This window comes from Dendrobates tinctorius, unplaced genomic scaffold, assembly GCF_039654945.1.
Source record: "Dendrobates tinctorius isolate UK_male_01 unplaced genomic scaffold, ASM3965494v1 ptg000082l, whole genome shotgun sequence".
NCBI classification, from domain to species: domain Eukaryota; kingdom Metazoa; phylum Chordata; class Amphibia; order Anura; family Dendrobatidae; genus Dendrobates; species Dendrobates tinctorius.
The window spans coordinates 11,452,335-11,596,513 of record NW_027361750.1 but is presented as its reverse complement, the minus strand read 5'-3'; the positions used below and the strand labels follow the sequence as shown (position 1 = coordinate 11,596,513).

Sequence of the window (144,179 nt, the reverse complement as noted above, 5' to 3'; positions counted from 1 at the left end):
TGACGTTTGGGATCCAGAAGAGCAGTTACTTTTTAGTGAGCTGAGCCAAATAAACCTGTATACCAAAAAGAGCCGGACAGACCATCACTAGCATCACGTATGGGACCAGCGAGAACAACATAAGCGCCAGAATCGTATGTGCTGTGGGACCTCTGGGGTAAGGATTGAGTCTTTTATTTCTTTTAAGGGAGTCTGGAGCATTTCAGTAATATTTTATATTCTCTGGAAATTCTCTTTTATAAACACTGTTAAGTTACGCATTAAATTTGCTGACTGTTTCAAACTATACAAGGCCTTGACAAAATGTTTTCTGTAAATCGTTTTAATTAGTTGAATATATAAATGATGCTGAAAATTTTTAATTAATTAATATTATTAAAAAAAACAAAACAGGAAGTCACATTGACTTTTCCCTTCTTTCAACCCATAATCAGTGTCAAACACCAGCAGTTTAGTAATATCAGTCAATCATACTTCTATGCTGCCATCTAGTGGACAATTACATAACAGTCTCATTTCAGAGGAATGTTTTATTTCTAAGGTCATTGTTTGCACAAATTATTTTTTAGAGAATAAGGTATAAGACTTTAGGTTCAACTAATTGACATATTATTAATGTTATATTTTACTTTCTTGAAACATAGTGACAAACATATCTATATTTCACACGGTTAGTCAGTGAAAAGAAGACACCTGGGAGCGCATTCATACAGTTTAATTTTTGGTCAAGGTTTCAGGCTAGGGCTACACATGGACATAAGCTGTGAGACAACATGTCCACAACCTAAGATATCTGTGCTACTTGTCAAAGATTTGCTGCAACTCTTCTTGATAATTAATTTCAAACTATTAAGGCAAAATCATAAGCGTCTTGTGGACACAACAACAATATGAATTTACCTCCATAGATTGCATCTCAGAGCTATGAAATTGGACGTAAGGTTTAGAGATCACGTTAAATCGGTGGTCACAACTTGACCCCGGTGGCAGTTTCTGTCCGTTATTTCACCATGGAACACAGCGAGCTTCATCCCGCATGACACAGGTTGCAGTGTAGCCCTAGCCTTACTCACATATATTTATATAGAATATGAGATAAGTAATTCCATATTATAAAAGTAGATATTTTATTTAGCAATACTAATGGAAAAAACATAAGACAAGATGAATGCACATAAATGGAACAATTGAGTATCATGTGATCCCTGAGGCTCAAATAATATATATTCCAAAATGGAGTATAATATGGTTGTACAAAGTAAATACATGTTTATGATAAGTCCACAGGCAGACTTGGAGTTCAAAATGTATAAAACATGAATGGCAGGAGACATAATACGCAGATAATATCCATTAGAATCATTCCGGAGTCATCCTTTGTAGAGATAGCAAGCCAGGAGTAAATAGATATTAAAGATGAAGTACCAGATGTAATAACAAGGAATCCCGACGCGCGTTTCGCACAACATGGGAAGTAGGGGAGCTACTCATATATGTTTGCCAGATGTATGCCATTAGAAAAAAATAACTAAAAGTTTCCATTGGTTTCCTGCAAATGGCTGCATTATGACACCATACATCATTTTTGTGTTATTCATTTCATATAGAGACAAACAGAAGCTAGGAAATTCAACAGAAAAAATATGTGGGCAGGTTTCATCGGATTCCATACTATGCAGGTATTCTCTCCAAAATATAGCACTATAGTGATCACCACCACACATTTCTTATGGCTACATAACTTTGTCATATACAAAAAGAAATAGGAATTTTTCTACTTCTTTCAAATAGGATTGCATTTTTATCCATTTTTTAGAAAGGACCTGAAAAACAGCTTCTAAAAGTAGTAATCATTTTAATTTCATGTGTAATACGAATTCTGCTTATTTACCTTAAAATAGGTTGTCTCATGCCAATAACAATTCATACATCCTATGTGGGTAAATAGAAGTCAGAAGAGGTGGGGCTATCCTGCTTGTGGCCACTTATACAAATTGAATCGCAAGCCACTTTGGAGAGAATCTTTGACTCGGGTAAACCTAGACTGTTCGGTACATTACATGGTCAGCCATTTATTTAAATGGCGAGGAAGAGTAACAGATTGTCAGACTGTTTTAATTATTTTTTAATAAATTCATCTACAAGTGAAAATAACAAAACTATGTAAAATATCTTTCAGAATTCTGCTACTTTCTCCTCCTGGATAGTGATAGACGAATCTCGCGAGATTTCGCCGACGCCATTTTGGATCCCAACGGCATCCACGCCGGCGACATGTTCCTGCGGCGACGCTATTTTGGATCGGCGAAATCCCGCGATACTCAAGATGGCGTCGCCGCAAAAACATGTCGCCGGCGAGGACGACGTCGGGATCCAAAATGGCGTCGGCGAAAACTCTCGAGATTTCGCCGACGCCATTTTGGATCCCGACGTCGTCCACGCCGGCGACATGTTCTTCCGGCGACGCCATCTTGAGTATCGCGGGATTTCACGATACTCAAGATGGCGTCGCCGCAAGAACATGTCGCCGGCGTGGACAACGTCTAGATCCAGGATGGCGCCGGCAGAAGAAGATGTCGGGGATCGTGGAGCAGCGGCGATGACGGTGTGAGTATGAGAGACAGAGTGAGAGAAGGGGTCGTATGTGGAGTGAAAGAGTGAGTGGAGATGGTGAAAGGTGAGAGGAGTGTGTGTGTTGAGGGTTAACATGGCAAGAGGTGTGATGCTATCGCATCCTCCCGATGCGATAGCATCGGGCCATAATCTAGTTGTAAATAAAGGACTTTATTCTGGCTGGTTTTTTTTTACAATATAACTATGGGATTAGTAGTTTGAGTGTGCTATTGACGCCTCTCCTTTACTAATCCCTGGACTTGATGTCAGCATCCATAAAAAAAAAGCTGACATCAACCCCAAAGCCATTATCCCACTTGCTTCTGCAACAGTGTAAGTGGGAAGAGCTAGGCAGAGTGCTAGAATTGATGCATCCAATAGATGTGCCTTTTGTGGGGCAGCAGCAGGCTGCTATTTTTAGGCTGGGGATGGCCAATATCCATGACTCCTTCCCAGTCTAAGAATACCAGACCTCTGCTGTCTGCTTTAGCAAAATGTGGGGGACCCCATTTTTTTTTAATTATTCATTTTAAAAAAATGGTGTAAAACCACTCTATTCTTGATAGCCAGGCATCATAAAGCTGGCAGCTGGGGGTTGCAGCCCACAAGTGTCAGTTTTGCCTGTGCTGGTTATTAAAAACAAACAGACAACACGTCATTTTTTTATTTATTTATTGCAGAGGTGCCGGTTGATGAATGCTTTAAGGAGCCTCGCCTGCCCTCACTGCTTTCAGCAACAGTTGTATGCCGATGAGAGTAGTACTGTCATCAGCTGACACCTGTGACCAGCCGCAATCTTTTTACCACTGGTCACGGCTGCTTGCTCACATGCTGTCATCTGACGGCGTGAAAACCGCAGCTCTATGACCGGTGGTAACCATCTTACCATCGATCAGAGCCACCGGTGTTTCTCACGCTGTCACAGAGATGACAGCGTGGGAAACAGCCAATGTTTGGGGTGCCAAACCCAAACTGTAACATGGACTTCCTAGAAAAGTCCGTGTTCAGGGTCCATGCACAAGCAAAAGGTGCTTGGTAAGGACCCTGAACTTTACTGTTCAGGTTTGTCCATCGCTACTCCTGGACTGATCATGTAGTCTCAATTTACAGGAAAAATCTGCCTTCATTGAATACAGGTTTACAGATAATTGCAATATGAGATGATAATTGCTGCTCATAAAAGTCTATGGAAAAGGAGGAGTAGAGTCTGAAGGAGAAACAGGCAAAATGAATTGAAATGACAGTTACCCTTTAAACTAGATCCAATTGTTGATAATGCTTTTATTATGGTCGCAAAAAACTATGGACCCCATTTATCAAGATCGATGTTGTTCATGTCTGTCTAAGTGTGAGGACATGATAGAGTCAGATAATCCTGATTGATGAAGAAGTGTTCAGCTCTTCAAAAATCTGGAGTGTTTGATGAGTGGTGTGTGCTTCCATGTGCCGCAACAGAAATCATACTGCAGTCAGAGACTGGAGTGAGATTTCTGGAGCACGGAACATCACAGATTGCCGTGAATTAGAAGCGCTGTGGCCTCACACCCCCTTCTATGCCCCATCCCACCCCAGCTCTGAATAGTTTGGCGGAGCTGGGAGATACTGGTGGGAAAACACCAAAAATCACAATATTTTTGGCAAGTTTGAGTTGCACCTAAATTTTGTAACTTTTAACAGCTTTTATGTCACAATTTGAAGCTTTGATGAATCGCACCCTCTGACTGGGAGGATGGAATGTGATTGATGAAATAAATAATGACAGTATGCCAAATAATTCTGACAGCTCTCTCCAAGTCTGTGGAATAGTCAAAGGGAAGGGAAGTTCCACCCAAAAGTGTGCCATTTTTTGGACTGCTAAGCTTCTGCAGCCTTCATATATCGAATTACATAAAGGATTTCAAAATGAATGGTGAAAATCATCAGTGAGCTTGTCCAATGGCAAGTGGTGTAGGCCTCATCTCTCTACTCCTGAAAGATCTTGTAAGGCCTCTTTCACACTTCCTTTTTTGACAATCAGTCAAGATCCGCCAATTTTGAAAAAAAAACGGATCCTCCATTTTTCTTTGCGGATCCGTTTTTTTCCCCATTGACTTTCATTAGTGGCGGATCCTGACTGATTGCCGTCCGTTGTATCTTTTTTTTGAGGATCCGCCACAATGTTAGTGTCCGTCAACATCCTCAAAGATTTCCACACGGAGCTTGCAACGTTTTTTTTGCCGGCGGATCCTCCAGACACTGAATTAACCCCAAAATCTGTCTGGCTGCCGGACAAAAAAATCTCTCTCTCTCTTTCTCTCTCTCTCTCTCTCTGTCTGTCTGACAGGTCAGGGAACGTAGGTCACAAGAGTCTGGCCATTTAGTGAAGAATAGGGGAAGGAAGGCAGGAGAGCTCTAAGGGCAATGTCATACCTCCAAGCACTTACAGCTCATTTGCATACTATTTCATCATGCCCATTAGTTAGAGGTAGAAAATCCTCACGACAAGCTCCCTTTAAATTAAAACTCATGAGGCACCTGTCAGTGTGGTGCTTAAGGACAAATAAACACATTCACTGTCTGCAATAGATATTATGCCAAATTGATTTACTCTCCAAATGCTCTTTGAGTCTATTGTGAGAAAAGTGCAATACTAATGTTAATTGCTGTTATTATTATTAAAGTCTAGGGAAAGGGGACTGGAGAGCAAAAGAGAGAAGAGAGAGCCAGTGCTGCCCCTTTCTAGTATTTTATCTCGGCCTATTGATGGATTCACAGATACACTGCTCAGCACTGCCTTCTGTTCTGCTGCAACTTCTGAGCATGTTCTACAGTGGGTACAGAAAGTATTCAGACCCCTTTAAATTTTTCACTCTTTGTTTCATTGCAGCCATTTGGTAAATTCAAAAAAGTTCCTTTTTTTTCATTAATGTACTCTCCGCACCCCATCTTGGTTGAAAAAAAAACAGAAATGTAGAAATTTTTCCAAATTTATTAAAAAGGAAAAACCGAAATATCACATGGTCATAAGTATTCAGACCCTTTGCTCAGTACTGAGTAGAAGCAACCTTTTGAGCTAATACAGCCACGAGTCTTCTTGGGAATGATGCAACAGGTTTTTCACACCAGGATTTGGGGATCCTCTGCCATTCTTCCTTGCAGATCCTCTCCAGTTCCGTCAGGTTGGATGATGAACATTGGTGGACAGCCATTTTCAGGTCTCTCCAGAGATGCTCAATTGGGTTTAGGTCAGGGCTCTGTCTGGGCCAGTCAAGGATGGTCAGTGTTGTTCTGAAGCCACTCCTTTGTTATTTTAGCTGTGTGCTTAGGGCCATTGCCTTGTTGGAAGGTGAACCTTCAGCCAAGTCTGAGGTCCAGAGCACTCTGGAAGAGGTTTACATAGAATCATAGAATGATAGAGTTGGACGGGACCTCCTGAGCCATCTGGTCCAACCCCCTGCTCAAAGCAGGATTCACTAAATCATCCCAGACAGATGTCTGTCTAGCCTCTGTTTGAAGACTTCCATTGAAGGAGAACTCACCACCTCTCGTGGCAGCCTGTTCCACTCATTGATCACCCTGTCAAAAAGGTTTTTCTAACATCTAATCTGTGCCTCCTCCCATTCAGCTTCATCCCATTGCTTCTAGTCTTTCCTTGTGCAAATGAGAATAAAGATGATCCTTCTACAATGTGACAGCCCTTGAGATATTTGTAGACAGCTATTAAGTCTCCTTTCATTCTACTTTTATGCAAGCTAAAAAAAACAAAAATAGAAAGCGCACATAGGGTGTATCGTCTATTTAAAACGGCAGTAGTACGCCCAATTTGTTAGACTCACCTGCTAAAGTTGTGCGAGTCACAACAAACTGGGAAGAATATCCGGTCGTCGCTGGTATCCCGCTAATGATAAGGAAATCAAAAGGAGTAAAAAGAGCCGGGCTTTCAAAATCGCGCTGACCAGAAACACACCTTCCATGGTAGATATCGTAAAAAACTTCTTTAATAAGCCTACGCGTTTCGTGGCTTAAACCAGCCACTTCATCAGGGCATCAAGAATAATCACAAATTTCAGATATAAATACAAACACAAATCGTTACCATACACCTTCCTTTGACATCATTTCCTGTGAAAACGCCCATAAATCATTTAAAAAACATGTGTATATATATATATATAACACTACTTAAAACATGTTGTTATGCTCTAAAATCAAATAAGCATTCACATCAAAATCATCACGATATAATATACCAAAAATTATATCAAAAATTAAAATATATAAAATGCAGAAGGTTCTGAATTCGAACCAGCCAATTTAGACAGGCGCAAAAGTATAATTCACATGCATTAAACCACTACACCAGACCAAATACAGAAACGTTTCAGAATCAACATCCCATAAAATCCCCACTAATAAATTACTAGATCAATCAAAAGACTTTTATATAAAACATCGCAAATTCTTTAATTCCCCAAAATATATCAATATATATCTAAAAAAGATCACTAATATTATTTAAACCCATCGGTTGCAGTGTGTTTAATTTATAAATAAAATATGTTTCCTTTCTTTTCAAATTATTTATTCTATTTAGGGTGTGTTCAGATACATGATCTATGGGAAGTACCGTAAGAGATACAGAACCTTGATGGTTAACTGTGCAATGACGAGACAAACCATGCTTCATATAGCCCCTACGAATATTAAATCTATGGGAATTAATCCTCTTATGTAAAGGTTGAGATGTCCTACCTATGTATTGTTTCCCACATTTACATTGAATCAAATAGATGACAAAACTAGACATACAAGTCATCCTATATCTAATCTTAAATTCCCCACTGGGATAACTGGAGGACTGAAATTTATCAGTGGAATTAATTATCGATCTACAACAATAACAGCCTTTCCTTTTACATTGAAAGGCACCTCTTTTTTCATACAATGTGCTACTATTACCTGGAGTATCCCTTAAGGAGGTAACACTGGGAGCTAGAATATTTTTGATAGTGGGGGCCCTCCTAAAAATCACCCCCGGTTTCTGATCTACTATCTTACTTAGGGCTGGATCATTTAATATAATTTTCCAATGTTTTTCCAATATATTACGAATCTAATAATTTTGTACAGAAAAAGTGGTAATAAAATTCACATTGTAATCATCCACATTATTCTGTACCTTACAAGAATTAATTAAGTCCTTTTGAGTCAGATTTTTGACTGATTTATATGCTCTTTTTGTCAGTCTAGACGGATAATTTCTTTCCCGAAATCGATTTTGTAAAACTTTGCTCCCCTCCTCAAAGGTTGTATCCGAGGAACAATTTTTTTTAATCCTGGAATATTGGTTCAGAGGAATGTTTCTAAGCCAAGGTCTATAATGACCACTCTCATAATGAACATAGCCGTTGGCATCAACCTTCTTAAAATGATTACTGGTAAGAATCCTGAAAACCTCAAAAAGAGGAAAAAAAAAAATCCCCAAAAAAATTCAGTTACAAACCAGACAGGCCCAAATGCATCTCCACTAATCCAGGGTGCAGCAGACCCAAGTAAAATGTCAGCTGCACAGGTGCATAAATACCAAATGAAACAGCCAGCCTACAATCAGGGATTGGCAGTGTGGTACACCAGTGCAGAAAAAATAATCCGCATGTGGCAGTGTTCACACAGGGAATGCATGGCTTCTGGCTCACAACCTCTTAGTAACACCATATAGGGGGGCTACACAGTGCCAACTAGAATGCATCCCGTGTGAACAGAGGCCACAAGTTTGGTATTTATGCACCTGTGCACCTGTGCAGCTGCCATTTTACTTGGGTCCACTGCACCCTGGATTGGTAAGAATTCTACCAGAATCATCTAAATAAATAATTAAATCCAGAAAAATTACACTCTGTCTATCAATCGGTGGAATTAATTCTATACCCCAACAATTACTAATCACTCCATCCAAAAATTTATAAACATCATTTCCTTCATTATTATAAATGACAATAATGTCATCTATAAAACGTTTATACAACACTATTTTAGCCCCAAAATCACTATGGAGGATATGCCAGGACTCGAAGACAGCCATAAACAAATTTGCATATGTAGGTGCTGCCCTCGAGCCCATGGCAGTTCCCCGCGTCTCATGGTATATAGTATTTCCAAAATGGAAATAATTATTCTGTAATATGAAAGCCATACTCCTAAAAAAAATTTTTGTGTTATAGATAAGGTCAACTCCTTATTGACATACATTTCAAAGCAAGACAGACCAATATTATGTTCAATGTTAGAATATAGCCCTGTAGCATCCATAGTAATGAACACATATTCATCTTTCCACTCAATATATTGAAGAATTTGTATAAGATGGGTAGAATCTCTAAGATAACTCCCCAACCTTTTTACAGAGTTATTCATGAAGGAATCAACATAGGCGGCTAAATTAGAAGTTAATGCATTAATCCCTGCAATAATAGGGCGCCCAGGAGGATTCAATAAATTCTTATGTAATTTTGGTAGATGGTAATATATAGCCATAGAAGGATTCTTTATATCAAGATAATCTTTCTCATTCTTATTTAAAATCCCAGCTTTATCAGCATATCTAATCAGTTCCCTATAATTCATAACTGCATTGTCATACTCATCTATACTAGAGATGGCATATGTGTTACCATCCGACAAGATTCGATTAGCTTCTATTAAATACACATTTAAGTCCTGTATGACAACACCACCCCCCTTATCAGCAGATCTAATCACTATATTGGGATCATTTCTCAATGATATCAAACCTCTTACTTCTGCTCCTCCTTTTCAAATTAAGGGATTCAAAATCCTTCAAAACCAAATCAGTAAAAGTTTTTAAATGGTGGCCCTTATTATGAACAGGGTAAAAATTAGATTTACCCCGGAGTTGAGCGTGAACTACCTCATCCCCTTTACGCCCCATAAGTGCTCCCTTAGTTTGATTAATTGCAAAATGACGCTTAAGAGTTAATTTTCTCACAAAATGTGGCAAATCCATAAATAAATCAATATCTCTAGAAGTGTTCTCAGGGCAAAAAGATAATCCCTTATTAAGAATCAAATTTTCTCCCTCTGTGAGGATATGCTTAGAAGAATTAAAAATATTACCAATTCTCACAACACCCTGTTCGAAAGTATGCCTCACATCAATGTTCGGAATTTCAAAACACCTGTTTTTCCTTAAAGCGGTCCTGATTTTATGTTTTTCGATTTTTTTTATTTTTACTTTTTCCTTGAGTTCCCCTCCTACATTTTTTCTTTTTTGTGGTTTTGATGTAAGATATCTTATCATTGTATTTTTTTGTTCCGTGATCTTGGGTAAGAAAGACACAGATGCCGATCCGGAGGCGGAGTTATCTATTATTATATTCCCCTTTTTTGTCAAATCACAATCACTCCATTTTTTTTTTTTTTTTTTCACTAGATACACTATTAGGATCCACAACCTTAGTATTTGATACAATTTCAGAACTACTATCTGAGATGGGAACAAGAGGACATCTCAACCTTTACACAAGAGGATTAATTCCCATAGATTTAATATTCGTAGGGGCTATATGAAGCATGGTTTGTCTCGTCATTGCACAGTTAACCATCAAGGTTCTGTATCTCTTACGGTACTTCCCATAGATCATGTATCTGAACACACCCTAAATAGAATAAATAATTTGAAAAGAAAGGAAACATATTGGATTTATAAATTAAACACACTGCAACTGATGGGTTTAAATAATATTAGTGATCTTTTTTAGATATATATTGATATATTTTGGGGAATTAAAGAATTTGCGATGTTTTATATAAAAGTCTTTTGATTGATATAGTAATTTATTAGTGGGGATTTTATGGGATGTTGATTCTGAAACGTTTCTGTATTTGGTCTGGTGTAGTGGTTTAATGCATGTGAATTATACTTTTGAGCCTGTCTAAATTGGCTGGTTCGAATTCAGAAGCTTCTGCATTTTATATATTTTAATTCTTGATATAATTTTTGGTATATTATATTGTGAAGATTTTGATGTGAATGCTTATTTGATTTTAGAGCATAACAACATGTTTTAAGTAGTGTTATATATATATATATATATATATATATACATGTTTTTTAAATGATTTATGGGCGTTTTCACAGGAAATGATGTCAAAGGAAGGTGTATGGTAACGATTTGTGTTTGTATTTATATCTGAAATTTGTGATTATTCTTGATGCCCTGATGAAGTGGCTGGTTTAAGCCACGAAATGCGTAGGCTTATTAAAGAAGTTTTTTACGATATCTACCACGGAAGATGTGTTTCTGGTCAGCGCAGTTTTGAAAGCCCGGCTCTTTTTACTCCTTTGGATTTCTTTATGCAAGCTAAACATTCCCAAATCCTGTAACCGTTCCTCATAGGACATGGTTGGCAGACCGCTCACCATTCTGGTCACTCTTCTCTGAACTTGCTCGTTTGTTGATGTCTTTTTTAACCCCTTTACCCCCAAGGGTGGTTTGCATGTTCATTACCGGGCCAATTTTTATAATTGTGACCACTGTCCCTTTATGAGGTAATAAATCTGAAACGCTTGCATGGATCCCTGTGATTCTGACAGGGGGTTGGACCAGATGGCCCAGGAGGTCCCTTTTCTCGTGACATACTGTACTTAAAATTTCATTGATATAACTTGCGTTTATTTGTGAAAAAAATGGAAATTTGGCGAAAATTTTGAAAATTTTGCAATTTTCCAACTTTGAATTTTTATGCCCTTAAATCACAGAGATATGCACACAAAAAACTTAACAAATAACATTTCACATATGTTTACTTTACATCAGCACAATTTTGGAACCAAAATTTTTTTTTGTTAGGAAGTTATAAGGGTTAAAACTTGACCAGAGATTTCTCATTTTTACAACACCATTTTATTTTTACGTATCACATCACATTTGAAGTCACTTTGAGTAGTCTATATGATAGAAAATACCCAAAAGTGACACCATTCTAAAAACTGCACCCCTCAAGGTGCTCAAAACCACATTCAAGAAGTTTATTAACCCTTCAGGTGCTTCACAGGAATTCTTTGAATGTTTTAAAAAAAAAAATTAACAATTAACTTTTTTTCACAAAAAAATTACTTCAGGTCCAATTTTTTTTATTTTACCAAGGGTAACAGGAGAACTTGGACTGCAAAAGTTATTGTGCAATTTGTCCTGAGTACACTGATAACTGATAAGTGGGGGGAACCACTGTTTCGGCGCATGGCAGAGCTCAGAAGGGAAGGAGCGCCGTTTGACTTTTTCAATGCAAAATTGGCTGGAATTCAGATTGGACGCCATGTCACGTTTGGAGAGCCCCTGATGTGCCTAAACAGTGGAAACCCCCCCCACAATTGACTCCATTTTGGAAACTAGACCCCTCAAGGAACTTATCTAGATATGTGGTGGGCACTTTGAACCCACAAGGGCTTCACAGAAGTTTATAACGTACAGCCATACAATTAAAAAATCATATTTTTTCCACAAAAATGATCTTTTCACCCCCAATTTTTATTTTCCCAAGGGTAACAGGACCCTAAAAGTTATTGTGCAATTTGTCCTGAGTACGCTCATACCCCATATGTGGGGGTAAACCACTATTTGGGCGCATGGCAGAGCTCGGAAGGGAAGCAGCACCATTTGACTTATGGCTGGAATTGAGATCGGACGCCATTTCGCGTTTGGAAAGCCCCTGATGTGCCAAAACAGTGGAAACCCCCCACAAATGACACCATTTTGTAAACTAGACCCCCCAAGGAACTTACCTAGATGTGTGTTGAGCACTTTGAACCCCCAAAGGCTTCACAGAAGTTTATAACGCCTGGGCGTGAAGATAAAAAAAATCATATTTTTTCCAGAAACATAATCTTCTAGTCCCCAATTTTTTTTATTTTCCCAAGGGTCACAGGAGAAATTGGATCCCAAAAGTTGTTGTCCAATTTGTCGTGAGTACGCTGATACCCCATATGTGGGAGAAAACTACTGTATGGGCACACGTCGGGGCTCGGAAGGGAAGTAGTGACATTTTGGAATGCAGACTTTGATGGAATGGTCTGCGGGTGTCATGTTAGCTTTGGAGAGCCCCTGATGTACCTAAACTGTGGAAACCCCCAACAAATGACCCCATTTTGGAAACTAGACCCCCTAAGGAACTTATCTAGATGTGTGGTGAGCACTTTGAACCCTCAGTGCTTCACCGAAGTTTATTACGCCTGTCGTGAAAAGAACAAAATCATTTTTTTTCCACAAACATGATCTTTTAGTCTCCAATTTTTTTTATTTTCTCAAGGATAACAGGGGAAATTGGACCCCAAAAGTTGTTTTCCAATTTGTCCTGAGTGCGCTGATACCCCATATAAGGGAGAAAACTACTGTATGGGCACACGTCGGGGCTCGGAAGGGAAGTAGTGAAATTTTGGAATGCAGACTTTGATGGAATGGTCTGCGGGTGTCATGTCGCGTTTGGAGAGCCTCTGATGTGCCTAAACTGTTGAAACTCCCCACAAGTGACCCCATTTTGGAAACTAGACCCCCCCACATAACGTATCTAGATGTGTGGTCAACACTTTGAACCCCAAGTGCTTCACAGAAGTTTATAACGCCCGGGCGTGAAAATAAAAAAATCATATTTTTGCCCACAAAAATGAAATTTTTGCCCCCAATTTTTTTATTTTCCTAAGGGTAACAGGAGAAATTGGACCCCAAAAGTTGTTTTGCAGTTTGTCCTGAGTAGGCTGATACCCCATATGTGGGGGTAAACCACTGTTTGGGCGCATGGCAAAGCTTGGAAGGGAAGGAGCATCATTTGACTTTTTCAGCGCAGAATTGTCTGGAATTGAGATCAGACACCATGTTGCGTTTGGAGAGCACCTGATGTGCTCAAACAGTGGAAACCCCCAATTCTAACGCCAGCCCTAACCCTAGCCCTAACCCTAACTCTAACCCTAGCCCTAACCCTAATGGGAAAATGGAAATAAATATATATATTTTTTTACTGTATTATTTTTCCCTAACTAAGGGGGTGATAATGGGGGGTTTGATTTACTATTTATGGCGGTTTTTATGTTTGGCAGCTGTCATACGTTAAAAGATGCTTTTTATTGTAAAAAGTTTTTGCATCATCACATTTTGAGAGCTATAATTTTTCCATATTTTGACCCACTGAGTCATGTGAGGTCTTATTTTTTGAGGGACAAGTTGATGTTTTTATTGGTACCATTTTCGGGTGCGTGACATTTTTTGATCTCTTTTTATTCCGATTTTTGGGACGCAGAATGAACAAAAACCAGCATTTCATGAATTTCTTTTGGGGGGTGCGTTTACACCGTTCCGCTTGTGGTAAAATTGATAAAGCAGTTTTATTCTTCGGGTAAGTACGATTACAGCGATACCTCATTTATGTCTTTTTTTATGTTTTGGCGCTTTTATGCAATGAAGACAATTTTATATAAAAAATAATTATTTTTGCATCGCTTTATTCTGCGCGCTATAACTTTTTCAATTTTTCGCTGATGATACTGTATGGTGGTTTCCCTGCAGGCCCCCGAAGGTCCCCGCCGCCATATTGGATCCGGGAACCTGCAGGGAAGGAGGCCCCCACCATCACACTGCTGCGGGGGTCTCAGGGAAGCACAGAGGGAGCCCCCTACCTGCCGATGCTTCCCTAAATCCCAGGTACATTGCCATCGTGTTTGATCACAGTGTGCCAGGGGTTAACGTTCCGTGGGCGGTCCGTGACCGCCCCTGACACATAGTGCCAGGTGTCAGCTGTGATAATCAGCTGACAACTGGCCGTGATCAACGGCGCTCCCTCCGTGAGTGCCGCTGATCGCAATGACGTACTATCCCGTCCCCGGTCATAGGAGCCCGGGTCCCGTGGACGGGATAGTACGTCAGATGTCAGGAAGGGGTTAAAATATGGTGTCCAAAACTGGACACAGTATTCCAGATGAGGTCTGGCCAAAGAGAAGAGGGCAATACTAACTTCATGTGATCTAGAGTATATGCGTCTGTTAATACATTCCAGAATTGTATTTGCCTTTTTTGCTGCTGTATCACACTGTTGACTCATGTTCAGTCTGTGATCTATTAGTATACCCAAGTCTTTTTTTACATGTGCTGTTGCTTAGCCCTATTCCTCCCATTCTGTATTATTTTTGCATTTTTATTGCCCAGATGTAGTAATTTGCATTTTTCCCTGTTAAAAGCCATTTTGTTAGTTGCTGCCCACTGCTCCAATTTATTTATATATTTTTGAATCCATTCTCTCTCTTCTCTAGTATTAGCTATCCCTCCTAGCTTTTTGTCATCAGCAAATTTAATTAGTTTACCCTCAATTCCTTCATCTAAATCAGTGGCTCCCAAATTTCCGTCCTCGTGGACCCCAACAGATCATGTTTTCAGGATTTCTTAGTATTTCACAGGGGATGGAAGTATCATCAAGGCATCAGCAATTCTCTCACATGTGATACACTATGGAAATCCTGAAAACATGACCTGTTGGGGTCCGCGAGGACTGGAGTTTGGGAACCACTGATCTAAATCATGGATAAAAATATTGAACAATACAGGGCCCAGGACAGAGCCCTGTGGTACTCCACTTGAGACATTCTTCCAACTGGATGTGCAGCCATTTACGACCACTCTTTGGGTCCGATCACGAAGCCAGTTGCGAATCCACATAACAGTTGCCTTGTCCATTCCATACTTAGTCATTTTTTCAATAAGGATTGTATGAGATACTTGATCAAATGCTTTGCTGAAGTCAAGATATACTATATCTACTGCATTTCCCTGATCCACCCAGTCAGTGATTCTGTCATAGAAGGAAATTAAGTTAGTCTGACATGACTTTTGTTATAAACCCATGCTGACTCTGATTAATCACTTCATTCTTTTCCAGGTACATACATACATGTTGTTTAATAATTTGTTCAAAGATCTTTCCTGGTATAGAAGTCAAACTCACTGGTCTATAGTTCCCTGGGTCCACCTTCTTCCCCTTTCTGAAGATAGGAACATTTGCTCTTCTCCAGTCTTCTGGGACTTCTCCTGTTCTCCAAGAATTTTCAAAGATTATGGCGAGCGGTTCAACAATTTCTTCTCCTATCTCCTTTAGTACTCTGGGGTGTAATTTATTTGGACCTGGAGACTTGAATTCATTTACGTTAGCTAAGTATTCCCTCAGGTTTTCATCCAGGATATCTCTGTACTTGGCCGCATTTATGTTTCCTTCAATGGCAGTCATCCTGTCCCTGCAGCTGAAAAACACCCCCATGATGCTGCAGCCATGTTTCACTGTTGGGATTGTATTGGCCAGGCGATGAGCAGTGGCTGATTTTCTCCACACATTCCGCTTACAATTATCACCAAAAAGGTCTATCTTCAAACTCTATGCGGGCTTTTATATGTCTTGCACTGAGGAGATGCTTCGGTCGTGCCACTCTGCCATAAAGGCCCGACTGATGGAGGGCTGCAGTGATAGTTGACTTTGTGGAACTTTCTCCCACCTCCCAACTGCATCTCTGGAGCTCAGCCATAGCGATCTTGGGGTTCTTCTTTATCTCTCTCACCAAGGCTCTTCTCCCACAATTGCTCAGTGTGGCTGGACGGCCAGGTCTAGGAAGACTTCTGGTTGTGCCAAACTTCTTCCATTTAAGGATTATGGAGGCTACTGTGCTCTTAGGAACCTTGAGTACTGCAGAAATTCTTTTGTAACCTTGGTCAAACCTGTCCTTTGCCACAATTCTGTCTCTGAGCTCCTTGGCCAGTTCCTTTGACCTCATGATTCTCATTTGGTCTGACATGCACTGTGAGATGTGAGGTCTTATATAGACAGGTGTGTGCCTTTACAAATCAAGTCCTATCAGTTTAAATAAACACAACTGGACTCCAATGAAGGTGTAGAACTATCTCAAGGAGGATCACAATGAAATGGACAGCATGTGACTTAAATATGAATGTCTGAGCAAAGGGTATAAATACTTTTGACCATGTGATATTTCAGTTTTTCTTTTTTAATAAATTTGCAAAAATTTCTACATTTGCTTTTTTTTCAGCCAAGGTGAGGTGCAAAGTGTACATTAATGAGAAAAAAATGAACTTTTTTGATTTTACCAAATGGCTGCAATGAAACAAAGAGTGAAAAATTTTCAAGGGGTTGGAATACTTTCCATACCAATTGTACATAGAAACAGGAAAGCAAGAATCCCTTACGTCACGGTGCATAAAAGACAGCAAAGCTGTTATTCTCCACCCAGGACCTCATAAAAAAATACATTAGGAATAGACAAATATAACCTACGACAAAAAAGAATGAATGTATAGCCTGCAGTAAATATAAAGCAGGTAGAATATATATATATATATATATATACATATATATACACACACAGTTAGGTCCATATATATTTGGACAGAGACAACATTTTTCTACTTTTGGTTCTAGACATTACCACAATGAATTTTAAACAAAACAATTCAGATGCAGTTGAAGTTCAGACTTTCAAGTTTCATTTGAGGTATCCACATTAAAATTGGATGAAGGGTTTAGGAGTTTCGGTTCCTTAACATGTGCCACCCTGTTTTTAAAAAGGACCAAAAGTAATTGGACAGATTATATAATTGTAAATAAAATGTTCATTTCTAGTACTTGGTTGAATACCCTTTGTTGGCAATGACTGCCTGAAGTCTTGAACTCATGGACATCACCAGACGCTGTGTTTCCTCCTTTTTGATGCTCTGCCAGGCCTTCACTGTGGTGGTTTTCAGTTGCTGTTTGTTTGTGGGCCTTTCTGTCTGAAATTTAGTCTTTAACAAGTGAAATGCATGCTCAATTGGGTTGAGATCAGGTGACTGACTTGGCCATTCAAGAATATTCCACTTCTTTGCTTTAATAAACTCCTGAGTTGCCTTGGCTTTATGTTTTGGGTCATTGTCCATCTGTAGTATGAACTGACGACCAATCAGTTTGGCTGCATTTGGCTGGATCTGAGCACACAGTATGGCTCTGAATACCTCAGAATTCATTCAGCTGCTTCTGTCCTGTGTCACATCATCAATAAACACTAGTGACCCAGTGCCACTGGCAGCCATGCATGCCCAAGCCATCACACTGCCTCCGCCGTGTTTTGGTATGTGGTATGCTTTGGATCATGAGCTGTACCACGCCTTCGCCATACTTTTCTCTATCCATCATTCTGGTAGAGGTTGATCTTGGTTTCATCTGTCCAAAGAATGTTCTTCCAGAACTGTGCTGGCTTTTTTAGATTTTTTCTTAACAAAGTCCAGTCTAGCCTTTTGATTCTTGATGCTTATGAGTGGCTTGCACCGTGCAGTGAACCCTCTGTATTTACTTTCATGCAATCTTCCCTTTATGGCAGATTTGGATATTGATACGCCTACCTCCTGGAGAGTGTTGTTCACTTGGTTGGCTGTTGTGAAGGGGTTTCTCTTCACCATGGAGACTATTCTGCGATCATCCACCACTGTTGTCTTCCGTGGGCGCCCAGGTCTTTTTGCATTGATGAGTTCACCAGTGCTCTTTCTTTCTTTCTCAGGATGTACCAAACTGTAGATTTTACCACTCCTAATGTTGTAGCAATTTCTCGGATGGGTTTTTTCTGTTTTTGCAGCTTAAGGATGGCTTGTTTCACCTGCATGGAGAGCTCCTTTGACCGCTTGTTTCCTTCACAGCAAAACCTTCCAAATGCAAGCACCACACCTAAAATCAACTCCAGGCCTTTTATCTGCTTAATTGAGAATGACATAAAGAAGGGATTGCCCACACCTGTCCATGAAATAGCCTTGCAGTCAATTGTCCATTTACTTTTGATCCTTTTAAAAACAGGGTGGCACATGTAAAGGAGCTGATACTCCTAAACCCTTCATCCGATTTTAATGTGGATACCCTCAAATGAAAGCTGAAAGTCTGAACTTCAACTGCTTCTGCATTGTTTTGTTTAAAATTCATTGTGGTAATGTCTAGAACCAAAATTAGAAAAATGTCTCTGTCCAAATATATATGGACCTAACTGTGTATACTAGCTGAAGAGCTCGGCGTTGCCTGGGCATAGTAACCGTGGTTAGTTATAGCAAATTATGTTTATATTGCACATAAAAACCGTGCATCTAATCTTCTCCTGTGTGATACTGACTGCTGAGCCGTGTATCTATTACTATCCTGTGTGATACTGTCTGCTGAGCAGTCTATCTATTCCTATCCTGTGTGATACTGACTGCTGAGCTGTGTATCTAATCCTATGTGATACTGACTGCTGAGCTGTGTACCTAATCCTATCCTGTGTGATACTGACTGCTGAGCTGTGTATCTAATACTATCCTGTGTGATACTGACTGCTGAGCCGTGTATCTAATCCTATCCTGTGTGATACTGGGCTCCCCCTGCAGTCTGTGTCAGAGGGTGGTCTGTGTTGGCACGGTAATAAATTGTGTTATTTCCACCTTTACAGAAGGACGATAACACCATAGTAATGATAAGAATAATAGGCCTGTTACATTCATAGTAACATAGTTTTGAAGGCTGAAGGAAGACCTTATGTCCATCTAGTTCAGCCTATTTTTAGTGCAGCTGTTCTGCATTGTTGATCCTGGGGAAGGCAAAAAAAACCCACAGAGTAGAAACCAATTTTCTCCATAGGGAAAAAAATTCCTTCCCCTAAGCTGGGTCAACCATCTACCTATAATATTCTGTTATTCGTAACCTTCTATACTGTTACTCACAAGAAAAGCATCCATTCCTTTCTTAAATTCATTCAGTGAGTTGGCCATCACCACTTCCTCAGGAAGAGAATTCCAGAGCCTCACTGCTCGTACCGTGAAGAACCCTCTTCTATGCTGGTGCAGAAATTGTCTTTCCTCCAAACTCTTGCCACAGTCCTTGGTACAAACAGTTCATTGGAGAGATCTCTGTATTGCCCTCTGATATACTTGTACATATATATTAGGTCTCCCCTAAGTCTTTTCTTTTCTAGAGTAAATAGACCTAATTTTGATAACCTTTCTGGGTATTGTAGTGAACCAACTCCATTTATCATTTTAGTAGCCCGCCTTTGAACCTTTTCAAGTTCAGTAATGTCTTTCTTGAGCACCGGCGTCCAAAATTGCACACGATACTCCAAGTGTGGTCAGACGAGTGATTTGTACAGAGGGAGAATTATGTTTTCATCTCGTGTCCCCAGACCTCTTCTAATGCATCCCATGGCAGCTGCCTGACACTGGGCACTCCAATTTAGCTTCTTATTGACTAAGATGCCTAAGTCTTTTTCCATGTCTGATTTCCCCAGCAGTTTCCCATTTAGTAGGTAATTGTAGCATCTGTTTTTCCTTCCCATGTGCATAACCTTACACTTGTCTGTGTTAAACCTCATTTGCCATTTTTCAGCCCAATTCTCCAATTTACTCAAAACTGTCTGTAGTTGCAAACTGTCCTCCTTTGTGTTAACTACCTTACATAGTTTTGTATCATCTGCAAATACTGATATTTTACTGTGTAAGCCACCCACTAGATCATTAATAAATATATTAAATAGTAGGGGGCCCAATACAGAACCCTGTGGTACCCCACTAGTAACCCTGGCCCAATCTGAGTATGCACCATTAATAACCACTCTTTGTTTTCTATCACTAAGCCAGCTACCTACCCATCTACACACATTTTCCCCTAGCCCAAGCGTTCTCATCTTACTTACCAATCTTTTATGTGGGACAGTGTCAAATGCTTTAGAGAAGTCGAGATAAATGACATCTAATGATTCTCCTTGGTTACCACAACTGTCTACAAAGAAAACTGTTGCTGATAGCAACCAATCACAGCTCATTTTTCATCTTTTAAACAGCTCTGGGACAGCGAGTTTTCATTGGCGACTTTTGTGTTTCGACTTTTATGTGGCGAGGTTGGTGTATGTGTGGTGAAATGTGTGCTGAGGGTGGTATATGTGTTGAAGCACGTGGTAGTGTGTGGCGCATTTTGTGTTCATATCCCCGTGTGTGGTGAATATCCCATGTCAGGGCCCCACCTTAGCAACTGTACGGTGTATATACTCTTTGGCGCCATCGCTCTCATTCTTTAAGTCCCCCTTGTTCACATGTGGCAGCTGTCAATTTGTCTTCAACACCTTTCCTTTCACTTTTTCCCCATAAGGGCAAAATTGTTAGGTGAATTGGAACACGCAGGGTTAAAATTTCGCCTCACAACATAGGCTGACGCTCTCGGGGTCCAGACGTGTGACTGCAAAATTTTGTGGCTGTAGCTGCGACGGTGCGGATGCCAATCCCGGACATACATACACACCCCCACATTGAGCTTTATATATTAGATATATATGAGGCCATCTCACTGCAACAAGGTGTAACCAATCAGGATGGTCCCTAACTCTAGTGTCTCACCTTGATATGTACTGGCAGGCTTCAAAATAGGTAGATGGGGCAGAGATGGACCTGATTGTTGGCCTGACCTATTGAAGGTGCACAGCCTAAACGGGAGTTGTGGGGACACACACAAACAAAAGTAAACCTGCTGGCACATAGCGAGGTGTTCTCACAGCTAGAGACCATCCTGACAGGGTACACCTTGTCGCAGTGGGATGGCTTTTGTGCTTTTTTGATCAAAATCATATCTACTAAGCACCCCGTTTTTTCTGGTTTACATGTATCACTCTATTTACTTTCATGCAATTATCTATTCATTGTAGGTTGTATTTGTCTGTGACTGTGCGCCTACATATTACACTTCTACCAACAGGCGTGCCAAGCCAGGTTTTTTGTTTTACAGTCTACAAAGTGGAAAGCGGATGTAAAAGAATGCAGAATACAAATCAGATAATGGCCAGAAGTAGTGATATTCCTCGTGTACAGTATAACGGCTAACTCTGAAATAAACCGTCAAGTCATCAAGTGCCGTGATGAAGCCGGATCTTTTATGCAAAACCCAAAGAAAGAGAAGCTACGCGTAATTTTATTATTTTATTTTACACAACATATTTCAAAATGTAATTTACAGGCTGCTTCTATTATGTTCAGAGCAGCAATAGCAAACAATGTATTTTTGGTGACTGGAAAAGAAATCTGACTACAACGGCTATTACCACTATTTAGACGATGCACAAATTATAGCTGGATTATTAGAAGGCTGACGTGCTCCGCTGCAAACAAGGGTGGCGTGTATCCAGACAGCTTCATAAGACGCATTTCGGTCTGCTGAATGAGGTTACACGCTTTAAAGAGATTTGCTGTAATTGATGTGGATAGCTTTAGCCTTTAGTCTGTGCACATATATTTGCCTCTTTAGTGTATAAAACTTCCCAACATTATCGTTACGAGGCTGCAGCACTTTCTAAGGAAGCATCCTCAATAGAGATTACTCTTCAGCTGTGAAAATGATACATCAGCAACGTTCTGTAGAGGTCCAGTAAGTAAATTGCTGAATTCCCCCTCACTGATCATCCACATGCAATCTATATTTTACAACACAGACTTCATAACACGGCCCAGATGTCCCCTACATTTTTCTTTAAAAATTGATCCTCTACTTAAAAGTTAATTGAAAAATGAGATTAATGAAAAAAAAAAAGGTTGAATTGGGCGAACGGTCAGTTTAAGCAGAGTAGTCGCTTAAAGAGAACCTGTTACCAGTTTTGTCATAACACAACTAAAACTATCACTTTATTTAACTCAAGTGCTGTATTCCATAAATGCTTATATAACCCCCCCATATATCCTCAAAAACCTTTTGAATTTCTCCCGCACTGTATGGAAATCGGTTTGGTCCAGCCCGATGGGCAGGACTTCTGGCCTCTCCATTCCTCCCCCCAGCTGCTGCTCACCATCCTCCTTTAATTGACCTGGAAAAATGCCTCACGTCATTGGTGAAATCTCATGCCTGCGCACTATGCTTTGCCATACTGCGGGTTCAGGCGCACTTATGTTTTTGGCTCTGCCTGCAGTAGGGCTAAGCAGCGCGCGCAGGTGTAAGCCGCGATTTTTGTGCGCAGGTGCAAGATTTCACCTGGCAATGTAGATGATGTGAGGTGTCCTCCACGTCAAGCAATCGAGAACGGCGAACAGCTGCGGGGGGAGGGATGGAGAGGCCCAAAACCATGCCCATCGGACCGGATTTCCATACAGCGCGGGAGAATTTCAAAAAGGTTTTTGGGCGTCATACAGGGGAAGTCAGGGGGCTATATACTGCAGCACTGGGGCTGAATTAGGTGATAAGTTTCCTTTAACACTGTCCAAAAGATATAGTCTTTAAAACTGAGTTTACCTTAGCAACAACACTGTCACACCTCTAACGGCAAAACTTAGTTATAAGGAGGAAATAAATCCAACACTCACTGCAAAAAACCCTGTCCGCTATTGGTTGTACCACATGAGACCTAAAGCTTTGCGCTGCTCACTTTCTTCCCCTCGGATATCCGGGGGAGGTGTAAGCACTGCAGCCCACTTGCAGTTGCCAATTGGCAGCAGGGCTCACGCGGTATAACATCAGATGAGCATCAGGAGGTCTGGGACCAACATCGCTGGTACAGGAGGTCAGTATAGGATATTTTTATTTTACAAAGGAAACAAAATTAAAAAAGGGTTATCAAAGCAGTGGACAATCCCTTTAAATAATGAATGAAATAACACATTTCATATTAAAGCTTGATTGGGATCAGACTGACAACCAGGGAGGGTGAAATATTAGCAACAATCATTTCAATATAACATCTCAGATGGCATTAATCAGATTTTTTGAGAAAAATGGTTTTGGTTACAAGTGTTGAGCGTCCAGACTCCTAGAAGGGTATAAAACTTAGCAGCAGTCATTAGGTTGATATGTTAGTTGGCATTAGCCATCAGATTTTTCTACACATACATTTTAGTTACTATTGTCGGAGCCGAAATTTGTAACGGAATTTATATGATTAATAATAAAATTATTGGGAAAAAAACAGCTGCCTAAAGGTGATCCGACCTTACTGCATCCATCTCAACCTTAGGGTGGTTTCACATTAGCGCTTTTTAAGCGCACGCACGGCCGGGGGTAGCTCCGCCCCCGAGCCGGCTCTCTGCTCGGCGTGCCCGCCCCTTGCTTGTAGCGCCGCCTCCTAGCGGACAGCGGCGCCTGCGATCGGCGCACCCTATCTTTAGCATAGGGAGCGCAGATCGTGCGCAGGCCGTGCGCTAGTTGCGCTTTGACCTGCGCTGCGCACTTTTGACGGTGCGCCGTGCTCGCCAAAATCCGAAAAGTTCGATTTTGGCGCGCACGGCGCACCGTCAAAAGTGCGCAGCGCAGGTCAAAGCGCAACTAGCGCACGGCCTGCGCACGATCTGCACACCCTATGCTAAAGATAGGGTGCGCCGATCGCAGGCGCCGCTGTCCGCTAGGAGGCGGCGCTACAAGCAATTGTCGGGCACGCCGGGCAGAGCCGGCTCGGGGACGGAGCTACCCCCGGCCGTGCGTGCGCTTAAAAAGCGCTAATGTGAAACCACCCTTAGATGTACTCACATCTCTCACAATCAAAGAACCTAAAAAAAAAAAAAAAATTAAAAAAAAAAAAAAAATCAGTAAATGTATCCAGGCTGTAATAACTTGAACACTGACATACACTACTACAAAGTCATTCAGCCAAAGATATTATGCATTGTATTCAAAACTACCAGCATCTGCAGCGTGGTAAGTGCTCAGCCCAACAACCAGTATTTTTATTCAATTTGTATCTCAAAAGGTAAAAAGCCATAAACTAATTCACCAATACCATTGTAGCCTCCAAACGGTCAGAAGTTACACAACACACAGAAAAACACACTGAAACCCAGAGTCAGTTCTACATATGGTCAATAGCAATGTGCTTTATTTCAGACAACTGAAGACCTTTACACTGTTCTGTGCAGACGGCTGTCGAAAAGAGATTCTGTGAGAGTGATTTTTATGAGAATATGTACACTCCCAAAATAAAGCATATATTTACCAGACTACACAATATAAAATGCATACATTATTAAAGGTACCCTGTCACCCCCCAGGGCGTTTTTAAGTAAAAGAGCCACCTTCATCAGCACTAAGGCTGCATTCTGTGAAGGTGGCTCTTATGTTTCTGACCCCTAGTAACGCTGAAATATCGACTTTTATAAATAGGTCCTCATACCTGTAATGTGTCCCATAGGTATGGTGTTGCCCCCTGTATCAGCCGTCTGCCAGCCGTCCATCATGCCTGTCCTGTGTCTGGGCGTCGCCTACCATCCTTCCATGCCCCTTGTCTTGTGTTATGATGTATTCACACCGCAGGGCGGGATCTGGGGCCTCCGCAACACGCAGGCGCCATAGCCTGATGTCGGTTCTCGGGCAGCGAGCACTGCTCATGCCCGAGAACTCTTGTCACAGCAGAGGCCCCGGCATTCAAAACAGGAGGAGGCAGCGACGCACAGGGGCATCATGATGGACGGATGGTGGGCGGTGCCCAGACACAGGTCAGAGGCATGATGGACGGATGGTAGGCGGCTGATACAGGGGGACACACCATACCTATGGGACACATTACAGGTATGAGGACCTATTTATAAAAATCGATATTTCAGCATTACTAGGGGTCAGAAACAGAAGAGCCACCCTTCACAGAATGCAGCCTTAGTGCTGCTGAAGGTGGCTCTTTTACTTAAAAATGTCCTGGGGGGTAACAGGTTCCCTTTAAACAGCTCTTAGACCTGATAGGCGCTGGTGTACTTTGAAATTATGTATGAAAATGGCTGTAATAATCCTTTTTTTCACAATTGGCATTTTAGGAGGCCAGTTTAAGAGTGAGAATCAATTAGTCGTCATTTATTCAGTCTCCACACATCCGACATAATAGCTTCAGCTTGTACTGAGCAATGTGAGATCTCAGCAGCAAGAGGGAGGAGGGACACTGAGGATCTGTCAATCGGCTTGTTGGCTTAAGAGAGATTAAATTTTCTAAAAACTTAATAGTCATTCTAACATGGCCGAGAGATCGATTTGAGGAAGCACTCCCACTACCATGCAGGTAATGTAGTGAACGGCAGTAGGCGAGTATATTAATACACTCACTCTACATTACATTCACAGACACAATTAATGAAAAAAATGTTAGTGGGAGTGCTTATTTAATGTATGCAACCTGTATTGTTAAATCTAGTGACAGGTACTCTTTCAGTGGCTCTGTCCATTCTCCTTATAGGTCTTTTTTTAGGAGTTAGTATTAGCCATGGAATGACAATTCTGAAGCTTCCTCTCTTAGAACTTTATGCCATTCCACTCCTATCCCTCCTGAAGGAGTATACCTCTGCCTATTGGGATGGGGATTATCCATAAACACAGACATTCTCATCGCTGATTGCAATGGTGGCACCCCATTGCTGTTCCTAATTTATTCCTACTGGGACTATGACAAATGAACACAGTGCAAAGTTTAAGAAAAGATGCTCCAACATTGTCATTTTATTGGGAATACAATTACTTATTTTACTGGGTAATTACCACAACAGTCATGCTAGGAAAAGAGTAACAGTGCCTCTTCAGAGAAAAACCAGGCAATATCATCATCTCCCAGAGACAGAAGATCACATTGGTGATGCAAAGGGTCATTACCTTAAAACCCTTTTTGCTTAGAAGGTCAAGTTGGATTTTGAAAATTCAATTAGTGCTAAAGCTCTACATCAAGCCTCTTCATTCTAGAAATGGTGGTCCATTATCAGAGTTGACACCACACCAGGTCTCCATCACAGAATATTTTGCTTGGCCTTCCCTCTTCAGGTATGTGCACACCCAAGCTTATAGTCACCAGCATACCTGAATCATCTGAAGCAGTAGCCACTTTTAGGAAGACGCCAGCATCTGACGTCTGCTGTGTTCGCTCTGCCACCGCCTTTTCTTAAAAAAAAACACATTTAATACAGAAAACAGCAAGAGCTGCTAAACAGAAGCCGTCTGAAGAATGAACATGTCTCGTCTTTTAGTCACTTTTTGGCTAGCGAAGCCTCAAGCTTTTAAAAGAAATGAAAAGAGATGGAGCAATGTTCATTCTTTTTGGCATTTTTAGCACTTCTTCAGGCAGATTCCACCTGACAAAGCCGCCATTTGCTCAACTCTTTCTTTTCCAAAAACTCTTTCCTATAGTAACAACATTATGTCACAAAAGCGATAACGTTCTGACGATAGAATAACCGTATGATGAAACTTTCATAAATCAAGTTGTGCGAGACTCAACTCCTGGTCCATCGGAACAAAGAAAAAAAAAAAAAAAAAAAGATACAATCACATTGTTTCATCTGGACATCTAAAGCATATGTTTCACCCCTCCTTTTCAATACAAACATTTGCACATATAAAAACACCTCCATCAATGACGGGGGACAAAATGGGTGTACTTCTTATTCAGGGTCTCTAAAAATGGCACCTTGGTATATAGCAGGCAGCAGATCTTGAACTCATGGTTTGTTTTTTTCAATAGTGGTTCTTAATTCTAACATAAGACCTTAGATTAATTCTCGGATTCTGCATTAGATCATTGTGGATAAAACCTTGCATATTTACGGCTCCTGTCGAAATCATTTCCTCTCAGTAGGACTGGATTATATTCGGAGAATATGTGGATTTTATAACATCTATAAGCTTGTTGCAGCCCATATCTCTAGCGCTGTTGTCCGCTAATAGTCTAGACCGGCGCAGAACTCAAAATTCTCATACAAGGCATAAAGACTTTCAGATCTAGAAAGTTTTTGGTAGGGAAAAAAAAAAACAACGAGGTTGCGTCGCTGTGGACAGTAGCAGGTGTCACAGAAACAAATCCTTCCATAAAATAAGGCAAGAGAAAAAAAACTTTTCTTAAAAGGCGTTCATGCACTAATATCTAACCAGAATGAGAATGGACGGTCCTGAGTATCGAGGTGAAGAGACGCTTCCTGTGTATTACAACACACCAGTAACCTTAAGGCTGAATATCAGAGTGCTCACTATCACAATTATTTGGCTTATAACATGACAGTGTAATAGCAAAGGGTGGACCCATTTACAAAGTGAGGCAAAACGCAATAATTGAAGCAACGCGTCTTGGTGACCTTTGTCCGCCATGCTGCGTTACGAGCTCGGCTATCGTACAACGTAAAACACAGCGTAAGTTGCGAGAGCTAAAACTTTTTTTTTGTGTGTGTGTAGTATTTTATTGCAAATTGCACTTCACTGGGATGATTGAGAATATTTCGCGGAACTGTCTCACAGTCTTTAGTCCCTAAGCCCTTGTCACCAGTAGAAGGATCTTGATAAAAAGTTTGCTGCGGTGCTGAGCCAACTGCTCCCGCCATCTTGGTGTGCCCCAACGCGAGACACCGCTTTATCCTGCTCCTTCATAGGGCTTTCATCTTCAGGTAGGTAATCGGGTAAATCGATGTTCTGCTCCACATCCACAGGAGTGTCTTGAAATGGCACCAGCAACTGTAAGGAACTTGGCATCATTAATAATCTCATAACAATATTAAAATCAGCAAAGAAACACTCATTAAGCCAATTAATGTTCATATTAAAGAGGTTCCCCACTTAAGACATGAAACCGTAGAAAAGGATGGGGCCGTGCTGCTTTTTTCCTTTTCTAATGCCATTTCAGATTTCATCCTTGCAATGTAGCTACTCGGGCTAACTATCCCCCTCCCAGTATAGATTAGATGACGGTACTTAGGTCTGCAACCCAAAGTATAATTGCATATTAAATTAAATAAAAATAGGAAAATAAAAAAATAGGCAGAAACTAAAGGGTTAGCCCCAATAGACATTTAACCCCTTAACGACCAGAGGTATTTTTGGTTTTGCATTTTCATTTTTTGCTCCCATTCTTCCCAAAGCCATAACTTTTATTTTTTGGTCAAAATGGGCTTGTTTTTTTGCGGGAAGAGTTGTACTTTTGAAAAACATCATTAGTTTTACCGTGTCGTGTACTCGCAAACAGGAAAAAAATTCCAAGTGCGGTGAAATTGCAAAAAAAAGTGCAATCACACACTTTTTTGTTTTGCTTTTTTATTAGATTCACTAAATGCTAAAACTGACCTGCCATTATGATTCTCCAGGTCATTGCAAGTTCATAGACACCAAACATGTCTAGTTTTTTTTTATCTACCGTACATACTCAAGTATAAGCCGAGGCCCCTAATTTTGGCCGGGTGTACATTGTCCCCTCATCCCTGTCCTGCTCTGTGTGGCTCTCCCCCCCCTCCCAGTACGTGTGGCTCGGCTCCCCCTTCTATGTATGGCTCAGCTCCCTGTCCTCCTCCGTGCTTCCAATACCCTCTGTGCAGCCCCCGTCATCCTTCGTGCTTCCAATGCCCTCTGTGCAGCCCCCGTTGTCCTCCGTGCTTCCAATGCCCTCTGTGCAGCCCCCGTCGTCCTCCGTGCTGCACCCATCCTCCTCCGTGCTTCCAATGCCCTCTGTGCAGCCCCCATCCTCCTCCATGCTTCCCCTGTCCTTCCCCAGTCCTCCCCCTTCATACTCACCCTGCTGTGCCGTCACCGAATGTCCCTTCATCCTCCTTGTCCTAGCGCTGACCGCTTTTTCCTGCCTTCAGCGGTCACATGGTACCGCTCATTAAGGTCATGAATATGCTTCCACGCCCATGGGCGTCCAAATTCATGAGCTTAATGAGCAGTAACATGTGACCGCTGAAGGCAGGAAGAAGCTGTCGGCGCTGGGATGCAGGGGACGTTCAGCGAGGCACAGGAGGGGTATGACTTCCCAGCCACCGCCTCCTGCCGCCGCTCCCCCTCCCCCGCTGGTTTCTGCTGAATGACTCGTGTATAAGCCGAGAGGGCATTTTCAGCACAAAAAATGTGCTGAAAATCTCGGCTTATACACGAGTATATACGGTAAGTGGTGAAAAAAATTTCCAAACTTTTTTTTTTCTTTTTTTAACAAAAATTGCGCCATTTTCTGATACCTGTAGTGTCTCCATTTTTCGTGATCTCGGGTTGGGTGAGAGCTTATTTTTTTGCCCGCCGAACTGATATTTTTAATGATACCATTTTGGTGCAGATACGATCTTTTGATCGCCCGTTATTGCATTTTAATGCAATGTCACGGCGACCAAAACATGTAATTCTGGCGTTGACTTTTTATCGCTACGCTATTTAACGATGAGGTTAATCCTTTTTTTTATTGATAGAGCAGGCGATCTGAACGCGGTGATACCAAATAGTTTTATTTTGAATGGGGTGAGAAATGGGGGTGATTTAATTCTTTATATTTTTAAAAACATTTCTCTTTTTCAATTTTGGCATGCTTCAATAGTCTTCATGAGAGACTTGAAGCTGCTATAATCCGATCAGCTCTGCTACATACAGGAGATGATCAGATCGCCTGCATGTACAGTGGGGGGGGGGGGGGGGAATAAAGTATTTGCTCCCTTGTTAATTTTGTAAGTTTGCCCACTGACAAAGACATGAACAGTCTATAATTATAAGTGTAGGTTAATTTTATCATTGAGAGATAGCATATAAAAAATAAAATGCAAAAAAAAAAAAAAAAAAAAATCACATTGTATAAATTATACAATTTGCCTTTTAAAGTTAGAAAAAAAGTATTTGATCCCTCTGGCAAACAAGATTTAATACTTGGTGGTAAAACCCTTGTTGGTAAGCACAGCAGTGAGATGTTTTTGTAGTTGATGATGAGGTTTGCGCACGTCAGGACTGGAATTTTGGTCCACTCCTCTCTGCAGATCATCTCTAAATCATTAAGATTTTGGGGCTGTCACTTGGCAACTCGGAGCTTCAACTCCCTCCATAAGTTTTCTATGGGATTAAGGTCAAGAGACTGGCTAGGTCACTCCATGACCTTAATGTGCTTCTTTTTGATCCACTCCTTTGTTGTCTTGGCTGTATGTTTTGGGTCATTGTCTTGCTGGAAGACCCAGCCACGACCCATTCTTAATGTCCTGGCGGAGGAAAGGAGGTGGTCACTCAAAATTTTACGATACATGGCTCCATTCATTCTCCCATTGATGCGGTGAAGTAGTTCAGTGCCCTTAACAGAGAAACACCCACAAAACAATGTTTCCACCTCCATGCTAGACAGGGAGGATGGTGTTCTTTGGGACATAGGCAGCATTTCTCTTCCTCCAAACACAGCAAGTTGAGTTAATACCAAAGAGCTCAATTTTTGCCTCATCTGACCACAGCACCTTCTCCCAATCACTCACAGAATCATCCAGGTGTTCATTGGCAAACTTCAGATGGGCATGCACATGTGCCTTCTTTAGCAGGAAGACCTTGCGGATACTGCAGGATTCTAAACCTTTACGGCGTAATGCGCTACCAATGATTTTATTGGTGACTGTGGTCCCAGCTGCCTTGAGATCATTAACAAGTTCTCCCCATGTAGTTTTAGGCTGGTCTCTCACCTTCCTCATGCAAGGATACCCCACGAGGTGAGATTTTGCATGGTGCCCCAGATCGATGTCGATTGACAGTCATCTTGCATTTTCTTACTATGGCACAAACAGTTGTCTCCTTCTCACCCAGCGTCTTACTTATGGTTTTGTAGCCCTTTCCAGCTTTGTGCAGGTCTATGATCTTGTCCCTGACATCCTTAGAAAGCTCTTTGGTCTTGCCCATGTTGTAGAGGTTAGAGTCTGGCTGATTGAGTCTGTGGACAAGAGTCTTTTATAAAGGTGACTATGGTATGTAAGACAGCTGTATTTAATGAAGGTAACAAGTTGATTAGGAGCGTCTAACTGGTCTGTAGGAGCCAGAACTCTTAATTGTTGGTAGCGGATCAAATACTTAGTTCTCACTGCAAAATGCAAATAAATTGGATTTTATTTTTGATATTCTATCTCTCAAAGTTAAAACTGACCTACCCTTAAAATTATAGACTGTTCATGCCTTTGTCAGTGGGCAAGCTTACAAAGTTCATCAAGGGATCAAATACTTATTTCCCCCACTGTAGCAGAATACCTCACTTGCTATGAGCGCTGACCACCTGATGGCGCTCATAGAAATCCAGCAGTGACAACGATAGAGGGCTCCATGAGACCTCTGGTTGTCATGCCAACCCATCGGTGACCCGCGAACATGTGGCGGGGTGGGAGGGAGGGGGTCACCGATGGGTGGGTTTCCGGTACGATTGCCGGAAGTGCATTTTAAATGCTGCTGTCAGAGTTTGACAGCAGCATTTAACGGGTTAATAGCAGCAGGTGGATTGCAGCTGTTCAAAACAGCTGATATATGCTGGGAAAGATGTGGGATCAACGCCAGAGCCCACATCAAAGGGACCGAGTCAGACATCGGCGTAAATTTACGTCCAATGTCGGAAAGGGGGTTAAAGGCATATTCTGGGTATATGCTGCAAATGTCTGACAGATGCAGGTCTCACCTTCAGGGACCCACACCCACGTGCAGAACAGAAGACTCTCAAACCATCGGTGATGCTGCTGTTGTAAATGAGAGGTGCCCATGAATACTAGTCCCTCTTCATTTATTTCTCTGGGTGTTCCAAAAATAAGAAGAAACAATATCATTTTTTTAGCGCTTACTGCAGTATTAGCCATAAATGGTTGGAAAAAAAAAAAATTTTCAAAATACATTTCCAAGTTCTGATTAACAACTATGCATCTTTAATGTAACTAGCTGCTGGCCCGATTCTAAAGCATCGGGTACTCTAGAATATGGCCAGCGGCAGATTAAAATAAAAAAAAGTGATATACTTACCATCCGACAGCCCCCGGAATCTGTCCCTCCTCTCCACGCTCCCAGCATCTTCCGTTCCCAGTACTGCTTTGCGCCAAAGACCGCTGCTGACGTCCTCTCGCGAGAGCGCGACATCAGCGGTATTTCGCGCAAACCAGTACTGGGCACTAAAGATGCCAGCAGCGTGGAGAGGAGGGACAGATTCCGGGGGCCATCGGAAGGTGAGTAGATCACTATTTTTATCTTAATTCTATTTTTTACACGTTTATTGTACCGAGGGTCCGGAGGAGTCTCTTCTCCTCCGGACCCTGGGTACCGGCTAGCGCCGGGCATCTCTGCTGACGCCCGTGCGCCTGGAGATGACCCGCGGCAACCGTCGGGAGATCAGTGGCTATTGCGTCCTGATAATTGCAGACTGCGCCTGTGGCCGCGACCAATCAGAGCAGCGAGATTTCGGTTACAGACAGACATGATAAGGCATACATTTACTATATATATATTGTAATGAGCATCAGTTAAGGAAATGATGTAGCCTTAACATGTTCAAGGCTGTGAAGTTGGACTCTGAGGTAGTTTTGGGTGAAGTTGAAGTCATTAGAAATGCACCCACCACCTCAAACTAAAAAATAATTTTAAAAATCTGTCCTTTCCTTAACTCCGAAGCAACTAAAATGTTAGGACTTGCCCTCATCATCTCCAGCCTCGATTATTGCAGTATTCTCCTCTCTCGACCAATGCTGTCACACCTCTCCCTACCATCCATCCTTAAAGGGAGTCCATCAAGCAAAAAATACATTTGAAACAGGCTATACAGTGCTGTAGGAGACTTAGCCCCTGTAAGACACCGGTTATTGGAACAGTGCCTTAAAAAAATAAATTAGTTCATATGGAAATGAAGAGGCTTCGGTGCACCCTTGGTGTGGCCTAGATTTTGGTGTACCATCACTCCTCCTTATTTGCATATTGGGGTCCTTCGTCTGATTGACAGCATTCACTTCCGAGAGCCAGCACTGTCTGAAATTTAAAGAAAAAGGGATTTTTTTGGTGTTTAATACTGTCTGAATGCTGCCTGGCATGTTCTCCGCCCTGTTGCCTTTCTTCTGACCCCACTTGCTGCACTTTCAGGTGTATTAATGTATTAGGTGTATTAGTGTAGCGAGTGGCCAGCAATAGCCCTTCTGCCATCTAACTACCATCGGACCGGCTTCAACACCCAGACCTACTGTCTCCTTCCCATTACACTGTAGACTGTAAGCTCGAAACGGCAGAATCCTCTCCTTTCTGTACCAGTCTGTCACTGTTAGTTCGTTCACTGTAATTTATGTGTGTATTTTGTATGTTAACCATCTTCACATGTACAGCACCATGGCGCTAAGGAATTTTTTAAAAAACAGTCAATACGTACAGTCTAAAAACAGTAAAAAAAATTATACGTTATATTCTGAAACCAACTAATTTTCATTTCAAATCGTATATTTTATATTCTTCAATCCAATTGATAACCAGGGAGCTCTATATTATCAACATTTTGCTGCTCCAATGCCCTTTAAAATGTCTGACTCTGTGCTGCACATGCTCAGTACTGGAGTCCTCCGCTAAAGACCACGGGCAGATGGTCACTATTGGGCATGCCCTACAGTCATATCAGCCTGAAAAAGCCTGATTGTATTTTACTACCATTTATGAAAGTCGGAAAAATTAAGGAGTCGTAAACTTCGCTTACTGACCCCAGAGCCCTGATTGTTATCCAACTTTTTTTTCGTAACACACACCTGAAAAAAAAAGCAGGCACTGTGTCATGTTCCTTTTTTCCTGGTGTCATCAATAGTGAGGAATTATACGGAGCGTGGTAGAACGTATGCAAGTCTACAGGCTAAATACGTTTAAATACACAGTGATTAGCGTCACATTGAATGTCGCGTTTATGAAGCTTTTTTACCAACGTGTGAGCCTTTGTTGGAAAAAGGCGGAAGGGCTTCAGATTCACTTTTATGACACTAAGGGCTCATACACACATTAGTTTTTTGGATATGAGCACCATCTGTGATTTTCACGGATAACACTCGTACTCGATAGTCTATGGGGCTGTTCACGTCAGCGATTTTCTGCAGACTGAGTGTTCACAATCATAGCGACATGTCAGATATTAACCCAAGTGTGGGATCAAACTCTGCAATGCAAGTTTATGGGTCAGTGAAAAAAAAAAAAAAAAAAAGGAAACTGCACTCGCATGCCATCCATGTGTTTTTCACAAACCGTTAGATAAGCGAAGGTGGAGCAAATTTTTGTTGAGAAAAAAAAGTTATGAAAATCAGACTAATCTCTGTTTAAACTTGGATGACACTCCTGAAAAGCAGAAAAAACCTTTCCAGAAACTCACCCAGTTTCTCATATGTGAAAAAAAATAATGAGTGAATAAGGCCTAATGATGCTTAGACCCACCACTATTATTAACCCCAGTCTTTATTCCAAGGACTAAATTTTTCATTTTTCTGTCGACAAACATAGGAAGCTCTTGTTTTTTGTAGAATGAGGTGCAGTTTTGAATGACACTATTCATTTTACCATTTAATAAACTGAAAAACAGAAAAAAAATTTCAGGTGGGGTGAAATTGTGATTAAAAAAAAAACAAAAAAAAAAAACGCAATTCCGCAATTGATTTTTCAGGTTTTTATTCACGGTATTCATTGTATGGTAAATATGACTTACTAAACATGATCCTCCAGTTATGGCAATACCAAAGTTGGATAGATGTTTTTTTTTTTTTTTTAAATATTATTCAAGTGGTGAAAAAAAAATGCAGAAATCCATATAAAGAAATAAAAAATGTTTAAATGTTTTGCTTGTGTCATCATTTTCAAAGACCTGTTACGGTTTCATCATTTGGTTGATGGAGCTGTGTGAATACTTGATTTTTGCATTGCCAACTGACAATTCTTCTTTATACTATTTTGGGATAGATACGATGGTTTAATCGCTTTTTGTATTTTTTTTTGCATATTCCAGGAAACATTAAAAGTTGAAACGCTAGAATTATTAATTTTTTTTTCCCCCAGATTCTTTTTTCCTCATCTAGCACAGCCAGGAAAGATGAAGGCTCAGCTCCTAAGTCTTCATAAAAAAGCGGACCCATGATATGACATGTCAGAAGAGCGTTAAACTAGATGTGCCAAAAAAGTCATTTCCAATTTTACCATCTGGTAAAAAACAAAACAAAACAGTGAATGTCTGATAAAACCTGAACCAGCCATAGAAGGCTCAGTGACAATGTGACCTACCTCTTCTCCAGCTTCTCCCTTTACTACTTGCTGCGCTTTCATCACTTTGGTAGATGCTATTGCTGTCGCTAAAGCCTAAAAAAAAAAATTTAGTCAATACACGTGGATAACACAGGCACCAAACATTTGTTCCCTTACACACGTGGTCAAAATTACCCCTCATTTAATGACAGAAAAACCCACAATCGTGACAGAAATCACTTGAATCTGACAAGAGTAATAGATCAAAAATCTATGAAAATGAACAAAGTCAGACATTTCTTTTCAACCATGCTTCCACAGAATTTGTTAAAAAATAAAACTCATGAAATAGGCCTGGACAGAAATGATGGTACCTTTAACTTAATATTTAGTTGAACAACCTTTTGAGGCAATCACTGCAATCAAATGATTCCTGTCACTGTCAATGAGACTTCTGCATCTCTCGACAGGTATTTTGGCCCACTCCTCGAGAGCAAACTGCTCCAGTTGTCTTGTGTTTGAAGGTTGCCTTTTCCAGATGGCATATTTCAGCTCTTTCCAAAGATGCTCAATAGAATTTAGGTCAGGGCTCATAGAAGGCCACTTCAGAATAGTTCAATGTGTTCCTCTTAGCCATTCTTGGGTGTTTTTAGCTGTGTGTTTTGGGTCATTATCCTGTTGTAAGACCCATGACCTGCAACTGAGACCAAGCTTTTGACACTGGGCAGCACATTTCTCTCTTGAATCCCTTGATAGTCTTGAGATTTCATTGTACCCTGCACAGATTCTAGACACCCTGTGCCAGATGCAGAAATGCAGCCCAAGAACATAACAGAGCCTCCTCCATGTTTCACAGTAGGGACAGTGTTCTTTTCTTCATATGCTTCATTTTTCCGTCTGTGAACATAGAGCTGATGTGCCTTGCCAAAAAGTTCCATTTTTGTCTCATCTGTCAATAGGACATTCTCCCAGAAGCTTTATGGCTTGTCAACATGTAGTTTGGCAAATTCCAGTCTGGCTTTTTATGATTTTTTTCTTCGACAATGGTGTCCTCCTTGGTCATCTCCCATGAAGTCCACTTTGGCTCATACAACGACGGATGGTGCTATCTGACACTGATGTTCCTTGAACCTGAAGTTCACCTTTAATCTGTTTAGAAGTTTTGCTGGGCTATTTTGTTAACATTTGTATTATCCGTCTCTTTGATTTTTCGGCCACACATTTTTTAGAGAATAGAGACAGTAGATTTCTAAACACCGTTCAGAAAAGTAATCCAGAAGACCAAGTCTGCCTCCATCCTGAATAACATCTTACCTCTGCTTTCAAGTCAGACCGAATACGGACAACGCATCTTTGTACCGCCATTTGAAATGTAAAGCTAATGACACCTTTGATTTTCAGGAGGGCGTCTTCGCAGAGACTCCTACGAGACTGAGGAGAGAGAACACTTTTTTTAACCAAGATCTATAACATACACGATATATAACGTACAATATATATATAACTACAAAGTCAATGAGAAAATAAATGGAGTAAAAATTAACACAGAACTAAAAATGCGCACCGAAAGAAAAATCTGCGCCTCAGGACCACATGATGCCTCTTTGTCCAGCTACCACCGTCTTGAGCATCTTTTATCTGTGACTGGATATTTGACAGAGACCGAATTTCAGCAATTTGTCACTGGGCTTTTTGCTATGGTCTTGATAAAAATCACTGCATTCTCAGCTGCAGCTCTATTAGTCTTCTTAATCATGAGCTTGTTGTAACCCCCCCATCACATAGACTGGCAGATTTCCGTCTACACTGTGCATAGACAAAGCTGCCAATCTGTGGAAGAGAGATGATAACCAGAGCTAAAAAAAAATACGGCGGACTACATAGCAGACGCTCATCAGTGAGAGGACTAGCAGAGCTGCAACTAATAAAACAGTTTATTAAAACTACAGTAAGCAGCCCAGTAAGTAATATATCGCTGGAATCATGGTCTCTGACAATGCATTATGCTGCTCTCAGATAGGACATCAAAAACCTATTGAGAGATCCTCTTTATTTTGGGACCCTTTCCCTCTTTGTATATTTGGGATAATATTCATGAACTACAATGAAGATTGCAGTACTTATGCATGACCACCTGCACTCTTGTTCTCTGGATTGATAGATGCGGAGCTTGGAACCCTAATTGTCCACATAAGTGAAAATCTCAAGAACGGACACAGACACACACTTTAACACCTTTACCCCAGGGTGGTTTGCATGTTAATTTATTTGTTAGGAAGTTAAAAGGGGTTAAAAGTAGACCAGCGATTTCTCATTTTTACAACACCATTTTTTTTTTTTTTTAGGGACTACACCACATTTGAAGCCACTTTGAGGGGTCTATATGATAGAAAATACCCAAAAGTGACACCATTCTAAAAACTGCACCCCTCAAGGTGCTCAAAACCACATTCAAGAAGTTCATTAATCCTTCAGGTGCTTCACAGGAATTTTTTGGAATATTTATTGAAAAAAAAAAAAAAAAAAATGAACATTAACTTTTTTTCACAAAAAATTTACTTCAGATCCAATTTGTTTGTTTTTTTTACCAAGGGTAAAAGGAGAAATTGGACCCCAAAAGTTGTTGTACAATTTGTCCTGAGTATGCCGATACTCCATATGTGAGGCTAAACCACTGTTTGGGAGCATGGCAGAGCTCATAAAAGAAGGAGCGCCGTTTGACTTTTCAATGCAAAATTGGCTGGAACTGAGATCAGACGCCATGTCGCGTTTGGAGAGCCCCTGATGTGCCTAACTTTAGCCCCAACATTAACGGGAAAATGGAAATAAAAATTTTTATTTTATTATTTTTCCCTAACTAAGGGGGTGATAAAGGGGGGATTGATTTACTATTTATAGCAGGCTTTTATGTTTGACAGCTGTCACACACTAAAAGACTATTGCAAAAAATAGTTTCTGCATCACCACATTTTGAGAGCTATAATTTCTTAAAATTTTGGACAACAGAGTCATGTGAGGTCTCGTTTTTTGCAGGATAAGTTGACTTTATTGGTACCATTTTCAGGCACATGACATTTTTTGATCGCTTTTTATTCCGATTTTTGGGACGCAGAAAGAACAAAAACCAGCAATTCATGAATCTTTATATATTTGTGTTTTGGCGCTTTTATACAATAAAAACTATTTTATATAAGACAATAGAGTTAGACTTACCAGTAATTCGGTTTCTAGTAACCCACCACGACAGCACACCTGGAGGATGTTACCCCTTTCCTAATAGGGACAGGAAATGACAAAGAGGTTAAATAACCCCTCCCTCCTCCTCCTCAGTGTTATTATAAAGGACCACAGGAGAAATGCTTTAAATTATATTTATTCTCTTAAGAACGTGAACAAAGCAAAGGGAGGGATTACTCATGCTGTCGTGGTGGGTTACTAGAAACCGAATTACCGGTAAGTCTAATTCTATTTTCTCTAGTAACCCCCTACGGCAGGACACCTGGAGAAGTACCCAAGAGTAATCTCTAGGGAGGGACTATAGCTCTAAGGACTTTTCTTCCAAAGGCCAAATCCTCTTCCGACATCAGGTCTAGCCTGTAATGCTTGAAGAATGTATGGATCGAGGACCACGTAGCAGCTCTGCATATTTGCTCTATGGAGGACCTGACTTTCTCGGCCCAGTAGACAGATGTTGCTCTGGTAGAATGGGCTGTAAGTTCCTTTGGCGGTGGAAGGTTCTGGACCTGATATGCCTCCAAGATTCCGCTCTTAATCCAGTTGGCGATTGTAGATTTGGAAGTCTTCTTCCCCTTATTCTGGCCTCGAAGGTGAACCAACAAGTTCTGGTCTTTCCAAATTTCTTTCGCTACTTGAAGATAATGGAGTACTATCCTTCGAACATCCAGAGTGTGGACCTGTTTTCTTCCCTATTTGTCGGCTTTTGATAGGAGGGGAGAATTACCTCCTGAGATCTGTGAAACTTTGAAACGACCTTGGGAACAAATGACGGATCTAAACGTAGAACGAGTCGGTCCTGTAAGACCTTCATGTAGGGCTCGTTGATAGCTTGTATCTCACCCACTATCCTAGCTGTAGTTATTGCTACCAGGAAGGTGCTTTTCCAGGCGAGTCTGTCTACGTCTATTGATGCCAAGGGCTCAAATGGTGGTAGTGTGTGAGCCCCTTCAGGACCACATTGAGAGCCCATGATGGAACTGGGTTCATAGTTCTTGGACATATGCAAGATGCTGTTGTCATAAATCTTCTGATCCACCAGTGGTCGGCTAATGTTTGGTCAAAATATGAGCTTAGGGCCGCCACCTGGACCTTGAGGGTGCTAGGTTTGAGAGCCTTCTGTAGTCCTTCCTGCAGAAAGTCCAGAATGGGGGCTAAGCTCGGTCGGTGTGGGTCAGGTCGTTCGGGAGCACTCCATGTGATAAAGGTCTTCCATATCTTTAGGTAAATGGAGTTGGTCACTGCCTTTCGGCTTTTTTGCAGTGTCTCAATGACCTTCTCTGATAATCTCCTGGTCTTCAGGATTGAGAAATCAGAAGCCAGGCCTTCAGATGTAATCTCTCGGAATCTGAATGAACTATTGGTCCCTGGTAGAGAAGGTTCTTGATCGGAGGCACTGCCATCGGTCATTCTACCCTTAGGTTGGCCAGTGTCCCGAACCAGCTTCTCTTGGGCCAGAATGGAGCTACCAGAATTACCCTGACCCTCTCCCTTCTTATCTTTTGCAGATCTCTCAGCAGAATTGTTAGAGGGAAGGCATAAGCCAGTCTGAATGTCCATGAGTGGGCTACAGCGTCTACACCTAACCTGGGATCTGTTGGATTTAGTGAATAATATTGATCAACTTTTGCGTTCCGAGCACTTGCGAACAGGTCCACCTCTGGATGGCCCAATCTTCTGGTTAGTATTTCCAAGACCTCAGGGGTCTAGGCCCCATTCTCTTAGATGGATCCTTGTTCTGCTCAGGAAATCTGCGTGTATGTTTACCGCACCCTTTTTGTGTACAGCGGACAGGGAGAGAATGTGTTCTTCTGCCCACAAAAATATTTTGGTCGATACTGCCTTCAGATCCTCATGTCTTGTACTTCCTTGATGACGAAGGCGAGCAACTGTTGTCATGTTCGAGTATATTTTGACATGGGTATCCTGGACAAGATTTATTGCTGCCTTGTGGACCTCCTCCACTGCTTTCAGTTCTCTGAAGTTTGAGGACCTTTGGCTTATGTCATCTGACCAGCATCCTTATAGTATGTATTGGGATACCATGGCTCCCCATCCTTTCCCCGCTGGCAACCACTTTTATAGTGACTGCCGGGTCTTGCATCCAGGCAATCCCTCTGTTTAGGTTCTCTTCTTTTAGCCACCATGTCTATGATGATTTTACATGAGTTGGTATTCGGATCTTCTTGTCCAAAGATTCTGGAGGTCCGTCCCAGTTTGCCAGGATGCGAGTCTGTAGCATCCTGGTGTGAGTTTGTGCACATGATACCATTTGGATGCAGGATGTCATGGAACCGAGGACTGACATGGCCCCTCTTAATGATATTGTTTTCCTGCTCTGCAGCATCTTTATCTTCGCTTTAAGCAAGATTTGCTTTTGTTTGGGTAAGAAAGACGTTTGGCTGTGTGAATCTAGCAGGAATCCTAAGAATGTCTTTGTAGTTGCCGGAACCATGCCTGATTTCTTGTGGTTCACTATCCAGCCCAGGGATGATAAGATCTGAGTTGTCATTTGTAGATGTTCTTGTAGCATGGGAACCGTGGGGGCCACTAACAAGAGGTCGTCGAGGTATGGCACTATGCATATGTGCTGACCTCTGATGTAAGCCATGTCCTCTGACATGATCTTTGTGAAGATCCGTGGGGCAGAGGATAGTCCAAACGGGAGGACGTTGAACTAGTAATGGTCTGTGCGTTCTCCCCTGGCGATTGCAAATCTTAGGAATCTTCGATAAGTTGGATGAATGGGGATGTGATAATATGCATCCTTAAGGTCTATAGTCGCCATGACGAAATCCTGTCCAATCAGAGGAACTGTTGACCTGATGGATTCCATCTTGAATCTTCTGTATGTTACATATCGATTCAGGGGTTTCAGGCTGATTATAATCCGATAAGATCGGTTTGATTTTTTATGAGGAATAGATTTGAATAATGTCCCCTGTTCCTCTCACTTTTCGGGACTTTGGAGATTACGTTTGTGGCCAGCAGGTTTTCTACTCCCTCTACCAGGGTGGACTGTAGTTCTGGAGAGGCGAGACATGTGGTCTTTATTATCTTTTGAGGGTATGAGACAAGCTCTATTTTTATTCATTCCCTGACTGATCTTAAAGTCCACTGATCTGAGCAAATTTCTTGCCACTGTGGAAGTTTGAGATGCCACCTCTCACCTTGATGGCATCATTGCTTCTTTTGTCTCTGAGAAAGGGAAAGAAAAAGAGTCTTAGTCTTTCCCCCCCTTTTGGGTAGCTCCAGCGCCCCGACTTGCCCTTCCCTTTCTACTGAGGTTTGTTTCTGCTGGGAGCAGAAGGGTCTTTTCCTAGTGCTCCTAGGCTCTGGTAAGGACTTCTTATCAGACACCATTTCTATAAGTTCATCTAGAGCGGGACCGAACATGTATTTGCCTTTGAAGGGGATAGAACATAGCTTCATTTTTGAAGTCGTATCTCCGGTCCAGGATCTCAGCCAGAGGGCCCGTTTCACTGAGTTTGACAATCCTGATTATCTTGCCGCCACCCTCACTGATTCTGCAGAGGCATCTGCTAGAAAATCTGTACCCTTTTGGAGGAGAGGTAGGCAAGCCAGAAGGTCTTCTCTGGGAGTTCCGGTAGCCAGGTGTTCCTCCAGTTGTCCCAGCCAACATTCCATCGATCGGGCCACACAGGTAGATACTGCATTGGTATTTAATAGGGATGCTGAAGTTTCTTATGACTTTAATAGCCCATCCATCTTACGTTCCAGAGGGTCTTTTAACTGGGAGGCATCCTCAAATGGTAGTGTGGTCTTCTTAGCTACCCTGGCAATCTGAACGTCTACCCTTGGAATTTTCGACGAGCATGAAGCTATCTCGTCGTCCAAAGGGAATCTGTCCTTCAGCTCTGCTGGGGTGGTCAGCCTTTTTTCTGGAGATTCCCACTCTTTTAGGACCAGGTCTCTGATGTTTTTAGAGATGGGAAACATCTGCTTTTTCTTGGAACGCAGTCCCCTGAACATTTCTTATTGTACAGTTTGGGCCATCTTCTCCTCTTCAATTTCCATGGTTCTCCTCACTGCTGTGAGGAGTTCCTCTATGTCCCCTGAGAAGTAATATCTCTACTGTTGAGAAGCCTCTGTGTCTGGGTATAATTCGCCCTCTTCTAGAGGTTTGTCTGGGATTGAGAGTCATCATACCCTTCTTCCTCTAGGTTACGCTTCCTCTTTTTTTGTACCTAGAGGGACGCTAGGAGAGGGAGTGGGCTGGGAAAGTGCAGCCAGGGAGGTTTTAATCACCTGCTGTATTAGGCCTTTAATCTCTTCCATCAAGGATGGCTGCTCCTCCCAGATGACCTTCTGTGTGCACTTTTTGCATAATGTCTTCTTAAGCCCCCGTTACACACTGCGATATTGCCAACAATATCGCTGTAAAGTCACCGATTTTGTGACGTTGCAGCGATATTACTAGCGATATCGCTGCATGTGATACTTACCTCCGACCGGCTCCCCCGCTGGTTATCGCTGATCGCGCGAGAAGCTGCTGGATCATTTCTCGTCGGTCACTTCCTGCGGCGCTTCCTGCTGTGACGACGAGCGACGCGGGCGGGAGGACGCAGGATCGCCGCGTCTGACAGGTAAGTAGCGATCCCCGTCGCCAGCGATGTCGCTGGTGAGATCTGCCTGTGTGGCAGCACACTAGCGACCACCTAGCGATGCACCAGCGATCCTGACCGCGTCATATCGCTGGTGCGATATGGTTCAATCCCTTCACTGGCTCCCAATTGCCCAGAGACTCCATTACAAAACCCTAACCATGACATACAAAGCCATCCACAACTTGTCTCCTCCATACATCTGTGACCTCGTCTCCCGGTACTTTCCTGCACGCAACCTCCGATCCTCACAAGATCTCCTTCTCTACTCCCCTCTTATCTCCTCTTCCCACAATCGCATACAAGATTTCTCTCGCGCATCACCCCTACTCTGGAACTCTCTACCACAACATATCAGACTCTCACCTACCATCGAAACCTTCAAAAAGAGCCTGAAGACCCACCTCTTCCGACAAGCCTATAACCTGCAGTAACCACCGATCGACCAAACCGCTGCACGACCAGCTCTACCCTCGCCTACTGTATTATCACCCATCCCTTGAAGATTGTGAGCCCTCGCGGGCAGGGTCCTCTCTCCTCCTGTACCAGTTATGACTTGTATTGTTTAAGATTATTGTACTTGTTTTTATGTATACCCCCCTCACATGTAAAGCGCCATGGAATAAATGGCGCTATAACAATAAATAATAATAATGAGTTCCAGCGTGGAACGCAAAAGATCTCACTCTGTGCGCAGAAGCCGGCTAGTGTCTGATGCCGCCCTGTTTCCCACAGGAAGTCTCCGCGCATGCACCGCGCGACATGCCTGGCTACAGCGCCAAAGGAGGAGAGAGGCTGGAGGGCTCAGGGAGGCCTCCGATTGAGAATTCCCCCAGACCTTGCCAGAAGATGTGGACTGGAGGAGGGATCCCGAGTCCTATGGAGACGGGAGCAGCATTCGGGGAAGAGAGGAGAGTCTGCTCCCCAGCTTTGATTCTTTTTCCTTTGGTGACCGCTGCCGGCACAGTAAACCTAGGGAAAACCTCTTCATCCCTAGTACGGACAGGAAAGAACACTGAGGGGGAAGATGAGGGAGGGGTTATTTAACCTCTGTAATTTCCTGTCCCTATTAAGAAAGGGGTAACATCCTCCAGGTGTGCTGTCGTGGGGGAGTTACTAGAGAAATAATTATTTTTGCATCGCTTTATTCTGAGAGCTATAACTTTATTTTTCCGGTGATGGAGCTATATTGCGGCTTGTTTTTTGCGGGACAAGATGCCGTTTTCAGAGGTACCACATTTATTTATATCCATCTTTTTGATCGCGTTATTCCACTTTTTGTTCGGTGGTATGGTGATAAAGCATTGTTTTTTTGCCTTTTTTTTAATGGTGCTCACTAAATGGGTTAACTAGTGTGACAGTTTTATAGGTCGGGTTCTTGCAGACGCGGCAATACCAAATGTGTGTACATTTAATGTTTAGATTTTTTTTAAATTCAAATATTTATTTATTGATGGAATAAATATTGATTTTATGCTTTTTAAATATTTTTACAATTTTTTTTAAAAAATGTTTTTAATTTAATTCTTACTCTTACACTTTGTCCCACTATGGGACACTCATTTTGTGCAGGCTGATCGCTTCTATAGCATGCAGATCTACATGCTATAGAAGCTGTCGGCGCTGCATGTAATTTACACTGACCTGAGAGACTTCCTGGTCATCACTGAGCATGACAGGAAGTCTCTCAGGTCTGGAAACCCGGATGTCGGGTCTCCATGGCAGCCGCTCTGCTGGCTCCGGAACACTGCAATCATGTTTGATTGCAGTGTTTTGGGGGTTAAAGTGCTGGGAGCGGGCCGTGACCGCTCCTGGCACTTAGTGCCAGCTGTGAGAATCAGCTGACACCCGGCCGCAATCAGTATGTATATACTTTTTACCTATTTTGTTACATTACAGTCTGTGTTTAAAAATTTTTGTAATCTGATTTTTGTGTGTGATGCATCAGCACTAAATAGTCAAAGTTAGTGGGGTGAGAAAAATATAGGCAAAAATGTAATTTATGGGATCAAATAACTAAAAATTGGCTTGTGCATACGTATTCACCCCTATTGCTATGAAGTCTCCAAAAAAATTCTGGTGCAAGCAATTCCCTTCATAAGTCACATACTTAGTGAACGGAAGTCCACCTGTGTGCAATATAAGTGTCACACTGTCTGTCAGTATGTACACTCTACCTTTTCTGAAAGGCTACAGAGGCTTCACCAAAATTAAGCAAGAGGCACGACTAACCAAACAACACCATGAAGACCAAGGAGATCTCCAAACAAATCAGGGCTAAAGTTATTGAGAAGTACAAGTCAGGGTTGGGTTATAAAAAAAACAAAATATGCCAATCTCTAATGATCTCCCAGAGCACCATCAAAACCATTATCATCAAAAGGAAAGAACATGGTACCATAACAAGCCTGCCAAAGAGGGCCGCTCAGCAAAACTCTCAGCCCAGGCAAGGAGGTCATTAATCAGAGAGGCAGCACAGAAACCATTGGTAATCCTGAAGAAGCTGCAGAGTTCCACAGGAGAGATTGCAGTATCTATCCATACGACCACAATAAGCTGTACACTCCATAGAGATGGCCTTTATGGAAGTGTGGGCAGAAAAAAAAAGCCTTTACTAACACAAAAATTGTAAGACTCGTTTTGAGCTTGCCAAAAGACATGTGAGAGACTCCCCAAATGTCTGGAGGAAGGTGCTGTGGTCAGATGAGACCAAAATTGAACTCTTTGACAACCAAGGTAAACGCCTTGTCTGGCTCCAAACCACCACAGCTCATCACCTCAAGAACACAATCCCTAGAGTGAAACATGGTGGTGGTGGCAGAATCATGCTGTGGGGATGTTTTTCAGCAGCAGGGACAGTGAAGATGGTCCGAGTAGAGGGAAAATGGGTGGTGCGAAATACAAGGATATTCTTGGGCAAAACCGGTTTCAGTCTGTCAGTGATTTGAGACCTGGATGGAGGTTCAACTTCCAACAAGACAATGACCCAAAGCATACTGCTAAAGCAACATTTGAGTGGTTGAAGGGGAAACATGTGAATGTTTTGGAGTGACTCAGTCAAAGCCCAGCCCTTACTCCAATTGAGAATTTGTGGTCAGACTTGAAGATTGCTGTTCACCAGCGGAAATCATCTAACTTGAAGGTGATGGAGAAGTTTTACCTTTAAGAATAAGCAAAACTCCCAGTGGCAAAATGTGTAAAGCACATAGAGACTTGTTCAAAGCGACTTGCAGCTGTAATTGCCAGAAAAGGAGGTTCTACAAAGTACTGACATTAGGGGGATGAATAGTTATGTGTTCTGAAGTATTTTGTCATATTTGTTGTTTGCTTCATAGTAAAAAGAAAACCAAATATTCACAGCTGTAGGCATGTTCTTTTCAAGCACTGATGCAAACTTTCAAAATGAATGGTAAAATTCCAGGTTGTGGAGTAGCAAAACAATAAAATGCCAAGGGGTTAAACACTTTTGCAAGCCACTATATATGTAGATTTCCACTGTAAACTAAAAACTGAGCCCAAGGTCCACCTCCGAGATACCTCATAAAATAGGGCGGTCATTTTTGCAGGTTTGGAAACTATTTGACCCCCCTGAGAAACAGACCCATAAAAACTTTGGTGATGTCTACATAAAAAAAAAAAATCATGCTATTTAAATACAATACTCTAAGTCTCCTTTCTGATCTTTGGTAATGCAAGAAGCTGAATACTTCACAACATCCGATTTATAAATCATAATGCAGTATGTAAAACTGGGAAGGATGAGGCTTGATTGAAATCACACAAATGGTCCTCTGGCCTGGCAGCCAAGCTGTTAAATCACATCAAGTATGCTTGGTAAGGCACAGAACAACCTTGACATGTGTTCTCCACTCCTGACTAAAAGGTACAATGCTTACAAGTTAAAAAAAAACCAAGAAATCGAAGTAGATAAAGTAAACTGTAAATCATAAGACATGGCTGGAAAGCCAAGAGTTGTTTGCTCCATATGATAAGGAAAGCATTTCCCCTTGGTTAGGCTGTGATTGACTGCAGTGCTCATTGCTAAGCAGTTAGTGTTTAGTTCCCTGTTTATCAGACACCTTGCATGCATGCTGACGGAACGCATCAAAGCAGATGTTGCAACCCTTCAGCAAATCGTAGATCACAAGCGCTATGCTCTGCACTCACTCCGGAGGAGCCAGACAGCCTTTTCAAACAAGCGGACGGACTTCATACTTGACGGATGAATACTATTTCTGGCAGACACGTGCCTAATGATTTCTTATAAAACAACAGAAGGAGGTCATTTGCATTCATGTTTTGCGCAAGCTTTTGTGATGTGCCGTCAACGTGGAACCAAGTGGGGCAAACAGGAAAGTGCAAAGAGAAGTAAGACATTGTATAAAAGACAAATACAATTACTTACCTGGGACCCCCTCTCTGTGACCATAAGACCACCATCACATTAATGCTTAACCTTTAGTTAGAATCAGTAATTATGTCCTTCTCTCAATGTTATTAAAAAGGTTGTCTGCTAAAGAGTTATTCACACAACCATTACAAGGACTGGACCGGTCCCGTCCATAAAATGTGACTACAGGCATGTGGATTCTCATTAAGTTTTGTTTTTTGTTTTTTTTTTACTTTTTATCAGCTAAATAAAGTCATCAAATGTGCACTTACTGTGTCGTCAAGGCCGTCAATATGCAGGACCACGGTTTTGGCACGTTTATTTGTTGCTCCAAGGAAGAACTGGGCCTTCCGCCGTCTGGAGTTCATCTCATTCGTACAATCTCCATCCGCCGTGCCGGATGACTGTAGAAGATCATAGACTTCTCTAGCAAGTAGCTGTGTGTCCCCTGGTGTGGTAGTCCTGCATAAAGACAAAACTTTGCATATTACATACTACATATACAGCTCATTGACATTAAAGGGATTGGAGAGAAAATGAACCATTTAATAGATTATATGTTCAAGGGCTCATATTCATCTGCGAGGAAAATGGACGAGTGCAATCAAAAAAAAAAAAAAATCAGATTGCACTTTTTTTTCTCAGCTGAAATCGGACTGAGAAAAAGAAATTGCAGCATGCTGCGATTGTCCTTTTATCTCGGACGAGACTCGCCAATGCAAGTCAATGTGTGTGAGCAAAAAACGAATACAGAAAAATGGTACTCGGACTATGCGCGTGCCGTCCAATTTTTACACACCGATGTAAAGGTGGCAATTCATCTGTACAGTAAAATCACAGTGTGACCCAACAAAATTGAATAGATAGAATAGCTATATACACATACAATAGATGACTCAAGTTTAAGCCGATTATGCATTGTCCCCTCATCCCTATAATGGTATGCATAGCTGTGGTAATCACACAAAAAAGTTCCAGCAACAAACATCCAAATCAGATGGTTGAATAGACGTTAAAACTTCATCTTTATTGCAATACTAGCTGAAGGGCCCGGCGCTGCCTGGGCATAGTAACCAACTGTGGTTTGTTATAACAAATTATAATGATTATATTACACATAAGAACATTTCACATCATATATTCAACACTACAGATTTGCAACACAAATTAACTAAACGATTACCCAAGTACTGATAGCATTTTATTTTCAACTCATTCAAGAGCCTTTTGATAAACATGTGTATCTAACCCTATCCTGTGTGATACTTTCTGCTGAGCTGTGTATCTAATCCTATCATGTTACTGAGTGCTCAGCCATGTATCTAATCCTAACCTGTGTGATACTGACTGCTGAGCAGAGTATCTAATCCTATCCTGTGTGATACCGTCTGCTGAGCCGTGTATCTAACCCTATCCTGTGGGATACTGACTGCTGAGCCGTGTACCTAATCCTATCCTGTGTGTTACTGACTGCTGAGCCGTGTATTTAATCCTATCCTGTGTGATACTGACTGCTGAGCCATGCATCTAATCCTATTCTGTGTGATACTGTGTGCTGAGCTGTGTATCTAATCCTATCCTGTATACTGTCTGCTGAGCCGTGTATCTAATCCTATCCTGTGTGATACTGGGCTCCCCCTGCAGTCTGTGTCAGAGGGTGGTCTGTGTTGCACGGTAATAAATTGTGTTATTTCCAGCTTTACAGAAGGACGATAACACCATAGAAATGATAATAGGCAAAATTGTTTGGTGAATTGGAACGTGCAGGGTTAAAATTTCACCTCACAACATAGCCTATGACGCTCTCAGGGTCCAGACGTGTGACTGTGCAAAATTTTGTGGCTGTAGCTGCGACGGTGCAGATGCCAATCCCGGACATACACACATACATACACACACACATTGAGCTTTATATTAGATCTTTAAAAACATGCTGTTAAAATTGTAGATCATGACATGGCTATGACTAAGAACATTTTTGTTCGAAACGCGTAATCCCCTGGATATACAATTTTAACAGCATGTTTTTAAAGATCTAATATATAAAGCTCAGTGTGTGTGTGCGTGTATGTCCGGGATTGGCATCTGCACCGTCGCAGCTACAGCCACAAAATTTAACACTGACACACGTCTGGACCCCGAGAGCGTCATAGGCTATGTTGTGAGGCAAAATTTTACCCCAGCGCGTTCCAATTCACCAAACAATTTTGCCCCTATCTACATAATGGGGAAAAAGTGAAAGGAAAAGTGTTGGAGGCAAATTAGCAGCTGCCAGATGTGAACAAGGGGGACTGAAAGAATGAGAGCGATGGCGCCAAAGAGTATATACCGTACAGTTGCTAAGGTGGGGCCCTGACATGGGATACTCCACACACGGGGATATGAACACACACAAAATGCGCCACACACTACCACGTGCTTCCACACATATACCACCCTCAGCACACATTTCACCACACATACACCAACCTCGCCACATTAAAGTCGAAACACAAAAGTCGCCACTCAAAACTCACCACGCTGTCCCAGAGCTGTTTAAAAGATGAAAAATGAGCTGTGATTGGTTGCTATCAGCAACAGTTTTCCTTGTAGACAGTTGTGGTAACTGAGGCCTATTATTCTTATCATTTCTATGGTGTTATCATCCTTCTGTAAAGCTGGAAATAACACAATTTATTACTGTGCCAACACAGACCACCCTCTGACACAGACTGAAGGGGGGGGGGCCCAGTATCACACAGAATAGGATTAGATACACGGCTCAGCAGTCAGTATCACACACGATAGGATTAGATACACAGCTCAGCAGAAAGCATCACAGGAGAGGATTAGGTACACAGCTCAGCAGTCAGTATCACAGGAGAGGATTAGGTACACAGCTCAGCAGTCAGTATCACAGGAGAGGATTAGGTACACAGCTCAGCAGACATTATCACACAGGATAGGGTTAGATATACAGCTCAGAAACAGGATGTGCCAAAGGAGAGGAAAATTTCATTCTACTCATTCTATCTGATTTTTTTTCTGATTTTAAACACCTCCAGTTTCCAGTTCAACTGCTATTTGCAATGTCCATTAACAATGTTCAGGGACAGTCCTTGAAAGTAGTAGGGATCGATTTGCAATCTCCATGCTTTTCTCATGGTCAACTTTACGTGATCTGTTCAAGAGTTGGAACTGCCAAAAATCTGTTCATCTTTGCACCGAAAGGAAAAACCAAACATGTTGTTTATCAAAAGGCTCTTGAATGAGTTTAAAATAAAATACTATCAATACTTGGGTAATCGTTAAGGCTATGTGCACACGTTGCGGATTCCGCTGCGGTTTTTTCCGTGCGGAAACGCAGGTAAAACCGCAGGTAAAGTGACCTGCGGTTTTGGCCTGCGGTTTCACACCTCTACTATGTTAAAAGGTGTGAAACCACAGCAGAATCCACAGAAATAATTGACATGCTGCGGAAAAAAAAACGCAGCAAAACCGCGCGGAAAAAACCGCAGCGTGAGCACTGCGGTTTTGAAAACCCATAGGCTAACATGGTAAAGTACCATGTCTGCGGAACTGCTGCGGTTCCGCAGGGCCAAAACCACAGCGGAACCGCAGCAAAAACGGCAGCGTGTGCACATAGCCTTAGTTAATTTGTGTTGCAAATCTGTAGTGTTGAATATATGATGTGAAATGTTTTTATGTGCAATATAATCATTATAATTTGTTATAACTAACCACAGTTGGTTACTATGCCCAGGCAGCGCCGGGCCCTTCAGCTAGTATTGCAATACAGATGAAGTTTTAACGTCTATTCAACCATCTGATTTGGATGTTTGTTGCTGGAACTTTTTTGTTTGATTACCACAGCCGCTTTTTCCGAGCACCATCCTGGAGTCCACACTCAAAGCCACAGGAATTCATCTAATGGTGAGCTTAATACCCTTCTTTTTCTCCTATATTGGTATGCATAGCTCCCTCCTCCGCTGTCTTCTGGGACAATGACTTGTGTATAAGCTGAGGGGCGTTTTCAGCACAAAAAAAGTGCTGAAAAACTCAGCTTATACACAAGTTATATACGGTAACGAGAAAAGGGAAGCAGACAGCTGGGGGCAGATGTTTATAGCCTGGGAAGGGGGTAATAACCATGGATCTTCCCAGGAAATTAATATCAGCTCACAACTGCCTACTTAGGCTTTCCAGGTTATTAAAATGGATGAACCCCCATCCCCTAAAAAAAAAAAAAAAAAAATTGGGTCCCCCTATATTTAATTACCAGGTAAGAAGAGGCTGCTCACACTGCTGTCCACCCTGTCTATATGATCTACGCAAACACGGGGAGAACATACAAACTCCTTGCAGATGTTGTCCTTGGTGGGATTCGAACCCAGGACTCCAGCGCTGCAAGGCTGCAGCGCTCACCTCTGAGCCACCGTGCTGCCCTGCAGAAGAGGCTGCTCACACTGCTGTCCACCCTGTCTATATGATCTAATACTGGCGATACCAGAGGTGCTGAGGTAAGAAGAGGCTGCTCACACTGCTGTCCACCCTGCTAATATGATCTAATACTGGCGATACCAGAGGTGCTGAGGTAAGAAGAGGCTGCTCACACTGCTGTCCACCCTGTCTATATGATTTAATACTGGAGATACCAGAGGTGCTCAGGTAAGAGGCCTCTCACACTTCTGCATGCACTGTCTTCCTGAATAACAATATAAGTATCTCCAGATCACAGTACCAGAGCTTCTTGCAGAACATGGTCACAGGCCCCGGTTCTAACATTCTAGGACAGGTTTCTGACAGTGTAACAATGCAGTGGCCATTTTAATTCTATGGTCATTACCTCGCTTTACAAAAACTATTGTGATTTGCTAATTTAATGTATTGATCCTAAAATCAAAGTAATATCCGTGAACAGATGAGCAACATTTTTATAAAATTAAGAAAAAGGAAACTCCATGGAATAGCAAAGTTGACTTCTAATAATTACAAATGACTATAAAAAAATAAAAAAGTAGGAAAAAGTGACATCGAATAGATCAGCGCATTTGATTATCAGTTACAAAGTATATAAAAAAAAAGTGTAAGCCAAATTCAGTACAAAAAAAAAACATTTAAGTGAAAGTCATCAGAGACCCTAGAGAATACTTGTGTGATGCCGAAGACATTTGCACCTTTAAGGGACAGCTGATAATTAAACTTGTACTGCACTAATGTTCTTAATCACTCTAAGTGAATGCTAATTTGGAAGAACAGGTTACAGCGGTGGATTTTCCTCAGCTTGTTATAAAGGCAGACGATATGGATGAGCCTTGGACTTTTTTTTTCCCACAGATCGTTATTTAACACGTCGATTATCTAAAGCTATAGATGGGGGGGGGGGGGGGGGAAGTTAATTAAAGAACTTTAGCCTTTGGAATCTAAAACAAATCTATTACCGGAGGGAACGTCCTCCTTTACAGACCATAAAATTCAATTATTAAATCGGAGTTGAGGCTGCTAGCTTTAATGTAGTTCATATGGACACATTAAAATGTGTGAAGCATGCAGAAATACCAGCATTGACAAACTCCTCTGCTCTTTATTATGCTCAGCATCACATGTGCTCAGTGTTATTTCTGCATGGAACTGTGGAAGGTGTCACTTCTGCTCTTCCGACAAGTCAAGTAAATATGTCTTTAAGCTTGACTTGCAGTCAGACTTGACATTCTAGGTTTCTGCTGACAAAGAGTTCCCAAGTTGACATAACATAAATGTCTTTAAAGTTTAGTTTCCTTGTGGAAACCAGATTAGCCCTCCAGTGCCGGGGCCTGCAAAAAAAAAAAAAAAAAAAAAAAGAAGAGGAAAACATTTCTGCATACAAGTGAAGTGCAATCAAGCAGACAATCAAGACTGAAGGGGTTAATGGACGGAGAGGTCTCGCTGCCGGAAAGGCACTGATCAGATACGCTCGCCCCAATAGAAATTAGTTGCCACAGAGTTTTATTAAAACTAGGGGTAATTGGGAGGTAAATCATAGGCAGAGGAGGCATATTTAACCTAGGAAAAGCAATCGTTAATCTACTCCTTAACCTTTACGCCGTCTTTATGATCCGTGCGCGGCTCGTGACATTTTTTGAATGTCACCAGAAATTTCATGTACTGTCGCGTCACTCACCCTAAAATAGAACAGACGCGTTTTTATCCGCACAGATCAATCAGTTATATGTTCTCCTAGATATTATTACAAGCTTCAAAGTCTACCATGATTTTTTTTTTTTTTTTTAATTGAAAATCAAGTACGGGGCTCGTTATACCCTATGAGAGGCAGGAGACGTTCTGCAGTAGGAAATGGCGCCAAGATTAGTCAAACGTTTCCCCACTCTGATATAACCTACACATGTAGGGGAGACATACATATATACACATATATATATATACACACATATATATACATATATATATATATATATATATATATATATATATGATCCAAGATAATGAAGGCAGCACTCCAAATAGAAAAAAGTAGATGTGGTTTATTGGCCCATGTGCGACATTTCGGTCCCAGGTGTGGACCTTTCTCAAGCTTCAGTAGGTGAATAACTTTTAAAGGGGTCATCTAACGACAGACCTCCACCTATCTCCAGATGGGTGCTTTTCCTGATGTCGATAGTGCCGCACCTCGGATGATAGGAACGTTGGACATGCATGAGCCGACTCTCTCCATTACCTGCCATGGGTGTGCGGAAAACAGCTGAGCCAGTCCCAGAGGTGGCACTCGCATCCATTACACATCTATGGAATACCATGTGGATCTGCTGTAAATATACGTCATAACACGGCCCCTTTTAGGTGGCATTACACCTTTGACAGCTGTTGGCCAATAGATTGCTTGTCTGGCAGTTCTTTGTACTGATCCGCCCATACATAATTGTTTCTTTCTTGCAATGTTCCCATACAGGTCAGTAATATAATGTCTGAATGCTGTTCCCGCAGAGACACTCCGCTCTGTAGTGAAGATTGGATTCTCGGTGGCATGCTTCACAAGTTTTTGCTTTGATCTGACATAGGTTTGAGGAGGAGTCATGTCAGGGCAGCATGTCAGCAATGTGCCAAGGATGCCAACATCGCACTGGGATATTATCTTTTTTATCTCCTCAGTCTATTGAGCGCTAAATTGCAATTACATCTAGGAGGTGAAGGGTTTACCATAACACTATCTGCACCTCCCAACACATCACATGAGATTCACGAGATGCAACTTACTTCTGAATGATATTTTGCAAGCTCAACATCATTCCCAATTCGCTGCTCATCTTTTCTCGGTTGGCGCGGCATTCTGCTAAATATCGCAAAGCCTGAAATTAAGAGAAAAAGTTAAATGACTAGAGTAAAACAAACAAGTGGTGTAACAATCCAAAACACGTAGCAATTCAGTATAACATAGTAATGGATAATAGATTATGTACTGTAGACAAAAACACTAGAAGTCACATCCCGTTACACTAGGAGGTCACTTCCATTATTCTCCATACTTTCTAATCTTTAGAATACAGCTCAACCAGTGAAATGTGAAGAGTGGAGCAGATATTCCTGACCACCATTAACTAATCTGAAACAGGTCTTCTACTTTTAAAGTTCTGCAGCCCCTGAGAGGCGTATTGTGGTGTTGTTGAAGAATCTTTACCTTCCAGGACATGTTCCAATATGGCACTTCCATTGTATAGAGCTGCCGCAGCTAAATCCATTCCGGATATCAATCTCCGGCCAGGGTCACACGACCGCTTCTCACTCATCGAGAAAATCAACCTGATAATGCTAATCGCACTCTAATCAGATTTTTCTCAAAAGTGGAAAGAAAAAAAAGAAAAAGAAAATCGGCACCTTGTCAACTTATGCTTCAGAATCTCATCTACATGGCGGCTACTGTACAACACACTATCCAAAAATGCAGAATGGAAAGTCTGCTGTGTAGTCGCCACACAGGAAAAAAAATAACCAAACAGGTTTGTACACTCAGACCGACCAAATTATATGGAGCAGGTTCCCTCCTCACCATTTATCTTCAATGCCCCATTTCCCCGCGGCATCACTGAACATGAGTGGACACCTGTGGAATATTTGGAGCCTCTACATTCTGGTGCATTGTATGGGCCCCACAATAGGGACAGACTGAGCGGCATGGCTCCCTCCAATAGCGTACAGTATATACGCATTTCAGAATTGTAAACTCTATAGAGCTGCCAAATTACGCCATAAAAGAAATATATGATGCTAATGAAGGGGTTTTCACATCTCAAAGTAATGGAATATTGATAGGACATGGCACAGCTTTTTCATCATTGGGCTCCGATTTCTTGGACTCTCACCAACCAAACTGGTGGTCCACTACTAAGAAAACTTGTTCCTAAACCCCGAACAGTCTATCTATACTCGCATCCCATGCCGACTCCGTTCCCGCCATGTCGGTACTGTGATCCGGTGGAATGATACGCGATGTCGGCACAGGCATCACTGTCTCCGCCTTTGTACGAACAGAACATGAAGAGGAAGCCACGGCTGCAGCTGATTCTGGACTGCCTCTTTATGTTCAGTTTGTCCGAAGGCAAAGACATTGATGCCAGTGCTGATTGGGCGCCGGGCATCATGTGTCATTCCGCCACATTACTGCCCTGGTAGCACAAGTACCAACACCGCTGGAACAGAGCTGGCATGGGAGTATAGTATAGGATTTATTATTTTATCAGGGGTGAACATTTAGTATTAAGAAGGGGCTGTCCTAGTAGTGGACAACCCCTTTAAATATACAGCAGACACATCGTCCACCATTTTGTCCCCTGCCCAGCACCCCACGGTCACCCAATAGCTCAGTGAACAGCAGCCTTCAAACACATGGAGCAGGCTGCTGGTGGTGGAACGCTGTGAAGGGATAACTCAGAAGAAGGTGCTGCACAACATAAGCTCTGCGGCTGATCGTGTTCAGGATCATTGGGGTCCCAGCCGTCAGACCCCACCGATTATACAATTATGGCATTTACCCACACACCCCTGAATGCACAATCACTGGCTAGTAGACCGGGATTAGATTTCAAGTACCGCCCTGAAGGATTATACAAAGCTAAGCGTTGGCCTTAGTAGTTTCTACATACATCTTATTATGGATGGACTGCCACAATGCCCGGCCCTCCCTGCAATTACTACACTGAGCCAACCAGCACCCACTGTGCCACTTCATGTCCCAGTCTGGGAACAACGCTCTGCACCCCGTACTCAATGTGATTTCCTTGCAGGTCAGCACACATTAGTACTGAGGAGGCGATAGATTCAGAGAGGCTGTTCTTTTTAAAACGTAATTCCGCAAAAGGCTTGCATCGATCGAAAATAATAAACAGCTGCTCCTTACCTTCTTCAGGGTTAACCCTGCCTCGCTGTCCTTGTGTTTTCTGCAGCAGTGACTTTACAGTGCTCATAAACGCTGCAGCCAATCACTGGGCTCAGCGACTGAAGCCTTTTACATCAACAGTGATTGGCTGCAGTGGTTAAGACCACTGTAGATGTAACATGTTGAGCTTAATTTCTATACACTAAAAGTGGCCATAAAGCACTTGAATGTTCAGCTGAGTTGACATTCAAACAATACTGACCCCTATTATTATTTACAGAGCACCACTGACTTCATGGTGCAGTGCTACAGAGGTGTATTGTTTTTTCACTCAAATCCATGTATTTTGGGCTAAAAGTTTGTCAACTGAACATCCATCAGTAAGCAGTAGTTTGGTCATACACCGCCTCTCCATGTTATTCAATTAATGGTGCTATATAAGCATAATAATAAGCTATTCTTTGATAACCCACCCAATATAGATGGCACAAGCCGCTGAACTCAGCGATTATCTGCAATGCTGTCGACATGACGTCAGCGCTGGAGAGAAACCATACAAACTGGAGCAGCGGTGGAGATTTGGGCTTCACTCATTCTGCCTGCGTCTGGTGCCAGTTTGTCCATTTTTTTTTTTTTTGCAACAAACTGCACCGTAGGACACATTTCTGCAAGAAATAGCATATGATCCAAAAAGTGTATGCGGTTAAACCTGGGATACAAAACAGTGGTGTGAACATAGTCCTAAAAAAAAACAAAAAAACCCTGTATTGCGTTATGCAAACGTGTTAATATCCACTGGATGAAAATACAGACCTAGCTGTTATGAGCGGTTAGCTGAGGAGGAAATAAAAAAAACAATACAAGCTAAGCCTCAGAAAACCAAAGAGGTTGGTAACTATGCAGACTGCAGACCCCTGATCCTAACATGCAACTAGCAGCAGTCGTGGAGCGTTCCTACGGTGGTCCTAGACGCCTCGTCCCAACTGGAGAACTAAATAAGCCTAAAGCAGGAAAAGAGGAAAACTAACTGCCCCAGAGCAGATCCCAAAGGAGAGACAGCCCCCCACATGTATTAACGGTGAAAAAAAGATGAAAACACAAACAAAGGCAGGAAAATAGGCTGAGCAAACTATGGGGCCAAACTAACTAAAAAGGACAGGAAAGGAAAGAGACTGTCTGCAGTCTGCCAAAAAACCCTACAAAATCTCCAACACAACTGATAGCAAAATTAACCCTGAAGTCACTAGACTTCTCCCACTATTATCAGCACTCTGAAAAATTCTGAGACAGAGCAAAAAGAGGCCAATCTAATAAGGGACCAAAGAAAGGCAATTTGGCAAATAAGAGTGGAAATTCAGCACAGTCCAGCCGGGCTGGCTGATCACACAAAAAACTGAAGAGACCAACAAGAGCAAGTGTGAACATTAGCAAAAAACAAACTTATCTTAAGATGACTGGAACAGAGCCGAGTCCTAGACCTGAGAAACAGAGTGAATCACCAGCACTAGGATAGGGCATCGGCTGTCTTATATCCAGTCTGATACTCCAGAGATCCAATCATTATCTTCCTCACCAGGTGGCAGATCACTACCACCCAAACCAACCTCACTACCTCCCGTCACCACCAGAGGGAGAACGGAAGGGGAACTCAACTGGTGGAGCAGAAAATGAGCTCATAACACCTAGCGCTTGTCACAACGGGGAGTTTGCTACAATTGGATCCAGTCCAGGGAATCCTGTGTGAGCTCCACAAATTGGACTCGGACAATGTAGCAAACTATCGATGCAGAAAAGAGATATGGCTGAGAGTGTGTATCACCCAGGCCACAGCATACATAGACTGTTAATATACTTTACTTATGAAGTGCTGACATGTTATGTAACTTCACCACTATACATGCAAACCCTAAAATACATGCAAGAGGTGACAGCCCTGCACCAACAAGCTTCCAATCTAAGGGTGCTTCACACTGTGGTTTGGCACCTGTTCATTGGTCTCGTTGACGCCCCGACAAGACGGGATTTGGCCGTATGCACCGACAGGGTCATACACTAATGGTGCCAACAGAGTGAATGTGCGCTCTGCTGTGCATCATTTTCGGCCATATTCACCTACTGGAAACGGAAACGTAAAACGTAATCTACTACATGTGAGTGTCCGCCTCCCGTTGGCGTATACACCCGAAAATGATGCACACCGAAGCGCACATTCACTCTGTCGGCACCATTATAGTATATGGCCATGTCAGTGTATAGGCTGGAATCCCGTTTCGCAAGCCTCGATAGGACCAATGAACGGGTGCCAAAATGCAGTGTGAAAGCACCCTAAATGACACTCAATATTGTGAACAACCTGTTATCAGTATGAAAACCATATACACTGCTCAAAAAAAAATCAAGGGAACACTAAGATACCACATCGTAGATATTACTGAAATATCGCAGCTGAAAATCTTTATTCATTACATAGTGGAATGCGTTGAGAACAAAACATAAAAATGATCAACGTAAATTAAAATGAATATCCCATGGAGGTCTGGATTTGGAAGGATACTCAAAATCAAAGTGGAAAATCAAATTACAGGCTCATCCAACTTCAATGGAAATGCCTCAAGACAAGGAAATGATGCTCAGTACTGTGTGTGGCCTCCACGTGCCTGTTTGACCTCACTACGATACCTGGGCATGCTCCTGATGAGTCGGCGGATGTTGTCATGAGGGATATCCGCCCAGACCTGGACTAAAGCATCCGCCAACTCTTGGACAGTCAATGGTGCAACGTGACGTTGGTGGATGGAGCGAGACATGATGTTCCAGATGTGTTCAATCAGATCCAGGTCTGGGGAACAGGCGGGCCAGTCCATAACTTCAATGCCTTCATCTTGCAGGAAATGCTGACACACTCCGGCCACATCAGGTCTGGCATTGTCCTGCATTAGGAGGAACCCAGGGGCCAACCGCACCAGCATATGGTCTCACAAGGGGTCTTAGGATTTAATTTCGTTACCTAATGGCAGTCAGGCTACCTCTGGCGAGCACATGGAGTGCTGTGCGGCCCTCCAAAGAAATGCCACCCCAGACCATTACTGAGCCACTGTCAAACGATCATGCTGAAGGATGTTGCAGGCAGTAGATCGCTCTCCACGGCGTCTCCAGACAATGTCATGTCTGTCGCATGTGCTCAGTGTGAACCAGCTTTCATCTGTGAAGAGCACAGGGCGCCAGTGGCGAATTTGCGAATCCTGGTGTTCTGTGGCAAATGTCAAGCGTCCTGCATGGTGTTGGGCTGTGAGCACAAGCCCCATCTGTGGACATCGGGCACTCAGACCATCCTCATGGAGTTGGTTTATAACCGTTTGTGCAGACACATGCACATTTGTGGTTTGTGGCCTGCTGGAGGTCATTTTGCAGGGCACTGGCAGTGTTCCTCCTTGCACAAAGGCTGAGGTAGCAGTCCTGCTGCTGGGTTGTTGCCCTCTTACGGCCCCCTCCACGTCTCCTGGTGTACTGGCCTGTCTCCTGGTAGTGCCTCCAGCCTCTGGACACTACGCTGACAGACACAGCAAACCTTCTTGCCACAGCTCGCATTGATGTGCCATCCTGAATAAGCTGCACTACCTGAGCCACTTGTGTGGGTTGTGGAGTCAGTCTCATGCTACCACGAGTGTGAAAGCACAAACAACATTCAAAAGTGATCAAAACATCAGGCAGAAAGCATTGGTACTGAGACGTGGTCTGTGGTCCCCTCCTGCAGAACCACTCCTTTATTGAGTGTGCCTTGATAATTACCAATAATTTCCTTCTGTTATCTATTCCATTTGCACAACAGCGTGTGAAATTGATTGTCAATCAGTGTTGCTTCCTAAGTGGACAGTTTGATTTCACAGAAGTTTGATTTACTTGGCGTTATACTCTGTTGTTTAAGTGTCCCTTTATTTTTTGAGCAGTGTATAAAGGCCCTGAATAATCAGTTTTCAGCAAAAATCTTTAGCATAAAAGTGTTTGAAGTGTCACAAAATTTCAAGCTGGAGAGCATTTCCTGCGATGGTGCACGGCAGCTGAAAAATGTGCCAAATTCAGCAAGAGGCGCACACAAAAGGCCGTTCTTAATGAATTGGGGCCATAGTTTTTGCACTCACCAGAAGAGCGGAGTAAACAACTGGAGGACTGGGATGGTCGAGGAATAGGATGAGGCCCGGCAGGCAGCCTTGGTCTTGTACAATGGCTCGGCGGTTTAAAGGATCTGAAGCCAAGTCTCGCAGCTGATTGACAACCGCTAATGCGTCAGGCTCCCCGCTCATTTTCAGATGATGTCTTTATGCCATATGCACAGAATACCTTAACAAGAAAAAGAAAAAAAAAGTCAAAATACAATTCTCAGGTATTTCACTCTTGATGATGGAAAAGCTATCTATATGATGATGTGCAATTGGTGAAAAACAGGATGCATGTAAAAAAAAAAAAAAAAAAAAGAAAAAAAAAAAAAGCAGACTAAGTTTCTTGCACAACTCCCTTGAAATGGCAGCCCCATATTTTATATTGATCATTCATTGAGAATTAGGGCTATATCTTCTGGGACCCAAACCATCTAGACCGATCTGCGAGGCTTCCACCCCCATATAAAAATGCATGCATGGATCCGTGTTCATAAGGTAGCCAGGTATGATGGCTGTCAGGGGCCAAAGCTGTGTGTATGGACAGTTTATACATAGCCATTACACTGTTCTGTGGTTAGTTTCTTCTGTGGTTTTGATCAGTTTCATCACAGTTTGGTCAGTGTCAGTTTTACCATCAGAGTGTCATTAGTTTTTCTTGGATTAAAAAAAAAAAAAGAAAAAAAAACAGAGAGGATTTTCAAGCTTCTTCTAGCAAACAGTCCCGTGAAAAACAGAAAGCGCAAGGATGGAATCCGAGTCCTGTCTGATTTTTTCACGGACCCATAGACTTGCATTGGTGAATATCGGACAAGTCTAAGTTAATAGCGACATAGATTTCAATTTTGATCCTCATAAAATATTCCTTCTACAACACAGAATTACATGACAAACAGCCCCCCCTAACTTTTCACAAGAACGTTTTATATTGTTAGCAGTTAATAAGACAAACATATAAAATTGGTTATAGAGTCGGGCAATTTGTAAATCATTGTGCTGCTGTCAGATGTAGAGGCAAACAACAAGATATCTACAAATGTTGCATTTGTCAGTACGGATGAGCAAAAGGATTCCAAGTACCCTGGTCCAGAGTCCCATTCAGGCCTCCAGAGCAGCTGGACCAGCGCAGTGCTACTTTGGGGCAGGCGATCCTCTGCGCCTCCATCTTTTACTATGGAGCCCATGATGTCATGCAGCAGGACTGAACACAGCCCTGGTGCAGCTGCCACAAAAGACCAAACTGGACCCAATATTACGGTTGTTGGAATCATTTTACTCATCTCTATCTGATAGACCTGGGTTTCCCACAGAATGGACGATTAGTGAATAGTCCAATTTTTCAGGGCTGCCAACCACAGGTTAGAGGAGTACAGCAGATGCAGTTCACATGCCATAAATTTGTGGGTGGCAGAAACAAGAGCCTTAAAGAGTCCATACAGATATGAAGAAAGTTGGTGCCATCTGCCACTCTTAGAGGAATCGGCCATGTGTGCATGATGTTGGGATGGGACGCAGATGCCAATGAACAGAAGTAATCAGGAAAGCTGGATTTTAACATACTTGATCACTACCAGACATGGGCTTCACCTACATCTCTCTGACTTATATCGGTCAACAAAATGACAATACATGCATGCTCGACTGAGGAAAGTGTGCATGTGTATGGGGTAGTCGGAGAAAATAACTGTTCTTCTAACAACTTGTTTATGTGCATGGCTACCTTTTATGGGACTCGTAAGTCGCTGACATGGCCGCTTCTGTATCTCAGTGAAAACGGTCATGAATTATGGTTATATGGCACAAGTGAAACTTTATAAGCTTTATATTTAGAAACAGAGTTAAGATAAAGGGGTTTGCCAGGGATCGGCCAATAATATCAGGGAAGTGCAGTTGTCTGGCGAGTGCCGCGTTCCCTTCTTTGCTTTCCGGTCACAACGCGGTCCCAACCAAATGCCTGGCACGTACAGCAATGCCTGGCTACCAATCAGGGGAAAGTTGCTGCGACCACTTCAGATGCGAACCACCGCAAATCTGGTTTTGATGATTTTCCTAAGAACAGGCCATCAATAACATTCTACAACACACAAGGAAATAATTTCTTTTGAGGCAAGAGAAAAAATACAATTGAATGGGATTTCATAAACTTTACCTGGCCAAAGGGATAAAGGAAAAAAAGACCGCAATCCACAGATATTCATCCCTAGTTAGTGCTGAACGAACGTGCTGGGATAAGGTGTTATCTGAGCATGCTCGGGTGCTAACCCAGTGACCTCGGCGTGCTCAAATAATAAGCTTGAGTTCCCGCAGCTGCATGTCTTGCGGCTGTTCAGATGCAAAACATGCAGGGATCGCCTAACAAACATGCAGCCGTGGGGAGTAGAACAGATCACTTGAGCATGCTGAAGACACTTAGCACATGAGCATGCTCAGTTAACACCTAATCCCAGCACTTTCGCTCGTTACTAATCCTTAGTATTTACTCAGTCGCCCATTTCTTATGGCTTCCAGCCTTCTTTGCTTAGCTCCAGTCCTCATCTTCGAGGGACGCATGTTGACATGGAAATGCAACTTTAGTAAAAATCCCGAGTCTCTCTGGCACAGAGACTCACTGAAGCCTTGCCACAAGGGACTGCACTAAGAGTCGCACTCTAAGTTACAAAGTCCAATAGGAATTACCTAAAGTCTTACAGGAACCTTAGGCCATGTTCCTGTGTGCAAAAACAAAGCTTTGTTTCTTCCGATGTAAGCACCAAAGTATTCAATAGCAATCTGCTCCGATTATAGTGGTCTTGTTCACATTAACGCCTATGTCATTGAGGGGTCTGCAGAATTTGTAGACAATCCTCAGTTATGTCAACATACAGCACCAGAAATCTCTCGTGTAGTTCTACTTGGCGGATCCGCAGTGACGTGTCCGATTGTAATGAACAGGACAGATGTGTGGTTTAGTAATGTCGTTGGCAGCAGTCACCTTGGATGTGGCAGTCGTCGTATAACCCCTTTAAGGCACTATAAGCTCAGTAACTGCCTTTGGGACCACCACTGAGCCTCGTGGAGACTGAAATGCTCATGCTGTAAGGGACTAATTGAAGAAAACATCTGATTTCATACTACTTAACCCCACGATGCATCAGTCAATAGCAACCACTGCCTCTAAGCATAGGGGGCCCTCTCTGTCACCCCCATCACCCCCCTATAACACAATTACAACAATCTCATGGCTTGCTATGGCATCCATAAGCCTAATTACGGACCCCGATTTTGCCGTGGACGAAGTCTTTTAGGCCTCGCCAAGAGGAAGAGAAGCCGTGCAATATATGGTGCAAACTCTTTATTATGTTTTATTTAAGCCTAATGTGCATGAGACCAAAAAATCTTTTTCAAACTGGACACATAGATAACGGACGGTGGATTTCATCCATAATCTAGTGTGTAGCTAGGCAGTCGATCTATCATTAATGCCAGCCACTGATGGGGTTGCCTAAGCCTCTTTCTTCAGGAGGACACTGCTCCCACCCGCCTGATGATTGGGGGCATTGAGGTCCTGAAGAATGACCGTTTGGTCCAGCAGCACGGTTGTGCAGCTGGTACTCTGTGCACTTTCCGATGCTGCTAGCAGAGGCAACATTAAAAAAGCGCAAGAATCCAGCAAGATGTAGAGCTTGCAAGCATGCATCCCTGGCGTAAAATTGCAACCTCGCTTGTTTTTACAGGGATGCTGCAATTTTACCCATTTACGGTATTAACCCTCTAAGAGGTTGGCCACATGTCATTCCAGGAGAGCACCTCTGAAGAGTTAACCTGCCGACTGCTGAGAAGTAGCTCAGAGCCTTCTCTCTGCAGCATCAGATAAGAGCAGGCAAGGACTGTGCCTCAGTGCAGCGCTTACAAGCTCCGTAGGAAAGAGCTTTCAGGCACTGCGCATGTCTAGCAGCACTGGTCGGTAACCTAGACAACGAGCAGTAAACAAAATCTAAAATGTTTGCATTCACAAGCACTTTCCAACAATACCCAGGCATCGATGAGTGGTGGCAGTGGGGACCCCGGCTGGATGTGGGTCACAGTTCTGCCAATTCTTCACTCTCCCTGGAGATCAGATCTGACCGTGCACGGTTACGGGGGATCAGAATATGGCTAGTCCTACAGGCTGGGCGACTGTCAGGATCCGGCCGTATAGACCAGGTGCACGGTGTATACAGCCCCATATTCCACACCACAAGCCATTACCTGCCCCATGGCCATGCGTGGGCTGAGGAGTGGCAGCAATGGTGGCAGTGTGTACCCTGCACAGCCGCTCACTGACTGCCACCTGCTTGAATAGGCGCCATTCACAAGGCACCAGTGCCCCAGTCACCGTCCCAGGGGCCATCCCTGCATGTCCTGGAATGTGACGTCAGCAGTCACCCAGCCGCAGGCAGCCCGGTAACGGGCCGTACGTGACCCTGAGAGCACCCCGCACGCCATGTTTATAACCTTCCCACACGGGTGAACACCAAACACCGTATCACTCACCGACTCCACGTCCGGGCCTCTATCGTCCAGCCGCGGTCTCACCTTCCGCAACGTGACCCTGGAATTGGCTAAACCCCGTCCAACGCTCCAATCATCAGCCTCGTTCTAAACGCACGCTGTGATTGGCCAGCACACAGACAGCGCTGTCACCAGCCGCCATGTTTAGTGTGGGCGGCTCAGAGGGATCTAAGGCATCGTAGTGCTGGCAGATCAGTCACCGGCAGCAGTGTGGAGTCACGTTGGTGACGTAGAGAGAAGTTGCCGCCGCTGAAGCTGAGACCGGGGTCCGTGCTGTCACCGGGACGCACCGTATGTGAGAGACTGAACCGGCGGCAGGTACGTGCGAGTGCGGCTCATGGCCGGAGTCAGCGCAGTGTGAATGGCGCCAACTCTCACAGCTGGAGTCAAGGTCACAGAGTCTGGCGGCTGGACACCGGGCCCCGCTGTCTTGTCAAACAGAGGGGCCCTTAGCCCCCTACTGCCTGTAGCTGGGGGCATGGACAGGGCGCCCTCTCCAGGCCTGCAGGCGTACTGCGCATGACATGGACTAAGTGCAGATGTGGAGGAGGAGCTGGCATGATGGCACTTGTAGTTCTACAGATGTGCTCTACTAGACCCCTTTCACTGTATGTAGCAGTAGATGGTGCCGGACTGTGCCCCAGTATGTGTCCGTGGGGCGGTTGTTGTTTCCTCTGGGAGATCTTGCCCCTGTGCGCTGTTTGCCCCGCAGACATCCTGTCCGTTGCCTTCTGGCCGCTCTTTCCATCCGTCCCATAGATCAGTTTTCCATCTTTTTGCGCCTATCGTTCATCCCAGCCCACGCCTCCGTAAAGGTTGAAAACAAGCAAAACACAATTGGACACAGAATAGAAATGGAAGTTCTCGTATTTTTCACCGGTTCCGTATCTGTAGCCATTTGCATATGTGCATATATTTAAATAACATTTTTGCAGACTACTTTTTATTGTCCAGATCTGGAGCACCGACAGAACGGACCCAAACAAAAAAGGAAACGTAAAGCTTCCTCTAATGTATAACGAAACGTTGTTCTTTCCTCCATAAGATCAGAAATAAAAACTGCTGTAGAAACGAAACCTTACTCCAGTAGATCCGGCCCTGATGCCTCCGCGGTTCTTTATGGCCGGTCAGAAGTACAAGGCACGTGCCGTCCTGGGGCAGCGCCGCTCAGCGGTGGGAGCCAGGACACCATCTGTGGCCCTGTCTGATCACCCGGACGAGCCTGACTGCCCCATAGGTACATGTGACGCTGTCATGCTCCGGTTGGGAGACCCGTGGCCATCTGCATCATCTGCATGAGCCCTTAGATTCTGCCGCATTTATTATATTCTGTAACTTTTATGTTGATCTGGGAGTTGTTCAGTCTCTTGTTTTCCTGCAGCAGATATTCTGCTTGTTCTGCACTGTAGCCATCGCGGCGTTCATCCCTAGCTCTGTCCCACCCTGTCTGCTATTGTGAAACCAGTGTGTCATGGCCGTCCTGACTGACGTTTTATTAGCTGTTTTTTCTCGCCTTTGTACGCTTGTGCTCTCTTGTTTACGTTTGCAGTAATATTAGAGGAAAACTCCCAGGAGAGCGCGCAGTCGCCTGTCAGTACCGCCTTCCTGGGGTTGAGGCGCGGGTAGTGGATTGGCAATTATTTGGGAACTGAAAGTGATAGATTCTGTAGACAGAGGAAAAATGGCAGCCAGCACCTGCACCGTGCATTGCTGGGGGAAACCTGGAAACTCCTCTGTTTGGGGGGCCGCGAGGACTTAAGATTAAGATCCTCTGGTCTAATGTGTATGCCAGGGCCCGTAGACTTCAGTTTTCCTGGCATATCAGTGGGTTACTTGTGTTTAATCTTCCCTTTGATGGCATTTCAAGGGTATACAGCTAGATGGGGGCATCCAATGAGTAGCTTATTGCCAGGGGACTCCTAACGAAAAAGATTCAGCGTGGACAACATTATTGTCATTTTTAGTAATGTTTTATATTAGTTGTTACATCATAAAAATGGATCTGCAACACAGCGGATACTACCAGAGCCCAGTGACTTAGGCTGTGTGCACACACTGCGGATTGTCCTGCGGATTTATCAAAAACTGCAAGTAAATCCGCAGTTTTTCTGCGGTTTAGCCTGCGGGTTTCCCCTGCGGTTTGACAGCTGTCATGGAGCAGGTGCCACACCGCAGCGGAATCCGCACAAAGAATTGACATACTGTGGATTTGAAACCGCAGCAAATCCGCGTGGAAAAATTTGCACTGTCTGCACAGCGGTTTTCATTTTGCATTGATTTTAATGGTACTGTACAATGCAGCAGAATCTGCAGCGTGTGCACACAGCCTTACAGTACGGTCTGTTGGGTTTTGCCGAACTATTTTTCATTTTAACCAAAACATATAGATCTTTTTTCCTGTTGGGTATAATCAATTCTGTAGCAAAGATGTAAACCAAAAGCCGCCATATAATGTAGATGCCCCCTCTTTCTCCACCTGCACATTCGTACATGTGCACTCAGTAGTGGGAGAAACCCGTGGCCTATTTCCATCCAATATGTCTAACCCTTCTTTCTCACATCTGCCTTTGGGAGGGCTGTTACTGCCGCTGGATGGGTGGTCAGTTCTACCGAAAACGTTGAATTTGGCTGACGCTCATCTACTGTGAATGGTTTTATAGAGAGCAGGTTACCAGTCCTATATACGGCAATGCACAGCAGGAGGGGGAATGTGGCTGACATTATTGCCCCACCGTGCAGACTTTGGCTGCTGTCACACACCAGTATTAACAGCACAGAAACAGGAACTCATCAGGTAAAAGCAGGAGAATATTCTTAAAACAAATCTCTTCTTCTGATGCGATTAGTTGTCCTTTTAGCAAGCTGTACGTAGTCCTGGTTCTGTCACTGTGTCATGTAGCATTGTAATGTCTGTCTGGTCAGGTATGTTCTTGTCTCGTGAGTTGTATATGCAACATGCCTGGAATTCCGGCTGTCTTCCCCTCGTAGGATGGATCAAGTTTTTCTAGAAGCATTAATTTTTTACAGTGATATCACAAAACTTACTAAATGACGCCACTTTAGGCCTGTTTCACACTTCCGTTTTTGACCATCAGTCAAAATCCGCCAGTTTTTCAAAAAAACGGATCTGCCATTTTTTTCGGCTGATCCGTTTTTTTCCCCATTGAGTTGCATTACCGGCGGATCTTGACGGATGGCCATCCGTTGGATCCGTTTTTTTGCGGATCCTCCAAATTTTTTGCATCCGCCAACATGCCTGGACGGACCCTGCAACGTTTTTTTTTGCTGCAGGATCCGCATTTTACAGTGCGCATGTCCAGAGAAAAGAAGTCAGCCAGGAATTTAACCCTGAAATCCTTTTTGGCGGACCAAAAAAATTCTCTCTCTCCCGGGCAGCGGTTCCTTTAAAATTCTTTATTCGGCGGATCCATCAAAAAAACGGATCCGGTGGCTTCTGTTCACATCAGTTAGGAACGGATCCGCTTTCCGCCTTTTTGTTGGATTTTGACTGACACAAAAAACTGAAGTGTGAAACAGGCCTTAGGCTCGGAGCAGACAACGCTATATTCTCTCATCCGAGAGTCTGGTCGATTATGCAAATCACAGAGTGTGATCTGATTATCTCAGATGAGGGAAAGATGGAGGAAAACATTTCTCCATACGCTCCATTCATTGGGTCCTTGGAAATTGAATTGCACTCAAATGTCATCCAAGTGCAGTCTGATGGTTTCCACAGACTCACTGACATGCATAGCTGAATATCTGATTCAATTCGGTCCGAGGAAAAAAATCTGACATATGCACGACCCCACAAAATAAAATTGGTCCAAATGCGATACAATGTTTTAGAGGATCACACTGGGATAGAAAATACGGCCATGTGCACAAGCGCTAACAGTGACCAGGTGTGTCAGGATGTGCACATAGTGTATGACATGTCGCCATGGGCCAAATGCTAATGATAGTGCATTGCACCATGCAGCTGATTAGTGAGGTGAGACTAGTCACATCGGTGGGGGGTGAACAAAATACAGTAAACTATAGGAGCCCTTTGGACTTTTTAGTAACTGAGCAGTAGATACTTTCAGACGAGGTTCAGTTTTTGGTAAGGCGAAGTTCACACCTGCTGTGTTCTTGGCTGAGCACTGGTTTTCTGCCATAGTTCCTGGAAAACAGGATTCCAGCAGCGCCATGCACTATTATGAGCCACAGACTCCCTTCAGTCACTGGCTGGCTCCATCCTGGCAGTATTCGTCTTTTTTCATCAGCCTCATATGGAGAGCTCTGGATGTGTGTGCTGGTAACCCTTCGCTGCTCACTGGCGTGCCGGAAGCTGTTCTTTCTGGGCTTCTTGCTGTTCCTCTCTGTCGTGGATATCGTACAAAGGCCCCGATTCATAAAGCAGTTTTCGCTCATATTCTGGTTTGAAAAGTTGCACAATTTTTGCTTAATGCTATGTGTTATGCCAGTTCTGGCAAGCTGCACCAGCTTTTAGCAAAGTGAGTGAACCTCAGGCTGGACGATCAGGACTTGACAATTTCATCAGAATTTACGCCAGAAATGTGCCCCATTCACTGGCTTGAGTGTTACCTTTCTAGCGGTGGTACATCGTGGCTGAAAGATGCATTAATTAAGAGAATGAGCGCCTATTAATAAATTTGATACGTCTTATGCCAGCGGAAACGTCAAGAAGACTGGTCTGCAACACGCAAATCTTGATGAATCCAGGCCAATGTTTTGTTTCTGTCATATTCCTGTGGTCAGAATACCTGTGCAACATGTTGCCGTGCCACTTTACTGTGCGTGATCCCTAGGAACGCTGGTTTCATGACAATCTTGCAGTGTAACAGGCTGATCACCTCGAAGAACGAGCGTGTTGCACATTCACAGTCTGTAGGCTCCAAACCAGACTTGCATCACTAAGAACAATGGCAGCCTGTCCACAGAGAGCCTTCTACTACAGATCACCTCTGAATCGCGATCTGCTTGTGTGAACAGGCTATTAAATGACTGCCGATATGTCAGTATTTACTGATTTGCGGTTACTTAATGCTGCAAGGTCATGTAAACGCCACTGTGAGGCTGAACGCGGCAGAAGATGAGCGGTCTCTTTCTAAACTAGTTATTGGAGAAAGAGTCTACACCCCTGTGAGTCATAATAGTTTCCTCATACGCCCTGCCGGATTCATCATATACAGAGCCCCAGTCACTGAGGGTTTTCAGTGTAGTTTTTTACAGTCATAATTCATAGATATGTCACATACAGTGACATGTAAAAGAATGTGCAAAATTCCTGTTATTGTGAACAGTTAAGCGACTTTAAGATGAAATGATCTCTAAAAGGCCTAAAGTTAAAGATTACACACTTCCTTTGTATTTTAGGGAAAAAAATAATCTTTTATATTTTAAAAATTACAAAAATGAAAATCCTCAGATACAAAAGTTTGGGCACCCTGCATGGTTAGTACCCAGTAGCACCCCCTTTTGCAAGTATCACAGCTCATAAACACTTGTAATCAGCCACTCTTTCAATTCTTGTTTGAGGGATTTTTATCCATTCGTCCATGGAAAATTCTTCCAGTTCTTTGAGATACCTGGGTCGTGTTGCATGCAGTGTTATTTTGAGGTTTAGCCACAGATTTTTAATGATGTATTTTCAATGATGTTCAGATCAGGGGACTGTGAGAGTCATTGTAAAAACTTCAGCTAGCGCCCTTTGAGGTAGTGTATTGTGGATTTTGCTGTGAGCTTAGAATCATTATCAATTTGTAGAAGCCATCCTCTTTTCTACTTCAGCTTTTTTTTACAGATGATATGTTTGCATCAAGAATTGGAATTGATATTTCATTGAATCTATTCTTCCCTCTACCTGTGAAATGTTCCCTGTGCTTTTGGCTTCATCACAAATCCAAAGCATGATTGATCCACTCCCATTCTAAATGGTTGGAAAGTTCTTTTCCTGAAATTCTGTGCTCATTTTCTCCACATACAGCTCTGGCAAAAATTAAGAGACCACTGCACAGTTTTATAAAAATCATCTTCTCTACATGTCTGACAGCCATTCCATTACAGTGTCAGTTGAATTCCAACCAGAGTACACCTCATTCTACTTAATGTGCTTCTGATTAGGTGATCACTGGAACCAAATCTTACTTGACGAAGGAATGTATAAAAAAGCCCTGCTGTGGTGTTCACAATCCTCTTACAATAGGACAAGCTGGATGGCAAAACAAGTGCTAGTAATATCCCAAAAGTAGTAGGAATGAAAAAATAACTTTTAACCATGTCAAAGGAGTTGAAAAGAAAAGTCTTGAGTAGGGAAAGGAAGGGCTCAATTCTGGCTTTACTAGCAGAGGGATGCAGTGAGCATCATGTTGCCTCCATCCTTAAAATTTCTAAGACAGCAGTCCATTACAACAAGGTCAAGCAGCAGACATTAGGGACAACAAAGCTACAGACCGGCAGAGGGCGAAAATGACTGCACTGCACATATATTAAGACTCCCTTTAAATTTTTGTGCCAAGAGTGGGAAAAGGTCACCCAAAAGCAGTGTGAAAGACTGGTGGAAAGCATGCCAAGACACATGAAATCATGTTTATTTCACAAAATATTGATTTCTGAACTCTTCCTGAATTAAAACATTAGTATTAATCTCTAAATGATTCTGAGCTTGTTTTCTTAACATTATTTAAGGTCTGCTAGCACTGAATTTTTTGTTCTGTTGACCATCTCCCATTTTCTGAAAATAAATACAAAATTTAGTGCTTGGAAATTCGAAGACATGTTGTCAGTAGTTTATAGAATTAAAGAGCAATTTAAATTTTACTCAAAAATATACCTATAAAGAGAAAAATCAGACAAACTGAACATTTTGCTGTAGACTCTCAATTTTTGCCAGAGCTGTATACCTTTGATTAATGTGGCCAAAAAGTTATATTTTAAACTCATTAGGCCGCAGGACTTGTTTCCAAAATGCATCAGCTTGTTTAGATGTTCGTTTTCATAGTTTTGATGCTGAATTTTATGATGAGGACACAGGAGAAGTTTTCTTCTGATGACTTTTTGATTAAGGCCATATTTGTTTAGGTGTCTCTGAACAGTACAACAGTATACCTCAACCCCATAATCTGCTAAATCTTTCTGAAGGTCTTTTGCAATCAAGCAGGGGTTCTGATTTGCCTCTCTAGCAATCATACAAGCAGCTCTCACTAAAATTTTGCTTGGTCTTCCAGGCCTTATCTTGATCTCCACTGTTCCTATTAACTACCATTTCTTAATTACATTTCGCACTGAGGAAAGGGCTTTTTGGAAACGTTTTGCGATCTTGTTATAGCCTTCTCCTGCTTTGTGCTCCTCCACCATTTTCATTTTTCGAGAGCTAGGCAGCTGCTTAGAAGAATCCATGGCTGCTGTTATTTGGCACAAGGTGAAAGGAGGCTGGGTTTTTATAAACTGTGAAATTTGCATGACCTGGCCTTTCCTAACGATGATAGTGAGCATGTCACAACCCTAACAGGCTAATTAAGGTCTGAAACCTTGGCAAAATTATCTGAGCACACAAATCTCCAAGGGTGCCCAAACTTTTGCATCAACCCATTTTCCTTTTTGTAATTTTTAACATACTGCTGGCAGTTAATAAAAAGTTTGACCTATGAAGTAAGTCACTATGGGGCAGAAGGTTGCGATCTTCATATTCTCTACTATAGCAACTTACTTCACAGGTAAAACTTTTTTATTAATTGCCTCTAGTTAAAATCTTATACATCTTGCATCTGGGCATAAATCCCAATTAAGCAATAATGGCAATCAGCCCTCCTGGTTCTCAATTAGTGTGTTAGACATAGGAGTTTAACTGTTTAGGGTCCTTTGCATCTGAACGTTTTTGAACATGCCGGACCTCTGTTCCATTCAAGACAGGCCTATTATCAGGATACCTGGGGATCCCTGCCTTCTGACCACCATCAATCAGCTGATTATCCCCTATCTTTTGGAGAAGTGTAACTTGCTACTTTGGGAATAACCCTTTAAGTTCATTTTCATGTATGCTGTGAAGAATCTTGTGTTTAGTATCAGTCTGTGCATTATTGTATTTCCTTGTACGTGCCTTTAACATTTCTTAATTTTTTTCTCTTAATTATTGACCTAACCAAAACCGCACGTGTCATACCCAGTGATCGCTGTGGTTGAGAATGACACTGAGGTGTTTGTTCTGTCGAAAACTAAATAAAGTGTAGATGTGTAAACAAAAGATCTTAGTAGCTACTTTTACAGATGGCTATCACTGGCTCCCCTAATGTACGGAGCATAAGATCTGATTCCCGTCTATGGAGTGGCAGAACTTTTACGTATTTGTAAATCTGCAAAGTACTTGTAAGAACAAGGAAATTTTCAATTTACTGTTATTAAAAATCCTCCCTATGGTTAAGAATGGAGGGAATTTTCATTTTAATGCGTAGAGCTTGTTAGCCAGGTTGTAGTCACTCTGCAGTTTGTTAGCGGTGGCCGGTCTAGTAGGCAAGGAGCGCAGCGCTTGTAAGATCGCTGCTCTGTCCAGCGTCAGTCACCTGCGACCCTTCAGTGCTGCCAGAGGCAGAGGTGCATTTGTTAGCAGCATCAGAAAGCACGCTATATGGGCCTGTCATGCAACCAAGTTTCTGCCCAAATGATCAGCTAATCAGGAGCACGCCATTCTCCTGGTGAGCAGGAATCCAGGAGGCAGGAACGTTCTGTGCTCCTGATGACATGATGTCAGAGCTATATGGATAAATGTGTCGTGCGACACTGAAACCATAAGGTGCAAGTAACATTGGCTGGCAACCACACGACAATAGCAACAGTGGATGTCATGAATTTCTATGGTCTTGGTCTCGAGTTGGGCCTGCGCCATCCTGCACCAGGCGCAAACATTTCCGAATATGTTGAAGTTTCTGTTGTTAGTTTCTCACTGGTCACTTGTCATAGACTTCAACTTGACTGTTTTAAGTATAGCAAAATCGCAGCTCTAAAATAATCGCGTGACGGCAAGTCAACAGATGTTTCTGTCCTTTATGAGAATTACTGTTGCAATAATACAACCCCTTTGAATCTCAGACATCATGGGCCTCCTACATAAAAACTCTTCTATTTAAAAGAAAAAAGGTGTCAAGATTTTTTTTTAAAATTTTTTATGATTGAACTGAATTAGTAATTTGGTTCTCTGTGGGGTTAAAATTTGACTAAAGCCCATTTTCATTAGTGCTTTGGATCAGATTTTCATCAGTGTGTCAGTTTTTGTCATCAGCGTTTCATCGTTTTTATTTATTTTTTTTATGTACATGAAGGTTTCTCAACTTCTCCTATTAAAGGGAACCTGTCACCCGTTTTGGCCACTATAAGATGCGGCCACTGCCTTTCAGGGCTTACCTACAGTATTCTGTAATACTATAGATAAGCCCCCGATCCAACCTGCAAGATAAGAAAAATAACTTTTATTATACTCACCCGGGGGGCGGTCCGGTCCGATGGGTGTTGCAGGCCCGGGTCCGGCACCTCCCATCTTTTTGCGCTGCCGCCCTCCTGTTGCTTCATCGCTCCCCGGCATCCCGCCCCTGCGCAGGTGCACTTATCTGCCCTGTTGAGCAAAGTCCCGCAGTGCGCAGGCCCTGGGAAAGATCAGAGAGGCCTAGCGCCTGCACACTGCAGGAATTTGCTCTGACCTCAACAGGGCAGATAAGTATGCCTGCGCAGGAGCCGATGCCGTAGAGCTGTGAATCAAGCAGGAGGTCAGCATCGCAAGAAGATGGGAGGCGCTAGATGCAGACCCGCAACACCCATCGGACCGGACTGCCCCCCCCCCCCCCCCCGGTGAGTATAATAAAACTTATTTTTCTTAACTTTCAGGTCGGACCGGGGCTTATCTACAGCATTATAGAATGCTGTAGATAAACCCTGCAAGGCAGTGGCCGCTTCTTATGTCAGCGAAAACTGCTGACAGGTTCCATTAAACATGAAAATTGGGCAACACTAGAATGGCTTCCGAGTACTGTCTGAGTATTTGATACACTGCCGATTTTGCAAGTTTTAACACCTACAAACAATGGCGAGGTCTGTAACTTTTACCGTGGTACCGTACATTTCAACTGTGAGAGACAGAATCTAAAAACAAAATCAAATTTTATGATTTTTACATATGGTAATTAATTTGCATTTTGTTGCACGAAATAAGTATTTGATCATCTACCAACCAGCAAGAATTGTCTCTCACAGACCTGTAAGCTTTTTTTCTTTAAGAAGCCTCTTACTCTGCATTACCTGTATTAATTGCCCCTGTTTGGTTAGTGTTTGCACTGTTTGGTACTCGGTGCACACTACATACAGACAAGTGCATACTTTCTAGCACCATTCTCATGTTTATGTTAGTGGTACTCCACCCCATTACATAAATAATTCTGATCCACTATAAGGGTGGTATTGTTGGATCTGTGTATTATTTTGGTGGTGTTGGTGCACCTTTGAACTAATAGTGCACAATACCTATATACAAGTATATACCCTCCATGACTATTTTAGAGGTGCTCCACCTTCATTCTTAGTGTTCATTTTTTACACATTTATTTCTTTTCTTTTTTTTTTTGAGGCAGTTACTTGACCTACCAACGCCTTATCATGATGTACGCTAGGCCCAGTCGTCTACCTGCCTCATTGTGGTTAACAGTGCACTAACTATACATTTAATTAAACAGTTTGTGAGATATATCCTTGCACTACTCCACATCTATATGTGTTTCATGTACAAGTGTTGTCCATTTTTAGGCATTGATAATAACTAGATTAAAAGTTATATTTTATTATCACTGTACCTTGCTTCTACTCCTGATATATGACATCATGCTATAAATCCTGTAAATTAAATGTACATTTTCGGCCATGTAATCATCTAACGCTTCGTTATTCATAAAAGCTTTAATTACTACAGATGAAAGATATTTTTTTTCCATTTTGACCTTTTCCATTGTTAAAAAAAAATTTGTTTCCTTGCATAATTGTGCATCAATATGTCTATGCTATACAATTACTTTTAATATAGTTACATAGGTTGAAAATTGACCCAGGCAATCAAGTTTAACCTGTCTCAACCAAATATACATTATAGCTAAGTTATTTATAGTTCACATACTTTATTATGTATTTTTCTTTTTTAGGGATTGTGAGAACACAGAAATGCGTTGCTGAATGTGTGCCCAGAGTGCACCGAATCTGGTTGAGGTATGGTTATTATTTACGGAGAGCGTATCCTGTTAAAACTTGAGCTCCACAATTAAAATGCCGCTCTGGACAAGGCATTAATCACAAAATACGGTCATATTTTTTGTGTTTTGCCTCTTCCCAACACCTGCTGTACATGTATGGGAGATGATGAGTGCACGTGTATGGAGGGTGGCCCGAGCGATTCTATGGCGGGTGCTGGCTGTGTTATAAAGCTTACATATGGCTCTATCAGCAGTGATCAGAGCTAGCTCAGATCTCTGCTATTTTACCTCTTCGGCAGTAGCATTTAATGCAAAACAAGTTATATAAATTTGGCATTGCTGTAATCGTACTGACTTGAATCATGTTGGGACGCTGTAACAGAAAACGATGGCCAAATTGCAGTTCTTTCACCGTTTTCTCTGTTCCTGAGAACACTACATGTTAAAATAAACAGGAGCATTCTGAATTGCAGGACCTAACACCTAGCCTGGTCATTGAGGAGGGGCATCAGTGTACATGTCAGTTTGGAGGTATATATAGTCAAATAGAAAAGGTAATGATACATTCTTCCCAGTAAATCTGTTGGTCTATTATTTATTTCCTGCATGACCTGAAAATATGTGACCGTAGCCTCTCCAGCAATGAGCTAGACATCGCCATTTTACAGCGTGCACCTTTATGAACTAATCCTAACAATAGTTGTTAATGTGATCTCCCGTGGTGTTTCTTCTGGGTGTTATAAGCAGCACTGCTCTCCTTATAGGGCCTGCAGATTTACAGTTTACATTTCTCTTTCCAGTGTTACCATGGACCAGCAGCTTCCTAACACTTCCCGTCTGCGTATACCGGGCTCTTTGGGGAAAGATTTAGTGCTGTCCGATGCTGCACTGGCTTTTACGTCTGGTTAGGATGGTTCTACAGCAAGTAACCCACAACATGGAATCGGTAAGTTGTGCCATCACGTCACTAACCTGTGTTTCATGTAGATGAGCTACATCTTGTTTGACAGCTGATTTACAATGCCATCATACTTTACTGAAAATCCAATGAGTATTGCAATAAAGAATTAAAGAGATTACTGTGTCGAAAATATAGCAATTACTGTTACGTACGGTGTGATCATGCACTAATGAGTATAAAGTGCCCATCGTAACTGACCAATAATGCACAGTAGTACATATCGATTATCATTTATAAATATTGATCTATCACATATGGAGATTATATCCCCCTCATTTGTATGTTCCGTGGTGAGATGCTTATGGTTGTCCAATGGATGGTTACTGCTGCGCTCTATTACTATGGTTGGATAAATGTGACAGTATCAGACAGGGCTATGGAGTCAGAGTCTGAGCCCATTTTGGTGGAGTCGGTGTCATGGAAATTGAGGAGTTGGAGTCGGAGGTTTGGCTTACCGACTCCACAGCCCTGTTATGAGGGAGTTGGAGTCGGTGTCATGGAAATTGAGGAGTTGGAGTCGGAGGTTTGGCTTACCGACTCCACAGCCCTGTTATGAGGGAGTTGGAGTCGGTGTCATGGAAATTGAGGAGTTGGAGTCGGAGGTTTGGCTTACCGACTCCACAGCCCTGTTATGAGGGAGTTGGAGTCGGTGTCATGGAAATTGAGGAGTCGGAGGTTTGGCTTACCGACTCCACAGCCCTGTTATGAGGGAGTCGGAGTTGGAGTCGGTGTCATGGAAATTGAGGAGTCGGAGGTTTGGCTTACTGACTCCACAGCCCTGTTATGAGGGAGTCGGAGTTGGAGTCGGTGTCATGGAAATTGAGGAGTCGGAGGTTTGGCTTAATGACTCCACAGCCCTGTTATGAGGGAGTTGGAGTCGGTGTCATGGAAATTGAGGAGTCGGAGGTTTGGCTTACTGACTCCCCAGCCCTGTTATGAGGGAGTCGGAGTTGGAGTCGGTGTCATGGAAATTGAGGAGTCGGAGGATTAGCTTACTGACTCCACAGCCCTGTTATGAGGGAGTTGGAGTCGGTGTCATGGAAACTGAGGAGTCGGAGGTTTGGCTTACCGACTCCACAGCCCTGTTATGAGGGAGTCGGAGTTGGAGTCGGTGTCATGGAAATTGAGGAGTCGGAGGTTTGGCTTACTGACTCCCCAGCCCTGTTATGAGGGAGTCGGAGTTGGAGTCGGTGTCATGGAAATTGAGGAGTCGGAGGATTAGCTTACTGACTCCACAGCCCTGTTATGAGGGAGTTGGAGTCGGTGTCATGGAAACTGAGGAGTCGGAGGTTTGGCTTACCGACTCCACAGCCCTGTTATGAGGGAGTCGGAGTTGGAGTCGGTGTCATGGAAATTGAGGAGTCGGAGGTTTGGCTTACTGACTCCACAGCCCTGTTATGAGGGAGTTGGATTCGGTGTCATGGAAATTGAGGAGTCGGATGTTTGGCTTACTGACTCCACAGCCCTTTTATCAGAGGTGTAAAGACATAACTTGCCTTTAAAGAATGCCGGGCTCGCCTAACATTTCATGCGCAGTCCCTCTCTACTGGACCTAGTCTTTCATGTCATCACTAATAATCTACAGGTGACGACATTTATTTATATTTTCAGCATTTTTTTTTTTCTTTATGGTCGGAGCTTCTTGGCTGAGCCAGGTAGATGATCAGTTTTATGTCTCCAGAGTCCGGCCATGTAAAAGTTGTAACGTAAGATTTACCAAGTCTCCTCACTCGCAGGCTATTACTCTAAGGAAAAAGATTTAGGGTCTGTTTCCACAGGTCATCTCTGCTGCAGGATTTCCTCCGTGGCAAAATCCACTACGAATTTGTGGTGACATTGACAGAATAAATTGACATGCTGCATGAGCGCTCAGTTTACGCTGCAGATTTTTTTCTGAATGAAGTTCCTTGAAATATTCGCAGTGCTGCTACTGTAAGGGTCGGTTCACATATTGCTGCTGCAATGGATTTTTTTTTTTTCTATTTTGAAAAAAAAAAAAAGCAAAAATATGCACCATGGATGCAACTTATGAACCCACCCTAATTGGCCTGGAAAATGCACTGCATATGATCCACATGGAACATACCCTTATTTTCTGTCCCAGGCACCTCTGGACACACCTACATTTTACTTGTAGACACATTTTGTTGACCTTATTTTTATACACTGGAAGGCCCCATTCTGTTCTCCATGCCCTACACTGGTGTAAGGAGTCTCTTTTACAATTCACAGCTATACACAAATCTCTCCACAGTTCTGCACTGCCTGACTTCTTCATCATTTGTGTGTACCACCCTACATGTGTTCTCCATTCCACTGATGGCTTAAAACTAACATCCTCTACAATCAGAACCTGCACGACTTCTCTCATGCTGCACCAGTTTTCTGTAATGAACTACTCATGACAATGCAGATAATTCCCAGTACCCACAGTTTCAAGCTTGTCCTAGAAACACATTTCTTTAGACTAACCTATCATCTCACTAATCTAGCTAACTATTCCCTGTTCTCCCTATTTAAATTTGCCCCATAATGTGGTCCCTTCTATCATATGTTTCCACACCCTGCATGAACTCAATAGCACTTTGAGTACTTCACCAGATACTGGCTGGTGACCGGATCATGCAGCGTTATGTGAATACCCTATTTATTATATTGATGACTCGCCCATGCAGGACATACTTGGTTTAATTATGTTACATGTGTTTTCAGGGTATTTTTTTAATCAACCTGCATGCCTCAGTTTTTATTTGAATTTATAGAAGAAACCTCATACACATCACATTCCGGAGCTGCTCTAGATTACATGTAAAGCCACTCGTCTAATTGGCCGCCATGTCACACTGTAACCACTGCTAGAAGCCGGGTGGTCTCTGATCAGGCACCTCCTTGATGGGAGTCATGAACTGCATTATGTATCATATCCTGGTTTATATTCTTGACCTATGTGCTGGATTTTTTTCTTTTGTTTTTTTTTTTACCTGTTTGTAACTTTTATCAACCAAAGCAATGGAACTGGTTTTGTGAACAAGCTTTAAAAACATGAGCGTTATGTGCTGTTGATCAAAGGAACCTCCAATTTATGTGGCAAGGAAGAAAATGGGTGTTTATTCCAATGGAGCAGGCCACATTGCTCCATATGTCTTCAGAACATTTCTATATGTTTTCAGTTTTTCAAGTAGTTGTATTTTATTTCAGGCACTTTGGTCAGGAAAATCTTATGGTTCATCTCGAAGTATAGTCCGAAAGATCGGCTCCAACCTTCCCATCATACAGTCCCCGAGAGTTCATTTCCAGGTATGAGGCCTTTCCGTACTGAGTAGATGTATAGTCCGTAAACTCTGGAGCGACCAAGTCACCGGGCGTCCAGTAAATGCTGATAGTTGTCTGTAGTTTTTATAATGCAGGTGTATGATGATGTCAGTGATTTCTGTTAGGTTCGTTCTACATTCGCTTTCTGTTCCCCGTGCACTGTCATAACGGCACTCAATAATGGCTGGATTGATCCGCTAGTCTGGCCGTAAATACATAATGCACGGCTAAACCATTAAAGGGTCGTATCAGGCTGCACAAAGTCTAATTATGTATAACTAACAAGACTGTATTCCAGTAAATTTCCTATAGAATTTTCACACACTTCTCAAGATTTCTGCTCGCAGTGATCCAACAAGAACCTTCATTTTTTACTTCCAGTACTTGAGAGATGGACAGTGACATAGACGGTCTGTGACAAAATGTGGGGGCATAATGAGCTCTTCCGAACTGGAGAGGTGGAGGTCGGATTCAATAGGCCATGTATGACCAGCAGGTACATGGAGCAGAGCAATCACTGAATTAAAGTGACTTTTCTAGGCTTTGATATTGATGTCCTATCCTTAAGATCAGGGTTCCCCAACTCTAGTCCTCAAGGCCCAACAACAGGTCATGTTTTCAGGATTTCCTTTGTATTATACAGGTGAAGCAATTATCACCTGAGCAATACTAAGGAAATCCTGAAAACATGATCTGTTGGGGGGCCTTGAGGACTGGAGCTGGGGAACCCTGCTTAAGATAGACGATTAATTGCAGACTGGTAAGTGGTCTGCCTCCAGCGTGGATCAGCTGATTGAAGGGCTTTATCTGGTATCTGAGTGCTGTACTACCAGGCACATCAACTCCAAAAGGTGCAGAGCTGTGCCTGGTAAATAATGGAGGTACCTGCAAGGTCTAAAGCTTGATCATTCCTGACGCTATTGGCCCAACATCGCCAGGGCTGCACATGCTTTAGGAATATAATGCTGCACATGCACATACAGCATAAACCTGCAGAAGAGGTGCCCAGCTCTCGTTAGCGGTTATATACCACTGTGGGAGTGTTTACAGTGGCTTGCAAAAGTATTCACCCCCTTGGTTATTTTCTTATATTACAACCTGTGTTTAAATATTTTTGTAAGGCCTGTTTCACACTTCCGTTTTTGTGTCCGCCAAACGGATCCGTTTCCGTTTTTTTGACGGAAACGGATGCCAACGGATCCGTTTTTAAAAAAACGGATCCGTTTTTTTGACGGATCCGCGGTAACCGTAATGGAAGTCTATGGGACAAAAAAAACGGATCCTGCAAAAAATGGCGGATCCAAACGACACCATGAAGGAAGAGGCACCACTAACCAAACGACACCATGAAGGAAGAGGCACCACTAACCAAACAACACCATGAAGACCAAGGAGATCTCCAAACAACACCATGAAGGAAGAGGCACCACTAACCAAGAGGCACCACTAACCAAACGACACCATGAAGGAAGAGGCACCACTAACCAAACAACACCATGAAGACCAAGGAGATCTCCAAACAACACCATGAAGGAAGAGGCACCACTAACCAAACGACACCATGAAGGAAGAGGCACCACTAACCAAACAACACCATGAAGACCAAGGAGATCTCCAAACAACACCATGAAGGAAGAGGCACCACTAACCAAACGACACCATGAAGGAAGAGGCACCACTAACCAAACGACACCATGAAGGAAGAGGCACCACTAACCAAACGACACCATGAAGGAAGAGGCACCACTAACCAAACGACACCATAAAGGAAGAGGCACCGCTAACCAAACGACACCATGAAGGAAGAGGCACCACTAACCAAACGACACCATAAAGGAAGAGGCACCGCTAACCAAACGACACCATGAAGGAAGAGGCACCACTAACCAAACGACACCATGAAGGAAGAGGCAGCACTAACCAAACAACACCATGAAGGAAGAGGCAGCACTAACCAAACAACACCATGAAGGAAGAGGCAGCACTAACCAAACAACACCATGAAGACTTAGGAGATCTCCAAACAAGTCAGGGATAAAGTTGTTGAGAAATAGAAGTCAGAGTTGGATTATAAAATAACAAAACAAAACATCCCAATCTCTGATGATCCACAAGCCAAAGTGGATAAGGGGGAGGGGGATTGGCTCAATTTGTAAATAGTCTCAATTTGCGTAAAAGCTACTCATTATTAACCCATGACAGTGGACACAAATAATGGTCTCCTGCTCTTTTTTAATGTTTAGTATGTAACTGAGAAAAACTTATGACAAGGTGCAATTAGCACAAAAGGTCATCATTAACAACATGGAGTGGCGGGGTTAAAATGAGTATACTAACGATTATTCCTTTTTTGATAAATCGGGGCACCCGTCTCTAAATATTAGCATGGTCCAGCTGCAGTCGTGCTGTGAACTGCTCACATCTATGCACTTGGAGATGGAGCTTCCTGCCTCGAATCCCAGGCTCTCATATCCAGTAGGGTGTAATGTGGCGCTACGGTGCTGGATATGGGATCTCTGGTGCTTGGATATGAGCAGTGTGCAGCGTAGATCAGTCGGGCTCTGCTGTTTTTTAGACACGATCCACTATGGAATGAATTTAGAAAAGAAATTGAGAGCAAACCTGCACTATTAGAGAAGAGTCACACGGCCATATAATTCAGACGGGGATTGCAATGCTCAGACTGGCCGGCAGCTCTCCTGACACAGTATTGACAGCATAGAAATACATGAAGCTGTCTCGCTCTGATCAGGAGAGCCGCCGGCGAGTCCAAGCATTGTGTTGCGATCCCTGTCTAGCTATATGGCCGTCTGGCTCTTTCCTTATCGTTTAGATGTTTGGAGGTTCGCTTTAAAATTTTCAGTTGTGCAGCAAAGTCTTGATCTGATATAGTCCAAGAAGTATGTGAAAAATGAGGATGAATGAATCATGGAGATCAACTTCCAACACTGCGGAGACACCATCACATGTTTCTCAACGCAGTGATTCTAGAGCAATGCCCCCATCCCTTATGTCTCAGCGGCTTGTGTTTTGCATGTTTTTACATATTTCCCATAAGGGATGGGGGCATTGCTCTAGAATCACTGCGCTGAGAAACATGTGATGGTGTCTCCGCAGTGTTGGATGTTGATCTCCATGAGTTCATTCATCCTCATTTTTCACAGTCTTCTACTAGGTATTGCTCCTACTGGCCAGTTTCCTAATCCACACTGATGAGGGGCAATACCCCGAAACAGCTGTCTGTGGATGGATACCATGTTTTGGCATAGGTGGTTTCCTTCATTGGAGACTGCCCTTCCCGTGGTTGTTCCTTCCCGGGGAAAGACCTGGCTAGTCATTGCCTGCGTTGAGAAACATGTGATGGTGTCTCTGCTGCTTGTGTTTTGCATAGTACAAGAAGTAGACTGGCCCTTGAAAACACAGTCCATAAATTTAGACTCTATGCCGAAATAGCAGCACAGTAAACAGATCATGTATAACGTTTTTGTTGAAATCTACATATCGTTCTACAAATTTACTTTAGATGTTTGTGGTCCCTAAAAATAGGGAGCAAGGAAACAAAAATGTGTTGTGTAATGTTGAATGAAATGACTGTGTATACATATATATGGCACTAAACCCTGTACAACTCCTATGTCTCTCTCTACAACTGCATCCTCTATTCTGTGAAGGAGCGAGCCGCTGAGCCACCGTAGGTCAGTGCTGCGACTGCTGCATGTTCCCAGCGTCCTCGTGCATGTGCGTGTGTGTGTGCTGGTAGTCATCAGGTGTGCTGTGGATATTGTGTGGTGTTTTACCTAATCCTTCATATGGCTTGTTTCATACAACATAGACCCCATCATTTGGGCTTCCGTGCTTGGTTGTATCAGATTTTGGAAGGTTTGACACCTCTCTAGATCCACTAGCCAATATCCTTCAGTGTTGTCTGTTTATTGTGGTGTGAGCAAATTAGTCACCACTTTTATTTTTTTTTGCCTTTTAAAAACCTGTAGGTTATTCTGAAAATTTCCGCATCTTCTTTATATTTTTTTTACATTAAGATCTTCCACTAATCGGAGACGAGCACTGGTGGTTTACAAGTGGTGACATTCATCCACTGCATGCCGTACTCGGTATATAGGAGAATTCAGCACTTACAATAACGCCTTGTTTCCCGATAATCATTGATCATTGCATCCACATGAACACGGGTGGTGCTGGAGTACTGTATCCTCATAGGTGTCATACTTCTTAATCCTCCTCACAGAGATCTCCTTTTATTGCAGCTTATACCATATCCTGTAGCAGTGAATGGCAGCAATCCAAGCGGAGCCATAGCCACATTTGCTGATGTAGGATGGATTGCTGACGAAGAGGGAGAAGCATTTGCAAGACTCAGGTGAGTGGTGACTTATGATAAATGGTAAACTCCCTTTATTTTTGGATTGTCCTGTTTATTTGTAGTTTTATTGTTTACTTAAAGGGATTGTCTACAACTTTCTAAGTCCCTTTCACCTGAACCAACTGGCATTAATAAGCTCTTTTGTAAATACTTTGCCTTCCCAAATCCTAGTGTAACCTGAGCTACACTGCCGGTTACATGATCTCTGGCTGAGAATCCTCTGTTTCCTGAGACGTCAGATGATGCCGGAGTTCTTGGCTGTGGAATGTGACGTGACATCAGTCATGTGACTTTCATAGCGTGTGGGCAGAGCTCTATTCAGCAGAGCAAAGACAAAGCTCTGCCATCCCCCTACACATGTTTCCCTTCAGAGCTCTCCCTTGTACTTGTATCTGAATGTATACTACGTACATGTGCACACACTGCTGGATACCCTGCGTGATGTGTGTGTGTGTATATATAAATACACACACATCTCTCTTTCACTCTCCCCATATATTTATACCCATGATACATGATATTGGCAGGGCTGGTGTTCTGGTGCTTTGTGTTACTTTTCTGCACTGTATGAGTGACTTGCCTGCAGCTTTGTCCTAGACAGGGCGTTATTCTGAGGCTGGAGGAGGACTGGGAATGTGACTAGACACAGTTATAGGGGGTTGTGCTCACTGCTGGCTTGCAGCTCGGCACATGGCTGATGGGAAATGTAGTCAGAAGGGAGCAGAGTATTCTGAAGAGAAAGTGATGGCTGAAAATCTGTTTCAGCTTTGTCCAGAAAAACGCAAATACCCTGTGACCAGTCGCTCTGCACAGATGCGCTGTAGAGAGAGCTATCAAAGTGGCGGGAGTGATTTTACAGCTGCCACTCAGGAGCAGGAGTGAGTGTAGCTGCATCATGCATGTCCCTATGATGCTATTGCTGATTAAATAGCGTTTTTACACATGACCGGTTTCCCAAGACACTTCATTTAAAACGCTATTCTTGCTGTCAGAACACCTGTCAAGCAAAATGTGTGCATTTTTTTCCACCAACTTTTGACACGACCTTGTGACATGTCTGAAACTTTCATTGATGGGAATCTAACAGCTGAAACCCCTGGCAAGTGCTAAAATATAAATGCAGACACGATCCGCTCACCTCTGTGCCCCATTGGTTGGGAATGGTTCTGCTATGCTGTGTATAGATTCATAGAAAGTATATGAGTTTGTAGACTGCTCCACTAACATCTCCATGGAGAGCTGAATACAGATGAGGGGGCACAGCACCCTGCTGATACCTTCAGGGATTGTCGGGGGTCTTATCTGCAGGACTCTTGCATCACAGCATTCTGTCCAGCTCTGATTCATCACAAGTTTTCTCAATCTCATGACGCTTAATGGGAACCAGTCACCAGTTTTGCCATATATCAGCTAAAATGATCACTTAATTCAGCCCCAGTGCTGCATTCCATAAATGCTTATGTAACCCCCTGACTCCCCCAAAAACCTTTTGAAGTTCTGCGCTGTATGGTAATCTGGTCGGTCCAGACTGATGGCATGGCTTCTGGCCTCTCCATCCCGGCTGCTGCTTGCCATCCTCCTTCTTCGATTGATGGGGATGACGCCTCCTGCATCATCCAAGTTGCCGGGTAAAATTGCTGCTCGCTCCTGCGTACTATGCTCAACCTTTCTTTTTGTCTACATGTGATTGCATCTTGCCCCATGGATCTCGTGCCTCCAACCAACTAGGACGTGGGTGAGCTAGTGTTTTTCTCACATACTATGTTCTACCCTACTGCGGGCAGAGCCGAAAACATAAGTGTGCATGCACCGGCAAAAGTCGGGAGTCGGGTGTTGTATAACCAATGCATTCATGGAGTGCAGCTCAGGCGCTGAATAAGATGATAGTTTTAGTTGATCTATGTCTAAATTGGTGACAGATTCCCTTTAAAGCCTCTTTCTTTATCGCTTCATTGGGGGACACAGGTTTCCATGGGTGTATGCTGCTAGGAGGCTGACACTATGCAAAACAGGAAAAATAGCTCCTCCCCCGGCAGTATACACCCACCGACCGGCACCAAGTACCTCAGTTTGTGCTTAGTGTCTGTAGGAGGCGGACCTGGATCTTCCCAGATCCACAGATAACCATTTTTTCTTTCAGGTTTTGCTGTGTTTTATTAACCTTTTTCCATTTATCTTTCAGATACAGCTTCGGGGAAACAGGGTGTAATCTCTCACCCTGCCTTCCCATATTATGCGGCTGAGGTAGCAGTGTGGTGTCGCCCACATCGCATCCCTCAGGCCGCAGGCAGGACTCTATCCCCTACCACCCTCACGGGTGCTTGTGGGCGATGACCGTTGGCTAGTCCTTGCTGATTCCCCTCCTCACCCCTCTCTCTCTGGAGAGGGCTGAGAGGAAGACGGTGGTCACCGGCGGTGACTACCCCCCTTTTCTGAAGGGGATGATGCTGTCTTCTGCACTGTAGGGACAGTGCGGGAAGGAGGATCTTGTCTCCCAGCGACCCTCTTCACCCATGGGCCCCTGCGGTATGCCTCCTCATCTTATACTTAAACCGGAAAGAAGACGGACACTCCACATAGAGCTGCGCTGGTACCGTAGCCTTCTATCAGCGAGCCCCCCCCCATTTTTGGCCGCGCTAATTTTAAAAATTCCCAAATTTATTTTTGAAGCCATTGGCGCTCTCTCTCTGTTCCAACGTCGCCTCAACTTGGGTGGCGAAAGCCATCTCAGCCTGGGCAAAGATAATTTGTAAGGGTATCTTAGCGTCATCTCCTCAAGATGAGCTAGGTGAATTAGCGGACCAAATTGATCATGCCGCCAAATGCCTTCTAGCTGCCTCAGTGGATGCAGCCGGGTGTTCCGCAAGAGCAACGGGGGGGGTAAGAGTACCTCTCTTCCTCAGGCCAGGTCCAACTCCTTTTTTAACAGGAAGGCTCCCGGGCCGTTGAGGTTCTCTCGATCTTTCCTTTCTTTGGAAAGTTCCTCACGGCAGGACCGCCCTTCTACCTCCGGGAGTGCGGAAGAGACCTTCATTCAAACCCTTGCCCCACTGGAGACCAAAGGGCAGTGACCCCCAAGCCCTCTGGTTCCCGCTCCAACAGATTCTCTTCCAAATGTCGGATCTCCCCCACCTGGAGGTCTTTCCAGGGTGGGAGGCAGACTTCTTTCCTTCAGGGACGAGTGGCTGTCGGTTGTCGACGGCGCCTAGGTAAGGGAAATCATCACTTCCGGTTACAAGATAGAATTTCTATCCCCCAGTGAGACACTTCTTTCAGTCTTGCCCACCAAACACCAGTCCTTTCAGGTGGGGAGCGGTTTTCCATCGGAAAACAGCACAAGGGCGCTGAATCCCTCAAGCAGCTCTTCTGGAAATCAAAGATGCTAGTTTCCGTAGCATAGTGGTTATCACATTCACCTAACACGCGAAAGGTCCCCAGTTAGAAACCGGGCAGAAACGCACGATCTTCCTTGCCCTCCTCAGCTGGCAGGCTCTTCTCGCGTGCTAACCAGTCCGCATTCATTCGAAAAAAGCCACAGCTGTGGCGTACATAACCCGCTGAGGTGGATCTCGCAGCAAACGGGTAATGACAGAAATGGCAAGGATCCTACGTTCGTCAGAACGTTACGTCTCGACCAGCTCAGCCGTTCCATTCCGGGGGTGGGAAATTGGGCGGCCAACTTCCTAAGCTGCCAGGGCCTAGCATCAGGCGAGTGATCGTAGGATGGAAAGATCTTCAGCCCGATCTGTCGTCGTTGGGGTACTCCGGATGTCTACCTCATGGAGTCTCCAATGAACCACAAGGTTCCTGGATTTGTAGCTAGGTCCAGGGACCCTCTGGCCATTGATTGCGATGCACTGGTGATTCCGTGGTCCCAGTTTCGACCCCCTTATTTGTTTCCACTTACCTGGATCTCAAGAGTGATGATAAAAAAAAAAAATCAGAAGGCTTTCAAGTCATTCTGATAGCACCAGACTGACCAAGACGACCTTGGTATGCGGAGCTGGTGAGCATGCTCTCGGACACCTCCTTAAGGTCTCCAGACTATCCAGATCTTCGTAAGGTCCCCTCTACCACCAGAGTTCTCAGTCTATGAGTTTCACAACATGGCAGTTGAGGTGCGGTTCTGAGGGAATCCGGGGTTTTCCCACCAGGTTCTTTAGACCATATCAGAGCTAGTAATCCAGCCTCCTCCCGCATTTACCATAGGTAATGGAAAGCTTTTTCCCGATGGTGCGACGTCAACAACGTTTTCCCACTTGTCTTGTCTTTCTCCCTTTCATCCATTCTTGGCTTTCTTCAATCTGGTCTAGACTCAGACCTGTCCCTTAGTACCCTACAGGGCCAGGTCTCGGCTTTGTCGATTTGTTTCCAGAGTGAACTGACATCTATGCCACAGGTTAAAGCCTTGCTCAAGGTAGTTGCCTGCTTGGCCCCTCCCCACCATCCTCCGATAGATCTGTTCCATCTTAACCTCGTCTTTAGCACTCTCCAAAGCGCGCCATTCGAGCCCATTCAGAACATTCCACTTTCCCTCCTTTCATGGAAAGTGACCTTCCTAGTTGCCATTGCGTCCATTAGGAGAGTTTCTGAGCTTGCCACCTTTTCCTGTTTCTCGTACTTGGTTCTTCCTTCCCAAGGTGGTCTCTTCCGACTTCCTACTTCTTATCTCTAAAGGTCGCCGGAAGGGGCTCCCAGCTTCCAATTCCACAATTGCTTGTTGCATTCGTTCTGCGATACTGGAAGCTTAACGTGTTCAGGAGAAACGTCCCCTTCCGGGAGTGATAGCCCACTCCACCCGAGCTGTAGGGGATTCTTGGGCTGTTTGTCACCAAGCTTTGACATTACAGATAATGCAGGACCGCGACCTGGTCGTCCCTGCACACCCTTGCGAGGTCCTGCAGGGTTCATACCCAGGCCTCGTCCGATGCAGGTTTAGGTAGAAAGGTACCGTAGGCGGTGGTAGCGCACCGACCGACCTAAGTCCTTTCTTCACGTTGCCTAAGTTATTTTCCCACCCTTGGGACTGCTTTGGGAAGTCCCACGGTAACCTGTGTCCCCCAATGAAGCGATAAAGAAAGAGGGATTTTTGGTACTCACCGTAAAATCTCTTTCTTGGAGCCTTCATTGGGGGGCACAGCACCCTCCCTGTTTAAGTTGTATCGTGTTGGGCCTACAAGCGTCTTATTCGGTTGGTACATATTTGTGAGTTCATGTTACTTCTACTGCTTTTTTGACCAACTGAGGTACTTGGTGCCGGTCGGTGGGTGTTTTCCTCCGGGGGAGGAGCTATTTTTCCTGTTTTGCATAGTGTCAACCTCCTAGCAGCAGCAGCATACACCCATGGTAACCTGTGTCCCCAATGAAGGCTCCAAGAAAGAGATTTTACGGTGAGTACCAAAAATCCTTCTTTTGCACATAAAATCCTTCCTGACTGGATCTGCTGGATGTTCTCATGGAGTGTGGTGTCTCATCTGTGAGGTGTAATGTAGTGTGACTCTGTAGCCTTCCGCATGGTGTCCTGGAAGGACCATGTCTACTGCTTTGGGTGAAGAAGTATAATGAGCAATGCACTAATAAGTCTGCATTTCCCCTAATTCTACATGAACTGTCTTGCAGGACACAGAATAATTTGCACCAACACCTCTCACAAGAGGATGATATAGCTGACTTTGACAGACCATTACGGAGACAAGTATCCTTGCCTGTTCTGTTGAAAGAAGAACCAGAGGTGAAGCCTCAGCCAGCGGCCAATGAAGAAGCTCTGCAGAAGATCAGTGCACTGGAAAGTGAACTCGCCAACTTGAGAGCCCAGATAGCCAAGATTGTTACTATCCAGGAGCAGCAGAATGTGGCAGCAGGTAAAAGTTAATTAATAAATTGAGTCGGTGAAAGAGGGTCTCAAAAACTTCATCAGGCTTTTTTTTATAACTTATGGAAATGACACCACTCATGGACTTTGTCTTTTATTGCAATCTTTAGGTCTGGGCTAAAGTGGTTCTCAGAAAAGTTGTGCTCCCAAAAACATCTCTGCAACCTGTCTGTGACTGGCTGTCACACATTTATTTTAGATCAGCGATTTCGCTATTTAAAAAACAAAACAGTCTGGAAGTACCGCATATTTACACACTGTCACTACAATTACATTTACACAGGTTTAGCTATGAAAACAGTTAATGGGAGTGGTCTTTAAAGGGAATCTGTCACCCCATTTTTCGAGTATCAGCTGCCGGCACCGCCATCAGGGGCTTATCTACCACATTCTGTAATGCTGTAGATAAGCCCCCGATGTAACCTGAAAAATGAGTTATATTATACTCACCGGGGGCGGTCCAGTCTTGGTCCGGTCTTGGTCCGATGGGTGTTGCTGTCTGGCGCCTCCCATCTTCCAATTGTGACGTCCTCTTCTTTGCTGCCTGTCGTGGCTCCTGCGCAGGCACCACGACAGGCAGCAAAGAAGAGGACGTCACCGTTAGAAGATGGGAGGCGCCGGACCGAAAAGCGACACCCATCGGACCAAAACCGGACCCGGAACGCCCCTGGGTGAGTATATCTCTTTTTTTTTTTTTTTTTTTCTTATCCTTCAGGTTACATCAGGTAGATAAGCCCCTGATGGCGGTGCCGGCAGCTGATACTCGAAAAATGGGGTGACAGATTCCCTTTAAGTTACATTTCGATAACACATCTACCAGATCAAACGTGACCATCAGTAGATCTTCACTACATGTAGTCACTTTTGCTAAAATGACAATGCAACTGAATAGATGCCGATATTTCCACTAATGCATTTTGTTCTTACATAGTCGATCCTTAGAAATGAAAATACATTTTTGAATTTTGTAGTGTCTAGTCCTACAACTGCCTTTATTCCTGGAGCCTCTCCTGTGTGTCCACCACCACCCCCACCACCACCGCCTCCACCACCTCCACCTGGGTTTCATCGGAGTGTCTCTGCTATTGACCTCATTAAGGAGAGAAAAGGAAAGAAAAGCATCTCAGAAATGACAACGATTGAGAGCGCACCAAAGAAGCCGGAAATGCCAAACATGTTGGATGTCCTTAAAGACATGAATAGAGTAAAGTTGCGCTCCGTTAAAAGGTAAGTCTTGTTCAGTCCATATTAGTATCTCTTGTGTGTCTCTCCAGCTAATGGAAATATAAGAAAACCCGATGAGCCATATGTTCTATTGTAAGCAAAAGTCTTAAAGGGGTTGTTCGCTCTAAACAGAAACCGGCAAATCCTAGCAGCTCACAGTGGGGGGAAACATAAGTCTGCAGTCGCACAGTAATTTAGACCAGACAACCCCTTTAAGAGGGCTGTCCAGCTTAAAAAAATTAAGTATCTTTTGATGTTTCACACCTTACCAACATCTGCCGTACATGTACAACACAAGTAGGTAGCTCCATATTTTGGCTTCCTTTGACTTTTTTTTTTTTTTAGGACTTGACGTTTACATTGAGTTGATTACTCTTCCTTATCGAGGACCTTTCACCAGGTCAAGTGACCATATTTTCCTCTTATTTTACTCCTGCTGCTCTCCTGAGCCATATATTTGTTTTCTTTTAAATCCACCATACGATTCCAAAGATACATGCACTTTTTATTTCATGCTACTTTGTATGGTCTTTTCCAAGGGGGCATTGCTCAGAGGATTCTCTAGGGGGTGTCTCTAAGCTGCTCTGCCCTAAATAAAATTAGTCTCTGCGCAACACCCCCTTGTAAAAAATGATTAATACTAAATAAAAAGGCCCATATCTCTGGGTCTGTATGGTGGATTCACAAAGAAACAGTATTCAGAGGAGCAGCGGGAAGGAAAAAAGCTGACAAAAAAGATGTCCTGCGTAGTCCATGGGACAAGTGGCCACTATCTCCACTGCCGCTGAGGACTCATCCTGCTTATTACACACTTTGACTTTTGTAGCCATTCCTGTTCTGATGTGCATACACAGCAGTAGGACCTGCCATATTACATGTGGGAAGGCGAGAGCCTGGTACAATTATGTTACTCATCTGTGTGTGTATAGAGAGATTCAGTTCCTTGGTCTCCATGTGGAGTGGTGCTGTGCTGTGTTCTCACTATGCGTTTCTTTAGGCTGTGTTCACATGTCCCGTAATCATCAGTTAACCCCTTAACGACCGCCGATACGCCTTTTAACGGCGGTAATTAAGGGTACTAAAACCACAGCGCCGTTAATTCACGGCGCTGTGATTTAAGTGAATAGCGCCCCCCAGTGTCGGATTTTCTCCGGGGTCTCGGCTGCCAGGGGTAGCCGAGACCCCAGAGAACATGAATCGGTCGCTTTTGCGATCGCCGTTATTAACCCTTTAACGGCGACCGCAAGAGAAAAAAAAAAGCCGCGATTTTACATTTAATTTCTCTCTCCTCTGATGTGATCGCACATCAGAGGAGAGAGAAATAGGGTCCCCGATCCCCCCCCCGGTACCTCTCCGTGGCCCTCCGTCCCCTCCCGGTGGTCCCACGTCCCGCCGGCATCCTCCGATGGGCGCCGCCATCTTGAAAATGGCGGGCGCATGCGCAGTGCGCCCGCCGGGAATCTGCCGGCTCCGGCTGGCAGATTCCATTCATTATTTTGATCACTATGATAAACGATCATAGTGATCAAAATAAAAAAAAATAGTACATAACCCCCCGTTTATCACTCCCTTATATAGGCCAATATAATGAAATAAAGAAAATATTTTTTTTTTTCAGTTTTCCATTAGGGTTAGGGTTGGGCTAGGGCTAGGGTTAGGGTTAGGGTTGGGCTAGGGTTAGGGTTGGGCTAGGGTTAGGGCTAGGGTTAGGGTTGTGCTAGGGCTAGGGTTAGGGCTCGGGTCACGACTTGGGTTAGAATTAGGGTTAGGGCGAACTAGAATTAGGGTTAGAATTAGGATTAGGGATTAGGGTTGGGGTTAGGGTTGGGATTAGGGTTAGGGGTGTGTTGGGGTTAGGGTTGGAGCAAGAATTGAGGGGTTTCCACTATTTGCCAACTTTGGGGGTCTAAAAATTGGGGTCTAAAAAATCACTTTTGTGGAAATAAAAAAAGACTTTTTATTTTCACGGCTCTGCGTTTATAAACTTTTGTGAAGCGCTTGGGGGTTCAAAGTGCTCACCACACATCTAGATAAGTTCATTAGGGGGTCTAATTTCCAAAATGGGGTCACTTGTGGGGGGTTTCCACTGTTTAGGCCCATCAGGGGCTCTGCAAGCGCAACATGATGCCCGCAGACCATTCCATCAAAGTCTGCATTCCAAAATGGCACTCCTTCCCTTCCGAGCTCTCCCATGCGCCCAAACAGTGGTTCCCCCCCACATATGGGGTATCGGCGTACTCAGGACAAATCGCATATCAACTGTGCGGGTATGATTTCTCCTGTTACCCTTGTAAAAATAAAAATTTGGGGGCGAAAAGATCATTTTTGTGGAAAAAAAATGGATTTTTTATTTTCACGGCTCTACGTTATAAACTTCTGTGAAGCACTTGAAGGTTCAAAGTGCTCACCACACATCTAGATAAGTTCCTTAATGGGTCTAGTTTCCAAAATGGGGTCACTTGTGGGGGGTTTCCACTGTTTAGGCCCATCAGGGGCTCTGCAAGCGCAACATGATGTCCGCAGACCATTCCATCAAAGTCTGCATTCCAAAATGGCACTCCTTCCCTTCCGAGCTCTCCCATGCGCCCAAACCGTGGTTCCCCCCCACATATGGGGTATCGGCGTACTCAGGACAAATCGCATAACAACTGTGCGGGTATGATTTCTCCTGTTACCCTTGTAAAAAATAAAAATTTGGGGGCGAAAAGATCATCTTTGTGGAAAAAAATAGATTTCTTATTTTCACGGCTCTACGTTATAAACTTCTGTGAAGCCCTTGGGGGTTCAAAGTGCTCACCACACATCTAGATAAGTTCCTTAATGGGTCTAGTTTCCAAAATGGGGTCACTTGTTGGGGGTTTCCACTGTTTAGGCACATTAAGGGCTCTCCGAACGCAACATGGCATCCGATCTCAATTCCAGCCAATTCTGCGTTGAAAAAGTCAAACGGCGCTCCATCCCTTGCGAGCTCTGCCGTGTGCTGAAATAGTGGTTTACCCCCACATATAGGGTATCGGCGTATTCAGGAGAAATTGTACAACAAATTTTGTGGTTGATTTTCTCTTTTAACACTTGTGAAAATAAAAAAAATTGGTTCTGAAGTAAATTTTTTGCAAAAAAAAAAGTTAAATATTAATTTTTTCCTTCCACATTGCTTTAGTTCCTGTGAAGCACTTAAAGGGTTAATAAACTTCTTGAATGTGGTTTTGAGCACCTTGAGGGGTCTAGTGTTTAGAATGGTGCCACTTTTGGGTATTTTCTGTCATGTACACCCCTCAAAATGACTTTAAATATGATGTGGTCCCTAAAAAAAAATGGTTTTGTAAATTTTGTTGTAAAAATGAGAAATCGCTGGTCAACTTTTAACCCTTATAACTTCCTAACAAAAAAAAATTTTGCTTCCAAAATTGTGCTGATGTAAAGTAGACATGTGGGAAATGTTATTTATTAAGAAATTTGTGTGACACATCTCTCTGATTTGAGGGCATAAAAATTTAAAGTTTTAAAATTGCAAAATTTTCAAAATTTTCGCCATATTTCCATTTTTTTCATAAATAAACACAAGACTTATCGAAGAAATTTTACCACTAATATGAAGTACAATATGTCACGAAAAAACAGTTGTAGAATCAGCGGGATCCATTAAAGCGTTCCAGAGTTATAACCTCATAAAGGGACAGTGGTCAGAATTGTAAAAATTGGCCTGGTCATTAAGCTGCAAACTGGCTCTGTCGCTAAGGGGTTAAATCAGATCCAGCAGCCGTTAACAAATGTCCAGAAAAAATCAAACATTTCAGCTGGATCTGTTTTTTGTTTTTTTAACATTGAAATATCTGGACACCGGATCTGATAGCCATCCGTTTTGTTCCATTTGAAACTGATCCAATAAGCAAACTCTAGATCCTTTTTAAAATGAAAGAAACATTGATGGCTAATTAACTGATCAGTTTTCCATAGAGTTCAGTGTTGAAAAAATAGATCTACTTTTTTGTCTGCACAACTTTTTTGTTAACTGATTGATTTTGTAGATTCCATTTATTAACTTTACGTTTTTAAATGTAAATAATATAAATATATTCTATGTTCCATTAACTTTAAGGGCGGATATACAGCAGCAGCGATCAGCTGCTAGTTTTACAATTGGCCGTCTTTAACCCCTTCCCGACCAATGACGCCACATAGGCGTCATGAAAAGCTTTGCCAATACGACCAGTGACGCCTATGTGGCGTCATGAATTAATTGCCCTCCTGCGGGTCAGGTGACCAGGGTCATGGAAAGTTCACCTGACCCGCACGTACAGGGGGCTTTGTATTTCACCACAGGGGGGGTGGCTTAGCCCCCCCCCCCGTGGCTACAATCGCTCTGATTGGCTGTTGAAAGTGAAATAGCCAGTCAGAGCGATAGTAATATTTCACCAATGATATTTGGTGAAATATTACAATCCAGCCATGGCCGTTGCTGCAATAGCATGGGGCATGGCTGGAGACCGTGATCTGACCCCCCGACATCGGCTGCCGCCGTCAGTATTTGTTCCCCCTCCGCTTCCCCTTGCCTTCCGATCTTCCCCTATAGCCTCCCCCGGTACCTCCTGAGTCCCGGTACCTCCCGGTGTCCCGCTATCTTCTTTCCATGGGCGCCGCCATCTTACAAAAGGGCAGGCGCATGCGCAGTGCGCCCGTGAATCTGCCAGCTGGCGGATTCATTTATTCATTTTACAGGTACATTTTGATCACGGTGACAAACTATCACAGTGATCAAAATAAAAAAAGTAAATCACCCTCATAGGTAGGGACACATAATAAAATAAAGAAAATATATTTATTTGTATTTTTCCGTTAGGGTTAGAATTAGGGTTAGGGTTGCAATTAGGGTTAGGGTTGCAATTAGGGTTAGGGTTGGAATTAGGGTTAAAGTTAGGGGTGGGTTGGGATTAGGGTTAGGCTTGGGGTTAGGGGTGTGTTGGGATTAGGGTTAAGGGTGTGTTGGGGTTAGGGGTGTGTTGGGGTTAGGGTTGTGATTAGGGGTGTATTGGGATTAGGGTTGGAGTTAGAATTGAGAGGGTTTCCACTATTTAGGCACACCAGGGGGTCTCCAAACGCGACATGGCGCCACCATTGATTCCAGCCAATTTTGCGTCCAAAAAGTCCAACAGTGCTCCCTCCCGAGCCCCGACATGTATCCAAACAGTGGTTTACCCCAACATATGGGGTATCAGCGTACTCAGGAAAAATTCCGCAACAACTTTGGGGGTCTAATGTCTCCTATTACCCTTGGGAAAATAAAAAATTGGGGGCTAAAAAATTATATTTGTGGGGAAAAAAATGTTTTTGTTTTTTTTTCACGGCTCTGCGTTATAAACTTCTGTGAAGCACTTGGGGGTTCAAAGAGCTCTCCACACATCTAGATTAGCTCCTAGGTCTAGTTTCCAAAATGGGGTCATTTGTGGGGGAGCTGTAAAGTTTAGGCACACAGGGGCTCTCCAAACACGACATGGTGTCCGCTAACGATTGGAGCCTATTTTCTATTCAAAAAGTCAAATGGCGCTCCTTCCCTTCTGAGCCCTGCCGTGCGCCTAAACAGTGGTTCCCCCCCCATATATGGGGTTTCAGCGTACTCAGGACAAATTGGACAAGAACTTTTGGGGTCCACTTTCTCCTTTTACCCTTGGGAAAATAAAAAAATTGTTGCTAAAAGATCATTTTTGTGACAAAAGTTAAATGTTCATTTTTTCCTTCCATGTTGCTTCTGCTGCTGTGAAACACCTGAAGGGTTAATAAACTTCTTGAATGTGGTTTTGAGTAGCTTGAGGGGTGCAGTTTTTAGAATGGTGTCACTTTTGGGTATTTTCAGCCATATAGACCCCTCAAAGTGACTTCAAATGTGAGGTGGTCCCTAAAAAATGGTTTTGTAAATTTTGTTGTAAAAATGAGAAATCGCAGGTCAACTTTTAACCCTTATAACTTCCTAACAAAAAAAAAAATTTTGTTGTAAAAATTCTGCTGATGTAAAGTAGACACGTGGGAAATGTTATTTATTAACTATTTTGTGTCACTTAACTCTCTGGTTTAACAGAATAAAAATTTGAAAACTGCAAAATTTTCAAAATTTTCGCTAAATTTGCGTTTTTTTCCCACAAATAAACGCAAAAATTATCGACCTAAATTTTACCACTATCATGAAGCCCAATATGTCACAAAAAAACAGTCTCAGAATCACTACGATCCGTTGAAGCGTTCTAGAGTTATTACCTCATAAAGGGACACTGATCAGAATTGCAAAAAATGGCCATGTCATTAAGGTCAAAATAGGCTTGGTCATGAAGGGGTTAAATAACTTGTTTAGAGAGGCCGACCGCATTTCCTCCAAGCACAGAACGATCAGTAATGGATGGTTCTGTGCAGATAGAATATCATTGACATAGTCAGTGCCCGTATACAACCAATAATTAAAGGGAATACTTCCAAAAGGACATATACCCAAAAAACGGGAAGAGAATACACCACAAATGATAAAATATAGAAATCTTTATTATCCACGTAATAAAAACAACAATAAAATATTAATAAAGGGGGGGGGGGACACAGAGCAGAGTACACCAGGCCAACACAGTCACAATAAGTGCCGTACATGGTGTAAAATACAGGAAAATCTGAATAATGGCAAGAAATCACAGAACATGGTCACCATAATGTAATAAGGCCATCTAGTGGGCAAATAAATAAATGACCATGTTATATGGTAGCAGGCTCTATTGATGCAGTAAAGTACGTGTGCAATAAGACTAATTTAGTTTTAGCAACCAGAGGGTGAACTACATATACAGTGCAAATGGAGAGAAAATAAATCCAACCCAAAAATAAACATACAGTATAGAGTTTACTAGCAGCACATGATGTCAAAGAAAGATAAAGTGCAAAGTTATAGTGCATAGGAGAATAACACAATTCATAGAATATCCAGCAATGATTCTCAGTGATTAAAGTACATGATAAAGGCACTCACAGCTAGCAAATAAACATATGTAAACGAGCAAATGCGGTAGGACACTTCAAGAAGCAATGAAAGATAAAATACAATAGGAAGAGATAGAAATCTCCTCCATACAGTGGTTGCATAGATATGGATGAGATATTTGGATATCTAGGTAAAAATAAAATCTGTTAGGCTGGGTTCATACTGCGCTATGACAGTCCGTTTAACGGACTGCGGTATAACGCAGGCGGCACGGTGGCTCAGTGGTTAGCCCCATTGGGGGCAGTGATGATAATGTGCGCAAACTGTAAAGCGCTGCGGAATATGTTAGCGCTATATTTAAAAAAAAATAAAGAAATATGGGCCAGCATGGTGGCTCAGTGGTTAGCGCTGCAGCCTTGCAGCGCTGGAGTCCTGGGTTCGAATACCACGAAGGACAACATCTGCAAGGAGTTTGTATGTTCTCCCCGTGTTTGCGTGGGTTTCCTCCCACGTTCTAAAGAATTTAGATTGTGAGCCCCATCGGGGACAGTGAGGATAATGTGTGAAACTGTAAAGCGCTGCGGAATATGTTAGCGCTATATAAAAATAAAGATTATTATTATTTATAACGCGGTGTAACGCAGTCCATTAACGCTGCCATAGCCTCCCATTAACTAGCAAATCGCGACGTATGCCGTAAAGCGGCACACGTTCGCAATGTGCCGTTAAGCACTGACGGAACCTCTGACGCGGGCTGCAGCGTCTGAGGCTCCGTCACTGCTAGCGCTGTATAGCATAACGTCAACGCTATTCGTTGATAGAGCTGGTTAACGCTATGTGAACCCGGCCTTACCCATCAGCCTTACCCACCCTGATTTTATCATCTTTGCCTATATTTAGCCTATGGTAATAAAACCCCCTTTAGTCCATGTATTATTTTCAATGGATGCCTTTGATCGTCAAATTCGAGCCACTAGCAGCTTTCCCTAATAAAGAGGACCCTGACCTGTTGACCTTTTCCCCTCATTACTAGCTGTGCTTGCCATGGTAGGAGTGAGGCTGACAGCCACGTATTGTTTATAGCTTTCTTTGATTGCTTTTGCGTTCGTATCCTCCACTAGAAATCTAGGTATTTTATTTTCTTACAGGACTGAGGATCCTAAACCCAGTGACCCGGCTGATCCTGCCACTCTTATTGCTGAAGCTTTAAAAAAGAAGTTTGCTTACAGATACAGAAGTGACAGTCATGGAGAATCGGACAAAAAAAGTCTACCTGAAGTGGAACACAAAAAGGTTAAAGTTACAGAAACGCCACCGGTATGTGAGGAGCATATAACCATCAGCTTGATCATTAATGAGCTTTAAGCTAAAGGAATTCCCCTACTTTGTAAGTTATCATTAATACGCCCAGGGTAGGGTAATGAGAAAAAAAAAAATCCAATACTCTCCTACCTGTCTGATGCCGCTACTTTGCACTCACTACTGCATCAACCTCTGTAAGGGGCATCACTTGACTGCCACAGCCAATCAGCAGCAGCTGATCGGCTACAGCCTTCACAGTTTGGCCAATCAGGTTTTCTTCAATGGTGGCTACACAGGTTAGAAACATTTTGATTTTTAGACTGTGCACAGATAAACTAGAAAGTCTTCAAATGCACCAGATAACCACAATGGTTCCTACTGTTCGATAAATCTGGTGCATTTTTAGACTATTTAGACTAAGTTTACACCATTGACTTACTTTGTGCCAGAAATATGCGCCATAATCCTGTATTTTTCGGCTAAGTGTTGCATGTTATGCCATGCCCCATTTTCATTAAAGGGAATCTATCACCTCTTTTTCGGCCTATGAGCTGCGGCCACCGCCATCAGGAACTTATCTACAGTATTCTGTAATGCTGTAGATAAGCCCCCGATGTAACCCGAAAGAGAAGAAAAACAAGTTAGATTATACTCACTAGGGTCCGGTCTGTTGAGTGTCGCGGTCTGGTACAGCGCCTCCCATCTTCTATCGATGACATCCTCCTCCCTTCTGCCGCGGCTCCTGCGCAGGCATGCTATATCTGCCCTGTTGAGGGCAGAGCAGAGTACTGCAGTGCGCAGGCGCTGGACCTCTCTGACCTTTCCTAGCGCGTACACAATGCAGTATTCTGCTCTGCCCTCAACAGGGCAGATATAGTACGCCTGCGCAGGAGCCGCGGCAGAAGTAAGAAGGAGGACGTCATCGCTAGAAGATGGGAGGCACCGGACCCCGAGGTGAGTATGATCTAACTCGTTTTTCTTTCATGTTACATCGGGGGCTTATCTACAGCATTACAGAATGCTGTAAATAAGCCCCTGATGGCGGTGGCCGCATCTCCTATCGGAAAAATTAGGTGACAGATTCCCTTTGTCACACCTCTCTTTGGTGAAGGCATTTTGCATTGACAGAAAAGAAAGTGTCAAGACATGATAAATATGGTGCATAAAGACCATTTTTGTGACAACGGCACCACCCTTATCATTGTCAGCACATGTATGGATTTCTTATGCACTCTTACCATTTATCTGTTTTTTTATCCTCCTTAGTTTGGACCTCACATGCTCAAATCAACAGGGAAAATGAAGAGCCTCGTCGAATCTTCAACCTCATGACAAAGCAGCTTGGCGACTCTTCTGCTTTACAAATGGCTGCTTGTAACCAGGGCTGTCAGTATTTACAGTGGACCTACCACGCATCATTCCCACGAGGAAGCCTTTGAACTGCCGCCGATCTGGTGTAACACTAACTCTTGCCATACGGAATTGTAGAACATAGTGATTAAGTAATGATAATGATGAATGCTAGTGATATTTATAAAGTTTTGGTACTATAGTTTGTGAAGTTATACTGTACTCTGTTCCAGGCGTTATGGGCTGTGTGGACTGTTGCATTTACTTCTAAAGGCACTTTATGTTTGATAATGGAGGGACCTGCCCTTGTCATCCGTCGTAGAAGGACACAATGGAAAGTTCTTAGTCACCAGTGATTTACAGAACTGTAAGGCTCTATAGAGAATATCTTCCCCCTTTGAGGCAGCGCAGACCTTTTTTTTTTTTTTTTTTTTTACTGGAAATCTGATGCATCCTTTCATTTGTATAGTTGATTCCCAAATTTGAGTTTTTTTAAGATTCCCAGTAGCAAAAATCTGACTGGTGTTAAATGGGTATAAGTGTTCTGTAACCCCCTTTCATTTGGGAAATTCAAGTCGACTTGAGATAAGACATACAAAACATGCGACATGTTAGGCTTCATTTTCATGTACAGTATCTGGCCATCCTGCTTTTTATTTAGGTTTCCCCCCTCTAGATTGTTCCCTAGTCCAGTGTTTATGTGCCAATCTGATTGTCTGCATCCTCAGGAGATTATGGATGTAGAAAAATGACTTTCTAGGGAACCGCTAGTAACTTTCTCCTCTTTAGGTTTTTGAAGTATAGTATATAGCGGTAAACAGAAGGTTTATGAAATGCCTAAATAGACCTTGTGCCCGATTTTAGGAGTATTGTCGTTCCCCGTTTTCCATGCTGCCTAGTGTGGTAACACACACAGCGCCTGCACCCGGATTACATGTGGTGTTTCAGGAGTATCCATTTTCTTACTGATCTCATCTGCATTCTGTCTGTTACATTTTCAATGCTAGACCTCAGTATTATTCTACAGGCCTTTAGGTTCACAAGATGTGTTCACACTTTTTTTAATTTTTTTACATGATTTTGCAAAATTGTGCTAAAAAGGCAGGAATTTTATCATGATATCGTAAAATTGTGCCAAAAAACACATCAGGAAACGGAAAAACTCCTCAAGAAGGGAGCGGTTCCTGAAGTGGTCTCCACTAGAAAATGCATCTGTTTTTTTTTTTTTTTTTTCTATAAGTACAAAAAAAAAAATTGTATGCACATTCCCTCTATGGCTATGAGTATTTGGTGCAGATCTTTATGCACACAAACTGCAGTGTACTCTCGTTCCAGATGGCATTTATAGTAATCTCATGCCCAGTGTGCTTTTACTTTTTACTCTGTGGACACCGACCTTAGGTACGTTATTCACGTCTGCAGCATGTGAAGCTCACCTGCGGTACATCTGATTTTTATTTATGGATTTTTCCAACAGACTTGAATGAGATGAAGAAATCCACAGATAAAAAACGCTTTTTTTTTAATTGTAATCCGCACATGACTTTATCGGTAAAGATTTAGCAAAGTTAAGTAACAGGAATACTCCAAAACAAGGCAGGTATATTGAAAACATATACTAAAAAGAAGGCAAGAACCACAGCAGAAAAAAGGCTATAAACACCCATGTAAAAATGTCATGAAAATAAGCAAGTACATTAACTTAGCTGGTGCAGAAATACAGGAAAAGACTGCAGCTTCAGAAACCAAATACTCATAATTCTCATCTTGAGAACATAGACCTATAGTTCATCGACACAAGCAAATCGCAAGCAGTCCTTGCTTCTTTCCCCAGGTAAGGAAGAAGCAGCGGCCAGAATGTTGTGGCTGTCTGCAGAGGTTAGATATGCTTGTGTAGAAAAAAAGTAAGTACTACTATATGTGGGGCAGTTGTTACATGAACCATCATTTCCTTTTACAGTTCACAATAATCGTCCTCCATAGCGGTACTGATAGTAGATTTCACCCTATTGGTGCATTTAGACGTCTTTTCAAATCGATCTGAGATTGGACCGCAATGCCCGGACTGGCTGTGGCGCTCAGAACTCGAGGATGACGGCTTGATGTATCTCTGTGAAGTTGTACCGCTCTGGTCTGGAGAGCAGCAGCCACTGCTTTGCATTACTGTCCCATCTTGGACCGATTTGCACGGACAACTAAATGCATCCAAACAGAGATGCAAGTGAGGTTTTGATCAGTTCTAGGTTTTAAAGATGAATTTTATAGTCAGACCTGCAAAACCATTGTGATGTTGTATATGGTGCCTGGCGCTTGTTGGAAGATTCCAGCGCAAACCTGTGGCTGTGCCACGTCTCTTACCGTCTTGCTATGTGTCAGAATGTTTTGTCTAGGATGTCTTCGCTGGCACTTGTACTTTAGAGGGGTTTCCGGTGGATTCACACAGCATTTTATCAGTCACATGTTACTTTTAAAGTCTACAATAGTTTTTTTTATTTCCAGCGTTTGTTCAAAGTGCAGCGTGTTCTCCGTTGGCCAATTTCCCCCTAGACTTCTTCAAAGGTCTCATATTTTAAATGTTACAAAATAAGTCACAAGACCCTTAAATGTACGGCTTGTTTTAAATGCTGGAAAAACAATGTTTGTGGGTGGACTCCGATATAATTTCCAACAAATGCTCTTGGGGTGTGTGTGTATATATAAAGATATAGTGCTATAAATGCTAATACCACATATACCATTATATTAAACCACATGGTAGAAAGGCTTGAAGGATTGTTCATGGAAGTGTTTGTTACAGTGAAGGACTTCTGAATGTTTCGCTATAGATTGAGACCGTATAGTTTGTCTTTTGATGACAATGGGTGGTGTGAATGAAGAGCCATACATGGCAATATAAGATGTTATTTTCCAAGACTGATCTGTGACATCATTGGCTTTTTATCAAAGCACAGATCGTAGATTTATTATATGTAACTGTGCCGTGCATGATGCCACAGTCCCCGATCTCTGCTCTGAAGTAATGCAAAGAATAGAAAAGAAAGTGGAAGCACACTGGGTCCGTCCGATTCATCATTTTGAGGATGTTTTTTAAAGGGAACCTGTCGGCAGTTTTGGCCGATATAAGATGCGGCCATCACCTTTCAGGGCTTATCTACAGCATTCTATAATGCTGTATATAAACCCCCAACCCGACCTGGAAGAAATGACATACAGTTGTGGCCAAAAGTATTGACACCCCTGCAATTCTGTCAGATAATACTCAGTTTCTTCCTGAAAATGATTGCAAACACAAATTCTTTGGTATTATCTTCATTTAACTTGTTTTAAATGAAAAAACACAAAAGAGAATGAAGCAAAAAGCAAAACATTGATCATTTCACACAAAACTCCAAAAATGGGCCAGACAAAAGTATTGGCATCCTCAGCCTAATACTTGGTTGCACAACCTTTAGCCAAAATAACTGTGACCAACCGCTTCCGGTAACCATCAATGAGTTTCTTACAATGCTCTGCTGGAATTTTAGACCATTCTTCTTTGGTAAACTGCTCCAGGTCCCTGATATTTGAAGGGTGCCTTCTCCAAACTGCCATTTTTAGATCTCTCCACAGGTGTTCAATGGGATTCAGGTCTGGACTCATTGCTGGCCACCTTAGAAGTCTCCAGTGCTTTCTCTCAAACCATTTTCTAGTGCTTTTTGAAGTGTGTTTTGGGTCATTGTCCTGCTGGAAGACCCATGACCTCTGAAGAAGACCCAGCTTTCTCACACTGGGCCCTACATTATGCTGCAAAATTTGTTGGTAGTCTTCTGACTTCATAATGCCATGCAAACGGTCAAGCAGTCCAGTGCCAGAGGCAGCAAAGCAACCCCAAAACATCAGGGAACCTCCGCCATGTTTGACTGTAGGGACCGTGTTCTTTTCTTTGAATGCCTCTTTTTTTCTCCTGTAAACTCTGTTGATGCCTTTGCCCAAAAAGCTCTACTTTTGTCTCATCTGACCAGAGAACATTCTTCCAAAACATTTTAGGCTTTTTCAGGTAAGTTTTGGCAAACTCCTGCCTGGCTTTTTTATGTCTCGGGGTAAGAAGTGGGGTCTTCCTGGGTCTCCTACCATACAGTCCCTTTTCATTCAGACGCCGACGGATAGTATGGGTTGACACTGTTGTACCCTCGGACTGCAGGGCAGCTTGAACTTGTTTGGATGTTAGTCAAGGTTCTTTATCCAACATCCGCACAATCTTACGTTGAAATCTCTTGTCAATTTTTCTTTTCCGTCCACATCTAGGGAGGTTAGCCACAGTGCCGTGGGCTTTAAACTTCTTGATGACACTGCGCACGGTAGACACAGGAACATTCAGGTCTTTGGAGATGGACTTGTAGCCTTGAGATTGCTCATGCTTCCTCACAATTTGGTTTCTCATGTCCTCAGACAGTTCTTTTAATCCATGTCAACTGGCTGCAAGTGTGATTTAGTTATTGCCAACACCTGTTAGGTGCCACAGGTAAGTTACAGGTGCTGTTAATTACACAAATTAGAGAAGCATCACATGATTTTTCGAACAGTGCCAATACTTTTGTCCACCCTCTTTTTTATGTTTGGTGTGGAATTATATCCAATTTGGCTTTAGGACAATTCTTTGTGTTTTTTTCATTTAAGACAAATTAAATGAAGATAAATAATACCAAAGAATTTGTGTTTGCAATCATTTTCAGGAAGAAACTGAGTATTATCTGACAAAATTGCAGGGGTGTCAATACTTTTGACCACAACTGTATAAGTTTTATTATACTCACCTGCAGGGCGGACCAGTCCAATGGGTGTTGCTGGTCTTGGTCCAGTGCCTCCCATCTTATGATCGCTGCTTATTGTGGATGACGAGATCCTGCATCATCCACACAGGCTCCCCGGCAGGCGTACTTATCTGCCCTGTTGAGGGCAGAGCAAAGTACTGCAGTGCACGGGTGCCGGGGCTCTTTGACCTTTTCCGGAGATCATAAGATGGGATAATAAAACTTATTTTTCAGTTCTTCCAGGTCGGGTTGGGGGCAGATATACAGCATTATAGAATGCTGTGTATAAGCCTGATGGCGCATCTTATATCGACCAAAACTGCTGACAGGTTCCCTTTTAAGATGTTCTCTTTTTTTTTTGTCTTGTAGTATTCGTTGATGTTTTAAATTCTTCAAAATGGCTCATGTGGTTTGAGTTTTGCCCAAAGTCAAAAATGGTCTTTTGTTATTTAACCTTTTTTGCTCCAAACAGCGGACATGGAAAAAAAAAAAGGCCAGACAAAAAAATATAAATTAATAAATTAGACCTCAACAGATACGGAAATAGATTAATATGGCACAAAATAAGGCACAAATGCAGTAATGTAACTGGCCCATAGTGTTTTTTTTTCCTTTTAATTGACTTTATGACTAACTGGACAACCCGCATAATGGTACCTCAGTGTTCAAGTTCAATCCGTCCATGCTCTCCATTATTTCACAGGCCATGGAGCAACGGATTAGAATTTTTCAGTTTGGGGGGAGAAAAAAAATTGCCCCATGATCTCTGCATTATTTTCTAAGCTGACAAAAAGGGTTAGTAGAACTCTAAAAGTTCTGATTGTTTCTGCGTCTTATCACATTACTCATATTTTATGCCTTGAAGCACTTACAATCTATCATTTCCTTTAGTTTTGTTTGCCTAAACTAGAATACTTGGACTGATTTTACCATTGAAGCAAAAGATAACTGGAAACCCTCTTGCATATTTTAAGGGATGACCTGTTAAATATTTTATTGTACGTTGTGTTTTGTATTGATTTTATCATTAGAACTGAAATATTGATAACTCTAAAGACGTGTTCACGCATTCATTACATGTGCCGGTCAACTATGTATGCCAATACAATAAAACGATGGCTCGTTTACCCATTCTCTTCTGTTTTTTTTTTCACATAAGTCTTACATATGAGAATATTCTAAAATTTTCAGTCATTTAATAGCAAATTGCAGCTTTTCTACAGTTGCATGGGATTTGGGGTTAGATCTGTAAAGGAACTTTGCGGCTGCGTGCCCACGATCAGAAATAGCATTTTGGACACAGCGTATTTTTGCTTCCTACAAAACGCTGTGTTCTACATTTAAAGCACAGTGGATGGGATTTTTAGAAATCCCATGCTCCCTATGCTTCTTTGCAACGCTACGAAAACTCGCCAACGATTCGGGTTTCTGAGTTGCAGCATGTGAATTTCTGTAGCGGAGATGCATAGTCTCCTGTGCGTATTTTCCCCAGTATACTGACTTACTGGTACAATATACCTTCTCGCCCATTCAGTTCAGCCAGTTATATTTCGGCAATGCTGGTTTTATTCGTTGCATTTGCATAAATAAATATTACTGTGTTATCCGGTTAGGAAGTCACAGCTGGTTGAATATTTTTCATAATTTATTTCCCTTAACAGAAGGAACTTGCAGCTAGTTCATATTTATTTTTTAATCTGTAAAAGAATATTTGTTAAGAATGGTAGTGCAGATTCTGCACAAAGAATGCAATGTATGAATACAGCATAAAATGTAACAGATTTTTCTCTAATCCCCTCCAGGACAGCACCACAGGAGGTTGCCTTCCCATGCTAATAGGGACAGGAAACAGAGATTAAATAATCCCTCACCACCCTCTATCCTCAGTACTTTTCCTGTCGCTAGGGTCATGAAGAGGTTTCTTGTGAGGTGCTGTGGCCGGCGAGCAGTCTTTCAGGGTTTCGCTATCTTTACTAAGCCGGGCTGCAGAGGTCGATTGCTCCACCATTCTCCTCATGGTCTGCCAGCATCCTTATGGAGCAGGATCGTGCCATTCTCCTGCGCTCCAGGGCAATGCTGATTTGTGGTAGGCTGGGGTCCTCCCAAAGCTCCCCACCCATGATTCTCTTCCTTCCCTCTATGACAGCTTGTGAAGCGCATGTAGCAAGTGTCAGAAGCTGCCTGGGTCCTAAGGACGTGACATCACTTCCGGTTGTGCTCCAGTGTGGAACAAATGCCGGTTCAGAGCGGGAGATTTGGAATCTGAGTGCTGGAGCTGCAGCATCTATGCCAGGTCCTTTACACTGGGTATTCCTGGAAACATGAAGAGGAGTTGTCTCATTCCATTGATTGCTGCTATACTTGTTCACGTTCACTGCATTACGAGGACCTGATGGAAGACACCCTAACATAGGACTGGAAACTTTGTTCTATGGAGGGTGTGGTTTCCCTAAGATCTGCATCTGCAGAGCCCAGCACGAATCCAGGCCCAGTGAGTATTACTGGTATGAGTAAGTTTTGACTCTTTTGGGATGCAGATCCCAACTTAGGGCATCTCCCCTCTTTTCTGTTAAGGGGACAAGGATCCTGTGCCAAAAGCGAGGGAGAAAACTACAAATCACAAATGCACCATCTGAGGGGAGAAGCTGTGATCTGCCCAATAAAAGCCATTATGCCAGGGATGTAAAGAGAACATTATAAAAGCAGCCTTCTCTCATGGAATCTATCGCTATGGCACTGTCAACAGCAACAAAGAGGAAGTACAACCCAAATGAATAGTTCAGACTCCGAGGCGGACGTATCCTTCTCTGACGAATAGACGGAAGGAGGAGAGTTAATCCCGAGCCGCAATTTAGAACAGGCAGATAAAAAAAAAAAATTTTCTTCCAGAGATTCAAAGGAGCTTTTGGCGTCTGTAAGGAATAGTATCCAAAGACAAACTTTGTTCAATTCTTTAAAGGAGACTATGCATTTGGTCTTGCTCTGGATGATTTAGAAAAGGCATCGGATAGGAAAATATCACTACCTGAGTCAAAAATCTTAAGATCCTTTTGTCCTTCACAGACCCAAATCCTGTTGTACGGCGGGAAAGGGGAAACTGGAGTTTATCATAAAGGAGGAAGAAATGTTTTTCAGAACCAGCGGCAAGAAAGGCAATGACCCCAAGCGATTGAGAGGTAGAATTTCTTGTTTTCTCTCGCAGTGGCAAAAAAAATCTCTTCAGATAAAAGGATTCTGTCAGAGTGGGAGACAAACATTGAGTTCTCCCCCTATTCCCTTCTGAGGCTAGAAATAAAATATCCCCAAGATTACAAGAAATCCTAAAATTGGGGCTCCATGACCTACAAGAGTCAGGAGTGTGATCTCTTCAGTTCTAGAAGTGGAACGGCCAGGGGCCACTATTCTCGTTTATTCCTGATTTTACAAATAAAAAAAAAATCAAATAAGCAGTACCTACAGAATTATCATTAATTTGAAACAACTTGCCATACATCCAGCTTATCAGAAATTCGTGAAAATTGCGGTCACTCAAGGACAGAAAGTTCTTCACTCCCACTTCAATGTCCTTAATTTTGCGATTTCTTCAGCTCCCTGGATATTCATAAAGATCATGGCGGAGATATTAGCATTCATAAGCGCCATGGAATAAATGGCGTTATAATAAGAAAGCAGGACATTTGTATTATTTGTTTCTTATAGTGGTCTTCATTGGATTATCTTTTATTTCTACACCACATGGGATATGGTGTTTTTTAGGCAGGCATATTAATGTCTACTGTTCTTAGAGAATATATGTTCACATTACAGCAGATGGGGTTATCCAGAAATAGACCTATTTGCAAATTATCAAAGCGCAAAAGTAAAACTATACTCTGGATCCAAACAACGCTTTGGCAATTGTAGATGCTTTCACCCATCCTTGGGAGTCAGAGAGCCACAGAGAACTACTGCGCATGCCCAAGATTCCCAGCCCTGTAGTGTGAATAAATCATAAGTGACTGCGGGGCGGGATCTCTGGCCGCGCATCCACGCAGGCGAATAGAAAGGCCAGGATGTGATGTGAGAGCATGGGCAGCTCTAACTGCGCATGCCCAAGAAAATATAGTACAGTGCAGGAGCCAGGATTTCAAAAGAACGCTGAGGCGGCGAAGAAATGACTGATGGATGTGAGGCGTCTGTCAGAGGGGGGAAAGACCTACACCCCCCCCCCCCGACTAAGTGAGCTCACTCTATTAGGGAACCCTATTTAAAGATCCTAGAAGATAGGGTGGTGCTCCACTTAGACCCATCATTCCTGCCCAAGGTGACGGAGTTCAATATGTCTCAGAAGATAGTCCTCCCTTTTTGTCAAAATCCATCAAATGGCAGAAGAATTATATTCTTTGGACGTCCGGAGAGCTATCCTCTACTACCTACAACAAACAGTCCTATAAAAAGGATCCAGATCTTTGTTCAATACTGTGGACCTAATAAAGGGAAGATTTCAAAAAGAACATTAGCAAACTAGATTAAAAAAGCAGTTTGTCAATCGTGTAAGAGCCAGAATTTAGCTCCTCCAAAATAGCTGAAAAAAAGCCATGTCTGTCTCCTGGGCTGAAAGGGCTAGTGCCTCCATTGAGTAGATCTACAGAGCTGACAACTGGTCCAAAGTCCATACCTTCTCAAAGCACTATAGATTAGATTTAATGCAAAATAAAGATTTAGCCTTTGGAAGACAAGTTCTCCAGGCAATCGTCCCTCCCTAGCATTATTTTTGGTTTTCCTCCTGTGGTGATGTCGTGGAGATGATTAGAGAAAATAGAATTAGACTTACCAGTATTTTGGCTTCTAAGACCCTCCAGAAAAGCAAGTGTAGTGTCCGACCCTTCTGTTCTTTATAATTACTTGGTGTTAAATATTTGAAGCATTCAAAAACAGAGATTTAAAAAACCACGGAGGATAGAAGGTTGGGAGGAGCTATTTAACTTGATTGTGTTTCCTGTTCCAAGTAGGATAGGGAGGCAACCTCACGTGGTTCTGTCGTTGAGGGTCTTAGAATTAGACTTACTGGTAATTTGGTTCCTATTTTTGTAACGGAAAATAGAATTAGACTTACCGGTAATTCGGTTTCTAGGAACCTTCCACGACGGTATACGGAGATTGCCTCTTTGCCCTGATGGAGGACAGGAAACACAGAGGTTAAAAGGCCCTCCCACTTGCCAGTGACTTATAACTGAGACCATAGCACCGGTTTACCTTCTGATTCCCAGATTTTTATCCAGGAGTGTAGGGTGGGAATTAGTTCGTCGTGGAAGGTTCCTAGAAACCGAATTACCGGTAAGTCTAATTCTATTTTCTCTAGTCACTTTCCATGACTGTATACAGAGGAATACCAACTAATTTGGCACTAGGGAGGGACAATGGCCTGGAGTACTTTACGGCCGAAGACTAGATCCCTACTGGATGATACATCCATTCTACAGTGTTTTGAGAAATTATGCAGTGAGGACCATGCTGCTGCCCTGCAGATCTGCTGTGCAGATGTGCTTGCTTTTTCTGCCCAGGAGACTGATGTGGACCTGGTTGAGTGGGCTTTGACCCCCGTTGGGGGTGGCTCATTTTGGGCCATATGCTTCTGCTATAGCTTTTTTAATCCAATTGGCGATAGTGCTCTTTGCCACCTTCTTCCCTTTATTTTGAACTGATAGATGGACAAACAGATTTTGATCAATTCCGCAAAGACGGGTTTGCTCTAGGTAATGCAGAATGACACGTCGGACATCGATCGTGTGGAATTTTTCTTCAACATTTGCTGTGTTTTGGCAAAATGATGGTAAGACGATTTCTTGGGAACGGTGGAAATCCGAGACTACCTTCGGAAGGAAGGATGGGTCGAGATGAAGGACTATTGAGTCATCTCTAATAAGCAAATAATGTAATAAATTTTTGGCACTCAACTTGTTGCAAAGTGAAGATTTTTATTGCAGTCTCAATAATTAGACGTTTCGGCTTTCACATATAAGCCTTCATCAGTAAGCTGCAAATCAGATACAAATGTACAATACAAGTCAAAGCTACATGGTGTACAAGTGATTAAAATAACATACAGAGGATAACACAATGTATTCATAGTAGTGCACTAGTGATGGGTGGGACGGGTTGAGGTATAGGGAAAGGGAGGAAAAACATTTCTTAGAAAAAATTTTTTTAAAAAAAGGGGGGAGAGGTGTATAACCTACCCAAACTGCTCTCTTGAAAGAGTCTGTAATGTATCTAGAGTGACAGAAAGAGGAGTACATATATAGTATACATAACAATGATTGTATTAAGTTAGTAACAAATCAATGGTAAGTCACTACTCACTCAATAGTAAGGTACCACTATATTAGTGGTGTGGATGATCTATTCCGTGTTGAGAATGATTCTCATTCATCTTGAAAGAGAAGAAAATTGTGACTAAAACAGAGGACTAAATGTAAATATACCATGTTCCTATGTTAAATACCAAAAAGGTTTTATGAATACCAACCGATAAGGATTTTATGACTGGAGTAATCTGTGAGATACTGAAAAGAATCCTATATGAAGGGTCTGTAGGTCATAAAGAACAAAGAGATTTCACTCAATGTATTGGGGAGTGGAATTGATAATGAGCCATCAATAGATTTACTCACTTAAAGCCAGATTAGGAAACAACTGTAGGTTTCAATACACTAGAGAACCCACACCACGCTGTATGCTGAAGCTGTCAAACAAAAGCGTATGGTGTGTGAGGAGTTAAATAGCGCTACAGAATAATGCATATATTTGGATGTCCAGTTTGGAGTGGGCTTACCGTTGGTGGGTGGCGGCGTGGTGTATCAGGAAAACGCGGTATCCACCGCTTGTAGCCAGGGTGCCCATAGCGTGCACCGTGGATTTTAAATAGACAGTGGGCGGGACATTGTCAGATTGATAGGACCGCGTCACCGGAAGTGACGTCAGCGTCCATTTGAATGCGCTGATAGGCTTAGTAAGATGAGGGGGCGTGTTGTGGGAGGTGGCACTGGAATGCTCGTCATCTCAATGAACATACACAGGCAATGGCGCTTCCTGTGTAAACGCGCAGTGTGAATGTTTGTAGAGAGTAAAGTTTAAGCGAATGTGTATGTGGTATTATATATGAATGCGGTTATATCTAAAAAAGGAAAGAGATATGTAATTCTGAATCGTATGCAAATTAAGTAATCTATCTTAAGTCACTATAGAAAAGGATTTCTATTTCATGATATCCTACATAGGAGTGAGTTAAAATGTCTCAATTGGTGTTCAAAATCAAGAGAGATTCTAATGGAGAAAAAATAGTATAAAAAAACTATAATATGTAAAGAATTTATTGCTTGAAGGAGGCAGGAGGGGGAAGTCCGAGGGAGTAACAAAGACAATCGGTGACATTTGCGTGTTGTTCAAAATTGACGACTCTGCAAGATCAAAACAATACGTTAGAATGAAACAAGAATGACATGGTTTAGAGGTAGAACACATTGCCATATATATGTGTTTATTGAATCACAGGACTACTTGACTGCACAAATCCCTTATATGAAGGACAATAAATCATAGTCCCTATTAAGGCCCTTAGGTGCTAAAGTGTGTAATTCATGTATCCAAAAGGCCTCTCTCCTCTTAAGGAGTTGGATACGGTTGCCGCCTCTACGTGGAGGAGGCACATGTTCTATGACACAAAATTTTAATTGAGGAATGGTGTGACCTGCCGTGATAAAATGATGTGGTATAGGTAATAATGTATTTCCACACCTGATGGTAGATTTATGTTTACTTATGCGGTCCCTAATGGGCTGGGTGGTTTCACCAATGTATAGTAGACCGCAAGGGCATTTGATCAGGTAGACCACATTTGATGTGTCACAAGTGGAAAAGTCTTTAATCTGGTAGCGTTTCCCAGAATGGGGATGGTGGAGATAATCCCCCTTGAGTACATTATTACATTGATTACAATGTAAACACGGGTAGGTCCCTGTTTTGGGGGTGGAAAGGAATCTTTGTGTGGTTGATCTTACCCCTGAGCCTATGTCTGCTCTGATTAAGGTGTCCCAAATATTTTTGGGGCGTTTATAACACGGTAAGAAGTTCTGTTGAAACTCTGTAACCTCCGGATGAGCTTCCTTTAGAATGCCCCAATGTCTACGTATAGAATGATGTAGAATCTGCACATATGGATGGTATGTATGAACAAAGGGTAGACATCCTGAGACCCCACTCTGGTGCCGGGTCTGTGGTTGTCGTGCTTGGTCAAGTAGATCTGAAGGGTAGCCCCTTGTGCGAAACTTGTTATGCATCTCATTCAGTCTGATATTACTGGTTGTCGGGTCAGAGACAATCCGTTCAACCCTCTTGAATTGTGATACAGGAATGGATCTTTTTGTGGAGGGGGGATGTAGGCTCCTGTAGTGTAGTAGACTGTTACGGTCGGTGGTTTTGACATATAAGTCGGTGCTCAAATATCCCTCCATGTTCTTAATGATCCTCGTGTCCAAAAAACTGACCGTATGTTCATCTCTGGTCATAGTAAAAGACAGGCCTGGCCAGGCCATATTCAATGTGTTGAAGAATGTGTCTAATGTGTCTGCCGGCCCCATCCAGATACAAAAAATATCATCAATGAATCTTTTCCACAATTTACAGTGGGTTTTGAAGGAGGGGTCTGGGTAAACAATATCCTCTTCGAATGTTGCCATAAACGTGTTTGCATAGGGGGGCGCGACATTAGACCCCATCGCGGTCCCTTTGGTCTGTAGATAAAATGTGTCCCCAAATAGAAAGTAGTTTTTAGTGAGTACAAGGGTTAGTAATTCAATGCAAAATACTATCATATTCCTATCCATCTCAGATTTAGACAGGCGTCTCTTGACGCAATCAATACCCAATTCATGCGGAATAGATGTGTATAGATCTTTTACATCGAAGGACACAAGAAAGGAGTCCCCGGGAACTGGACCTAAATCACGTAGGACTCTGAGGAAATCCCCCGTATCCAATAAGAAGGAAGGTGCTTGTCTCGTAAGAGGAGTCAGAATTTTTTCTAATAAGATAGATAATGGCGATAGGATGGAATCAGTAGAGGCTACTATTGGTCGGCCAGGGGGACAGTCTAATCTCGTGTGGATCTTGGGAAGAGTATAGAATACTGGAGTAATGGGATCAGTTTTAATCAAAAAGTCATGTGTTTTCATGTCAATTATACCCCGTGTAGTGTAGTCTGTGACTACTAAATTTATACAATCTCTAATGTTCCTCACTGGATCATAGGGTAGGACTGTGTAAACGGAGCTGTCATTCAATTGGCGCAACACTTCACGTATGTAATCCAGTTTGTCCATTACTACAATAGCGCCACCCTTGTCAGCAGGTTTGATAATAATATTGGGGTCTTGACGAAGTGCTTCCAGAGCTTGGAAGTCCACTGTGTCAAGATTATGAGAGACATGTAAGTCACCTCTCGCTATATCCTGGCGTAGTCTGAGAAATGCTTTATCGATGAATTCGATGAAGGATTCAACAGCGTGTGAGGACGATGGTGGCCGATAGGTGCTTTTATTACGAAGTCCCAGGCGATCGATGGAAATAGGACATGGAGTAATGGATTGGGGTCCAAAAGTCTCCTTGTCCTTTTTTGCAAAATGGACCAATAGCCTGATACGGCGGTAAAATCGCTGTAGATCCATGTCCATCTGAAACGTGCTGAATTTAAAAGAAGGGCAGTATGACAAGCCTTTTTGGAGAAGATTATTCTCCGCTATGCTCAGGGACCTGGAGGAAATATTAACAACTAGGGATTCCATACCTGGGATCTCGTGATCCGGTTGGTATCTGGATTTCTTCCTTCGTTGGCTGCGACGAATCCTCTTCTGCGTGGACGTCTTCTTCGCTGATCTAAAAAATATGAGGATCGAAATTCTCTCCTATCGGTCTCGGAGCCTGATGTAGAAGGGTCGTTGGAGGATTGCTGTTCAAACCTAGAGGAGTTGGAACGAGAGGTAGTGTTATAACGCCAATGGTATACCCTATTGTTGTTATAGTCCTCTGTGTCTCTTTGAAATTTAATTCTCTTTCTTTGTTCAGTATCACGTTTATGTTGGTCGATAATTCCTTTAAGTTTATCTTTCAGAGTGGTGAGTTCTTCAGATGTACTAGATGAGGCCAGTTGTGACTCAATATTTTTTATGCTGTCACGGCTCTTATTAATGGATATCTGCATGTGCTCGACAGTGAGAGTCATCAAATCGAACGAGCATTTATTTAATATCTGTTCAAATTTCTGACAAAAATCTGTAGAGTCACTAAAAAGTGTTGGTCGTAGCGGAACCCGGAGTCCTCTTGGAATGCGTTGGACTCGGAGATATTCTGATAATGTCGCACAATGTAACTCAAGATTCGTCTGATGCCTCAATTCACGCTCTAGGTCTTTCCCTCTTGTCTCCTTAGGTGGGACTTTGAGAAAATCACTAGAGAAACTAAGCTTAGACAAAATGGCATTAGTTTCTTCTTGGTTGTAAGAGAAAGTTAAGGAGGACATAGTAGCCAGTGTGCACACGTAAGGGTGAATAGATCAACAAATATATCGTGGCACTACTGCGTTGGTGCACAAAAGAAGGTTCCCACACCAGTATAATAATGTAATAAATTTTTGACACTCAACTTGTTGCAAAGTGAAGATTTTTATTGCAGTCTCAATAATTAGACGTTTCGGCTTTCACATATAAGCCTTCATCAGTAAGCTGCAGAAGGCAGATATCCATTAATAAGAGCCGTGACAGCATAAAAAATATTGAGTCACAACTGGCCTCATCTAGTACATCTGAAGAACTCACCACTCTGAAAGATAAACTTAAAGGAATTATCGACCAACATAAACGTGATACTGAACAAAGAAAGAGAATTAAATTTCAAAGAGACACAGAGGACTATAACAACAATAGGGTATACCATTGGCGTTATAACACTACCTCTCGTTCCAACTCCTCTAGGTTTGAACAGCAATCCTCCAACGACCCTTCTACGTCAGGCTCCGAGACCGATAGGAGAGAATTTCGATCCTCATATATTTTTTAGATCAGCGAAGAAGACGTCCACGCAGAAGAGGATTCGTCGCAGCCAACGAAGGAAGAAATCCAGATACCAACCGGATCACGAGATCCCAGGTATGGAATCCCTAGTTGTTAATATTTCCTCCAGGTCCCTGAGCATAGCGGAGAATAATCTTCTCCAAAAAGGCTTGTCATACTGCCCTTCTTTTAAATTCAGCACGTTTCAGATGGACATGGATCTACAGCGATTTTACCGCCGTATCAGGCTATTGGTCCATTTTGCAAAAAAGGACAAGGAGACTTTTGGACCCCAATCCATTACTCCATGTCCTATTTCCATCGATCGCCTGGGACTTCGTAATAAAAGCACCTATCGGCCACCATCGTCCTCACACGCTGTCGAATCCTTCATCGAATTCATCGATAAAGCATTTCTCAGACTACACCAGGATATAGAGAGAGGTGACTTACATGTCTCTCCTAATCTTGACACAGTGGACTTCCAAGCTCTGGAAGCACTTCGTCAAGACCCCAATATTATTATCAAACCTGCTGACAAGGGTGGCGCTATTGTAGTAATGGACAAACTGGATTACATACGTGAAGTGTTGCGCCAATTGAATGACAGCTCCGTTTACACAGTCCTACCCTATGATCCAGTGAGGAACATTAGAGATTGTATAAATTTAGTAGTCACAGACTACACTACACGGGGTATAATTGACATGAAAACACATGACTTTTTGATTAAAACTGATCCCATTACTCCAGTATTCTATACTCTTCCCAAGATCCACAAGAGATTAGACTGTCCCCCTGGCCGACCAATAGTAGCCTCTACTGATTCCATCCTATCGCCATTATCTATCTTATTAGAAAAAATTCTGACTCCTCTTACGAGACAAGCACCTTCCTTCTTATTGGATACGGGGGATTTCCTCAGAGTCCTACGTGATTTAGGTCCAGTTCCCGGGGACTCCTTTCTTGTGTCCTTCGATGTAAAAGATCTATACACATCTATTCCGCATGAATTGGGTATTGATTGCGTCAAGAGACGCCTGTCTAAATCTGAGATGGATAGGAATATGATAGAATTTTGCATTGAATTACTAACCCTTGTACTCACTAAAAACTACTTTCTATTTGGGGACACATTTTATCTACAGACCAAAGGGACCGCGATGGGGTCTAATGTCGCGCCCCCCTATGCAAACACGTTTATGGCAACATTCGAAGAGGATATTGTTTACCCAGACCCCTCCTTCAAAACCCACTGTAAATTGTGGAAAAGATTCATTGATGATATTTTTTGTATCTGGACGGGGCCGGCAGACACATTAGACACATTCTTCAGCACATTGAATATGGCCTGGCCAGGCCTGTCTTTTACTATGACCAGAGATGAACATACGGTCAGTTTTTTGGACACGAGGATCATTAAGAACATGGAGGGATATTTGAGCACCGACTTATATGTCAAAACCACCGACCGTAACAGTCTACTACACTACAGGAGCCTACATCCCCCCTCCACAAAAAGATCCATTCCTGTATCACAATTCAAGAGGGTTGAACGGATTGTCTCTGACCCGACAACCAGTAATATCAGACTGAATGAGATGCATAACAAGTTTCGCACAAGGGGCTACCCTTCAGATCTACTTGACCAAGCACGACAACCACAGACCCGGCCCAGAGTGGGGTCTCAGGACGTCTACCCTTTGTTCATACATACCATCCATATGTGCAGATTCTACATCATTCTATACGTAGACATTGGGGCATTCTAAAGGAAGCTCATCCGGAGGTTACAGAGTTTCAACAGAACTTCTTACCGTGTTATAAACGCCCCAAAAATATTAGGGACACCTTAATCAGAGCAGACATGGGCTCAGGGGTAAGATCAACCACACAAAGATTCCTTTCCACCCCCAAAACAGGGACCTACCCGTGTTTACATTGTAATCAATGTAATAATGTACTCAAGGGGGATTATCTCCACCATCCCCATTCTGGGAAACGCTACCAGATTAAAGACTTTTCCACTTGTGACACATCAAATGTGGTCTACCTGATCAAATGCCCTTGCGGTCTACTATACATTGGTGAAACCACCCAGCCCATTAGGGACCGCATAAGTAAACATAAATCTACCATCAGGTGTGGAAATACATTATTACCTATACCACATCATTTTATCACGGCAGGTCACACCATTCCTCAATTAAAATTTTGTGTCATAGAACATGTGCCTCCTCCACGTAGAGGCGGCAACCGTATCCAACTCCTTAAGAGGAGAGAGGCCTTTTGGATACATGAATTACACACTTTAACACCTAAGGGCCTTAATAGGGACTATGATTTATTGTCCTTCATATAAGGGATTTGTGCAGTCAAGTAGTCCTGTGATTCAATAAACACATATATATGGCAATGTGTTCTACCTCTAAACCATGTCATTCTTGCTTCATTCTAACGTATTGTTTTGATCTTGCAGAGTCGTCAATTTTGAACAACACGCAAATGTCACCGATTGTCTTTGTTACTCCCTCGGACTTCCCCCTCCTGCCTCCTTCAAGCAATAAATTCTTTACATATTATAGTTTTTTTATACTATTTTTTCTCCATTAGAATCTCTCTTGATTTTGAACACCAATTGAGACATTTTAACTCACTCCTATGTAGGATATCATGAAATAGAAATCCTTTTCTATAGTGACTTAAGATAGATTACTTAATTTGCATACGATTCAGAATTACATATCTCTTTCCTTTTTTAGATATAACCGCATTCATATATAATACCACATACACATTCGCTTAAACTTTACTCTCTACAAACATTCACACTGCGCGTTTACACAGGAAGCGCCATTGCCTGTGTATGTTCATTGAGATGACGAGCATTCCAGTGCCACCTCCCACAACACGCCCCCTCATCTTACTAAGCCTATCAGCGCATTCAAATGGACGCTGACGTCACTTCCGGTGACGCGGTCCTATCAATCTGACAATGTCCCGCCCACTGTCTATTTAAAATCCACGGTGCACGCTATGGGCACCCTGGCTACAAGCGGTGGATACCGCGTTTTCCTGATACACCACGCCGCCACCCACCAACGGTAAGCCCACTCCAAACTGGACATCCAAATATATGCATTATTCTGTAGCGCTATTTAACTCCTCACACACCATACGCTTTTGTTTGACAGCTTCAGCATACAGCGTGGTGTGGGTTCTCTAGTGTATTGAAACCTACAGTTGATTCCTAATCTGGCTTTAAGTGAGTAAATCTATTGATGGCTCATTATCAATTCCACTCCCCAATACATTGAGTGAAATCTCTTTGTTCTTTATGACCTACAGACCCTTCATATAGGATTCTTTTCAGTATCTCACAGATTACTCCAGTCATAAAATCCTTATCGGTTGGTATTCATAAAACCTTTTTGGTATTTAACATAGGAACATGGTATATTTACATTTAGTCCTCTGTTTTAGTCACAATTTTCTTCTCTTTCAAGATGAATGAGAATCATTCTCAACACGGAATAGATCATCCACACCACTAATATAGTGGTACCTTACTATTGAGTGAGTAGTGACTTACCATTGATTTGTTACTAACTTAATACAATCATTGTTATGTATACTATATATGTACTCCTCTTTCTGTCACTCTAGATACATTACAGACTCTTTGAAGAGAGCAGTCTGGGTAGGTTATACACCTCTCCCCCCTTTTTTTAAAAAAAATTTTTTCTAAGAAATGTTTTTCCTCCCTTTCCCTATACCTCAACCCGTCCCACCCATCACTAGTGCACTACTATGAATACATTGTGTTATCCTCTGTATGTTATTTTAATCACTTGTACACCATGTAGCTTTGACTTGTATTGTACATTTGTATCTGATTTGCAGCTTACTGATGAAGGCTTATATGTGAAAGCCGAAACGTCTAATTATTGAGACTGCAATAAAAATCTTCACTTTGCAACAAGTTGAGTGCCAAAAATTTATTACATTATTATACTGGTGTGGGAACTTTCTTTTGTGCACCAACGCAGTAGTGCCACGATATATTTGTTAATAAGCAAATAAGGCTCCCTTATTGATAGGGCTTGCAGTTCTCCTATTCTTCTGGCCGTGGTTATGGCTACCAAGAAGACTGCCTTGTATGTAAGGAATTTGCGAGAACAGGAAGAAAACTGTTCAAAGGGTGGACCTGTGAGCCTCTGGAGCACAAAGTTTAGATTCCAAGGGGGGACTATTGACTGTCTCTTACGAGTTCATTCTGACGGCTGATGCCTTGAACCTCTTGATCCAGCGATGACCTGCTAGAATCTGGTCAAAGACAGAGCTTAGCGCTGAGACCTGGACCTTCAGGGTGCTAGGCCTAAGGCCGATCTCCAAGCCTTTTTGTAAGAAATCCAGAATCTGTGACATTTGGACGGAGCGGGTCCGGTAGGTTAGGTGGACAGAAGGATAAACACTTTTTCCAGATTTTATAGTAGATGGCGTTGGTTACCTGTTTTCTGGATTTTTTGCAGGGTAGCAATTACTGGATCTGACAACCCTTTGGATTTCAGTACCTGGGCCTCAGTATCCATGCTGCTAGATTCCACTTTTGGGGATCTGAGTGAAGAATGGGTCCTTGTGAGAGGAGGTAATCTTTTACTGGGAATAGAACCGGCCCATCTACCTGCAGCTCGATGATCAAGTTGAACCAACTTCTTTTTGTCCATAGCGCGGCAACCAAGATAGTTGGGGTCTGGTCTTCTCGGATCTTCCATAGAGCCTTTGCCAGAATTGGAATTGACGGAAATGCATAGGCTAAGTGAAAGTCCCACCTCTGGGCTAGAGCATCTACCCCTCTGGGATTATCCCCGGGGTTCAAGGAGAAGGCCTCGACCTGCATGTTTTGGCGAGACGCAAAAAGATAGTCTTCCAGTAGGCCCCATCTGTCTACTAGTTTTTGGAAGCGCTGATTGTATAGACTCCATTCCCCTGGTTGGATGTCTTGGCGACTTAGTCCACCTGTAAGTTGGAAGTGCCTTTTAGATGGACGGCCATCAGGGACAGTAGGTGTTTTTCGGCCCAACAGAATATTCGAGCGGAGACTCTTTTTAGGCTGTTGAATCTTGTAGTGCCCTGGTGCTTGATATGAGCAACTGTAGTCATGTTGTCCGAATATATCCGGACGTGTTGTCCAGCAATCTGGTGACCTGCTGCCAGAAGGGCTTCTTCCACTTTCAGCTCCCTGAAATTGGATGATTTCTCGCTCGTTGTCTGGTCACAGAGTCCCTGGAATGGAGTATGGTTTATCACGGCCCCCCAGCCTCTTTTGCTGGCATCTGACGTGACTATGGTTAGAGGGACCCGAGTCCAGCTTACGCCTCTGAGGTTTCTGGAGTTCATCCACCATGCCAAGGAGGCTCTTACTCGACCTGGCATGTGCACTCTTCTGTTCAGAGTACCGGGATGACCGTTCCAGCTCTCTAGGATGTGAGTTTGAAGGACTTGAGTGGGCCTGAGCCCAGGCTACCAATTGTATGGAAGCTGTCATAGAGCCTAACACTGACATGCCTTCCCGGAGTGTAGGGGATCTCATGTCCCTGAACTTCCTGACTTTTGATATTAGGGTCAGAGAGTGGTCGTCTGGAAGAAAGGACATTTGCCTTGCAGAGTCCAAAAGTACTCCCAGAAATTTTCTGGTCTTGGAGGGCCGCAGCGGAGACTTTTTCAGGATCGGGATCCACCCCAGAGATGTTAATGTATCCAGAGTCTTTAACACCTGAGTTTCCAGGATTGTCTCGGTAGAAGCTACTATCAGTGAGTCGTCCAGGTAAGGCACTATACAGACGCCTTGACTCCGGATGAATGACACCGCTTCTGCCATTACTTTGGAGAAGACTCTCGGCGCTGACTAGATGCCAAACGGAAGGACGTTGAACTGATAGTGCTCTACCTGACGCCTCCCCTGTACCGCAAACCTGATATTTTCTGTGCGTCAGATGTATTGGGATGTGGAAATAGGCATCCTTCAAGTCTATTGTCAACATAAGGAAGTGAGGCCCGATCAAGGGAATGGTTGTTTTTACAGATTCCATCTTGAACCTGCGGTATTTTACATGTCGGTTTAACCCCTTCAAATTTATAATAATGCGGGCCTCACCTGAGGGTTTGGAAACAAGAAATAGCCGGGAATAGTGGCCTCGACCCCATTCCGATTCTGGAACCGGAGAGATTACTCTTGATGTTATAAGATCTTTGAGACCTAACAGCAGTGTTGTTTGATCTTTTGGAGCTGGAAGGGAAGTGACTTTTAGACCCTGTGGAGGGGAGGAGATGAATTCTATCAAAAGGCCCTCCCTGATGACATTGAGGAACCAGTGGGAACTGGTGATGTTTTCCCACTGATGTGCGTATCTTGATAGTCTCCCCCCCACCGGATCGGAGTCATTGCTTCTCCAGTTGGTACTGCTGCTGCGGAACCAGGATGTTCTTTCCTCTGCCTTTTGCGTAGCTCCATCTCCAGGTCTTGTCTTTCCCTCTCGCCTGGGTGGTTTGAGACTGTGGGGCACGAAAAAATACGTCTTTTGGGGTTTTTTTGTTCCGGGAGGGCTTTTTTCTTATCGGTGGCCTTCTCTAAGATTTCATCTAGGGCCGGCCCGAAGACATACTCCCCTTTGAAGGGTATGGAACACAATTTGGCTTTGGAGGTGATGTCACCACTCCACTTTTTGAGCCAGAGAGCTCTCCTAGCAGAGTTGTTTTGCACAAGAGATCTAGCGGCCACTCTGATAGACTCCATAGAGACGTCTGCTAAGAACGCAGTAGCTCTATGTAGGATAGGCAGTGAGTCTAGTAACTCACCCCTGGAAGTACCCTGAGATATATGGGATTCCAATTCCTCTAGCCAACGAAAGAAAGCTCTAGCTACACAGGTGGGGGCAATATTTGCCTTTAAGGTAGATGTTGCCCAAGATTTCTTTAGGAGACTTTCTATTTTTCTGGCCATAGGATCCTTCAATTGTGAGGAATCCTCAAACAGAAGCGCTGTTCTTTTTGCAACTCTCGCCACCTGTACGTCAACTTTAGGAACATCCAATTTAACAGAATCGCCTTCCAGGGGAAATCTATGCTTCATTTCCGAGGGGGTGCTAAGCCGTTTTTCAGGCAGTTCCCACTCTTGATTAATCATGTCCAGTATGTTAGCATGTACTGGGAACCCCACACATTTTTCAGATTTAAGCCCGCCGAACATTTGATCTTGAATGGACTGAGGCTCTAACTCCTCTTCTAGCCCCATGGTGCTGCGTACTGCAGCTACCAGATCCTTAACATAATCAGAAGAGATACTTTCTGATTTCAGAGGCCTTGGGTGATGCGGGTTCCTCCCACCTACCAGAGGATGATGTATGAGATAGGTCAGAGTCCTCGACCTGCATCTTCCTCTTTTTGGCCGGAGATGGGGGTGGAGGAGTAAAAGCCGCCAGGGAAGACTGCCCCTCCTGTTTCACTAGTGAGCGAATCTCTTGCAAGACAGAGGGTTGCTCTGCTCTCACTAACTTGTCGATACATGACCAACAGAGCTTTTTACCCCATTGAGAAGGTAGTTTAATACTACAGATGGCGCACTTTTTCCTGACATTGGCTTGGGGAGTAGGCTTGTCTCTCTAAAATAAGAGGAAGAGAAGTGTCAGAAGCAATAGGACCCCTATCTAGCTGTCCCCTCCCTGCATCACTTACTGAAGCAGGGGCAGCGCTGAGCTCTGCAGGGCATGAAGTGCCATCCATACTGGCAGGGGTCAAAGTCTTACCTCTGTGGCGAAATCGGGCAGGATTTTAAGGGACGAGCCAGCACCTGCCCCCAGCGTTGATTTCCCCTCCCCCTCCTGGGTCCATGTGCAGCAGTGTAGCCGTGAGCACCACGCACAAGTACATGTGCTCCAGAGTGGAGTGCAAGAACTGGAAGTGACACACGGTTCCAGGATGCTGAGCCGGCGCGCGCTGGAGGGGGAGAAGACCAGGAGGCTCTCGGTTGTGCGGGAAGGCCAGGAGGGGGTCCTGAGGTCACCACTACGGGGGACGATGGGAGCAGCCTGAAGGAGGTGAAGCGCGACCCCAGCTGCCCGACACTACAGGCCTAGCCTGTGAACATGAAGTACTGCAGCCGTCGGCCACTACAGTATACGGACCTCTCCCTGCCCCATGGGGAACAGGAAAGACACTGGCAAGTGGGAGGGCTTTTTAACCTCTCTGTTTCCTGTCCCCCATCAGGGCAAAGAGGGAACCTCCGTATACCGTCGTGGGAGGTGACTAGAGAAAACAAGTGTAACATACAATTAAGGACTACAGCAACCTTTGTTGTGATAATTAATTTACCACTAACTGTCACTGCTTTCCACATCAGGGATCTTAAAGATGTGGCCCAAGAGCTGCATGCAGCACCTGAAGGTGCAGTCCTTGGGCACCGAAGCACCCAGGACTACCACAACCTAGTTAAGGGAGGAAAGGGGGCTTACTGACACCAGCGGTTTTCTTTAAGGCTGTGAGAAAGATTTTATGGCGAGTACTAAAGCAACTGGGATAGGAAGTTTAATGCCAATACTGCATAATGAAGAATAGTAATCTCAGGTTACTACCGGAACAACTGTTACTTGTAAATACCCTTTCACTAAGACTTGCATCCACAGATGCAAAGATAATAGCTCCTCAAAGATGTAGACTGAAGACTATGTAATAGAAGAACAGATGCCTGGAGGTATATGACCCAGGAGGCTTCTGCCACACAGGGGAAGTGATCTGTGCCCTAATATAGACCGATTGTCCACGTTGGCAGATCAAAACCAGTGAACAATGGTAGCCCCAGAGGCAGTCTAACCTCCTGCAAAATACCAGGATGTACAAAAAAAAAAAAATCTCATTAACGTAGAAGGTGGAGAACACGCTGGAGAGAAGGGGGGAGTACCAAACGCAAGACCACTTCATCCTGAATATTCAGATAGACAGGTGAGAGTCATCAAAGTCTCAGCTCATGGAAGAGATTGCTAAGGAAAAATAAAAATCACTCAGCCAAAATGGGTATATCTGAAGGGCATTCAAGACCAGATTGAGGTCCCCAGGATCCGGGGGGTCTAGTACTGTGGCCCCAAGCTCGCCCTGCCAGGTTGGACTGTCCTTACCTACAGCCTACAAATCAAGTTCTGCTATACAAGCATAGCCAAGCCAACAAGTTGGCCCTGCCTCATGATAGGCCTGCAAAAATTAAAAATGTCAAAAGAAGTGATGCCGATAGGCTCTTTTCCATAGGTGGAGACTTTTAGGCAATCTCTGCATGTGTTGCGGCAGTCTACCATCGCAAAGCATGCAGCCGCAGGGACTCTAAAAATATTTGAGCAAGTGCAAGACACTCTGATAACGAGTGATTCGAGAATGCTTGGGTGTTATCAGAGCACGTTTGCTCATCACTAGTGTTTAACCTCATCTGGAATATTGTGTCCAGTTTTGGGCACCACATTTTAAAAAAAACCAACAAACTGGAGCAAGTTCAGAAAAGAGCAACAAGAATGGTGACCGGTCTGCAAACCCTGTCTTATGAGGAAAGGATGGAGGATTTGGGATTGTTTCGTTTGCAAAAGAGAAGACTGAGAGGAGACTTAATAGCTGTCTACAAATATCTAAAGGGCTGTCACATTGTAGAAGGATCAACTTTATTCTCATTTGCACAAGGAAAGACTAGAAGCAATGGGATGAAACTGAATGGGAGGAGACAGATTAGATATTAGAAAAACTTTTTGACAGTTAGTGATCAATGAGTGGAACAAGCTGCCACGAGAAGTGGTGAGTTCTCCTTCAATGGAAGTCTTCAAACAGAGGCTGGACAGACATCTGACTGGGATGATTTAGCGAATCCTGCTTTGAGCAGGGGGTTGGACCAGATGGCCCAGGAGGTCCCTTCCAACCCTACGATTCTATGATTCTAACCCCTTTCCGATGTTGGGCGTAATAGTATGTCCACGTAGGAATCCCTCCTTTTGATGTGGACTCTGGCGATGAGCCCACATCTTTCAGGGCACAATTCAGCTGTTTTGAACAGCTGACATGTGCCTCTAAAAGCCGAGTGTGGAATCGCAATAATGGTCATAATTACAAGAAAGTAAAATGGGTTAGCCCTTGAATGTTTGAGATCAATGAAAATGAGTAAAGGTTTTTGCAAGTCTTCCCCAAATGTAATCACTTTATTTTTCCAATCAAAAATACAGAGCAATGGCAGACATGTCATTGATGGCTACTACTAAAACCAAAGCTTTTAGGTGTAAAAAGCTTTGAAAAGTCACAACTTTTTTGTACAATGTGAGGCTGCACAAAAATTTTGCAACTATTGGTGTTTTAACACTAATTTCACTCTCTGCCAAAATGAGCGGGACGACATGCCATGGCTTACCTTACATGAAAAATCTTACTTCAGTTCCTGATTGGAGTAAGTAGTAGTGTGGCTCACCACAAATGTCAGAGGCTCCTGATTAATTTATCAGACATCCCCTGATTCCAGCACAGCCCATCATTAAAGGAATTGTCCATTACTTGGACAACACTCTCAATATTTGGCCCCAGTTAAAACACTTATACTTCTCTCCTGTGCTAGCGCCATTCCAGTAGTGTTCCTGGGGCTCACGCAGGGTTATTTGTCACGTCGCACCTGTGACCAGTCAACGCTTTTGTCACTGTCCCCACCTGCAGAAAAGACGGGGGCGTCCTCAGAACTGCCTTGTCCTGATGAAAATTCAGGAGCAGAGGACGGCAGGACAGGGCCGCCAACTCCGAAACTCGTCTGATTGATGTAGGAAAACCACCACTAGGAAAACCACCGTCCAAGAAAGAAAGGTTAGGGATACGTCCTGCAGTGGTTCAAAAGGGGCTTCCCCTGTAAGACTCCGAGGACCAAGTTAAGATCCCATGAGTCCAACTGCCTTTTATAGGGAGGCGCTACATGGGAAACTCCCTGAATGAATGTCTTCACCTGTAATCTGGTGGCAATTTTGCGTTGGAATAGAACTGACAGCTGAAATTTGTCCTTTGCGCAAGCCCTGACTAATCTGGATTGTAGGGACTCCAATATGGAAGGAATGGAGAACACAAGAGGAGATCATCCATGGTCCTTGCACCACGAGAAGAAAGTTTTCCAGGTGCGGTGATAAATGCGCATGGACATGGGCTTCCTAGCACTAATCATGGTGGAGACCACCTCATGAGAGAAACCAGCTTGTGCTAAAATCCAGGATTCAATGGCCATGCCGTCAAAGATAGGACCCTGGAGTTCTGGTGGTAAATTGGGCCCTGGGAGGGCAGATCCATGCGATCTGGAAGTCGCCAGGGAACGTTGGCGACAAGTTGGACTAGTGCCGCGTACCATGCCCGGATCGGCCAATCCGGCGCGACTAGGATCACCGGTACCCCCTATTTTCTTGATGACCCTTGGAAGCAGGGGGAGAGGGGGAAAGATGTACGGGAGTCAAAACCGGTGCCACGGCAGGACTAGGGCATCTGCCCTGATGGCGCATTGATCTCGCGATCAGGCAATGAACCGGGGAACTCTGTTTAGTCTTGAGGCCATAAGATCCACATCCGGAGTCCCCCAGCGATGGCAAATTGCTGAAAGACTTCCAGATGAAGAGACCATTCTCCTGAGGTGAGGCCCTGGCGACTGAGAAAATCCATCGCCCAATTCTCTACGCCCGGGATGTGGATTGCCAAGATGGCCGAATTGTCGGTCTCGGCCCAACGGAATATGTGACTCACTTCGTGCATGGCCGTCCTGGTGCGGGTACCCCCAACAGTTGATATACGCCACAGCCATGGCGTTGTCGGATTGGATTCTGATGGGGTGACCTGCAAGAAGATGGTGGAAACTCAGTAGGGCTAGCCTGATCGCACGTATCTCCAAGATGTTGATGGGGAGACACAACTCTCGAATTGACCAACAACCCTGTGCGGTGTGGTGGCGGAAAACCGCACCCCAGCCAAGAAGACTGGCGTCGGTGGTCACCACCAACCAACGCACTGGGAGTAAGGACTTTCCTTGATTCAGGGAGGATTTCAGTGTCCACCAGACCCACAGGGACAGAAGAAACCGACGGTCTAGAGAGAACGGGTTCTTGTCCCAAGCCAACAGCAGCGCATGTTGCAAAAGGCGGAGATGGAACTGTGCGAACGGGACCGCTTCTATTGCTGCTACCATCTTTCCGAGAATCCCCATGCTGAAACGTATGGAGTGAGGAACTGTACGGGAAAGACTCCGTGCTCCCTGCTGTAAGGCTCGGGCCTTTTCTGGAGGGAGAATGGCCAACCCGCGGCAGGTGTCCAAGATCATTCCCAAAAAGGAAATCTGCTGAGCCGGTACTGGAGAAGAATTTGACGTTTATCTTCCAAACCAGGCGAGAAAGTGTATCCACTGTGATACCTACGGATTCCACGCAGGCTGGGAGGGATGGGCCTTTGATCAGTAGGTCATCTAGATAAAGAAGTACCACCACTCCCCGAGCGTGAAGAATGGCCATGACAGCCGCAATGACCTTGGTAAAGACTCTGGGGGCGGTGGCGAGACTGAAAGGCAAGGCAACAAACTGGAAGTGTTCCTCGTGAATTGCGAAGCGCAGGAACTGTTGGTGGGATGGACAGATTGAGATGTGAAGGTAAGCATCCTTGATATCGATGGATGCTAGGAACTCTTTGCATGGAGGCGACAACGGAATAAAAAGATTCCATTCTGAATCACCGTACCTTGACAAACGGATTTAACAGCTTGAGGTCCAGTAGGAGCCGCATCGTTCCGTCCTTCTTTGGGACCACAAAAAGGTTTGAATAAAAATCCTCGAACCTTTCGTCTTGAGGGATCGGAATATTGACTGTCCCTTTGCAGCGCATGAATGGCCTGAAGGAAAGCGTTTTTTGTTTTTTTTTGGGGGGGGAGGACCGGAAAAAACGTGTCGGAGGGGAGGAAGAAAACTGTATCCGGAGGACACCAGCTCGGACTGGACGTGGACGACCGCGAGCCAGACCTCCAGACCTGACTGAATGAAAGCAGGCGACCACCTACTTTGTCGGTGTCCACCGGATACCGCAACAAGTCATTGTGTAGAGGATCTATGAGATCTGGCTCCCTTAGCTCCAGATGCCCTTGGCCTGGGTTTCCAGGCACGGTTAGGTCTGTAGGAGACCTGAGAACTTCTATCTCCACGCGAGGTCCGACATGATCCAGAAGAGGTTATGGAGGACCAACTGGAATTGTTGCAAAAAGGCCGAAAACGAGTCGGTTGTTGATTCTGAAACGGCTGGACGGGCCTTTGTTGGGGAAGGAATTTGTTCTCCCCCCCGGTAGTGTCAGAAATGAGCTGAACCAGTTTCTCTACAAATAGGCAACCAGTTTAAGGCAGAGAAGTCAACTATCTTTTGGAAGCGGAATCTGCCTGCCAGTCGCGGAGCATAGGGCCCTTCTAATGGAGACTGCATTTGCCGCTGCCTGTGCAGCACAATTGGTGGCATCTAAAGAAGCGTCCACTACAAAGTCTCCTGCGTGAACTATCTGCCTGGTGAGGCTGGCTGCCTCTGGAAGGTTGCTATCCTGAATGGCTAGGACTAACACCTCTGCCCAAGCGGCCATAGCCTTAGCCACCCAGGTCACCACGAAAGATGGAAAGAGTGCCGCTCCTGAAGCCTCAAAAACTGAGCGAGCAAGGTAGTCAATTTGACGGTCAGAGGGGTTCTTGACTGAAGAAACGTCAAACTGATAGAAGCATTTTGGAAGCAAGACGTGATATCGGAGGATCCACAGAAGGGGATTGTAACCAATCCTTCATTAGATCTTGAGCAAAAGGGTATATAGCCTCAATAGGCTTTTGACCTGAGAACAGTTTATGTGGCCGGTCCTTATGTTTTGGGCAATGCCCTTAAATTCAGGATGGCTGGCAAATACCCTGCCTAAACGTTTAGTCTTCTTAAAGGACACGTGTTCCGGAGCGGAAATATTTTCCTCGTCCAACCTCAGAATCTTGTTGACTGACTAAAAGAGAATCAAGTGATTCTTGGTCATTCGGGGGGTCCTGAGGTAATGACGTGTCAGATTCGTATTCAGAGTCATGCTCGCTGGGAACGTTAGAGGGCGAACGAGAGACCGAACTCGCAGATGCCAAAGCGTGAGTGTGATCAGGGGATGCGTAATGGGTCCGCTTTCTAGAAACCTGACCATCCCTTGACCGATTACCGCCCTTGCTGGTGGACGGTTCCCGACCGTCGACAGAGCCTTCTGCGGGCGACGAAGAAACGTTCTGACTTAAAGAGGAATCCTGGAGGGAGTCTATAGCCTTGGTCAGGGACTCCATGGACCATGACAGGGACACAGCCCACTCAGGGGGACTAAACTCAGCTGGTACGGGGGCAGCGAAGGCGGATGCGTTTGAACACAGGCTGGGTCGCAATCCGTGCATAATGAAGTAGTTTGGGCACTAGGCAAGGCAGTCTTGCAAGTGGCACAAGAGGTAAAGATAGTGTGCTTTTTGGTAGTCTTTTTGGCTTCCTTAGATTGAGACATAGTGCCCCTGAAAAGGGGTACAGGCAAAGCCTGGGCTGCAGAAAGTGTAAGCGTGCAGAGAAGGGGTTAAGCTTCTTCCTGAGGCAGATGCAGCTTACCTAAGGTCCTGATGCTGTGTCCCCAGGAGAGCAGTCGGTGTCCCTGCGACGTTGCTTGGTGCTGTCAGTCAGTGCGCAGCAGTCACCGAGCAGGCTGTGAGAAAAAGGATATGGCCCCCTAGACTAACAGAGCGTTCATAGTGAGAAGCGCCAGGGATGTGGGCGGCGCCATGTAAATTGCGGCCTAGTCCGACCAAAAAGCCGGGGACTAAATTTCTGGGCCTGCCGGTGCAGACTGAAAGCAAAAATCGGGGGAACGACATACTGCTGCTGGCGCTAGATCAGCGCTTCTCCCAGGGACCAGGACCCAACCCCGTACCTCCATTGCCGGTGCTCATGCAGGGACACGCTGTCCGTGGCCTGGCTGCCAGCTCTCATCCTCCCAGGCGATGTAGCAGAGCTGGAGGAGTTCTTAAAGGTATATACCTCGATCCATCCTCCCTATAGGCACGGGGATGGAGAGGCTATGGGACTGAAACAGGCCATCAAGTGGGGTCCGGGATGTGAGACGCTCCGTGCACTCGCCTTCGTCAGTGTGGGGAGATCGGAACCGTAAAGGAGCAGTCGCCCCAGAGAATCAGATAAGCCCCAGTCGTCGCAGGAGAGGGTACGGGGAGGTATACTCCGCGTTCTCGCCTGTTGTTGGTTCGGGGGAGAACGGACCCTAGAAAGGAATCCGTTGCCCCCTTTGCTCCGTTAATTAAATAAAAATTTACAGAATATCCAAAATTGAAAATAAAAACGGGGGGGGGGGGGGGGGGGGTCTGAAACCAGACCCAAGTGCCTTCTACAGACACTAAGCAAGAACTGGGAAAAATCTCAGCCAGCGAGAGGGTGTATACTGCAGGGGAGGAGTTAATTTTCTCTGTGTTCACTTAGTGTCCTCCTTGTGGCAAGCAGTATAACACCCATGGTCCTGTGTTCCCCAATGAGGCGTAGGAGAAAAAAAAATTTAAAAAAAAAAAATCGCAAAGAACAAAAAATTAAAAATATACCAAATAAACACATTTATGTAAAGCAAAATTAAACAAAAAGTACACACCACTTGGTATCTCCGTATCCAGTACGACCCCATCCTATAAAACTGTCACATTAATTAACCTGCTCTCTCTCAATATCTGAAAAACATGATTCAGACTGAACCTCCAGCAGAAGATTCCCTATAATGAGGCAGGTGGAGGGACTGTGGACGCCGTCTGAATTGTGATCCGACGGTGTCAGTCTTTTTAAGTGTGCAAAAACCGAGGTCAACCACAGTTTTATGCACCTTTGAAAAGAACAGAGGCCAAATAGAATCCAAATTAACACTGTTGCCTCATTAGTGAATGGATCCCTTGAGGGTTTCATCTGAATCACTCAGATTTAAATGGAAACCACAAAGTGCTCGGAGTGGAGCGCAGGATAAATACGATCCCAAATGTTATGTAAAATGTTCCCAGTAAAAGCTTCAACTCAATCCACAGAAAAAGCAAGTCCCCGCTCAGGTCCATCACATGTCAACGGAAATATAAGGGCGGCTTCCATGTTACGGATATTACAAATGCTCTGGAAAAGCGCTATAGCTCCTCGCCTCCGAAAAATTCAGCAAATTCTTGGTTCCCGAATGCCCCACAGTGTGCCTAAATCACATATAGTGTCCACAGGTTCGGCATCTCTGTAGTGATGAGAGCCCGCTTAATTTACAGGATGGGCGTCTCCAGAAGCACAAGCTGGGCACAATGTACTGGGCACTTCAGTGGCAGATTTGCAGTTTTAACATCCACTGCTGTTAGTTTCTGGAAAACACCCATGGAGTCAAAATATTCACTACACCTGCAGATAAATTCGAAAAAAGGTGTACTTTTCAAAATCGGTTCATTTGAGGTATGGATTCTGCTCTTCTAGCACTAGAGAATACTTTCGCAAGCCCCTGTTGGAATCAGGCTTAAAAAAAATGGTGTCACAAAAGACTGTTTGCTGTGGTGCTGGAGAATGGTACAATAATGAGTATCTGCAGGCAACCGTGAATTTGGTGGAGATGGCAAAGTTAAGGCTGCATTTCTGTAAATGGAGCAGAGGATTTGATCTGGATTAAAGGTGTCCTCAGTGCTCAGAAATACAGGAAGATACTTATCCATCATGTAACACCATCAAGGGAGGCATCTGACTATACATTTAGGGTCCTTATCCTGCTGAAGATTAAATTTAAAGCCCAGTTAGTTTGGGGAGTGAAATCCTGCTGACAGTTTATACAGTGGGGAAAATAAGTATTTGATACACTGCTGATCTATCAAGTTTTCAGACCTACAAAAAGTAGTTTTTATCATAAGTACACTTCAACTGTGAGACACAAAAGATGAAAACCACATTGTACGATTTTTAAATACGATAATTCAATTGCATCTTATTTAATGAAATAAGTATTTGGTCACCTACTAACCAGCAAGAATTGTGGCTCTCAGACCTGTTTCTTTAAGAAGCCCTCCTACTCTGCACTCATTACACCTGTTTGAACTCATTACCTGTATAAAATACCTGTCCACATCCAATCAATCACACTCCATCTGCTCAACCATGGCCAAGACCAAACAGCTAAGGCTAGTTTCACATTAGCGTTTTTTTAGTGCAGTGCTTCGCGCGCAATGGAAACGCATGCAAAAAACGCATCATGCCTTTTTTTAGGCGCATGCGTTTTAACCAGTTTCTAGCCATGTTATCGCTTAAAACTAATGCGATTTTAAACGCAGTTCCCATAGACTGTAATGTGATTTTTTTTTGGCGCATTCCGTGCGCATGCGTTCTTTTGACACAAGTTGGACGGACCAAAAATGCAACAGGTTGCGTCTGGCGCGCCTAGGCGCACACTGCAAAAAACGCATGTGCACGAAAATGCATACAAACGCGTTCCATCGCTAGACCATGCGCCCCCATGTTAAACATAGGGGAGCATGGCGCATGCGCACGGACACGCACGATGCGCTAAAAAACGCTAGTGTGAAACTAGCCTAAGGACACCAGACCCGCTCAAGGCTGGGTTTGGCTACAGGACAAACAGCTTGATGAGAAGGCAACAGTAGTTGTCACAATAATTAGAAAATGGATGAAAAACAAGATGACCTCCTTGAGCTTAGGGCTCAATGCAAGATCTCGCCTCGTGGGGTAAGGAGGACCTACATAGGAAGACCTGGTCAACCTGAAGAGAGCTGGGACCACAGTCTCAAACATTACCATTAGTAACACACTACAACGTCATGGTTTAAAATCCTGCAGACCATGCAAGGTCCCCTGCTCACACCAGCACATGTCCAAGCCAGTTTGAAGTTCACCAATGACCACCTGGATGATCCAGAGGAGGCATGGGAGAAGGTCATGTGGTCAGATGACACCAAAATAAAACTCTCTGAGTATGGAGGAAGGAGGAGGAGAATCCCCAAAACACTGTTGCAACCGTGAAGCATGGTGGGGAAAATATCATACTTTGGGGGTGCTTTTCTGCAAAAAAGGACAAGACGACTGCACCTTATTGGAGGGAGGATGGCTGGGGTCATGTATTTTGAGATTTTGGCCAACAACCTCCTTTTCTCAGTAAGAGTACTGAAACTCAATGACCGCCCTGAAACCTGAAAGATCTGGAGAAGATCTGTATGGAGGAGTGAGCCAAAATCCCTGCTGCATTGTGTGCAAACTTGGTCAAGAACTACAGGAAATGTCTGGCCGCTAATTGCAGACAAAGGTTTCTGTACCAAATATTAAGTTTTCTCTTTCCATTGCGTCAAATACTTATTTCATGCAATAAAATGCAAATTAATTATGTAAAACTCCTATAATGAGATTTTCTGGCTGTTTTTAGATTCTGTAGGTGGGAAAAACTTGCAAAATTGGCAGTGTATGAAATACTTATTTCACCCACTGTATGTGTCTGTATCTCTTTCAAAGAACTGCCCAAGTTTTTTTTTTTTTTTTTTTTTTTTTTTAAGCATTTACTTCTAATTTTGAACGCATTCTTACTTTACAGGATTTTTCCACACCTGCCTAATACTTTTGCACGATACTGTATTCGGAAGGGTATTATTTTTTTTAATAATTTCTCTGAGTTTTTATTCTTAATTCAGTTGTCCCGTAGAGCTGTCCAGTAGTTGTTTCAACTCGCAAAATCAGCCTCATCCGATACACACAGCAAGAGGTTAATGGTAGACTACAATTTGAGACATTTTAAAGTAAAAAAAAAAAAAAAAAAAACACAAAAATCTTTGTTTTATTTTTATTCATCAAAACTGAACAGAAACAGGCACGTATTAAAATGAGTATGGCAAAGCCGTGTACAAATGGCTTTACGCTTAAGCCGTCACCCAAAAAAATGTCTGTTGCAACAAACTGTAAACAGATGATAAACAGTCTTTAACAGCAATACCAAGGAAAATACAAATCAGCTAAAAAAGCACCAGTTTTTTTTTTTTTCTTTTTATCTAGATAACAGTTGTGCTCACTATACTCAAAACAAAAATTACAAAATAATGGAATGTTTAAGTTTAAAATTAGTCCTGGAACTGGTCCTAAAAACAACGTATCGTACAACAAAATCTCACAAAACTAGTTCACTAAATAAAACAAATCTAGGGGAGGAAATAAAGAAAATAATAAAAAAAATAAAATAAAAACAATACACAACACGTTTGGTCACTTAGCTTTGTGCATAGATTAAGGCATTTTAGCAATTCGTTACATTTCACTCATCCTTTATCTGTGACAATGAGAGAGGCCGCGGGATCGGGGAGCCGGACTGTCCGCTTTTGTTGACCTACGACTCCCAATATCTATACAGGTCTGATAAACGTCGGGAAATTTGTCGTCCAGCAAAAAGCCAGAGGGCGCAGCTCTCCGACCCCGCGGTGCAGACGTGTAACCAATCGCATGCACACACTCACACGTACGCAATTCAGTCCTGTCATTCAAACTCACAGGCACGCTGCAGCAAAAAAGGCATTTGTACCCTTGTCCGAACCAAAAAAAAAAAAAAAAAAATGTTTCCCTTCCCTCTTTTATTTCAGATTGGCAAATACCCTGAGCTGAATATGGTGTTTTTACAGAAATTCCACCCTTTCCACGCAGTTCAAGTGTTCAGTAGAGGAAAAATTGTAATAAAAATAACCCAGCATGCAATGCATTTCACTATAGACTAGCAAAACAACCAGGAACTAAGGCCTCGCATTCTGCCATTAAAAAAAATTAAAAATGTAAAATAAAAAAATGCTGCCAAATATTCCAAACATGCAAGGATTGAAGCCTGGCTGTATGCTAGTGAAGATATTGCAAAATGTGAAAAGTGAGTGGCGCTGTGAGGGAGAGGAAGGGTTGCAGTCAACATTTGTTCTCTTAAATAACCATACAAAAATTTTTTTTTTTTAAATAAAAAGATCCATTCAGTGGTTCCTTCACGACCATGCTTCAAGGCAAGTGTCAGTCAGTATTTTCAGTGTATTTGTAAACAGCATTTCTTGCCGAGGCAGCAGAGCTGTGCGGGCACTTCACATTTCCAAACGAGAAGTCAACACAAAGTGGAAGTTAGGACATCAGTCTTCGAAGTCTGGCAAATTCCCAAAAGTAGCTGGTTAAAAAAAAAAAAAAAAAAAAAGTCTTCCAATTATTATAAGAGAGGTTTCCTTTAACGTGTTAAAAAAAATAATAAAATAAAAGGAAAAAAAAAACAAAAAAACACCTGTGGCACATGAAAAGCTTCCTGCAGTTTTCAGTCATTGCCGTGCTTTGCATATTTAAGCTTTCAGAAAAATAAAACCCAACTGAGGTATGTGCATATTGCTCTATGTTCAGGCTGTGTATACAAGGAGAAAAAAAAAAAATAAAGATGGACAAAAAAAAAAATGGGAGCACGTTAAAGGAAACATTGGAGATAAAAGAATGCTGGCATTTTTTTTTTTTCTTTTACAACGTAACCTTGGCAATCAGGATAAATTCTCTCACCAAGACCTTTTCTGATCACTCGCTAAAAACCCTCCCACCAAAAAGCTGTTGTCATGCATGCTTCTAGGTCATGGTGCGCGGTCTTCCTGAGGTTAAAAAAAAAAAAAAAAAAAAGTACGTATATAGATCAGTCATCAAAGGCAGGGTCGGCCTCTTCACTGCTGGACCGCTCCTGCAGCATTCCCTTCCAGCTGGCTTTGTTTAGCCCCACGTGGCCCAGCATGGTCTGTGACAGCCTGGTGTTGCTGAATCTGGCCCACTCCACAAACAATGGCTCCACCAGGTAGGTGATAAACCCTGAGCACAGAAGAAAGCAGCATGAGATACATAGGAGGAAATATGGTCAAAATAGGATACGCAGGCATTAGAATATTTTTTTTTATGAGTTGAGCAAATGCAAGGAATGATCTAAGAATGGTTTATAGTTTATTTTTTAGTAATAAAATGGTAAAGGGGATGATACAAAGAGAATTTAAATCAAATCTATATTTGACGCGACCACTGTTTGTCTTCAAGATAGCGTTGATTCTTCTAGGTATACTTCCTACAAAACCCTGGACTTTATGGACTACTGTCTGGTATAATTGGTCACTAATTCACCTAACAGGTGATAATGATCAACATTTTCACATGGAGATTAAAAGTCAGTAACTGAAAATGCTGTGCAGAAGGCTTAAAACTGGGTGAGGAATAGACAATTCTGCTGCAAAGGCGAGGTTGTGGAAAACAGTTCCTCGTCCAGTTTTAAGCCCCATGAGCTGTCCCTGTTAAAAACTGTTACAACCGACATATATAAATGATGATCATTATCCCCCATTTGATAAAACTGGTTACTCATACACCTTACTAGAATCCTACAAAATCCCTGGATAAGAGTACCTACAAGAATGGATGCGGTTTTAAAGGCAAATGGCGGTCACACCAAACAATGATTTGACAGATTCCTTTCCCCTCCCCCCCTTCTCATCGCCCTTTATTAATTGATTGCAAAAAATTATCAAACACCTGTATTTTTTAAAGCCTTCTTAAAATGCAAATGTTTTTGGCAGATGCGGGAACATGCACAGTCCTGGATGCATGTAAAGTATCTGAAGAAAGGTGCCGTCTAATGGTTCAACCGCAGAAAAGAATTACAGCACAGAGCATTGCTACTTTCCTGTAGGCCGGTACAAGTATGCATCAATAACTGAGGACTCGCATTTTTAATCATTTTCCATCTACTGGCTAATGTGATACAATATTTTCTGTACTTTCCCGCAGATTTTCTGCCTGTGCACCAGTTTACAACGAGGGGGCATTGAAGCTTTCCTCCTGTATTTGGGGTCCCTGGGTAATAATAACCCATGTTCGGTATCATCATAGTCACAGCTTCTCCTTACCAATCTGAATGTTCGCTATGTTTGACGAGTTCCGATCGCACAGAGGACTGATATCCAGGTTACACTTCCTCTCCACATCCCCTAAGAAAGAAAGACAAGGATATTAATTTCTCAATGATCCACACTGCAATGATCTACCAGAAAATGCACCCTGTTATGTGTAACTGCTCAGCAGACTAAAATCATGTGAACCCGCTGGTATCGGCCAACTGTAAAGTGTGGGGGTCTCCTGACTCCCCGACAGGCGATATTGCAGGAGAGACATCCAGTAGCGCATCCCTTCATTATCCAGGTGGTCAAGAGTCTGATAGCCGCTCTACCATGGAGAACATAGAGCATGGCCAAATGTTCCTATACACAGAGAAGCCGAGGGCGAGCACTCAGCCGGATGGTTGTTCTGCCATGGGCTAACTAAAGAATATGGGAGATCTAACTGAGGAAATCACTCTCAGAATTGCTCAGCCAAACATGGTCAAAAGTAGGGGGAAGAGAACAGTTTGTAGAGGATACAGTCATACCTCCATGTTTTGGAGATGTTAGCTGTCAGGCCAGCACATACTGCCGCTAATTAAACATAAAGGAGATATTATATATATACACACACATATATACACATACACATTCTATAGGGTCTAGAGAACTTCTTAAAAGGTAAACTTGTGGTGTTGCTGGACTCTTCCATTAAAGTTAGCAGTGACACACAGAATCATCTGATCTGAGGGGGGATATGTCCTCACTCCTCTGCAGCACCATCACATCTTCCAGCTGCAACAAATTTTCATTTTTGCACTTTTGCCTTTTCCTCCTCTACCTCCATGTGCTGAATAATTGAAAATAATTCAAAGTGAAGTGAAATTTAAAGAAAAAAAAAAAAAAATTACCACCACCATTCTGCCATTGTTTTTTGGGGTTTTTCCTTTACAGCGCAAATTGTGCGGTAACGTGACCCGGCAACATAATTCTTTAAAGTAGGATTATGGGGATTCCAAAACTTGTTTAGTTTGTGTTTTTTAACCAAGATATGAAAAATAAAAAATAAAAGACTAAAAGAAAACAAAAACGCAATTCCGACATGTAGATTTTTGGAATGCAGTTTACCATCTGGGTTACAGAAATGTATTTTTGATAGACTGTACTTTGGCGATATACCCCTAGTATTGTAGTACATAGTGAAATTAACAATGGACGCCTCATTACCCTATTTAAACAGTGCCATCAATCTCTAATATTTGCATTTAAGTACTTAAACAGCAGTGATGGGGGCTAGATCCGACTGCTGCTGTTACATGGGGATATCACACAGCTGGAATCTACTGTGCTGAGCCCACTCCATACACCCGCCCCACACGCACGGCAGATGTTGGGAAGGGGTGAAAAGCCATGCGCTGTCCCTGTGCTGCATGGCGGGCCAGGTCCTGCAGAGCACCAGACACTCTTTTACCCCCTCTCGTGCTGGCTGATAGGAGTCCCATACACAGCAGGAGGACAGTATGTGAACATTGCTTTCCTAAATTTCATTCACTTCCGCTTTAACCCTCGTCTTACCTTGGTAGAAGAATTCTTCTGTTACTTTCTCACTCCACTGCTTGCTGAGCTCCCAAGTCCGACACGGGTTACAGATGTCTGCACACTTTAATGCCATCTATCAGAAGAGGAGGATGGTTACAATGCAATCACAAATGCCGGCAGCAGCCCGGTAATCGTCATCTGTGGCCTTACCTGCAGAATAAAATGCCGATGCCCAGCATTCTCCAGACATAAGTCGCCTCTGTCCAGGTGGGTCCTGAACTGTGACAGGTATTCATTTTGTCGACTGATGTCTGTAGCAAGAATAATTGATCCTAGCTGGCTTTCCATGTGTTGCCTAAAACACAAAATAACCAAGCAAATCTGTATGCTGTCCACAACAAGAAAATACTACACCCATGCTGCGATCGGGCGAGTGCACGAGGACCCCCACTGTACGGTATAACCAGGCACCAGTGTGTGCTTTCTGCTGTGTTAAAGGGGATGTCAAAGCTTAGGACACTAGTGACTTCTCCTGCAGCTCCGCTCCTATGACGGCACTACAGTGCACAGAGCTGGCGCACACCACTCACCATTTGCTTCTGGAGGTAATAGGTGTCGGATGGTGCAAACTTGCTGATCATGATACTAAACAACCCCTTTAAGCTGCAGTTAGCGGCAAAACCACACTCGTACAGACATGGCTTCCCCTATACCATGCAGCTTATCGCTATCTTGTATATAAGCAATTAATAAAAGTTTCTGTGTACAGCATCTAAATATCCATTACACCCAGTCTAGAGAATTTACAATTCTGGATTTGGCCTCATTCAGACGTCAGTGTTTAATTTTTTTTGTAGCTTTCAGTGTGCCGGATTGATTTTCATTTTTGGTCTGTTTTTACCATCATTGTGGTTAGTTTTTCTACTATACAGAAAAAACAAACAAAAAAACAAAAAAAAACAGGCTTCTCCTACCAATTAAACCGTAAGAAATGCACTCTGATACACATGGACGGCAGCAGAGTGCAGTTTTTTTTTTTTTTTTTCACAGACCCTTTCACTTGAAAGGGCACATTTGTCTAGTTTTTCGGCTATTTTTTTTTTCCCCCCCACCAAAAACAAAAGCATGTGAACGGCCCCATAGACTATAATGGGTACATGTTCTGTGAGACAAAGAAGTCTGCATGAGGTCTTACACATACAAATACGCACTTATTGGCACAAGACATGGCACCCTATGATAAGGAGCCGCCGGATAACTTACCTTTCCTCCACAGTCAGGTGTGCAAACAAACCAGATTCCCGCAGCAAGCCCACTGCTGACCTCCAGTGGTGGTTTTCTAATACTGAGGTATTCTAGACAAGAACAGAGAAACCGTAAGCAGAGCTGGAAACCATCAGTATGCCAGGAATTAAACCAGCACACAGCGATGCAGGTAGTCAGGGTCCAAGTCCCACGTACAAGGATTAGCATCAGAATATTCTCTAATTAGTAAAAACGATCATGAACTGAATGTTGTACTTTATAGACTAGGAGGAATCCATGACCCCCATGTCCAATGTTTCTCACAGCAGCCATACATTTATCACTGCGATTATTGCATTTTGTGAGGAAAACCCCTTCAATGCCTCATTCATTCAATTCTTATATCGAAGCGAATTAGATGAACCGCATTAAGCTGTGGAATTTCTCAGTTCATTTTAATAAGGTTATACATTTATTAAATGACCACTTACATTGCAATGATTAGCCTTAAAGGGAAGGTGCCATCCAAAAATTTTTTCAGCAATTGAAAAAAAATGTAAAGCATTAATGTTTACATTTTCTTAAAAAATATCATTTGTTTTTAATTTTGTAAAATATGAAAAATAGTTTTAAAAAGTTTGGCATTTCCACTTGTTAACACTAGGGTGAGCAGCTACTGAAATTTGGCACAAAAACCTAGTGTACAACTAGCTCACATTACTGCCCTGCAGTAATTATGGACGGAATCTGCTGGCATGGGTGCGATGTCACTCCACTCCTCCCCTTCTGGGTGTTTGCTAAGGGAAAAGAGAGGATGACATCTAGGAACACAGTAAGCAGCCATTTTGATGGGGCCTGCAAAGTTACTGACTGTCTTTGCATGCAAAGTCTGGATCAGGACAGGTCATCAATCAGCAGAAATGTTTCCTGGATTTCTGTGGAGCAGACAAGCAGATGGTCCATCCATGTGTATAAAATACAGCGCTCTATGTACAATCCCTGGCACCGAACAGGGCGCCCCCCATAGACCAGCACACTGGTCTCCTGAAATGCTCTGTGCTGCTAGCACCCTGCTCCTTCCACCATATATCAGGCACCTGTCGCCTCGCTTTCACACATCG

General features: G+C 43.2%; 3 protein-coding genes across 4 annotated transcripts in view; 1 reads left to right on the top strand and 2 right to left on the bottom strand.

Moving 5' to 3' along the window:
- Positions 1-24,451: 24,451 nt before the first annotated feature.
- On the bottom strand, positions 24,452-65,956 carry ARMC1 (armadillo repeat containing 1). Of its 2 annotated transcripts, none has more exons than XM_073583921.1 (7): positions 65,818-65,956; positions 61,291-61,489; positions 55,036-55,127; positions 48,078-48,267; positions 36,871-36,987; positions 35,596-35,670; positions 24,452-28,077 (listed from the first exon to the last, which is right to left on the bottom strand). In XM_073583921.1, the coding sequence occupies exons 2-7, from the start codon at positions 61,450-61,452 to the stop codon at positions 27,886-27,888; spliced, it is 828 nt and encodes a 275-aa protein (XP_073440022.1). In that variant the 5' UTR covers positions 61,453-61,489; positions 65,818-65,956; the 3' UTR covers positions 24,452-27,885. The 2 variants fall into 2 exon arrangements, with proteins under 2 accessions (XP_073440022.1, XP_073440023.1); XM_073583922.1 differs by lacking the exon at positions 65,818-65,956 and adding an exon at positions 65,533-65,719.
- A 54-nt stretch (positions 65,957-66,010) lies between these two features.
- MTFR1 (mitochondrial fission regulator 1) lies at positions 66,011-108,337 on the top strand. The gene is made up of 9 exons (XM_073583919.1): positions 66,011-66,153; positions 77,016-77,079; positions 77,864-78,009; positions 81,223-81,321; positions 85,602-85,714; positions 91,337-91,578; positions 92,561-92,816; positions 100,917-101,085; positions 102,337-108,337. The coding sequence occupies exons 3-9, from the start codon at positions 77,944-77,946 to the stop codon at positions 102,400-102,402; spliced, it is 1,011 nt and encodes a 336-aa protein (XP_073440020.1). The 5' UTR covers positions 66,011-66,153; positions 77,016-77,079; positions 77,864-77,943; the 3' UTR covers positions 102,403-108,337.
- Positions 108,338-137,193: 28,856 nt separating this feature from the next.
- The window catches only part of PDE7A (phosphodiesterase 7A), a 110,177-nt gene continuing 103,191 nt past the window's right edge, over positions 137,194-144,179 (bottom strand). Inside the window, exons 9-13 of the mRNA XM_073583918.1 lie at positions 143,077-143,168; positions 142,024-142,168; positions 141,850-141,946; positions 140,305-140,385; positions 137,194-139,222 (exon numbers count right to left, since the gene is read on the bottom strand). Coding sequence (XP_073440019.1) covers positions 139,053-139,222; positions 140,305-140,385; positions 141,850-141,946; positions 142,024-142,168; positions 143,077-143,168 — 585 coding nt within the window. The 3' untranslated portion in view covers positions 137,194-139,052. The remainder of the gene's footprint in view (positions 139,223-140,304; positions 140,386-141,849; positions 141,947-142,023; positions 142,169-143,076; positions 143,169-144,179) is intronic.

Bases quoted from the DNA above. Each gene is read 5' to 3' on its own strand.
- MTFR1 (XM_073583919.1), top strand. From the start codon at position 77,944: ATGCTGCACTGGCTTTTACGTCTGGTTAGGATGGTTCTACAGCAAGTA. The intron at 81,322-85,601 runs GTATGAGGCCTT...CTTTTATTGCAG, and splicing joins CCCCGAGAGTTCATTTCCAG to CTTATACCATATCCTGTAGC. The intron at 85,715-91,336 runs GTGAGTGGTGAC...ACTGTCTTGCAG, and splicing joins GAAGCATTTGCAAGACTCAG to GACACAGAATAATTTGCACC.
- ARMC1 (XM_073583921.1), bottom strand. From the start codon at position 61,452: ATGAGCGGGGAGCCTGACGCATTAGCGGTTGTCAATCAGCTGCGAGAC. The intron at 48,268-55,035 runs GTAAGTTGCATC...GTCTTTATGCAG, and splicing joins TTGCAAAATATCATTCAGAA to GACTACCACACCAGGGGACA. The intron at 28,078-35,595 runs GTAGGTCACATT...AGTTCCTTACAG, and splicing joins AGGGAGAAGCTGGAGAAGAG to TTGCTGGTGCCATTTCAAGA.